General features: G+C 47.1%; 2 protein-coding genes across 10 annotated transcripts in view; both read left to right on the forward strand.

Moving 5' to 3' along the window:
* Positions 1-15,696: 15,696 nt before the first annotated feature.
* P130cas (Serine_rich_CAS and FAT-like_CAS_C domain-containing protein p130CAS) lies at positions 15,697-94,836 on the forward strand. 3 transcript variants are annotated; one of them, XM_077686466.1, is made up of 8 exons: positions 15,697-15,806; positions 18,626-18,652; positions 66,517-66,849; positions 67,433-67,574; positions 67,862-67,999; positions 69,717-70,016; positions 81,302-81,579; positions 89,632-94,836. In XM_077686466.1, the coding sequence occupies exons 1-8, from the start codon at positions 15,753-15,755 to the stop codon at positions 90,880-90,882; spliced, it is 2,523 nt and encodes an 840-aa protein (XP_077542592.1). In that variant the 5' UTR covers positions 15,697-15,752; the 3' UTR covers positions 90,883-94,836. The 3 variants fall into 3 exon arrangements, with proteins under 3 accessions (XP_077542592.1, XP_077542593.1, XP_077542594.1); XM_077686467.1 differs by having other exon boundaries at positions 69,717-69,971; XM_077686468.1 differs by lacking the exons at positions 15,697-15,806; positions 18,626-18,652 and adding an exon at positions 35,768-36,332.
* Positions 94,837-100,192: 5,356 nt separating this feature from the next.
* The window catches only part of Kis (chromodomain helicase DNA binding protein kismet), a 152,386-nt gene continuing 108,399 nt past the window's right edge, over positions 100,193-144,179 (forward strand). For 5 of the 7 annotated variants that reach the window (XM_077686458.1, XM_077686462.1, XM_077686461.1 and 2 more), the window contains exons 1-7: positions 100,347-100,512; positions 126,695-128,453; positions 128,513-128,755; positions 133,383-133,958; positions 134,047-134,334; positions 134,524-135,098; positions 137,309-138,310. In XM_077686458.1, the coding sequence (XP_077542584.1) occupies positions 126,804-128,453; positions 128,513-128,755; positions 133,383-133,958; positions 134,047-134,334; positions 134,524-135,098; positions 137,309-138,310 (4,334 nt within the window). In that variant the 5' untranslated portion in view covers positions 100,347-100,512; positions 126,695-126,803. Of the gene's footprint in view, positions 100,314-100,343; positions 100,513-126,694; positions 128,454-128,512; positions 128,756-133,382; positions 133,959-134,046; positions 134,335-134,523; positions 135,099-137,308; positions 138,311-144,179 lie in introns of those variants that run through there. The other 2 variants (XM_077686459.1, XM_077686460.1) reach the window with 2 other exon arrangements.

Consider the following 144,179-nt stretch of genomic DNA (forward strand, 5'->3'; position numbering starts at 1 on the left):
CAAACGTAGAATGCTAGGCCTGACGACGCCGTCGCGTCCGCCGATGAGATTCATTTTTCCGAAACTACACAGTTGTCTTGGACGCTGTCTTTTTCTGAGCAGAACGTTTTGTTTTCCTTTACAGGGCGTCTCTTTTGCTAGGCTTGGTGTGACATCCTTGGTATAATCAGTCCTCTAACGTCCCGAGAGCGTTTTCGCCGCCATTGGTGCTTTAAAGTCGAACCATGGTGCAGCTCAGAATGAGTCCACAGTATTTTGCAAGCTAAACTCACTTCGTGACGTTATGATTGACAAGGTTTCTGGGCCAAGGAAATCCACTGCAAACGAAAAACTTTGCTTGCACGTGTCGAATTATCAGTAAATGCGTGTTTTTACAGTGTTTTCTTTCTGTTTTACTCCATAAACTTCTTGGCCTCTCAACTTCTGTTTTCGTGTTCCGTGTCTGCAGCCCGTAAATATTCTCGTGACGCTTCAGTACGGGCTCAATATGAAGTCTCCTGGTTCGTGCTTTGTTTTGCGTTTCCGTCTTTTCGACTCGGTTGGTTTTGGAGACAGTCGCTCACGAAGATTTCCAGTAACCTTTGACGCCTCCTTGATGGTGAATTGGTGCTCCTTGGGGACGTGAAGGATGCTCTGGGGTCTGAGCGGGAAGGTGTCCGGCCGCTTGTTCGAACGACATCCTAGCACTTTTAGGGTTACGGTTGGCAAGCTTAGGGATTTTTCCGGCGAAGTCGTTCCTTGTTCGAAGGTGGCAGCCACAACAGGGTCGTTGCTAGCCAGTTTACAAATGTTCATGAAAGCTTCTTCGGCAATATCTGTTTCCTTGTTCATCTAGATCGCTTCTCCCTTAGTGTCGGATTTAATGAGAGGATCGTCCATGGAGTTCCCGGATTAGGAAACTTTGGGGCCCGGGGATACTGCGTCCTTGGGGCGCTATTGATGATGATGATTATGATGACGATGATTATGATAATGATTCCGCTTTAATATTGCGAAAATTTTGGAAGCCCATCTTATGCTCTCTGATCAGTGATAAATTATACATAATTTTACGCTTTCCGGAAACTAATTTCTTGGCTTGATGTCTACTATTAAATAACGGATTTTATCAGGCGTAAAAGTTAGTATGGTTTGATTGCCGGTCCACCACAGATTCACAATTAATCGAAGCGCCGTGTCGGCCTGCACACGCCATGGTACAGAAGAGTATTTTCTTACAAGAAGCATATTTTATTAAGCCTGTAAGGTTTTAGTTTTATTGTAAAGTTCTCCACCTGCATATATGGGAGGGCTCAAAGTTCGCGCAGGCAGCTGTCACTCACAGACATCTGCCAAACAGTTAGCTGCCACGACTTACGGGCCAAAATCCTGTAGGTTACCCGCGCAGACGAGAAAGCACGCGGCGGTTAGAACACGCGCCGCCTTTGAAGGAGGTTGGGAGGGGGGGGGGGGGGGGGGGGAAGGGGGGGCTCAGACGTGTCGCGCAACGCAACCTTCCTATCGCAGCACGATTAGCACAAAGACGATAAGCAGAAAAATGTCGCTTTTTGGGCTGGGGAGCGGTCCGCTTCGTGGTTTGCGCATGGCCGTCGAACTTTCAGCAGCGATAAACTCCTGTTGCGCAGCTGTAATGGCCTTGCTAGTCGGCAAGCCGTTACACATTAACGGGTCCCCTTTGGGTTGGAGAGCGACAGGTGAGCACGAGAGGTGGCATCAGACAACAGTTTAATAGGGATATAATGTCTCTGCTCAACCCTGCGCTGCTGCTCGGTGCCACGCAACAGTTCCAGCAGTCAGTAGTTCGTTGTCGATCGGTCTGGTCGTTGTTCGGTCGTTAATGGCAGTGGAAACACGCTGAAGCTTCTCGTCTAGATTCGGGGTCTACGACGGAGGCGAGTATGGGTGGACCTCTCGTTTTCGAGTCCTCAACACGTCTGCCGCGTCCACTGTTTTTCCCGCGCTGCTTCAGGGGTTCCTCTCCTACTGCCGCCGCGCCCAAGCGGGACCAGATCTGCGGGCCGCCCTTTGGTCCGCGCCGTCCGCCGGCTCATCCCAAAGCGAAAAGCGCACACGGGGACAAACAGCTTACCGTCTGCGAGTTGCGGCGGAGGTCCGTTTTCAAGAGGGCATCGAAGGGGCCGCACGCAGGATGCGTTTTTAAGTGGACACAGCTATCGCCATCCCGAAAGAAAACAGACGTTGTTATTGCTTTGTTTTGCGTCCACACCCGAGCTCTTCACACCGCCTAGTCCTGCTGATTCCCCAGCTCGAAGGGAGCCGCTAGGGTCGGGCTTGCCCGGCGGCCTCTGCGTCCACACGGAGTGGCGCCTAGAGAATTACGCTACGAATGGAGTTGCGCGGACATGTAGCTTCTGTAACGCTTGTTGCTCAGACAGCCTGCAAAGGCTACAACACATAGGCGCGGGCTGAAGCCGAACGATCCCGCGAGTGGCCTACACAACCTTTCAACATTTAAATAACCATATATACGCTGTCCATTCAGCGAGAAATATCGAGTCGATATCAATCACGCTTATGCGATTCAACTAATCCACTAGCTTTATTGAACGGGTCGTTATTGCAATGAACTTCCTTGTCAAGTGCTATACATTGAAATTTCTGGCAGAAACTGTGTATGAGCCCGTAGGGCAGTGCTTAAGTTGTAAATAATTACATATAACGTCCCTCAGGATTAACAAATTTACAATGTTCTTCAGACATTATTTCATTATTCGCATGCCTGACCCTTTCTTATACCGAAACGTGCGCGCGCCGAAACGCCCGCGTACTTAGATGTTCGTGTACCGAAAAGACTACCGAAGCGACCTGTGCCGAAAAATGCCGGAGCCGAGCTCGGGGACTTTGTTATGTGGCTTCTTAGGCCCGGTCAAGCTGTGTACCCACGACTTTTGGTCCAAGACGTTTTCTTATAAACGTCGGGAAAACAAGGAAGAGGAGTAGGAATAACTAAATTAAATTGAAGTGTACTCGAAGGTTGTCAACCATAACGTGAGGGGCCCCCCACTCCTCCCCAGTGTCCCGAGTTAGTCAGCTTCAGTGTGAAGGTGAGGTTGAAGCTCCCACCTTCAACTTTCAATGCGGGCAGCGAGCACACTCGCGATATATTTTTTGTCATATGATCGAGCGGGGCCCCTGACAGCGGGGGGCTGCCTCCCCCCCCCCCCCCCCCCCCCCCCTTTTTAATCCGGTCCTGCGTCCATGGAGTCTTGCCGTAGGGCTGTCGCTGGGTTGCGGTTTTTCACGGATTGGAAGTAATGCTTCAAAGTAGCCGTTATGAGGACAGGACTCGAAGCAGCCCCAAAGGGCACCCGAGTCATTTTTCATGCGTCTAAGTCTGGTAGTGGATGATCTGCTTGTGGGGATGTCCGCTTGCCTTCTTCGTGGTGTTTTGCTGGGAATTCGCCAGCACAGAATCTCTGCCAGAAGTTAGTATTCGGCCTTGACTCCGAGGCTTTCAAGGTCCTTAAAGTGAGTCAAAATTTTCAAGAATCTTCAGCGGATGCTCGAAGGGTAACAAGGTCGGCACACGAGATGATGTTGGCTACAAAAGGCAGTGGGCCTCGCACAGTTCATCCTAATTCGGTCTCCACAGCTTTCAGTTTTCCGTGCACATATCTTACGGTACCGGTTACCAGCTCCCAGTAATCGTCCGATCCGATGAGGACCGCAATATGGTTGCCCTTCACTCCTTGTACAGAGAAAGCCTGCGTATCCAGGTGCATCGTATTCATTGCCGTTAGGACACTCTTTTCTGGTACCGGAATATTTTCGCTGCATGTCGTGGCCACTTCAAGCGCTTCGATGGAAATTGGACGCTTCCGGTTTGCAGCGAGGAAAAGGACTTGCACCTTTCTCATGGTTTTCCGCTTATGTTCACCTCCGAACACGAACGGTTCGCAACCGAGTCTTTGAGGAGCATTTGCTGTAATGAAGCTCCGCTGGCTTTTCCATCGAAGAGAACCCGCGGTAGCGCCCTGATGTTATCGCGTCTGCTATTGTGGCTGTGAGAGTCTGCAGCAGCACGACGGGGCCTGCTTGTTTCGCGACCAGGTTGGCTGGTGTAGACGTCACGTTCTCCGTGCCGTTTTTAGTGCTGTCTGCTTGACGCATGGATGTTGCGTTCAGTAACGTGAATCCAAAAAAAAAAAATCACAAGGGGAGACACACATCTTGCATTGGCGGCCATTTTGTTTTTATAAATATAGGTTTTAAGAAATATTCCGCGCAATGGGGGGGAGGGGTCAGGACCCCCCTGACCCTCCCATGATTTACGCTACATGGCTGCGTGGAGTCGGGCACTTGCCACATTTTAGCTGGCTTCTGCAATATATTTCGCCAAGTGGCCCTGCGTGAGAGAGAGAGAGACACAGAGAGAGAGAGAGAGAGAGAGAGAGAGAGAGAGAGAGAGAGAGAGAGAGAGAGAGAGAGAGAGAGAGAGAGAGAGAGAGAGAGAGAGACGCCTTTAATGAAAGCTGAAGAGGTCAGCCCCACTAACGGTAGGGCTTGCTACTCCAGATGGGGTGAATACAGTGAGGTGACAGCGAAAAATAGAGAGAAAAAGAAAAGGAAAGAAAGAAAGGGGAGTAAGAGGAGAAATGCACACTTGAGGCAACTGAAGCACATTCCGCCTTTGGCGAGCATCGGGCAAGAGAGGCTTGCGCGAGAGGCTCAGTTCTTTCGAATCGCAGGCTTCTTTCTAGAGTGGCAAAACAAGCGCTGATGAGGCCTGCTCGCTGAGCCTTGCACAACAGGTGCCGTGGGAACGTCACACGGGTGGTTGAGTTTTCGTGCGTCTTTTTCTGGGGTGCGATGAATTTTCTCTTCCGCGCGTTCAGCAACAGGACGCATAAGCTGGTGGTCGAAGAATTCGAAGAGCAATTGAAGCTCGTGGTCGGGCGGTCCCGTTTAACCTAACGAGTCACCGTGTGGGTTTAACGAAGCGCCAGCTGAGGAAAATGACGTCTTGCACCCCTCATGGAGCCGCAGGACTATGTCCGTCGGCAAGACCCTTAGCAGGATTTCACGCAACGTGGTGCAACATGTTGTCGAGCTCGTGCCGAGCGCCTTGAGGCTTCGAATGGGAACCTGGACTCGATCATAAAGTTGCTTCAGTTGTCGGAAGTCGGATGACGACGACACCGGCTTCAAGTCCAAGAGGACTCGCGATGATATTGCACGATTACGCGGTCAGCTCCGAAGTGCTTCTTCAATATATTAATGGCGTCTTTGTAGCACTCTTGGGTAGCTTGGAGTCCCGATATGGATGCTCAAGTAGTTGAACTTGTCAGCCGTGCTGACCTTGTCGTTGTTGTGGACTGCTGCTGAAAACTGCGTTTAGAATCACTGCCACGATCTGCAGTTCCCGTCAAATTTCGGAAGTTCTCGTTGGGGGAGCTTGCACTTGCCAGTTGGCAATGTCTGGACGGTCGTCGGGCGGGCGTCGAGGACCGTCATTTATGCAGCTTGAAACGCAGACTTGCTGTCAAGGTGACAACCTTGTCGCGGTACTGTCCAGCGTTTAACGTCTCGCTGTACAGCAAGTCGTCTGGTGTCTCCTCAAAAATCGCCTCGCCCACTTTCTCGATATGGCCATAAAATGCGCCGATTCGCTCGAGCAGTACACTTACTGCAGCTGCCATCGCCTCTTGATTAGATGGCTTTCCACTTCCGCTTATAGGGCAATCCAGTTGCGCCGGTAGGCTGAGGTGTCGTCGAAGCTGTCGTTCCATCCGGTTGCACGTAGCTGGGAACTCTCGCAGCCTTAGATTGGCATAAAAATATGAAATAAATGTGTTCAATAAAACGCCAAGGTCGCAGGCGCCGCGTCTTATTCTCGGCTTTCGCGGTTCCGTGTGTCGATGGCTTGGAGTCGTCGAGAAGTCCCGGGTTTCGGCACCATGTGTTGGACCTCTGGGTCCTCCAGCTGCGGCGCGATGCTCAGTGAAAGTCTTCATGGGATGTTGCTTTTAATGGAATGTGCTAGAACTTGAAGCTGCAGGGTGAGCCAGCGCAGCCACTATAGAGCATGCGACAGCTCGTGAGGAGCAGAATGAGATGATGATGACTAGCGTCATCTGCTACAAGGGTGATGAAGATGAAGTCACAAAAAATATCATTTATCGACTCACCAATACCCAGAAGAGATGCATTTTGGCCCTGGACATCAAGGGTGCCTCCGATAACATCAGTTATCAAGCCATCCTGCACGGTCTAGCCTCCATTGACTGTGGACATGGCATGTACAGTCATGGACAAAAGAAATGCGAACAGAAAAATATGAACCAAAACACACAAATAGCGCGATTTCTTTCCGTATAAGTCAATTTGACGCGTGGATTTATTACAGTAACAAACTTGGGATATATGTGGGTTTCGAAATATATCAATAGCGCGACATTATTTGACCGGCACCAACAGTATTTTTTTCGGTTTTGCTTGCTCTAGTTGATATTTTTATGTTTGCGTTTCATGCATTTCATTCGTCCATGACTACGAATACATCACCGTGTTTTTCACCTACCGTACTGCAAAAATTGGTATCGGACACCTTCGCTGGATGAAATTTAAGACAATTCCCCGAGGCACTCACCGGGCTCAGTTATATGAAGGACCTCTCACTACTGCAAAATATCCCACATCTTAGACATGTCTTCTATGTGTCTATGCAGACGATCACACCAACGGGATCAATAGGGGAACAAGCTGCTCTGCAAGCAGCCATAGATTCAGCCCAACATTATCTCCCAGCTATAGAGGGTTTGAATGTCAGCGGAGACTGTACTGTAATCCTAAGCAGCGTGTGCCGTGTGCTGCATTGAAGTCCGATTGAAGTCCCCTCCTATTTCTATGAGCTGCGTTTTCGCCAGCCTGAGAGCTTTCCGAAACAACGTGCCGAAACTCAACCTGGGCCTAGGAACTACTGTTCACGTTGAAGATGAAGAGTCTACCGTCTCCTTTGCACGTGGAATAATCTCAGACAGTGCTTGGTCCATGTCGGTTACACCAGTTTCGTGCTCTAAATGGCCACAGCGAGGTTGCTTGTATTAGTGTTTTCTCGTCGTTGTATTCTCGTCGGAGGCACCGTATTGTATTCTGATAATTTAGCCAATACCCCCGTTTCCTGCAGGGTGATTATATCCGGAGCTGGTGTGCTATTTACGAACTGCTGCAGGTTTCCCCGCTTCCGACGAAGGACCCGACAGTTCCATTTCCAAGCTGTGTATTTGTTATGTGAAGCCGGGGTTTAGGTAATTGGTTCTCTCCGGTGGCTTTGCTAGTCCGGCTGTAAGGTTTAATTGTTTTCACTGGACCTACGCTCACAGGCCTCGCGTCTCTCCTTGCATTCTTTCTGCCGTTGTTATTCCATGGCCTCCACGCCTTCCATTCTTTTTCTAGCCCCGCGAGTTGCTGTCGTATTTTTAAGAACTGTTCATGCAACCGTGAGAATTGCTTTTGCATCGTTTCTCTGAGCTCTGCACACGTATACCCTCCACCTTCTTCTCTTGTGTCGAAATGGCGCTTTCCACCGGTTTTTGGCTCTTTCTTGGCTTCCACTTTTGTGGCGGGGCCCCACTGCCGATTGCTCGCTGATGGGTATCGCCGCGCGGTTAGACGTCTGCGCCCTTCAGGAAGTGCACACTTAACTTTTTTACGCCCTTTTAGCCCAAAAAGGGTATAGCATAAGTGGAAAAATTGTGTTTGGAGGCCGTTACTCACTTATTCGTAACTCTACACCCTTTTTGTGCGGAAAAAAGGGCGTTGACCAACTTCAACACCCTTGTTTTTTGGCAGGGTATTGAAAGGGTGTGGAAAAGGTGTTCAGCCGTTGATTGATTAAGGCCATGCGTGCATGTATAATTTCACTGCAAAGTACAAGATAACCCCTCATACCCTCCTCCCCACCTCGTACGAAATGTTAAAAAGGAAAAAAATAAAATTGTTGGTCTGCAATGATCGCTCGTTTTCATATACGGTGTGCCTCATGGCACAAGTTTAGCTGTGCCACGTGAAACGTCAATTTTAACTTTTGAAAGGACAAGAACAACATTTACACGCTAAACTTTTTCACGCCGCCATTATTGCCTAAGAAAGGTGTAGTATAAGCGGTATAAGGGTGTTGGAAAGTCTTTAGGCCCTTTTTCCTCGGTTCCTACAGCCGAGCCTGTAGTTTTACGCTCTTTTTGTGTGACGGAAATGGTGTTGACCGGCTGTAACACCATTGGTTTTCTGTACGGTGTTGAAAGGGTGTCAAATAGGCGTTCAGTTGCAAAAAAAAAAAAAAGAAAAGAAACAGCCGAGCTGGGGGTCGACCTAGATTCTTCCGGTGCTGCTAAGTTTTGCTAGGTTTTGCTAGGCTTTGCTAAGTTTTGAGGTTTCGCGATGTTCTTGCTAGGCTAGGCTAAGTGTTGCGGGGTGAGGCCAAGTTTAGCCGGATTTTACAAGGCTGTTCCAGGGTGCCCTCCACACTGACAGCGGATCCAAGGGGGAAACAAGCTAGGTCGACCCACAGCTGCGCTATTTCTCCAGCCTTGCATTACTACAGTGCAAGCTGCGCCATTTTTTTGCGTTTTAGTCGTCCAAAAAGACTAGTGCCTTTAAAATGGTATATATAGTAAAAGGTGCGCATACGCATGCGCCCCTTGTGCTCACACACTAACAGGCTGGAAAGCCGGCTTCACTGTTATAATACCCTATCTGCGGTGGTGCACCCTTTGCAGGCCGCGCAGTTCTTTTTCTTCGGTGTTTTTTTTTTTTTTTTGCTAATGCCACCGAATCTTGCTCAAGCTTAAACAGCTCCGCTAGTTATAAATAATGCAAATTCATATTGTTTTAAGCATCGTAAGGTACAAAACATCCTCCCACTTGTAGAAAATGTTCAGTCCATTCATGTGAACGGCTATAAAGTACCTCCAATGTTGAAGGTCTTTTACACCCTTTTGGTGGTCTTTCACACTCTTTTTTTAATTTCCGACTCCGTAACTCGAAGCTTTACACCCTTGTTGGAAAAAGGGTCTTGAAATAATGAACACCCTTCTTGGTGGATATTTAAATGGTGTAGAATAGGTGTTTGGTATTTATTAAAGTTCTACGACTTACTGAACATAATAACTGCGATTAAAACGTTTTTGTCAATCCCCATGCCGACTTGTATATATACGCTCACATCAAAATTAATAATTCCAAAATTAGCGCTAGAATATCTTATTTTTGCGACACGCCCACCGACTCTCTCGGGGGACTTTCCTCTGTTGGCCATAAAAGCAAGAACACTAGATGTATTTCTAAGTAAATATGTACTCGCCGTCCCCATGCATCCAGTTGGTTTTCTTGCTGAATCCATTTAAGGGTCAAGTGTGACTTGTGCGTGTTGAATGTGTCTGTATGTCATGCTGCGCTCTCCGCGAACACGCCCGAGGGCTCACGATATCCGGGAAGGGCCTAATCTATATATCCCTATCACGGGGCGCGGTCTGCGAGGGATCGCCCGGTCCCATTTAATGATTTCACCACACACTACCGCCTCTCCCGCCGGATCTACCCACCGGCGGACCAGCAATTGGATATCAGCAAAGCTAACATTTGGCGTTCACTACAAACTAACACTTTCCCAACCCAGCCCGTCTTACCCACGTACACACAAGCCTCTCTCTACCCAGCCGCAGCCTGCCACCTGTGCGGTGAACACGCTACCCTATCTCACATAATATATATGGGCATGTCCCCAGGATCCGCTCCCACTAATCACCACTGAGGAGCACTGGGAGGCCGCGCTCTGCAGCTCCGATCCGGACCTTCAGGTCCGGTTAATCGACAGGGCTGAAGATGTCGCTGGGAGTGGATGCCACCGGCTGCAAGCGCGACCTGAATGGCATTAACCGAAATAAAGTTTTTCTGTCTGTCTGTCTGTCTGTCTGTCTGTCGGCCCATTTACAACGTCACGCCGATTTACTCGGCGCCGCTCCGGGGCTCCTCCTCGCCACCGCCGACCGCTCTATCAACTGCTATTCCCCTCGCCACTACCGCCACCACAAGTTGCGCTATCGGCTGACAAGGGCGGTAGCGCCGTTATCAGATGATTGCGAAGATCAACAGAAGTGCGAATGGGCGTAAAAATTACCTAAAGCCGCCGCCGCTGTGGCCGCCTCAAATTCCACCTCACAGAGTAGGTGTGATTTGAAGGGCCGCTTGCCCGGTTGGAACGCCGGCGCGAGCCCATAATTCTTCTTCAACTTGAAAGGCTTTCCGAGCGACATCTTCGCTGGTGTATTTTACGCCGAAGTATGCGCCCATCACTGGATGCCGGTTGATGCGTGCACGGGTTTGGGGAGGGGGCCTCCATTCCGTTACCGATAGTGCGCGTTGGGCTGGTTCGAGATTTAAACGTGGAAGTCTCATGGCTCAATGCGTCCTGTAAGCTGTCCGTAATCGAGCGATCCCATGTTTGTCCGCTATAATATAGCTCGAGACCTTCCAGCTTTAACTCGCTATGGGATGGGCGCATGTCGTTCGCTTCGAGGAAGAACAGGAATTAAAAAAATTAGTGCCCTTCCACCATGTGAAGAAGGATGGCCTGCAAAGCTGGACGCAGTCCACGGAGTTCACGAAACAAAACACGTTTGTTGTAATTTGCCATGGAGCATACTTCCGAGCCAATTAGCTGAATGAACCTCTGAAAGATCCAAGCTTTGTTCTGGCAGACAAACATGGATCTCCCTGTGTCCCTCCCGCGTCGTATAAGCATCTTACTGTTTGTGTAACACACAAACCCAATCCGCTCTACCACTAAGGACTCGGACAGGCCCATTGGGCCGTTTTACGTCCTCGTTTAAACCTCGCACCAGCACAACGGACATGTCATCCATCATTACGGGCATGAAACCTATAGCTCTTCGCGCACGCCTCCCTCCTTCCTCCCACTATCCTCTTCATCATCATCATCACCACCACCACCACCACCACCACCACCACCATCATCAGTCTACCTATGCAGGGCAAATTAAAGCCTCTCCCGTAGATTTCTAATTATCCCGGTCCTGCTAACAGCGACCAATTTATCCCCGCAAACTTCTTGATCTTATCTGCCCAACAAACTTTCCGCCCCCCCCCCTGCCACGCTTGCCTTCCCTAGTGATCCACTCTGTTGCCCTTAATCACCAGCAGCTACCTTGCCTTCGCCTTACATGCCCTGCCCACACCCATTTCTTCTTCTTAACTTCTCCACCCCATTCTTATTCTTCTAATTATCTCTGCCCCATGGTTGGTATCCGGGGTCCCAACTTGGCCAAAGTTGCAACGCTTAGGCCTAACGTGGCCTAAGCGTTGGCCCTCCCGTTATTCTCCACTACAAACCTGCGCCCGCATAAATCGACAACCGGACATGTGTGCGTGCTTAGAAGTGACAGACGCGGTCGAAAATATCCACTGAAAGCCCTCTGAAGAAGTGATATTGGCTCACGCCGGTGTTCAAAGCGGGCAAGTTGCTGTTCATCCGGGAGGGATTCGCCGCTACTCGACGAGCTGAATTTGAGGCGGTAATGGCGCACCAGCAACTTTCGTTGTTTTTGCACCCGTTCGCGCTTGTATTCGAGCCAACGATTCAACTCTTGTTCTTCTTCCTCCAAACGAATGGCATGCATCCGTCCCATAACGATTAAAATCCTGGAAGCCCTTGAGCTCTATTCTCGCGTACAAACATGTGGCTGTTCGCTTTCCTTCCCTTCGTAGGCATCTTATTGTCTGTGTAAGATGTCTGTGTAACACATCAACCCACACCCGAACCACTCGATTAAGGATGACAGACGACTAAGCGCATTGAATCATGTAATTTTCACATCTAAATCTCCCACCAGCACAACCGGCATTTCATCGGTAGCGGCATGAAGCCTAGCTGTGAGTGCATGCCCCCCTTTTTCCACCCGCAAACCATGCACGCATAAATCGGCAACCGGTGGTGGCGGATACTTAGGCGTGAGACACCGGCGAAAATGTCGCTCGGAAGGCCTTCCAAGCTGAAAAAGAAATATGGGCTCACGCCGGCGTTCCAACTGGGCAAGTTTCTCTTCAACCGGGACAGATTCGCCGGCGCAGCTGCTTGGCGAAGTGGAATTTGAGCGGAAACGGCGACGGCGGGTTTCGGTCGTTTTAAGGGGCAGCCCTTTGGTAGCCGTTACCTGGGCTTCGCGGGAGCGGCGTCTGTTTATGCCCGCGTAACCGAGTGAGCGAACCCAGCAGTGACGAAAAAAAAAAAAAATAGAGCGGAGCGTGAAGGGTGAGCTGGAGTACACGTGCGGCTACGGCGTCATCTCTCTCACTGCCTTTCCCTCACACATGTCTCATGCGTCGCCCCCAAGGAGCGCGCTCCCCATTACACTTTCCCAAGTTGCTGTTCCCTTCTCCGACATATACTGCTTTGCAGTAAAAAAAAAAAAAAACACGCGAAGTTGTCCGCTCTACGCATCCAGAAGCACTGCATCGTGCACCCCAATGCTCGCTGGTTTCGCCGTGATGATACGTTTGGATATGTTAAAGGGCGGACAAATGAAGGGATGTCTGTATATCGTCCTTTTGGTCTTTTTCTAATTCCATAGCTGAAGGCAGTAAAAAAGAGACGATCATTGTGCATGTAGGAACTCGGCGCGGAATAATTTAGAACCACGTGGAGGGCCGTTTTTATTGTTTTCACGCGGAAACACACTTCTCATAAAAGACTGGTGCGTTTGATGTCCCAAAGCTCTGCACATCGTATATTGCAGGCCGGCAGAGCAATTTAGACCACTTGGGAATCTTTTTCGTCCGTCGAAATCTCGGCACGTAGAAATTTTCATTTTTCGTCCACATCAGAAAAACGTCCTCTGGTGGTGGTAATCTAACCTGCATCCTTGTGGTCAGCAGCCAACGGCTCTACCACTGAGCAGCTTTGAGGGTCACACTTGTCAAGTGTTTAGATATATCAGGAGTGCGACATTTGTTACTCTAATTATGCAATGCAACAAGTATGCGCATTTCTGTTGTGCGCCTTCGCCTTTGCGCAATGCAGCAATATTGCGGTCCGATTCTATTGGCGGTGAGCGCGAACACAGGCGGCGCTGCGAAGAGCGCCTCCGTGACGTCAGCTTAGGGATTCTCGCATTTGTCGTCTGCTTCACTCAGGAGCGCTCTCCCTGCTGTTTCTTTGCGCTCGGTCAACGTCTGATGCTTGTCCGCACCAGAATTGGCGTGTGGGTAACTTTTTATCATAATAATAGGCTTAAAATCGCATACACTAGCTCATGGTGTCAATTAAAGTGTAGTTTTGGATACCGCTACGGGAGAAACATTGCCGGCGCCACCCCATTCTTTGTGAAGCCGGTCCTGTGCGGAGCGCGAAGAGTCGGAGCTAGGCGTCAGCTTCTCATGTAAGCATTCGAACAAAAGGAACAGTCAGCTGCTAATAACGGACAACAGCGAAAATGGAAGGCCAAAACAAATTCTAGGCCTTCGAGGCTGTCGGCTTTGGCAGAAGGCATCACGATTCCCGGTAATCATATGTAAGGTAAAACAGTTTTTGCAACCTTGCCGAACGCTCGAACGCGTTTTGTCACATCTCTTTACGTTGTCAAGGCATGAAAGTTTGCCGACATGCACTATAGACTGCAAAAACTGTAGGTTGAGTTCCAAATCCCCCAGTGTGTATATACGCGCGTTCTGATTCTATACCAGGCATCTAACCAGTGTGGAGGTTTATTGAGCAAAAAGAGTCACGTCTTCGTTAAATTTATAGTAACACATATATGTTTGTTAAGACCTGGAGGGATATTTCGGAACATTTTGCACAGCCAAATCTTCCCGATATTCGGATATGCTTTATAGGAAAACTGCAGTCAAGAGGAGGGGGAGGAGTACGGGGAGGAGGGGAAAACTTTGTTTAACAAATAAATCGATCTGCTTAGTGGGCCGGGTCCTCAGTCCAGGACAAGAGAGTAAAAGTAATTTTCTTCAAATCATAGAACGCCATCCCGAGTATAATAGGATTTGTTCTTCGCGCCTGGAAGGGTTGAAAAGCAATAAAGAGCTACTTGGAATTCTTCTTCGGTTTCGAGTCTTGTAATATATGCAGGTATACTATTTATTACGTTAGTTAGCGAGTATATCATGCCTTCAACACCCTAATCATGTCATCATTGTTCGACTTGAGAGTCAGTTCGTTATGATAACGATATAATTACGATAGAAATTCGGAGCACAAAAGCCGCCTTCGAGTACTGTGGACCACGTTGTTTAGGGCGCGATCGCGGTGGCGTAGCACAAACCTTCTCATTGTATTTGCATGTGAATAAACAAAGCACGCTGCGGATATGCACCTTCTTGCACGCAGCCGTAATGAAAGCCAATTTGTGAAGAAGGGAATGTATTCCATACAAAATTAAGAAAATATCCACACGACCTTTGTGAGGCTCCCAAACATCCCGAAACCTCCTAATAAGAAGTTGGTGACGGCGCAGAAAAATTAATGCGTTGGGCAGAAAAAAAAAGCAAGAAACATTAATCCGATACAAGACAACAACGAAAGAAACAGAAGAAAGCCGCTTTATTTCCTGCTGTGCGATGAGCGTGTAGAAGCTGCTGCTTGGTACGTATTATTAGACTGTTGAGTCTTCATAGGAGCATCTCAAAAATACTGCAGGGAAGCCTACGCATTTTGAATACTTATCGAGAAGCTCTGATCGCTGATCCTCGCGAATAAGCAAGAAAGGACGAGTTACACACGATGTTCTGACCGATACTCTGAAGAAAATTGTTCTCTATCTCTTCGTGTGTTGCAAACTTGTGGGGGATACAGCTTCAAATTATTCAGATGTGTCAAAAGCTGGCAAAATAACTGAGTCGCTAGAAATACGCTTTTCAACGCACTACAGCAACGAAGCGGGCGATTTCTAGCCCAGGCACTGTTGCCCCTCACAAGCGGAGTGTAGCAGACGACAGCGGCGCGAATCCCTAAGCCGACGTCAGAGCCAGGGGGCGCCACCCAAAGATCTCACCGCCAATAACTACACAGTCGCAGCGATGGAAGGGCAAAAGTCGATTTTTCATATTGCCTGCAGGCTGGGGCATTTTCTCAAGACAAGGGTTGCAACTTTAACCGAGATAACAAATGTTAAATGCAGTTCACTAAAGTCGGAGACAGCTGTAGCGCCTTTATTTGCGCTCATAAAACCGCCGTTGCAGGTAATCCTTCCCCTCCGACCACGGCTACAGATATCCGCCCTACATGGGCGTCTGCAGAACTTTTTCCAGTGGGGGAAGGGGGGCACGGGGGGGGGGGGGGGGGGTGTAAGGGTGGAGCACATACTTCTAACACCGGGGGGGGTGGGGGGGAGGAGGAGCAACCACTGCGCGCGCCTAACTCTAGTGCTCAGTTATTGATTCCAGGGTCTTGACAAATTTAGCAACTTTTTAGCAGTGCATGGTGAACCTGAAAAAAAAAAAAAAGCCCGAAATGTCAAATGGTGCAGCTGTCCTCCTATGCCCACGCCGCCGTACCAAAAAACGGCCCCGGCCGGATCCCTGGAGCGGGACGTGGAGATTTCGTATGCACCTGCGAGCCACGTTGAGTACGAGCGACCCAAGGTGCGCGATTAAGAGTAGAAAAAGAGTGCCTGGGTGCAAGGACGCTTATCTTGGTTTCCGTTATCGGCCCCGGCCGCTGCAAGAGGCCGCGTCGTCGCGCGGTCGCACTGCCGCCAGCCACCGCCATGACCGGCGTGCTGCTGCAGCCGGAGCTGCTGTTCCACAGGCTCAGGTGTCGCGCGGCCACTAGGGTGCCTGGATGTTCCTCCTCGCCGCCCCTCCGTGACGGGTGGAGACAACTGCGTCGTCTGCTACGGAAGCCGCCATGTTGAGCCCCTCCGCTGGGGCAGCGCGCTGCAAGCACGGGGATGTCCTATCGGATTCTTATATGCACACGCATTCCGTGGCCACAAACCGCTTCCAGAGGGAAGGAGAACTTATTTGTGGGCTTGTTTGTACGTCTTAACAGTGAAAACACTGCGCTAGCTAAGTCGACAAGATGAAATAGCGGGAGAAACACGGCACACAGAGGCGCATCCGCGCCTCCGCCTATACGTGCGTCTCCTACTTTTTTGTTTTGTAAACTTAAGTCAGCGCAATGTCTCTACACTTTTAAATGTAACACGCATAATAATGCATCACTGAGGCTCGCTTCTTGATCGTTAGTTTTGGTGTTAAATCTCATCTGCGAAAAAGTTGCGTCTTATATAAGTGCGTTCGACCGGCAATGTATTGTGAAAAGACTTCGCTGGAGAGGTATGTGTTACATGAATTGCCCTGTTCTTCCACTAAGTCTGTCTGATTTCGCAGTTAACTGATATGAGCCTTCTTTGCCGAAAATCATAGCCGCAAAAAGCATACCTTGTATATACAAGATAATGCGCAAATGGCGAAGCGAGGGCACTCAGTTGTTGTAGTAGTGTATGTAGTTGTTTCTCCAAGGGGAAAACAAAAGCTAAAAGTTAATGAACGAAATAGCAGAGGCTTATCTAAAGCACCGCAGTTAACACATAAAGAAAAAATCTGCCAAGAAGCCCCAAATGTATAGCGCTTTGTAACTGAAGAAAAATGCCTAATCGGCGAAGCCATTTAATAGGTACAGGTAATAGTGGCGCAGCATGCAGATGTTAATTTTGGGTGAGGCGGTGGACCTTAGAGCTGTGAACAGGCCGAAATTTCTAGGCCCGGCCCGACGCGCCCCGATAGAGACACGGCCCGGGCCCGGCCCGGGCCCGAGAAATTCATAAAAATTGAGCCCGGCCTGAGCCCGACGAATATTTAAAATCTGAGCGCGAGCCCGGCCCGACCCCGCCAGAGTGTTGTTAAATATCATCCCTAGTCCGACAGGATATTAACATGAACTTGAAGATGTTTGTTGTTAACCTAAAAAGCGTAAGCACAAAGCGAATACGACTGTCTAAGATTTAAATTTCCTTTAAACTTGGACCGAACTTTGTACAACTTATCCTCACTTAGAAGCTTTTTTTTTTCGGTAGCCGTGTAACTTCATTTGCCAGCCTTCGAAATCAAGGCACACCCGAGGATACCTTAAATGGTTCCGAGCCTGGTGATTTTTTTTTTATTATTGTAATTCTTCAACAGATATTGCACCTTGCGTTCTTCCATTCCTTGCTGAAATTTTTGTTTTTCCCTCTAGTTACGTTGGCAGCATGATTTTATCTGCGCTTCAGTTCTTTCTTGCCTTTAGTCATGGCTCTAAAGAAATTCTTGCGCGAAATAATTATGGGCTCTGCTTAGAAAATTGGTTCTTCAAACTCTGCACACACTGCAAAATCCAGGCCACGTTTGTTCTGTTTGTTTTAGTTTGAAAAGGGTTTGTTTTAGTTTGAAAAGGAGAGCAAATACAATCATGTTGTAGTCGGTGGCTGGAGTGTCCTCGTTTCCTGGCCCGCTCTCTCCCACTAATCTGATGGTTTGATTGATTGTAGGGTTTAACGCGCCGACGCAACGCAGGCGATGAGGTGCGCCGTAGTGGAGGGCTCCGGATTAATTTTGACCACCTGGGGATCTAACGCGCGCCGAAATCTCGTACACACGGGCGTTTCTGCTTTTCGCTTCCATCAGAAAAGCGGCCGCCGCGGCCGGGAATGGAACCCGCGACCTCGTGCTCAGCAGCAGGAACTAAGCTGGTGGGACCCAGACGTTTCTTTTATTGATGTGAAGGCTTTCTAAGTGCAATCGTTTTTTTATCATATCTTTTAACGGCGCGGTAGTGAATCAGCACTTCCTTTTTTTTTTGTTTTCACTTTACCGGAAATATCAAAAAACTTTCTCTTGCCAACAATTTAGAATTTGCTGCACAGGATAGCCGTGCCTCAGGAACTGCCCGGGCCGGATCGGACCGGCCCGGCGCGACAAAATTTTTGGTTCAAGCCCGAGTCCGGCCCGGGCCCGAAATATTGCATGCTACCCGGCCCGAGCCCGGCCCGCGGGTCGGGCCGAGCTCGGGCTTTCGGGCCGGCCCGGGCCCGTGCACAGCTCTAGTGGACCTGGGAACTTGCAAGAAAACTATCAGAAAAAAGAAAAAATCGATTCACAATTAAAAGTAAAAGGATTCGGGATCATTTGGTAAAAAGTTAAAACAAACAAACACAACCAAACAAAGCGAGAAGTCATGAAATATAATTCAAGGGGAACTGATTACAACAGAAAGTCTCCCAGTTTGCTACACACAGCCACATCTCGTTATAATACTCAAAATGATGCAATGAAATCCCAAAAGTACGTGTCTGGTTCAGCACCTTCACTTGATCAATTAAAAATATTGCACAAGATACCACCACAGAAACATTCGCCAACCATTCCTGCAGTGGTTTGTGCACAGAGGCACGCAGCAACCAGGCATTTTGAGCCGCTAATCGCGGCCAGACAGTTACAGCACGTCGGCCGCTGCACAATTCGGCGGTTCCGCCGCAGTAGCGGGGATCGTCATGGCGGTCGGCGGCTCCGAAAACCGGTCGAGGCGGCGAGGGACCCTGCAAAGAATGTCTCCACCCTTCACGGAGGGGCGGGCGAGGAGGAACATCCAGGCACCCTAGCGGCCACCACTCGGCACCCCCCTCTGGTGAGCGACCACTTCTCGGCGTCGCCGCGCAGCCTTGTCGCGCCTTCGCGAATATCCTCGGCGGCACGCGGCGGTAATTTAATTGACGCGAGGAAAAGGGACTGCGATGACGGGCCCTGCCGCGATTCCGAGACCGCTAGTACGTTTTCAGTAAAGTTGCGCGTTATATTCTGATAAACCACCCTCGATTAGTATGACAGCAAATTGACAAACAGTGCGAGCAGCGGCAAAATTTTTAGAACAAATATTCTGCCTTGCGACCAAACATTCGCCGAATGCATGCTATGGAAACAGTAAGGCCGCCCATTTTGACGAGTCTTTGAAGTGAAAGGGATATTTGTTAGTCTTGTCTGCCTCCCGCGTATGAGAAATAGAACTGCACTCTGCCGTGATGCGTAACCCGCCTGTGTAAAAATTTCAACCGCGTCACAGACCATAATTACAAAAACAGGGAGCCGGCCTTTAAGCTGTGTTCTACATGCAATAATAGTGAATGTGATGCATGGTATAGCATCGCATCGTTTCGCGATGCTATACCATGCGTTGCTATACCCCCACCCCACATTTTTCTCTGAAGGCGGTCGCTTATTGCCAGATCCGAGCGAAAGCGAAACAACACGGCCGACTTATTTTCGGATGGCGTATCCGCGCACGGGGTCGGCCTTGTGCCCTTTCCTCACTCAGAAGAGCCGATAACTGGAGTACTTGGCAGCGTCGTGTCACTTGTTCCATATTGCGATAGCTGACGATGTCGTGTGTGTGCAAAGTCCTGCGCATTGTATACCCATCTTTGGGGGAAGGGGGGAGGCTGGGGAATAATTGGCTTGCATTTAACTCAGAACGCCAGCGCATTGAGAATCAGTTCTGCCTGACCCAGACCAAGACGCCTAGCCTTGGGCAGAACTAAATATCCGGCTTTTTACTGGTGACGCAACGTTCATGAGTTTTTCAAGGAGACGCCGGACAAGCTCAGCGTGCAGGCGTTCTTGTCATTCGATGACTGCTTTGGGTCTGTTTCGTGTCTCCTGGCTCGGCTACTCATATCAGGCCAGCACACTGGCGCCTTCCGGCCAGTCATAGAAAACTACGCAGACCGAATTTCCCGAACGTTATTCCGTCGCAGCTGATAGAGGCCCGAATAAGTGCCCGCCCACTTGGTCGAGCGAAAGAGGACTTTATGCGTCTCTTCCTCCGATATTCATGTCCAGGGTGCCGATCTGTAGACAGCACTCACTGCGTTGAAGACGTTGTACCAGGAGGCGAGAGTCTGATTGCTTTCGTGTATGTAAACATCAAGCAAGATGGCGGTAACTTTGGCAATCGCCGCATGAATTGATACACGATTTCCTACTATGACAGCAGCTGCGACTGACGCTTCAATGTGGTTGCCAGTGAGAACGTATTGATTAATATAGAAATACCCGCAGTTTTGCTGCCGCCACTGTTGTGATGGCATTCCCAAAGCGAACGCCACCGCATCTCTGTGACGTCGCGCGGTGAGGTAGCCCTATAGAGCTATTCCTTCCTGCTTATTATACACAATCGGCCGGGCTTTCCGGAAGGTCAGAATTTTGCGCGACAGAAAGGAATTACGCCTATTCTGACACGAATTCATTTATAGTAAACCCCCGTTATCACAAAATCATGTTATTCGAAGTCTCGCTTTATGCGAAGTGTTTGATGGTCCACACTGCAGCGCATTGAAAGCAAACAATCTTCACTTTTAGCGAAGTATCACTTATGACGAAGCCAGTGTACCGCGGACTTCGTTGTAATGAAGGTCTGCTGTATGTGGTTGGGCAGCTCATCAGAAAAGAAAAAAAAAAAGAAAAAAAAATCGGCTGCATATCTGCTTGCTTCGCTGCAGGTGTGGTCGAAGGGCGATAGTCTTCTCCCACCCCTTCCCACTAACACCCTCTCCCCCGCTTTCCCTTCACGCTCTTACTCTCCACCCTCGCAACTGCCATGATGCAAGCAATGGAGGTTTGTTGATTTCAATTCACTTTTCCCGCGCTCGCACAGCTGGCGCGCCAGCCGTTGGGGCAGCGCGATTCGTTTTTTATCTTTTGTTTCTGCTTGCCTGGGGCAGCTTAAACCGACAAGTTTGTTTCGCTGCTTGCTTTTGCCTCGCCTCTCTTCGACACTGTTTTTAACGCCATTTTTTTTTTTCATTTGATATCGTAAAACCCAATACGAACGAGTATTTTTAATTAGACGAATGCATGGTATTCTCGATTGCCTCAAATACGCCCGAGTTTTCCTTTGCGCTGAACAATGTTGTCATGTATTTGCATGCATTGGCATCACAGCGTTAGTAGTTTGGAACGGGCTTATCTATATACTTCGTATTCAAGCAGTCTCTAACCTGTCTTATTATTATTATTATTATTATTATTATTATTATTATTATTATTATTATTATTATTATTATTATTATTATTATTATTATTATTATTATTATTATTATTTGCCGGGCGGTTGAATCGAGTGACAGCTAAGGCGTTGTGCTGCTGAGCACGAGGACGCGGGTTCGATTCCCGGCTGCGGTGGCCACTTTTCTAATGGAGGCGAAAAGCAGAAACGCCCGTGTGTACGAGATTTCGGCGCACGTTAAAGATCCCCAGGTGGTCAAAATTAATCCGGAGCCGCCCTCCACTACGGCACGCCTCATCGCCTGCGTTGCGTCGGCGCGTTAAACCCTACAATCAAATCAAATCGGGTGACAGACAGACAGACCAAAATTTTCGTATTTAAATAACCCAAGAAAGACTATCGCTTTTTAAAATAAGAACAATCGACTTCTCGCCGTCAATGCGCGAAGAAATTGCAGCGCCACCTAAATCGCGTTCCAAAAATAGATAAGGAGAACATTAACAAACGGAAGAACACAAAATAACAAAAACTAAAGTCCAAAGCAAAAAAATTATTCAAATTAAAAATAAAGGAACTTTGGGATGATGCCGTGCTTTACTTAACCTGCCTATTGTTCCTATCATTGGCATAGCCAGACATATTTTTCGGGGCTGGAAAAAACAAAAATATAGAAAGAAATTTGACTGAGCCAAACAATGCCTTAGTCATCTTTTTGGTTTAATAAATGGGCAGCCACCTTTTTTTTTTTTTTTTTTCATATAACGATATCGGTACGCGTGTAAATAGCATGGACAAAAAAAAGGCTGAAAAAAGGGAGGAGGGAAAAGCCGGCCCTCAGTAAATTTAGGGGGGGGGGGGGGGGGGGGGTTCTGACAGCAAAACAGCCCCCCTCCCCCTACCGCGGCTATTTTTTCCCTTTCTTTTGAACAGCGCAAGTAGACGAGGACGAGAAGTGGACAGGACACAGCGCAGACTAACAACAGGCGATTTATTGCACGAAAATACTTAAATACGTATCTCCATTGCAACATTCCTTTACACTCCATTCCTTTATCTTCTTTCTTCACATTATTGCGATGCTCGCGTAATCTGTCATTTAGACATCGTTTAGACATCATTTAGACATCATTTAGACAAGAAAGAGGATAAAGGACATCTAGGCGCGCACTGTAAAGAATGTGGTTGCTACCCTTACCTGCAAAAATGCTCCATAATTGATAAAAGCAATAATCAACTGACGAGAGAGATAGTTGAAGCCTACGAAATCCTCTCCAACAAAGACGTATGCGTCAGCTGCCCGTCTGTCATGCTAACCGACAAAGAAATTGCCTTTTTATCTTGTTAGTGAACGTGATCCTCCGTGCTGGCTCGAAAAATGGATGTGTATCTTTCCTCTACCCCCTTCCCCCATGTGTATCTTTCCCCATCCCCTTCCCCTCCTTTGTTGCAATGGAGATATGTATTTAAGTATTTTCGTGCAATAAATCGCCTGTTGTTAGTCTGCGCTGTGTCCTGTCCACTTCTCGCCCTCGTCTACTTGCGCTGTTCAAAAGAATGTCGTACCAACACGCCCAAGCTTCTACCTTAGTATTTTTTCCCCTTTTAACAGGATGGGGCAGCCGCAAAATGCAGCTGGTTGAGGCGGCTTGACGAGGCGATTGCCCCGGTTTCTGACAGCAGCAACAACACTCGTGTACACAATGGGAGATACCTTAAACATGTGAAACAAATGGAAAAAGCACTCGCGAGACTTCATGCGACATCACATTGCACCTTCTCAGCCTTGTAAAGTATACACATAAAGAAAAACAAATCAATCATAAAAACTAACATTTTGAGACATACATCAGTACTTACAATTTCAATATTCACAGAAGAACACGCACAGATATACACACTTATCCACAACTTATGCACACTTGTATATGCACAACTAAATTTCTGTTTCTATACAAGTTTATAAAATAATTTAAATAATCATTATGGGCTCCAGTATCCGCAATAACATTCGAAAGGCAAATACAAATTAGCAATAAAAACGTCATATCATGGACTGTGACGGTAACAGCGCAAACTCACGTAAAATAGTAAGCTACAGAGCATAGCACAGGTTATTTTCTAATATGAACTTTTTTATTTGTTTCTTAAAGAGGCCGGGCGGGCAAGCAAAAATGATTATTCCTGTAGTTTTATTAATTATGCTGATGCTCTGAAACAAGACGGTTTGTCTGCCGTAGTTGGTTCTCGCTTTCGGCGAGTGCCTTTTTATGCGCCGGAATGAGTACTGCGTAGCTGATGCAGGGTCGGTTGTAAAGGCCAACTTGTCATTATACATAATTTGTTGTATTGATTGATTGTATACGGTTTATCGCGCCGACGCAACGTAGATGATGAGGCGTGCCGTAGTGGATGGCTCCGGATTAATTTCGACCACCTGGGGATATTTGACGTGCGCCGAAATCTCGAACACACGGGCGTTTTTGCTTTTCGCCTCCATCAGAAAAGCGGCCGCCGTGGCCGGGAATCGAACCCGCGACCTCGTGCTCAGCAGCACAAACATAATTTGTAGTAGTTTTAGAGAATACACCTGATCGGCTCAATCATGCTATATTTCATGAAGAGTGGTTCTGTTTTAAGTTGATCATAGGACCTTTGTAATTTATATAGATTCAAAGAATTTTTTTCTCCACTTTAATTAGACTCGTATAGTTTCGAGCACTTGTTGTGCCCCTGACTACCGCCCGATAGCATGGTTTAGAATACAACAGTATTATAAAGTTGTATTTTCAACCAAGTAGGAATAAGGTGTGCAATTTTGTGCATTATTTCAACGGTTTTAGATACTTCACTACAAAGTTGGTTTACGTGTGTATTCCATTTTAAATCATCTTGAAACCATACACCTAAAAATTTTGCTGCTTAACCCTACTGATTATACATTCTTCAAATTTAACCGTAAGCGGCCTTTCTATTATTCCATTGATGAGGTGGAATATAACGTACGTGGTTTTAGCAGCATTTAGTTGTAGTTGGTTTTGCCTTAACGAGAGTGAGAGCGAATTCAAGTACCTGTTAACTTTACCTTCAAGGCCGTCTATTCTTTTTGACGTAAAAAATACATTTGTATTGTCCGCGTATACATTTAGTTCTGGGGAGTCTGGTACGTTTACAATGTCGTTCACATTGATCAAAAATAGCAGTGAACCTAATTTTGATTCCTGTGGAACGCCTTGTTGAAAGGTTAGGGTTGTATAAGAGCTAGATCCGATCTGAAAAACTGCCGTGTATACATTCCAAAAAACTGTCAATCAAGTCGATCACAGTTCTGCGTATCCCATATTTGTGTAGTTTGCTGATTAAGATTTTGGGATTCATCGAATCAAAAGCCTTTCTATTATTCCTATTGTTCTCCATGTAACCTGGCAAATAAACAGGTAAACTGTATCACAGAACGCAGAAAGTTACTGATAAACGCAGAATTGTGAAGGTGTCGAGAACAGAGGAGCTAATTCATTTCACGGAGTTGACAAAATTGGTTAACAGAAGCAAGATTGGGGGCAAGATAAGATGCAATTATCTTTAAACCAGGATATATAGTCTGGAGCGATACGCCCGGATGCAGGATTAGATAACGTGGGCGGCCGGGCACCGCTAACTAAACATAACTAAAGCATAAATTGAGCATGCATGGTGCACAAAAGCATTTAAACTAGACTACGTTTCCTTAAGGCGGGATTGCGCCTGTATATAATTCAAAGAAATAAACTGCAAAACACAACCCCCCCCCCCCCCTTAAAGATTTTTTGACCATTAGTGAGTGAAAGAAACTGCCTCAAGATGTTGTCACTATGTTGACACCGTCAAGATGTTGACACGTTGTCAACATGTTGGCACGGTTAATTCGACCTCCGTTAATTCATATTTTCAGTTAATTCTGGCGCGGCGTCTGGTCCCGTCCAAATTCTGCATTGTTCTATGGCTGAAACCTCTCACTAATTCGGACAGATTCGGCCGCGATTCAGTTAATTTGAACTCATCAATGAGTTCAGGTGGGAAAATAGCCGCGCATTCCACGGCCGCGCTCCAGCTAATTCGTATTCGCAGCAGAAATCAAAGGCGCACCCAGAAAACTTGGTGATCGGGACGAAATAGTATACCGAGCTTGTAGAAATCTGTGTTGAGCGTCCTAGAGGAAATGTGCACGGTTTCGCCCGACGGTGTGCGCGGATTGAACCACCTCCAGGAAGTTCGCAAAATAGTGATTTCCTCGCATATCACCAAGCAAACGACAGATCACTGACCTCTAAAAAAGTATAAAGGTTTGGTGATGTTGAAAGCATTGTTCAGTTATTATGACCACACTCGCGATAATTCGGACATTCTCTCCTGTCCCGCGAAATCCGAATTAACGGGTTTTTACTGTATGAGTGATGACGTCTGTGCGTCATCATTGCATATGTTTTCTTCTCTGTGACTTGTGTTGGTTGTAAACGTGACTGGGCTTTTTATGTTCAGTAACCTTGGTGTGCTTAAACATTTTCTTACCCCGTGTGTTGTGTCGTACAGGTGCAGGTACAAGTACTGTACAGGTAATTGGCGTTTTGAGGGGCAAATCTAAACAAATGATGAATAAGGCACACGACAGCTAAGCATTCTTGCGAACTTGATAATGTGAGAACATTAATGTCTAATTGAGTGCTGCTTAGTGCCCAACTGAACGCTGCAGGGTGCTCTGCGGTGCGCACAGCGCCTCTGGCGCGCTGGTGACTGCTGAGCCGCCGGGCGAGAGCAGCAGAAGTGGCCGGAATGCTAGGCTAGCCCGGCGCGTGCTGGAATCTGGAGATGTAATCGAGAAGGGCGCTTTACCACGTGGCTCTGCGCGTGCTCGCGCGCTCCTTTCGTTTCGGTTTATTTCTGAGGCACGCACTCCGAAGCTACATGAGGCGCCGCAGCTAACTATCCTATTGAGCGAAGACGTCGGCATTGTCCGTAGCAGCAAAACGGTACCTAACGTTTTCACTCAATAGGATATTTAATGCTCTCGCATTAAAAGGTTGCATGTATGGGACGTCGCATCCACGCGTGTGCGAGGGCTATTCGAAAGGGCCGTCATATTGTTTTCATTTGAAGGTAGCCCCCTGTGTCGATGCATCATATTCGCAACACACTGTCGCTAAAAGCCGAATTCTGTTTGAAAACCCCGACGCCGAAATGATATCGGAATTCGGCAAAATATGCTTGAAGCGTGAAAGCCAGCCGACACTGGCGCTCACGCGCCGATGGCCGTCGAAGCTTTTCTGAACGCGCTTTGTGGAGCAACTGCTGTGCGCGTATATCCTAAGCGTCGATTTGGCCCGCTCCCCTGTGCCCTGCTTCCGTTATCCTTCGGGTGCGGGCCAGAGGCCGAAAGCGGAGTTTTCCACGTGGAAGCCGAACGACTGGGAATGCCCAGAGGTTACGACGGCAGCCGGGGACGAGGAGCCCAATGAGGCCAAGATATATACTTCGCGCTTTCAGCCTCGTTCTGCGCCCCGTGAAGGAGTCACCGTCAAAACAGCCAGCTCACGTCCGAAACTCAGGTGACTCAGGGCGGAACGGGGAAGGCAGCCGTTTCCACGATGCCACCAGCAGCTACTCAGTGCGCTGCTTGGTGGTCCAGAAATATTTACCGACTTTCATCACCTCCTTATTTACCGCGAAGCGTATTTACAGCTTCGTGGGCTAAATGCAGCCTCTCAATAAGAGGGGCAAAACTTGAATTACTGTGCGTTAGAACCCAGTTCGAAGGCAGCACGTGTATTATTGCGGTGTGTTATCGTCCTCCTGACAGTAGTACAGACTTTGTAGATCACCTGACCGACGTACTTGAAATGATCTACAATAAATTCCCTCAGTGTGTGCTGTTGCTAGGTGGCGATTTCAACTACCCCACACACCACCTTCGCTATCAACACCTGCCCGACCAGAGGTGTCTCGCTTCCTGCACGCGCTAAGATTGTTTCACTTAACCCAGCTGGTAAAAGAACCGACGCGAGGCGAACGCATCCTAGACCTACTTTTAACAAACAGTCCCGATAATGCTGTCACACGTGTCATTGATGAGATTAGTGACCATAGAGTGATACATTGTTTACACCCACTTCCTCTTCCTAATAAGAAAACAAAGCTTAAACGTATACTCAATTATAACAAGGTCGATCGCGAGAAAATGAACTGCATGTTAACTCATTTTTCCACCTCCTTTGAAAACGAGTTTGACTCTCGCGCAACTAAGGAAAACTGGGTAATCTTCCGTGACTTCCTTAAGAAGGTTGAAAATACGTGTATACCAGAGATTTCCTTCAAATCAAAAGCTAGTGCTCCCTGGTTTACAAAGAAGGTAAAACAGTGCCTAAACAAAAAGAAAAGAGCATATAAAAATGCTTCTCAAAGCAACAATGATGATGCTTGGAAAATATATAAAGAATTAGCTCGTGAATCAGAAAGAACAATCCAAGAAGCAAAAAGTTATTATTTTAATGATACGCTGCCTAATTTGTTGAAATCTGACCCCAAAAAGTTTTGTCGTACAATTAACCCGAAATATGTCGATGGTGTAGTTACTCTGAAGGATTCAAATGGTCTCACTGTGCCCAATGAATTATGTCCTGATATTCTGAAAAAAACATTTAGTGACGTTTTTGTCGATGAACCACCACTTGATGAGCCCTGCACAGTTTCTAGTTGCACAATAACGCACCCAAGCGAGTCTATAACCGTCACTGTTGCAGGTGTACTCCGCGCTATTGACAGGCTCCCTCTAAACTCTAGTCCTGGACGGGATGGTATCAGTACAAAACTGCTGAAACTAACTTCCCATGTATCATCGTTCTTGTTGTCCTTAATATTTCAGCAATCACTGGATACCGGCTGCCTTCCTGATGATTGGAAGTTTGGTCATGTTGTACCCATATTTAAATCTGGTGAGCCATCCTGTCCAAGCAATTACCGCCCGATATCACTCACATCAGTTTGTTGTAAGCTTCTAGAGCATATAATTTGCTCTCACTTAATGTGCCACCTTAATGCAAATAATTGGCTTTTCGAAAATCAGCATGGTTTCATACAAGCACTCCTGCCAAACGCAGTTGTTCGAACTAACCACAGATTTGCACGATTCTTTGCACAGATCACTTTACACCGACGCAATATTTATTGACCTGTCCAAAGCATTCGATCGTGTACCCCATAAACGGCTAATTGGGAAAATAAACAGACTCAAGTTAGATGAAAAAACCAGCCAATGGATTAATGAGTTTCTATGCGGTCGTACTCAGTCAGTACGTATAAATGATAACCTATCCAATTCATGTCCAGTTATATCAGGGGTTCCGCAAGGATCGGTGTTGGGCCCCTTATTATTTCTTATATATATTAATGACATAGCCAATAATATAAATTCAGCAATACGGCTGTTCGCCGATGACTGTGTGATTTATAGACAAATCTGCACTGCGGGTGATGTAGCGATTCTGCAAAAAGATCAGAATACCCTCGCGGAATGGTGTCGCGTATGGAAAATGAAAATCAATGCCGAAAAAACCAAACTCATGACTTTTTCTTCCCTGTTAAACCCTCCGTCTAACATATATACGCTGTGCAGTAGCATAATTGAACGAAGCCCTGTTTTCAAATACCTCGGTGTCATTTTCACATTCGATTTAAGCTGGAATGTGCACATAGAACATATCACTAATAAGGCACTGAAAAAGCTTGGTTTTCTTAAAGGGGCACTGACACAAAAATTTAGCATCTTGTTTTTTTCGTTGCAATAAGTAGCTAGTGACCTACTTATAACCTGTAGAAACCTCATTTGCTTCAGCGTGCGACGGTTGTTTAATTAGAGGCATTTTCAATGCGGCCAGTCGCAGTTTCGGTTTCAGCGAGTGCCGCGAAAGGATGGATTTTGTGGATTTTGTGTGAACAAAGCTGACCACGTGACCGTCGGAGGGATACCACAGAGCAGAGCCGCCGTAGCACTGTCGAATCCGCATCAACGGCAGTTTCTGCGAATGCCCCCACGTACTGATCTCGTGAGGCGCTTAATTAAAAAGCGACCGTGGATGTGACGCAGGCGCTGCGAGTGCAAATGCTACCGCGGCTAAAGAACGACGCGCGACGCTCGAGACGGTGGGTGGCAAGACTCGCGCTGGGAGCAGCCGGCCGGTCTGCCTACAGGTCAGCCTACAGATGTGTTCGGCTCAGCACTGCGGCGAATATTCGAGTGCCGCTCTCGTAAGCGGTGCAGATGACAATTTTTAATGCAACCCGCCATCGCATCATTAACTCCTTTCTCATGTAAGTCACTATGGTCGGGACTTGGGGACAATTTCGTGCAGCGGTAAGAAGCTATCACTCGAGCTACCTGCGCCGGCCTGGGCCACTTCGCGGCCGTGGCCGCCGCCTGTACAGCGACCGTGCGGCTAGCTCAGTGGGCTTTTCGTGCCTCCAGCGCGTTTTCGCATCCAATGGTAATAAACAGTAATAGAAACAGAGTGCCTGGAATCGCTGTAGAACTTTGGTCGCGGCCAGCTGCCCGATTAGCTGACGAAATCACGGCGCCTCCGCCGCCAACGATCAGGTCGTTCGTTCTCGAGAGCAGAAGCTCCGCCCTCCGGCCCTCCGATTGGAGCGGCGAGCCGGGCGAGCCCGCGTAAAACGCCGGTAGTGCGGAAGCGGCAAACACAAACTCGTGACGTGTTTGGATGTTGTTTATTTACAATTGCGCGTGGTCCTCTGCTGGCTGCTCGGTTGCGTTTCGCACACTTCAAAATTGATTTTAAATATGTTCTAGGCTGTATTCGCCGCTGATATTTTGCAGATGATGTATATGTGTTCCCACCAATCTATCTCCGACGCTATCTCGCCTTCAAAATTTTGTGTCAGTGCCCCTTTAAGCGCCGTTTACATCTAGCAAATAGTGACACAAGGCTTCGCGCGTACATTTCTATTATCCGAGCTACACTCGACTACGCCTCATTTATTTGGCACCCTCACACCACCTCTCTTACTGACTGTATCGAATCCATCCAAAATAAGGCGGCCCGTTTCATTTTGCGCACCTACTCTCCTTATCAAAGCGTTTCGGCATTAAAACAGTCACTTAACCTTCCGGATCTGAGCACGCGCCGAAAATTTTTCCGGTTGTCCCTTTTTCATTCTCTCTACTATTGCAATTCATCTTTTTCAACAACTCAGATTCTTCCCGCCCATTATTTGTCCACCCGCAATGACCATACATGCAAAGTTGCTCCCATATTTGCCAGGACTCCCCTCTGGTGTTGGCTATAAAGGAGTGGAATGTTCTTCCTCAAAATATTGTCTCTCTCACTAACACTTCTGCTTTCCAATCTGCGTTGGGTGCGTTTTTAAATGTATACGATATTTTCACATCCATTAGATGTACAAACGTCACTTTTGTCAGCCCTTTGATTTCTTTGCTTTGTTTTTTTTGTTGTTGTTGTTGTTGGTGGTGTTGTTTTGAACAGTGAATTTTCTCTAAAACTGACCCCCGCGAGTACCTTGTTCACTGGTGTCATGCACTGAAGATGTTAATTGCCATCTTACTCTCTCTCTTTCTCTAATTTTTTTGTAAATTGAACCTTTTACACAGATATGTGTCTGACTGCCGTTAGTAGTTTGTATTCATATGTGTTGAGTTGCGTTGTTTGAATTACATCCCCCCCTATGTAATGCCCTTTATGGCCTTTAGGGTATTCAAAAAAAAAAAAAAACTACTACAACTGGTGTGAGCGGGCGTCGCAAACTGCGGACGCTTTGATTGCGGCACAGCTTTTTCGCTCACCTTGTTTGCGCTGATGTAACGCTAATTATTGTGGTAATTTTCTGCTTAAGAATTTGCCTTGCGTTTGTTCCAGACCGAGCTGATGCCTTTTTTTATTTTAATGCATAAAAGGCCTTACAACGCCTACCACGATGCAAGGAGATGAATTAAGCGAGCACCCATAGAAAATGGAACATCTTGTGATCCCTGCGTGTGCGCACGCATGTGACCATGCACTTAGCTCCAAATCTCGTTTATACCTGCATAGCTTCTTCCGTTTTCAGCTACCTTCCTCCTCGCCTCCACCCCTTCCTCCCGTCGCCTCCGTGTGCTCATCCGCATACGCAGACCCCATCTGGTCCCGCTATATATGCTGCAGGGATGAGCATGAGCGGATGATTTCCGTTTACCTTTGACAGATGTGCAAGCTTGACCATAGCAGCAGAGTAGTTCTTTTGATATATATATATATATATATATATATATATATATATATATATATATATATATATATATATATAAAGTGTGTCGAACCGAAAAAAATACGGGTTCGGTTACGGAGTTCCGGTTCGACTAATTCGATTCGCGAACCGGTTCGGTAATTATAAATGACAAACTGTAGCAACAATATCAAAATAAATTACGAATAAAACATCTGAAATCAGCACATACGAAACGAGATACATCTTAGTGGAAAGTTCTGGGATTTCTACCAGGAATGGTTCCTTAATGGGCACTCAAAGGTTATACCTCACCGACGTTTTGGCATTCGGACTTCATCTAATTGCGTCCGACGCCGTCGGTGTAAAACCCGCGACCTCCTTACAAACCCGCTTACAATTGTAGAACTCGCTAACTATCCCGCCACCTCGGCGTGTAAGCAAGCAATTGAAGGAACCATGGGGTGAAAATACAGCTTTCTTTATTTGAAAGAACTCACAGAACACACAGGAGCATTTAGTATTTACGATATTGTAGGAAAATGACATCCCGTGACGCTTTTTTTTGCACAGTCTTCCAATTCTCTTTCTTCCGTGCAAGCCGCGAACAGCGCAATACAGGCCTCCAATACTGGTTCCCATGTCATGATTCATGGATACAGCGTTTACATTCCGAAGACTGACTGAAGAAAAATATGTAAGCGAGGTGTGTGTAAGTTGATGGCACTTAAAAAACAAAGAAACAAATAGCATTGATAGCACATTGTCAGCAGCGCGTGGCCGAACCGTTTTGACATGAACCGGTAACCGTTATTTTTTTTCGGTTCAGTTCCGGTTCACACCCTGATATATATATATATATATATATATATATATCAAAGATGGTCTTTATTGCCAGTGCTATTCGGCTACTTGAATGTGCTTTGTAGGGCCGAATAAGGTCATTGTCACATATTTTGTGATACAGGGATAAAGAAATCAGAGTTGAGAAAAAAATTCGTCATGATTGGAAGCGGGAATCGAGAACCGAACCCGCTTTGTATATATATATATATATATATATATATATATATATATATATATATATATATATATATATATATGTCTATATTGTAACGAAGACGACAGGACATTCCCCCACAGCGCCAGTGTGCCGTGCACCAACGCATGTCATCATCACCGCCATGCTTTTGGCATCCCGTCATCTATTATCATCAGAAGGAGCTTCCGAAGAAGAGGTTCAGATTATAGTGAACTAGAATATTTGCTCGGCATCACCCCTCACGGCTTCCTCGTTCCTCAGAGTTCGAGCTCTCCTGAGCAACGATAAAGCCCTTTACAATATATATATATATATATATATATATATATATATATATGGGTTCGTGGGTTCGGTACCCACTATGGGCGCGTGTTTTTCTTTCTTTCTCATGTAATTAAAAAAGAAATAATGTAACGTCACTAACGGTAAAATATAGTCGAACCATTACCCTATGCCTTCTTTGGCGCTGTAGACTGCCGGCATTTCTTTCGGTATATATATATATATATATATATATATATATATATATATATATATATATATATATATATATATATATATATATATATATATATATATATATATATATAAGACAGAAATAAGAATTGGCAGTCAAGAAAACATCGGAAAGCAAAGGGGAGTATGTAGTTGGTCAAGATAAAGAATTTGGAAAATAAGAAAGTGGAGAAAAAATGCCCGCCAGGTGGGATCCAGGTGGGCTCGAGTCACGGCCCGGGGGTTAAAAAGAAGGTCCCCTTCACCCCGAGTAGTCCGAGTGGCGCTGGCTGCCACCCCCAAGCGCATGAAACAAAAACGCCTGAACATAAATAACCCAGAAAGTGGAGGCTAAAGTAGCCCCGCCGGTAGCGTAGTGGTTATCGCACCAGACCGGTATTCTGGAGGTCGTGGGTTCGGATCCCACCTCGCGGGCATTTTTTCTCCACTTTCTTATTTTCCAAATTCTTTATCTTGACCAACTACATACTCCCCTTTGCTTTCCGATGTTTTCTTGACTGCCAATTCTTATTTCTGTCTTATTTTCAACGAGCCCCTCATTTCGTATTCTGATTCGCTACATGCATAGCGAGGGCCTCTGTTCTGGCAGTCTTGGTGCCATAGGGAGCTTAAGAGGGTTCAACGCTGGTCGACCACTCTCGACATGTCGTAGACGCTCGAATCACGGCCCGGGGGTTAAAAAGAAGGTCCCCTTCACCCCGAGTAGTCCGAGTGGCGCTGGCTGCCACCCCCAAGCGCAGGAAACAAAAACACCTGAACATAAATAACCCAGAAAGTGGAGGCTAAAGTAGCCCCGCCGGTAGCATAGTGGTTATCGCACCAGACCGGTATTATGGAGGTCGTGGGTTCGGATCCCACCTGGGGGGCATTTTTTATCCACTGGTAGTTTAAAGGAGCCATGAAGAGAAAATACAACTTCGTTTAATTTGAAAGAATGAGGATTCAGTATCTCACTCAGCTCCATTACAGCCACAAAAGATGTTTTTTAACGAAAAAAAAGCAAGAAGTATTTAAAAACTTTCAGATTTTGTGCTACAGTGACGTGTTATGAGCAAGAATGAGGTCATACGGGCCAACAATAAAACATAATTTTCAGTGCGTTAACTGCACGTTAGCATTCAAGTGATGCGGTCAAATGGAACTAGAGGCCCCATTACAGACGTCCAGTCATGTGTCGTCGCGACAGGTCAGTTAGGCGGTCGCCAATCGCACAAACAAGGTTCTGTGACGTCATAGAAAAGTTGCGGGAAATTGGCTAAGCGGTCGCGACTGCTTCACACGTTTTCTTTAATATCCCCGTTATTTGTTCGAAGATTGCGATGATATTGGTATCATTGTTATCGGGACTAAGCAGTCTTTCTAATAAACCCAACTTGTATTTTGTATTCATGGCTCCTTTAAGAGGGTTCAACGCTGGTCGACCACTCTCGACATGTCCTAGACGCTCGAGTCACGGCCCGGGGGTTGAAAAGAAGGTCCCCTTCACCCCGAGTAGTCCGAGTGGCGCTGGCTACCACCCCCAAGTGCAGGAAACAAAAAATACGTTAACATAAATACCTGAGAAAGTGGTGGGGGAACAGCCCTGCCGTAGCGTAGTGGTTATCGCACCAGACCGGTATTCTGGAGGTCGTGGGTTCGGATCCCACCCGGCGGGCATTTTCTCACCACTTTCTTTCTGACTACCGCATTCCCTACCTACCGCATTCCCCCCTTTGCTTTCCGAGGTTTTCTTGACTGCCAACCCTTATTCTGTCTTGATTCACCGAGCCCCTCATTTCCCATTGCTGATTCGCTATATATATATATATATATATATATATATATATATATATATATATATATATATATATATATATATATATATATATATATATATATATATATATATATATATATATATATATATATATATATATATATATATATATAGCTTTTACAGTTGTGTTGAGTTTGTCCTTTCCTCTATGTTTGTCATGCAAACGTGCATGTCATGCAAGGTTTGACAATAAATAAAAAATAAAATAAAAGAGGGACTGCCGCTGAGGGTCTCGCTAGGACGTTTTCTACGAAAGCAGAGTTAACTCCAACAAATCTACAGTATTTCGTGTCTGATTATACACCCAGATGTACACGCCGCAAACAATTTCCTGGTCAACATCTTGCCCGGGGTGCTGTAACGAGCATGAGCACTTAATTGTGTCTGTGGAACGTCACGGGCTGGTGCCATGCGTCGCCTGGAATGTCGAGCGATGTGTGACGAGATCGAATTTCCCTGACCATGTATAAACTCGCCCATCTCTCCGTTTTGACGATCCCACTTCCAGCGAACTTGCCTACGCACACGGACGTCGCTGCGCAGCCCAAGCGTCGGATCGGGTAGCCTCACGAAATGTGACTCTCCGTCTAACATGCCGCGTGAACGAAGTTTGGTATGGGAGGGGCGTGGCGTGACCTTGTTTTTATCTCGCCGAGAATTTCCGGGTCACAAGTGGCCACAATTTATTGTGACCATTGCTTTAAAACTTGTTCCTCTCAACTTTTGGCTTGGGACTGAACTCTTAAACAACCAGCATATACTCTTGCCCTTTTGTCAGCAGTTACATTCTGCTTTCCTACCCCTTTCTGTAGAGTCAATAACTACGAGTGGAGAACAAAATCTACGCATATCATAAAATAGGACGCTTGTGGTGCGTGCTTGTGCGTTCACTCCTCAAAATCTGACAAACGACGCCTTTGTGCGCATGGGTGCTGCTCTAGCCTCGCGTCATCTTTCAGCGACGGCGGCTTTTCTTTCTCAACGGATGGCCCGGCTGGCAGCGCTGGTCGCAACTGAGGAGATGGCCCCCGACTTCAAGGTGACGTCAGGTACCACGTGATATCTGCGGGCCGCCGCCGCTGCCGCTGCCAGCGCACCCGCGCGGCTTTTTTCCCGCGGGGTTTCCCTGCTCCGCCGAGTTGCCGAGTGTCGGCGGGTGTTGAGCGCGGTTGCCGTGGCGTGCCTGCGGAGCCCTTTCGTCGCAAACTCTTGGGCGTCGCACACTCCGGGCGGTTTCCCTTTCGGCCGAGGTTCCCTCCCCGACTTGGTGTTTGTGTCGCCGCCTTGAAGCCCGCCGCTAGCTCCGTCTCTATCGGAACGCGGCCATCTGCGCCCCCATCTCTTTGGGACTGCCCGGGCTCTTGGCTCGCCACGGATGCAAACATGGAGACTTCTGACCGTCTGCGGCTGGAACACGGAGATTTTGCAAACGGAGTACGATACAGCCTGACAGTTGCACGACACTCACCTAGGTTGTAAGCCGACTGTTCGTATACCATCGTAACTGCTCGCCCTGTCGCGGGAATACACTTTGTCCGGACGCTTAACAGCCACTAACGATGCGAAAGACCGCCGCCAAGTCTTCCTTTTCCGCTCACCACTGACGTTTGTCGTCTCGGCAGTGCTCTCCTAGCTGGACTTTGTGCCTTGGGGCTGGAAACATGCGTAAGGTGAGCACGTCTGGCTTTTTGTGTGTTTCGTGCGTGCTACAAGCGTGGCTTTGTACCCGCATATGTAATACAGCTCAGGAGCTGCACGCTCTGTTTTGAGGTGTGACGAATTGGCTGCGTGTTTTAGCCCACGCAGACGCTACGTTTTTACATCAAAACAGATGGCCGTCCCTACTTGGCACCCTGCGTCAACAAAAAGAATGTTTCTGAAGTTGAAATTGTTTCCGCGCGTCATTTAATCTAATTTTTTTTTGTCTCACTAAGGTTTTTCTAGGTTTACAAAACAACAGTCCGTTGTGCAGTTTCCGTGATTGACCCCGAAAAACTCCGTTTCACTACCACTACTGCCAGCTCGCGACCTGCGTGTCTGGCTGCTGAGCTCGCGAGAAGGCCGGTGGACTTGTTTTCCGCTTCCCACAGAAACGATCGATGGCCTGTGGTGGACGAAAGCATATCCGCTTTTAACCTGTTGGCGACTGTGGGTATTTAGCGTGATACCTTTAGTTTTTGTACTAATTACCGGCACTTGCGCCTGGATTGGAATGCGCCGCCTCTAAGCTGGCGCGACATGCTGAGCAGGGAAGTGGCGGCAACTTTCTTCACGCGACCTCTTTGGTCGTGTGAGCAACGTTGCCGCCTCATGCCTGTTGTACACTATGCTGCATTGCCTGTTGGTGAACTCATCGCAAAGATAAAGCGGACAGGTTTCACCCGTCTGGAAACGGAGCCCATCGAAGTATGCAGGTGCCGGTAGGAGATGGCAGCTAGCATCGTGCAGGGTATACTCTTTAAGGCAGCTATTATTTCCCTTAGGAAAAAAAAACACACCTTTGGAGGGATGGGAGCAAGACGGATGTGTTGCTCTGATGGAGTTTTCTTTGGAACTGGTTGTAAGAGCCAACTGCTGTGTACTTCAGAGATTCTATAGACCTTACCTAACGATGACTGTGGTAGCAGAAATAAAGGACACTAAGCAGTGCAAAGGTTCAGTTGAAGCTCGTGATCAAGTAACGTTGATAATCCAGCCAAAAACGTCCGATTTATATTCGGAGGCAGGTACATCAACCGCAACGTTTACCTAGACTTGCGTCGTGTTTTAAAAATTGAAGAGTAATCTGAAACATGACGTTGGCATTTCAAAAAGAAGAAAAAGAAACCCGACTGCTTATCTCAATTACTGTTGAGTCTTAAACCAAGGGGCACTTTCGACCTGTCTGTGTTAAAGTGAAACCTGACGATTTATTTTGCATCACAACATGGGCAGAGTAGTAAACTCCAGCTTAAAAAAACAACAACAAACGCCTGAATTTATAAGCAATACACTTATAAACTTGTTACAGCTCCTTTTGCCCTCTAAAATGCTCTGTAATGCCATCAGACTTCACTGACGCCACCATGTTTCGGGTTTCGTTTAAACGAGATTCCGCATGCAAACGGCTTCGTAGCACAAAAAAATAATAATTTTTTTATAAACATTTTTTTTGGAGGGGAAGGAATTTGTTGCTGGGGTCGCATTCCGTTGGAAGCCGTTATTGCTTTATTTCAAAGTCGCATTGAATTAATGACTCCTTTTTGCGCCTGGTGGATGATAGCGAAATAACCCATTAGCGACCTATGGATACTGATGCAGGGCGGTCTGCTCGCGTTAGATCTTCAACGTGACTACGAAACGGAAACAGCGCTTATTTTACAAAGTACTCGTGTTTTGTCAAAATAAGGTGTGTTTCCGCCTCGAAATCCTGCACCAAATCGCCAAGCCTGAACCCTATAGCAATCTTTACCTTAACGTTGTTTTTCCTTAGCATGGTGCTCCCTGCCACGTTTTAATCCCTGAGAATCAGTTGTCGAGGAACGCGCCGTCGTCCCCAGGTCTGCGTAACCACAGAGTGCAGCTAGGAACCTATCAGCGAAATTCCCATTGGCTGGGAGCGCGGGTGTGCGCCGGTCTACCGTCCCCATTGGCTGAAACGTGTCACGTGGCTGCGAGTGCGTGCGTGCATTGGCTGTCTTCAAACGCTTGTATGCGCCGGCCTGACGTCACCGTTGGCTGCGGCATGCGTCATGTGTTGGTCAAATCTCCCTTTGGATCTCAGTCTCTTTAATCAGCTGGTTCAGTAGTGGTAACTCAGCTGATAGTATATGTTTCGCCTGAAGTGATTTCTATGATCACTCCCGCCGCAAAAGGACTCCAACGCTGGCTTGTGCGCCAGGAATGCTTAGTTCACAGAACTAAGCGTTCGAAAAACTTCTGTGGCAACTTACACACAATGAATAGGATCGGACTCAGCAGTGCGCACGCGGGATGGAGACCCCGGCTGGGCCGATTTCGAACGGAAAGTTATTAGAGGCTAAGCCGAAGGCGGCGTAGCTCCGAATTGGGGCCAACCCCTCGCGGTTCTTCGCCTGGGACGAAATGAGCCGTTTCCGGCCTGGCTGCATGAGCTTGGCCACGATGGCAAGAGGGAACTTGAATAGGGCCCCTCCCCTCCTCCCTGCTTGGCGCTACGGGCTTCCACTTGTGCGCTTGACAGCACAAGCGCGAGGAGGCTGGCGTGAACGGCTGAACGTATACACGTCCAAACTTGCATGCCTTTGAGTAACCAAAAGGAAGCAAGATATTCCAGAAACGCTGTCACCGCCGAGACATCATCGTCGTCTTCACGAGCAGCCTCTGTGGCATGCGCGCTGAGTCCAAATATTCGCCAGCTGAGCGTGTCCAGCTTGGAGCGGTGCCCGCGCTGGCGCTCCGCCTGGTAACCTACGGCCCTAGGTGCATTAACGTGTTGTATATGAATTGCCTCTGCTCGATAAATACTGCGCAGATTTCCTCCTATAACGGACCTCCGTAATTAAACCAGGCCGGGCCTGTGCTGGCAGCATCGCTGGAGGGAGAGCGGCCGATGAAAAGGTCGCCGGGTCTCGGCGCACAGTTGGTTTGCTTTTGAATTCCACGGTCGCCGGTGCTCATCCCTTGTTTTGAGTTTTGCCTTGCAATTTGCGCGCATGTTTTTGTTTTTTACACGCGAAAGGTGCGTTCAGATCTGTAACGTCAGAAGATTTGGTGACGTTGGCTCTGACGGCACCACTGGGTGGCATTGGAAACGGCCGCTAAATGATTCAAATTAACATTTTGACGCCAGCGGGTCAAGGGCCTTTTATAACCGGCGACGAAATATACTTTTTTTTTTGCTTATAAATGATACCCTCAAACGTTACTTCCACGTCTGTCATTTCCCACGCCATTTTTACGGATGCCTGTTTTGACGTCACAAATGGTGAGCGAGGAAGCGGCTGTTCTGACGCGCTTTCACGATTTGCGACGTCAGAAGCTAAGAAGTCAGAAGCCACATGTTAACCAACCCTAATTGCACTAGATTTTCCTCCCGTCAGAATTTGATTTTGCCCAAGGTAAGAACTAACTATGGCAAATTTAGTCTATTTTTTTCTGCTGTTTCTTTTTGGAATGATGTACCATTGGAAATAAAGACAGTTAGCTCGCTTCAACCATTTAAAAGAAAATTGAAGATGTTCTTAGCAACTCACCAGTAACTCCTAGAATTATTTTTTCTCGTGTGACATCTTTCCCTGCTTGTTCTGTTGTCAATTGTTTACAATTTTCCTTTTTTTTTTTTTCACAATGTGTTATATTTGTATAACGTACGCAATACATACTAGTTGTTTTCGCTCACAACTTTTTATCTCCAAAACATCTAGCATAGGAGGTCCCGCCTGCGGTTCGGAAACCTTGGGACCTCCTCCTGTAAGTTCCGACTATGTCAATATAACCTTGTACTTTTTGAATAAATTTGAATTTGAATTTGAATAGAGCAATAAGCGGGTGGCGTTGCTCGCGTCGGCATTTGTTAATCGAGGCGCCATTAAACATCTCCGAATAAAGACTCCCTCGTTTCTTGGCGTTATCTCCGAACAACTGGCGTATATCTATGGTCCTTTTCGATGTCTATAACAAAAAACCGGTGGACTAGTGGTGCTTAGACAGTTACGAAACTGGAGGAATCTGGTTTTGTTGTGTTTTCGTTTATTTCATAGCCTTGAGGCCGAGTAGATACGAAGCGAGTTCGAGCTGTATCCAGGAAGCTAGATTAGCATAGTTATAGCAAGGATAGGTAGGCAGGACCATGGAGCCACCGATGGTATAATGAGTGTCTTGCCGCAAGTTGAGGCCTACCGCCATAGGTCTTTTTTTGTAAATTAGCGTTTTATTTTCTGTAACGGGAAAATAATATTTAGAAAAATACGCGGTCTTTTTTTAACTGAATTAACTTCGACTTTGCTTGAACTGAGAGATCACAGCTTTCTTAGCTCTTTCAACTTTTATTTGACGACAAACGGTGCTGTAATTGTTTACGAATAAATAATTAAATCTGACATCGCTCTTTCGCGAGCGCTTTCCTTTCTTTTTTTGGCGCCTCACAAACGGAGCAGACCAAGCACCGTCCACACGCCGATCAAGCCGTGAGCTGCTGCCGTCTCGGGGAAAGTGTAAACGTATTAAACCGACAGCCAGCTTCGTCTCCTAGCAGCTTTCGCTAACCGTTTTTACCGCTGTTTGTCGTGTATAAGTACGCTGGTGGTAGGAACAGTCGGTTGTACTGGCGTCACCTTCATAAACTTTAGACTTCACGTGTTTACCAAGGCAAAGACAAAATCGAAACTGAAAGAAACCGTGCCGCGTGATGTTGTGAGGCCGCCTTATGGCAATGCTAAGCTTTCTTAATTCATGTGTACAACTAAAGCTGCCAGATACATTTATTTGAAGTGCTCCACCATTCATGATTTGTGGTGGCGCAAATGGTGTATATACATAGTGCGTAAAAAAATGTGTATGGCGGCGATACCGGTTTGCACGCTTTTGGCATTCTCTGTGTTTTTAAACAACTGCCGCGACTGCGAGTAGCATATTTTTGTTCTCGGCGCTGTAATTCACCGATGTAAGACAACCGATATAAGCATTTGAATAAGCTAAAGTGTGTGTGAATTTGCCCAGATGCCGTAAGGTCCGGTCTTTCTTTTTTAAAACGCTGCATGTATACAGGTGCAACAAAGAGTAAACGGAGCACGGCTTCGTGAAATCACAATAATTTCTATTTTATGCGGCTGCCAGCATAAATAGAGTACGTGCGGCCGAATTTTATTTTAGAGTGGCTTTCTTGAAAAGTCACTTCGAGGTTGCTGGCTAGGCACATGGCGGAGAAATCTCCTCCAAATCTGCAAACCTTGTTCCGTTTACTTATTTCACCTGTACGTCTATGGGAAAGCGAAAAACTTCCTGCTTGTTCGCCGTATCCTAGAATTGGACCTGAGCCACTGTTACACAAAGATGGCCAAATCCCCTGACTTTTCTTGTTTCCACCAGCCGTGGTAGCTCAGCGGCGCTCTGAAGCCCGAGCACCAGGTCGTGGGTTCGGTTCTTCCCCCCGGCAGCGCCGGAGGTGATCCCGAGGAGGAAACAAAAATAAGAAAGAGACTGTGGCGCGTACGATACTTCGGCGCAGGTTAAACAGCCGCAGGTGGCCTACACTAATCCTTGCCCCTCCGCTATACGGCGCGCCTCTAAGCCATCATGAAGCTTGTTGGATTTATGTTGCTTTTGTTTTTGTTGTTTTCTGGTGGTTGTCTCCGACTCTACAGGGTCTGCTTGCTGTTTTCTTTCTTCTTACGCACACGTTGTTGGAGGAAAGGAAGGGGAGAGGAGGGGGAGGAATTCCGAGTCTCGTTTTCGGCGTTGCATTACCCTCCGTAACAGGCGGCGTTTAGTTGCAATAGGAAAGCCTGGAATCAAAGCGCTGCTGAGGCGGGGTGAACATGTCTGGCGCATCTCTGATAATCAGCACTAAACGTCAACCTCAGGCCTAAAAGCTAATGAGCAAAAGCTTTAAAGGCCCATGAAGACAAAGTCCAAGTTTGGTTTATTCACAATACTCCTTTGTCCCAATAACAATGGCGCCAAATTTAATGCAAACTTCCAACAACTAAGATAGATGTCAAGAAAAACGGGTAAAGCAGTGGCGGCGTCTCTCTCACCAGCCACTTTCACGCCGGGTCCTTATGACGTCATGGCCAGGTCCTTATGACGTACCGACCAAAGCCACCGTCCGGAAACATGGCTGTGCGATTGTAGCGGGGCCTCTAGTTCCGTTTGATTCTATCACTTTAATGCTAACGTACAGTTAATGCACTGATAACTCTGGTTTTGGTACTCTCCCTTCTGCCTCACTGCGGACTTCGTGTAGCGCGAATTTTGAAAGTTTTCGAGCATTTTTTTAAAAACCTTTTTTTCATAAAAAAAAGTATTTCGGGACTGAAAAGGAGTTTGATGAGTTACAATACAAAAGGTTAGTTATTTCAAATCAAACAAAGTTGTATTTTGTCTTCCGACTTATAAGGGACCACAACGTGCACACACATCGCCCTCTGTTTTTTTTTTCTTGTGTTTCTTTCTCGGTGCTACTTAGGCGAGAAAAAAATACCTTCACGTAATATTGACGACGGTTGTATGACTGCACAGCCTCACACGGAGAGCAATGATCGTCCAACTTTAACGCGGACACAAAACTGGCACCCAATTTTGACTGCAAGTGGAAGGCCGGTAACGCAGCTGGCGAATTTCCTCGTAAAGCCACCAAAAGTGACGCTTGTTAAGTACTTCAGGCTGATGATATTCATTTGAGAAAAGGTGCCGGTGTAACGTGAACTTGGCACTGCAGCAGCTGGGCATCGCAAGGAGGATTCCGGGCGGATTCTTCTGGGGCGCTGACGGTTGCGGTGTCGCTCGCGTTCTCTCCTGCCGCTCGGCATTCCCACCGAACGCCCACACTGCGTGCAGTGTTGCAGTGCATCGGGGTGCACGAGTGTGGCCGAGCGTATTCTCGCGCTGCCCACTCAGTTTGCCATCCGGTTCCTCCACTCGGGGGGTACCTTGGTCCGCTGCTGCTGGCAGGACGCTGCAGTTCGCCGAAAGGCCGCCGTCTGCTCTCGCCTAGCTGTGTGCATCGATGGCTTTCCCTTGTTTGCTGGGTCGAACAGGGAATAAATGCCGTCGTGAGGGTGTGTCGAAGATCCCGGGCCAAGCTTTTTTGTGCGCGTGCAGTACTTAATTCGCGAGCACCCCACGCGGCAGTAAAATTGTCTGCACGGGAAAACAAGGACCAGTCACGTCTGATCGTTCAAAGACAAGAGTGCAATGTGCAGACAATTTCTGTGGCAGGCACTGCTTGGCCCTGAGCTGTCGTAGGCCGGTGCTGTACTACATGCGACGAGTGGAAGACTTTTTCCAGTCCATCCGTCAGGTCTTGTCTCGTTGTTGCCTGCTTAATCTTCGGTGCATGCTTAATTCGTTATTGGGTTTGTATGTTCCCGATTGTGTCAGAATACTTGAGACAAATGAACCACGGGGCTCGCATTGTGCAATTACCTGCTCCTACGCGATCCTGTTCATGCAGGGAGTTCCCACGAGGTGCCGCTCACTGTGCAGCATTTTGTCGACACATTTGCCATTGCAGTTTCAAAGCAGCTGGTATAGTCCGTGGAATGTCGTGTAAGCGCATGGGTATTTGCTACCGTCCGGCCTGCTGACCATGGGCGGATAAGCTCTTCCGTAAGCAGCTCTGTCCCATATATGTAGCACAATTACTCTTGGAAAAAAAAAAACGCGTGTTTGTGTCTGTGGTGGAAAACAGGCTGCGTATGTATGGGTACAGCCTTTGGCTTACAACGCCGCTGCAGCGCACGTTGGCGTACTTCTCGCGTAGCTGTGATCGGGGAGGAAGTGGTTGCCTCCTCGTGCCGCAAACTGCGAGCCGTCAGCCACCGGCAGTGACGGCTTCCTCGTGTCGCGTGCCCCTTGCGTCACTGCATTGTTCGAGCCCGTCGTTCCGGAGCTCGCGTACCTGCAGTGTACGCGCACGTCGGGTATTTGAGCTGGGGCCGTAACGCTGCCACTGGGTGTGGCAAGTTACGGGAGGCGCTGGCATAACGGATGACAAGGGGTTATTCAGCCGCAACCTTCTTTACGGCCCAATCGAACGAAAACGCTAGGTCGGTATATTCTCGTTCACTGGCCAGTATACCTCCGCGTTTCTCCGCTTATAGCGCTTTTACAGTTGTGTTGAGTTTGTCCTTTCTTCTATGGAAAACGGGGCTAATGTGAAATGTGAATGTCGGTCCTTTTGAATCTGGAGGCGTTGTGGCCCTGTGTCCGTCTGCTTGTGTAGTATGTAGCGGGACGGTGTACCGATTAATCGACCCTGTTTGAAGTGTGGGGGAGGGCGTGGGAAAGAGAAATTGTTTATCTTGGGGAACCGACCGAGGCATCTCGCCCCTCGTCCCTTTCCCCCACGCTGCTAGCGAGGAGGACTCTTGTGGGCGAGGTCTGGATCCCTCTCGTTACAATTCACATCCTCCGGGCACTGACAAGTCCGTCCGAATGGCGGCGGCTGGGACGATGCACTGCATCGTGCACGCGCGTACGCCGAAACCTTTTACTATTCTAAAAACCATGTCCGGTTGTAAAATAAAACATCAGCAAAACCGAGATTTGTGAGGAACTTGTGAGGAACAGCTTCTTGGCCGGTACGCGCGAGCGTGCTGAGCAGGATGCAGTTGTAATGGAGGATCTTTGTGACGTCACAAGGATTCTGTGGTAGCACTGGCGGGTCTGCAGACGCACCTATCCGAACAGTGCTGGAAATATTTCACGGTGTTTAGCAAGAAAGGAGTGAGGAGGCCGTTTTGTGTGAGGACGGCACACATGCACAAGGGGAACGGGCCCTTCCCAGTCGGGTACGTGGGCGTAAAATATTTTACAAGTAGCAGACTACTCCGTGTCAGGTTAGCGCATTTCGCGAGGTCGGAGAACGATACGAGGGCGCCCGCACACCCTGACACGGGTAGGGGGCAGCGGAGGAGGAGGACCTGCTGTTGAAGCCCGAGTGGCGTTGACGCGACGAGCAGCGGAAGGGCCTCGCTTTCCAGGCCGCGGCGGTGGCCTGTCCTAAAATACGCGCCTCCGGGCGGCCAAGGTGGTTCCGCCGGGGCCCGGGGCCAGCTCTTGAGCGCGCTGTGTGCCGCCGGAGGACGCCCGGCCAGCGGCGGCGTGGCCCGCCCTTGTCTCGGCTGGCCTTCCTTCACCGCGGGCGGGCTCCGCCGAAGGCCGTCGGCGGCCGGCAGTTTTCCTCCACGCGGCATCAGCTGGAAGACGCGCCCGCCTTCCTTTGCGAGGGATCGTTCACTGCAACTCTGCCGGACCAGTACTGCGCACAGTGCAGACCCCTGTGAGGCATTACAGACCCACACCTCTGAACACTTTCTTTGTCCCGGTGGTGGACCTTCCGCGTCGTCCTGTCAGTGGCACACTTCGCCTCGAGACTTGAGGCTGTGATGCCGTACTCACTCATTGGTGCCCGGCCACCGCCTGGATTTTTCCTTGCAGTCGTCTTGTTCGTACAGTGGGCTTGTCTTGGTCTTGACCAGAAACTTCTTGTCGCAGAGTCTTCGTAATTATTTTCCCTCAGCCCGTCCACTCTGCCTGGATAATGCTGCTGACTGCTTTCTTAACGCTTCCTTCGTTTAAATATGTCGTCGAGCCGATGTATATAAGTGTATTGCGAAACCATGTTTTCCATTCTGCTGCTGAACTTCAAACAACTTTTTTTTTTTTTCAAAGCTGCCCTTCCATTTGCCGATAAGCTCGTTTTTGGCGTTTCAGTGTCACCACTGTCTCATCAAAACTTGTTCGTCAAAGGGACTGTACGTTTATTAAATGCGTGGGACACACCTCTCAGCGCGCTCTGCTCAAGAAGGCCTCTTCAAACTTATTGCCTTGGGCATGTATCGAATGCGTTTCTCTGCCCAGTATATATATATATATATATAATAAGAATTGGGAATGATCGGGGGCTCGTTGAATGAACACAGACACTCAGGTCAGCAGTCAAGAACGCCAAGGAAGGCATAGGGGAAGGAGTGTATCATTTTTCCATGTTCAAATAGATTTGTTTAAATGTCCTGAAGAAAGGGGAGGAAAACATGCTCCCCGGGTTGGACGCGAGGCCACGAACTTTGGAATATCGGTCCGGTGCCATACCTAGGCTTCCGAGGGAGGCTGTGCACTTCCCCGCCACTTTTTTGGGTATTTGTGTGAGTGAAATGGTTTTCTTGCTTTAACGGAGGGGTCACACTTTTCGTAGCTCTTTCAGCGTTTGTTCGGCAACAAGCGGTGCTTTGTTTGTCTGTGAATTATTAAGGAATTGCATTTCTCTCTCCCGTTTCCCTTGGATTTTTTTTCGTGGCGTACACGGGCAAGTCACATGAATCGCTGCCCGTACTCCGAGGAGCCGAGAGGCTCTCGGCTCCTCGGAGTTCGCTCGGTGTTGGAGTTCGCTCAGAGTTGGAGTGAGTTCGGCGTTGGAGTTCGCTCAGCGCTGGCTGAGCGAACTCAAACGTCGCCACTTTTGTGTAGCCGTCTGAGCTGTCAAACGTACTGCATGCTGGGGGAAGAGAGTGGCCTAAACACGTGTAGCGTGATTGGTCTACTGCGTATACGTTTCACGCGTCCTGCATAAAATTTCCACCGCAGCTGGCCAGCGGAAAAGCTGACTGCCATGGCTTGCACCCATAGTCGATTGCGCTAATGGTCTGGCTGTCTGTTATCTGTGACAAGCGCTTGTCTGTGTCCTTCCCTTTCTTGTGTATCGACTTGTTTAGCGCCTTCTTCACCATCGATAAAGGCCAACTTGTTTTCACACTTCAACGTCCGTTTGGAACTAATTCACGCTGGCAGTGAGTGAGGCGAGTGCTTAGTTTTTCTTTTTTTTTTTTTGGGGGGGGGGGGGGGGGTGTTGCGGGGCGGGGCGGATTTTGTTTCGAGACTTAATCTGCAACTGAAAGGACTCTAGAAAACAGAATTAAGAAGTTGTGGTTTCGGCCCTGGGTTGAATGGGTTGGGGTGAGGCTAGGCTGTGCTACACACTTTGAGGTTTGTGAAAATACGGACGGGGCATTTTCAGTTACTGGTGACGGGACGAGCGTTGCCGAAAACGCGGCAATGAACGAGGTAGGCAACCGAGTGTTGATTTTGTTTGTTGTTCGAGATTTCGGCGCACGTTAAAGATCCCCAGGTGGTCTAAGTTAATCCGAAGCCCTCCACTACGGCGCGCCTCATCGCCTGTGAAGCGTCGGCGCGTTCATAAGGAATCGGTGTTTCTGTTTGTGGACAAGATTCGAGCACGCGCGATATCAGGCCACACAACGCCGTTGTTTCGGCTGGTTCACCGAGGTGTGCCGGGTCTGTCCTTTTCGGTGCGGGGCTAATCATATACCCCGTCCGCATTTTTTTTTTTTTTGGACTCCGTGATGCCAGCACATTCGCGTCCCGTAACGAACGACTGGAGCAAAACGACCTTCGTTTTTACTTCCAGGGAAGTGCGCGAAAAGCAGACCGTTTTTGCGTCAGGTTTCCGCTCCTGCAGATGCGCTTGAAAGACGCATAGCACGCAACTCGCGGCACGCCTGCTCTCATATCCCCTTCTGTCAAGACACTCGGTGAACCGTATACGTCTCATTTGTCCACGGTCTTCATTGCCTTCAATTAGCCCGGCAAAAAAAAAAAAAAAAAAAAGAAGGGGGGCGAGTAGGGGGCACGATGGGGAGAGTAACAGGCCCATTGGGGGCGCGGTACTTCTCAAGGACGCGGTGGGCTTCGCAGCGGACCAGCTGTCCCGAGAGCGAGCGCAGACTGACCGCGCGTGCCGTATGAGCCATCTGCCGAGCAAGCCGGGCGGAATGCGCACAGCTGCGGCCGCCTTTGTGTGTGCACCTACGGCGCGGGCGAGTTGCCAGCCGTGCAGTTGGCGCCGGCTGGCCTTGCTGCGGAACCCTTTGCAGCGCCGGGAAGTCGCTGACCCCCCCTGGCCAGCAGCAGCGGCCGGGTTACGCGCTCGGTCGGACGCCCACCGCCGACGAAGGTCGGCAGCCGCCCGCGGTGTCCTCCCGCGCTCTGGCGACGACCGCCGCCGGGACACGCTCGCGTGGGCGATTCCGGTTTCGTCCCGAAATAGGAGCGCCGCTCGCAGGCTGCTGCCGCCGCCTTCGGCGTCGTCCCCCGAGCCTTCTCGTCGTCGTGCCCCTTGGAAAACGCTTGCCGCTCGACGCGTTGGGCCGGCCTCCGAGGGACGTCTTGATGCGATGCTGCCTCGAGATTTTGGTGGCAGCAGACGCCGCCTGCACAGCTGCTACGCTGCACGGCTTGCTGAGGGAGCCCGTTCGTAGTTTCGCCGGTTTCACTCTGTGGTCTGGCGAAAAAGCGCGTGCTCTGTCTCTCTATGTGGCATTAGAGCTACGGAAGTCACTTTCAGAAGACTGAAATTATTTTAAGAAAATGCGTGAGCATTCCGTTTCTGTTGAGGCGCGGCCCGATGCTCATGCCTTGCTCCGGCGTCCTGTTTTGCCGCCGTGCGCACTCTGTTCTACAGCGCGTGCAAGCGTTGGTGGGAGTCGCGGGACCCGTCGAGACGGTGCGGAGACAGGTGGCACGCCGCACTTTGACTTACACACGGGGCCACCCGGGGCAGTGCGCGCAGCTTCATTTGTTAGAGCGTCGGCTGTTCGCCGTGTCCGTGCCAGTACCATCATCATCGTCGAAGCTTGACTGGAAAGGGGGCTCCACGGCAAGCACCCACGTGCTGCAGCGAAGGTAGATAGCAGAGTTGGGGGTGGTGGAAACTGCTGCAAGTTGGCTGACATTTGTGAGGGCAATTTATGGTACACTGTGCCGGAGGAGGCAGAGGCTGCGAGGCAAGCCAGCGCTTAATAATCTCACTCCGTTTTACGTGCGCGTAGTCGTAGCCAGCGTTTGCAATGGCGCCGCCTTGATTCAGCAGTGAGGTCTCCTAAAACGGCCTCGTCCCTGACGAGGGTGCCGTTCCTTTTCTGATCGGGCAAGCGAATACGGGGTGTAACCGCCGTTTCATTTCCCGTCGTGTTCGCCACATGTATGGAATTAAATTGCTATTGAATTGAATTGGATTATTTCCATTTTTCCCCGAGCGCCTTGACCCATGGGCGCTGTCCGATCTAGTGCGACAAACTAAGCACGATCGCTTTTAGTTTACGATTTAACTTACTTTCGAATGATTTATATGAATGAAACTTGGCAGGGTTAGAGTTTTATCGTAATAGACAAATCCACTGCAGTTCTGCCGAACCGTTGAGGCTGCTAGAACGGCGTCAAGAAGCGATGTCTTCGTGTTTTTTTTGCATTGAAACTGCGGCTCTTAGTTGTCTGGTACCGGCGGAGATAAAACGTCGCCACTTTTGTGTAGCCGTCTGAGCTGTCAAACGTACTGCATGCTGGGGGAAGAGAGTGGCCCAAACACGTGCAGCGTGATTCGTCTGCTGCGTATACGTTTCACGCGTCCTGCATACAATTTCCAATTCACCCAATTTTTCGTGTGTATCTCGCACGGGATTCTCCAAAAAGGCATCCAATACTGTGTAACCCTGCTCGTAATTTTCTCTCCTTCCCAGTCGCTGCTCTCCGCTGCCCGTGAAATGTTCTCACCGAGTCATTTGTCGCTTCCGCCACTGCGTAGGTGTATTTATTGCCCACAGGGAGATACCCACCTTTTTTTCTCTTCTGAGTTGCTATTTCCTCCTCGTGTCTGTCTGGGTGCTCAGACTCCAGCCGCAGCTGCTGTGCTATCAGAGCTCACACTACAGTCTGTGGCCGCCGCGGTGGTAACGTGACTGAATGTTTTCGATTTCTTCTTTACTGTGAGTTTCTGTGTAGATTCTACATTTGTAAAGCAAGACGGTCTTCAATTCCGTGGGCCAAGTTTGAATAAGGAACTGTTGCAGACCATCCCGAAAGCGTCGCATTTTTTAAACAGGAATGGCGTGTACCTTCGCATAATCTGCGCCATGATTGCGGCAGTTTTGTGGGCAATTTTAAGTGAAAGCCTGCCATCTCTATCCCCTTCAGTATGGATCGCGACAGTTCGTGCAACTTATTCCGCAGGATGCCGCTGTATAAATAACTACACGAGTCGCGGCGCGGGGCACAAGGGGTGTCACAGAGGAGGGCCAGTTTTATGCCAAGAAAAGCACGCTGCTCTAAGTGCACCGCAGAGGTGTTTTGGGGAAGTGATGGAGGTGGGGGAGATCAGTCTCAAACAGAGCGTACGCTTTGAGCGGGCCCTGATTGGCTGAAGGCGGGTGACGCGGACGTGACTCAAAGCAAGCAAGTTGGTTTTTGCGCATAGACCACAACCGGGACTACGTCACGACATGAAACGGACGCTTCCGCTTTTTGAATGTGCACAGCTCAGAATTGCGCCCCAGGTTGAGCCCAACCGATTATGGTAAAGATATCCAAAGATTCAAAAAGAAAGGGTACAAAGAGTAAAAAATTAAATAGTCACGTGACAGCCTAGTCAAGAGATCCAACGAGTCAGAAGGTCCAGTGTGGATCTTAAGAGCTCTAAAGAGCCACAAGATCCAACGAGTCAACAGGTCTAAATAAAGCGAGTCAAAAGATCCAACGACTCAGAAGGTCCAATAATTCAGCAACCGCGTCAGAAGGTCCAATGAATTGTGGGAACGATCTGTACACGACTTTTTCATATATTTTACTATGTAACAACATTCTTTTTTACAGAAGTGTAGAATGTTCGATAATGTAGTTGCCGACCCCTGCTTCAGCGAGCTTCGCTTACATAAGTGATTGCTCCCTTTTTGTGCAGCTAAAAGTTTACACATGGTGGGGAGCTGATAATGAAATGACCAGCATGCTTTGCGAAAGAACGCCGAAAATCACAAATGAGTTCTCCTTTTAGCAAAAGACCTCTATGTATGTTCCAAAAAGCATTGAAAAGACCTTTGGGTATTTGAAATCATGAACACACTAAACACACCGGAATTCATTGAAACGGCGATGATGCCGGGACGGAAACGTCTGGCGAAGTAGAGAAGGTGCCCTTGGTAACGCATTGTTAATAAGGCATTATGTGCATTGCGTCATCAGCACACAGAAGAGCACGTGAATGCAGTGCCAAAATAATTACAAGTACTTTGTGGTTAAGTTAAAAAGTCCAAGAAATATTTTTTTTCCTGCCACAGTGATGCTAAAGTGTAAGGTACGCAATGATAGAGGAAGGGTAGGGCTTTCCAAGAGTATTAATTCCAAACAACAGATTTATTACGAATATTATAAAAAAACTACTGGTTCCTTTCCCCCAGTGTAGGCGCTCAATGACGCAGCGGTTATCGCATGCAGGTATTCGAAAGTGGAAAAAACGAATGTTACTTTCACTGATTTTTTAAACGAAGATATGGTGTTCATAAGTCGCTACAAAGCAAGCGATATAATCAACAATAATATTATCTAAACGCTACGGTTATTCCGGCTACTATTCCGCAAATCAATGGGACTTCATTTAGTAAGGCCGCATAACATTTCCACTGAGTTAAAATAACGCAGAATTACGATAAAGTACATGTGTAATAAATTAGTATGGTTGTTGTGCCTGCAACTGCCTCGACGCACATATGTTGCTGCCTAAAACGCGCGCTTGAATTCGCTTTTGTACTGAAAAGCCGTGTACCGAAACGCCCGTGTACCGAATAGGCCGCACCGAAACGCCCTGTACCGAAAAGACTGGAGCCGGTAAACGACATTATGTGCGCTTAACCACTTCGATCATTTAGATGCCCATGACGCAAATGTATTTTTGCAAGGGTGCAACATACATATACAGTAATACCTCGTCAACTCAAAGTAGTGAAAACCGGGAAATATTTCGAGATAAACGGATTTTCGAGATAAGCAAAATTGCGCGAATTGTCATGAAATATCCAGTTCTTTGCAAAAATGGCTTCACTAATTACCAGCTCTTCAACAGCAGCTTCCAATCTTGCGTTTCATGAAGGTTTGAAAGAGAGAAAAAAAAAAAAAAAAACATACAAGAGTCGTTCACCGGCTGGGTTTTGTGGCACTGCAATTTTACTTAGGAGAAGAGAACTGGGTAATGCTGGTCTGCTTTGCGGTCGCACTCGGGCCTAGTAAGGAGTCCTCTAGGTGCTTGACGCGTTGCATGAGCCGATCTTTCCCGCCGCTGCACTCAACCTTATTTCGCAGCAAGCGCGGCAAATTTCTCGTTTCGGCAGATGTCGGCACCTCTTGAGAAGATTCGTCGTCGTCGTCCCTGTCTTCGCCGTCCCCTCCTTTTGTGGCCATTTCAACGATTGCGGCGTCCGTAAGTTCTCCTGTCGCGGGCACATCCTGCTCGCATAGCGCGTACTCCTGAAAGGTCACGTCGCTTTCGGTGGCACCGTTATGGCACCGCTCTTGCACCACAGAGAGCCAGATGCCGCTGGTGCTCAAATGAATTGGAAGTTAACGTTGTGCTCGCGACGAGCTCAGAGTATCGGCTGTCGCTACTCACGTGACCTCCGCACAGATCGGTGCAGCCTGCAATTGCCCCGAAAATCCACACCTTAAAGGAGCCATGAAGAGAAAATACAACTTTGTTTAATTTGAAAGAACTAGGATTCAGTATCTCACTCAGCTCCATTAGAGCCACAAAAGATGTTTTTTAATGAAAAAAAAAAGCAAGAAGTATTTAAAAACTCAAATTTTGCGCCACAGTGACGTGTTATGAGCGAAAATGACGTCATACGGGCCAACAATAAAATATAAATTTCAGTGCATTGACTGCACGTTAGCATTCAAGAGATGCGGTCAAATGGAACTAGAGGCCCCTTTACAGACGTCCAGTCATGTGTCGTAGCGACAGGTCAGTTAGGCGGCCGCCAATCGCACAAACAAGGTTCCGTGACGTCATAGAAAAGTTGCGGAAAATTGGCTAGGGGGTCGCGACTGCTTCACACGTTTTCTTTAATATCTCCGTTATTTGTTCGAAGATTGCGATGATATTGGTATCATTGTTATCGGGACTAAGCAGTCTTTCTAATAAACTCAACTTGTATTTTGTCTTCATGGCTCCTTTAAGCTTTATCGCCTCTTGACAGAGTTCCTCACAATCTGTTCCTCACAATCGGCGAAATTTTCGTTCCACTCTCACTCAAGATTTCGAGATATCCGCAGTTTGACCCAAAAATAATTTGAAATAAAGGTCAACAAATAGATGGGACCTATACGAAATGGTTCGGTGCCGCGGAAAATTTCGACTTAGCCGATTTTTCGAGATATGCGAGTTCGAGTTAACGAGGTATTACTGTGCTTGAAAGAAAAACTAACATATTGCTCAAACAAAAATTGGTGCAATACACTACTTGTATTGAAGACGAAGGGGTAACGGAACTAAAGTCTTGACCCTTAGCAAACAAAAGTGCACCGATGTGAGGCCCACAAAGAGACTTGGATCTCTTGACTCGTCTTAGCCGTGTCTAGAGATCCAACAAGTCAGGAGGCATAATATTGGACCTCTTGACTCGTTGGACCTTTTGCGGCTCACCTTAGTTAGCCGCGTCATTGCAAAAGGTCCAAATGAGCCAAAAGATCCAATGAGTCAAGAGGGCCAACGAGTCAAGTGATCCAACGAGTCGAAAGGTCCACCGCGCACTCATTATTTTAATTAAGCCAGACGAATACGCAATTAACTGCCATGTTCGCCATGAGAGGTTCATTAGATGTCGATAATCCTTTAATTCTCCCCAGTTCTGTGAAGGGGAGGGATCACTTCGCTTCTCTCCAGACGCCCGATCGCTGCTGCAATTTGTTGAGAGCATTTCCATGAATGCTTTCAGCGTGAGAAAATAAACTCTTACGCGTTCCTTGTGGAAACTGGGCAGTGGCACTGATTGATTTCTTTTATACTGCAATGGCGTAATATTTTGTCCATGAAGAACGCATCGGCTGAAATGCGGGGTTTCTCGTTCTTGTATTAGCCTTCCGTATTTTTTTGTTCGTTTTCAGTGCGGGCAGGAGGCGGCCGTATGCGAAGAAGACCTATTTTGCAGAAAATAAGTATAAACACCCACCGATTTTTCGCGCAGGTAAGCGCGCGGAGGTACGGAACGGCCTCGTTTTGAGGCTGGAAGCAGGTCGGCGCTTAGATACGGGACAACAGAAGGCGACGGACGCAGTGATGCGCAAAAAGAAAAGAAAGAAAGAAAGCAGGGTAGACGCACGAGGAGCATTGTGCAAAAAGGTAATACTGCGGGATTTTGTCGCAACTTGTTGTCGCTACTCGAGACCTGCCCCGGTCGTGCACTGGGGCCAACACACCTGACGCCGGTCGCGCTCTATAGCTGTGGAACTAATGGTCTCGCTCGCTCCATGCAGGTGCTGCAACGGAGCCCGAGTGCGAAAACAAGGTTATGCTGGCGTTTGTTCTCCGTTTGCAGAATGTTTTCGCCTGCCCTGTGCGGCCTGCTGGAGAACAATGACTCGTAAACATTGCCCACTGCTTGTAATCATTTGAAAACAAGACGGTGTGTCGCGTTGTCCGCCGACACTCCCCTGTCCAGGAAAAACAAAGTTCGAGGACACCTAAGCACTTCTGAGGAATTATTAGCGTACAAGTGAAATCTCTGGGGATCACGTGGCGCCGAACGTATATGCCGGTATTGTGGGCGCTGCCATGGAGCATAGCGGCGGCAGTGCCGCCCTGGATCTGTGGTGACTGCCGCGCCGCTGGGTGAGGGCAGCGAATATTTTTGCAACCGGCCAAAAGACGGCTTTTGTCTGCAAAAGCCGTCTTTTGGAGACAGCACTGCTATAGTGCCTAGTATATTCTAGGCACTATAGCACTCCCGCGGTGACACGCTCCCCCCATTGCGCAGGCGCGTTCCTGACGCGTTCTTTGCCACGGAAGCAGCCGTCTTCCTGACTTCCGTGACAAAGAATATGCGTTGTAGTGCTTTTGCTGTGCTTGTACTTCTGAGGTGCGTCCGCTTTGACCTTGAGCGGTGCGCGCTTGATGAGCCACCTGACGCGCCGCAGCCATGGGAATTTAGCTGCCGTTCGCTCATACAAACAACGCCGACGCCAGCTTTTTCGTTCAGTGGGACAGTGCAGACTCTCTGGCGACAGATGGCAGACTGATCCGGTTGGCCCCAAGGCCCCTAATTTTTAGGGGCTTCCCCCAAGGCAGGGAATAGCCAGGGACCGCGTTTGGTACATAGGACCTTAGGACACAGTGTTTCGCGACTTCATATACTGAATAACTCTTGAAATATATCTGTGCAGTGGCGCTGTTGACGCTGTTCTGCACGGGGCATGTTTTTTTTCGGTCTTCTAGATATGTCCCCTTTGTTTAGAATGAGCGTCGTATGAAATGTGACAGGCTCCCCGAAAGCTGGCACGCTTGAGCCTCGTTTCGTGGGCAGGGGAGCGACGCCACGACTGTCGCAGCTGGCCCAAACTGCAATTGAGGAGCTTTTTTATTTTTCTCGAAATGAGCTGAATCCACTTAATGCGAATTTGAGAAAAAAGCGGAAGTCTGTTACCTGGCCTAAATGCAACGCTGTCAAAGCGACAAACATGATATGTTTTACATGTAAGCTGGGCGAAACTAATGGCCCCAAGAAATTAAAAAAAAAAATGCGGTGAATTTGAGCAATATTGGGATGAAAAGTTTGGATTTGGCTCTTATTAAATTGAAACGCTCAAGTTATGCGGCATTCTTATGAAAACTTCATTTCAATTTACTTTCAAGAATGGTGCGATTTGGCGGTAAAGGCATTAAACATATGCATGCAACAGGGCTTCAAGAACAGTAGTCGCCGAGCAGCGACACCGGCGGCTACTCGGCGATCCATCATGGTGTCTGTGGCCCATAGAGTTTCTTACAATATACATACTTACTAAGAAACCATATGCTGTGGCCGACATCACTGCGCGCAACCTCAAGCTTTACTGCTACACAAGTGGCTCGTATAAGGTAGCAATGAGCTGTGATGTTATAGCGACGTCATACTGCACATAAGCTGGCTATACCTGTACCGTGGTGAAACATGTTGTTAACTACGCAGTTATGGCGGTCAAGGTCAGCAGCTGGAAACATTTTTTTTTTCTCTCGGATTATCTTCTTCGGTGTCTGCCAGCGTGTCGTATCTTTCGCCTGGTGGGATTTTAACAATGCCCCTGTCGCGCTCGTCACCTCAACGCTGAGCCGCATCTTGCTTTGAGTCGGATGCGACTTAAAACATGTGCTTCGTACTCAACGGAGGAGAATAACAGAATAACAACGCCTTATCTTCACACAGTTACGGGCAAAATTTAAAGCTTTCGCAGCTCGATACTCGGACGTGCCAAACAAAAAACGACTTGCTGCACGCATGCCACTTTTTGGAGATTAACGAATATTTGGGGCGTTTTTTTTTTCGAAATGAGCCAGATCCACCTAACGCGAATTTGAGAAACAAGCGAAAGTTTGTTACGGGACCTAAATGCAACGCCGTCAAATCTATTATATGATATATTTTACATGTCAGCTATGGGAAGGTTATGGCCACAGGCAATTAAAAATTATGCCGTGACTTTGAGCAATATTGGGATGATAAGTTTGAATTTGGCTCATATTGAACTGAAATACTCAAGCTGATGTGGCATTCTTATTAAAACTTTATTTAAATTGACTTTCAAGCGTGGTGCGATTGAGTTTTGGTAGAAAAGACATTAAAATATGCAACAGCTAGGGCTTCAAGGCCACTAGAACTATATATGGAGAGCAGCTAGGTGAGTCCTCTTGGCACCATTAGCAGCCCTTTTCGATTTCTTTCCTAGGATCATTTTCTTGGGCACGCCTGAAGGCACTTACGAAGTAAGCAAGCTCTTCGTGGCTTTACCGTGAATTTCCAAAACGCTTCACAAGAAGGCTGCTCATATCTTCTTATTAACCTTAACGAAGTGGTTCGAACTCTAAGAGGGGAAGGGGGAATTTGCAGGGCTTGTAAGCGGCGGCTATTTATTAAGTACTAAAATGGTAAATATGGCAGTAAAAAAAAATAAATATAACCAGAGTTATTTCGTAGGGATGAGTGAGACGAAATGAAATCACCCGTCCTGTCTCTTCTTTTCCTTGTCCCGTCCGAATGCGCAGTTTTAAGTATGAATATGAACCAACTAGCCCAACAGCATGAAATCATTGTTTAACATCTCTGTTTCATTTCGTTCCCTTCTTGCGTTCACTTCGTCGTTGACATCTAGGGACAGATATTTCGCCGATATCGTAAGTGACGTCGGAATTCATAATAAGCCAGCTCCGAAAAGCAAAAAAAAAAAAAAAAAAAGACTGTCATGCCAAAATCAAACACCCATTGGGCAAATGAATTTGGCTCATTTTGATCCGTGAAACAGCAGGATCTGACTCATTTTCGGTACGAACTACGATCTGCGTACACGTTTTCAATGCGTTATCTCGACTATTTCCTTGCCACCCTTTTTTAGGAAAAGGTTGCTGATTTTTTCTTAATTGTCACTGCAGTTTTATTGGATTTAGTTTCGTTTTCTGGATCTGGCTCATTTCGAAAAAAAAAAAACAAAAAAAAAACGCCTCATTGAACCGCCTGGGTGGTCCTCCCCTGTGAGTAACATTTCTTTAGTACATCTCCTGAAATGTTTCGTGGTAACCGCATGCAGACCGAAAGTGCACCGCCGAGCCGTAACAGCGCCCTCTCGGCGCAGCGCTGGTGGTGTTTCCTCTGTATGTCCCGTTCGTTCGCGCTGTTGCACGTGCACTTGAAGGATGCTGGCTTCGAAGCCTCCAAGACCCCTTTTTGATTCAGGAGGAATTGAAGACAGTTTTGAGAACTGTCTTCAAGTTTCTGCCATTTGGTTTATTGCTGAACCGTTTGCCTTGTTTGAACAAGTTCATGCGGTGAAGTACCCCACCACTCGTTTCCCTGTTCGATTCACCGGCGCTGCAGACGAGTTCGCGGCGTTCTCGCTCCATAGAGAAAAATGCACCTGTAAAAATAGCTGTAAAAATAGAACAAATATGCGCGACGGTTTTCCAGCCAGGGAGGCGAACTGGAATGGAAGTGCGGCTGAATCGAATGCATTCTGTTATAAGATCAGAATGCCCATTTTGTCCCGACTTGAAGCCTCTCGGGCGTCGACTTCCCTGTCTTTGTGATTTTCATTTAAAGAGAACAAGTATTTCCCTGAAATACTCAGGTATCACCGTTCCCCCTATATCTAGGGAGCAAGATTTTGGCATGGAGCTCCCCCGACTGGAAGTTTTTTTGCTTAAAGGAGCCATGAAGAGAAAATACAGCTTCGCTTAATTTGAAAGAACTAGGATTCAGTATCGCACTCAGCTCCATTACAGACACAAAATATGTTTTTTTAACGAAAAAAGCAAGAAGTATTTAAAAACTTCCAAATTTTGCGCCACAGTGACATGTTATGAGCAAGAATGGCGTCATACGGGCCAACAATAAAACATAATTTTCAGTGCGTTAACTGCACGTTAGCATTCAAGTGATGCGGTCAAATGGAACTAGAGGCCCCATTACAGACGTCCAGTCATGTGTCGTCGCGACAGGTCAGTTAGGCGGCCGCCAATCGCACAAAGGTTCCGTGACGTCATAGAAAAGTTGCGGGAAATTGGCTAGGGGGTCGCGACCACGACCGGCTATATTCCGGTCGTGGTCGCGACTGCTTCACACGTTTTCTTTAATATCTCCGTTATTTGTTCGAAGACTGCGATGATATTGGTATCATTGTTATCGGGACTAAGCAGTCTTTCTAATAAACCCAACTTGTATTTTGTCTTCATGGCTCCTTTAAAATGTGGGCAACTGATTATGAGAGCTTGGAAATTGCAGTAAAATGATAGTACTCAGACAACTTGTCTCTCATCCCTTTGGGTGAGTTTCGTCAAGAAAAAGAGGGAAGTACAACTTTTGTGCTCAAATGCAGATATGAAAAAATTATAATCACATACAGTTCAAAAACGCCTTCACCACACACGCGCACGCATTGCTGTCGAACCTTAGTTACGATCGTCATGCTAAACCATAATGATGTTGGACGCTCTAGGCAATGTCGGAGTATCTAGGAGCCCAAGCAATCACCGGACATCCGTCGACCGTCCAGTGTACGTCCATTCCGGCTCAAGCGGACGTCCGTTTTAGCGCCGATGGACATACCATGTACGTCCGCGGGACGTTTGGATTTAACACTTCCGTACGTCCATTCGGACGTCCGAAATTGGATGTATTTTGGATGTTCAGTAAAAATTTACAGGATTACAAATGCTTTGTTAACGAGAAGGATGTGTTTCACCAACAAATACTACCCCGCAGAAGACCAACGCACCGCCGGGCAGACAAGCATCACGAACACGGCGGACTTGCTTCACACGTTTTGTTACGGTTCTCAATTCTTATATACCCCTCTCCAAAGAGCGTTGGAGTCGGTCATGTGCTTCAAAAAGTTAGAGAAATTAGGCTTGATTGTAGTAACATACGCATGAAACTTGCAATATGCTAATCAGGTTCGATGTAGAGAATCTTTTTAATTGAAAAGCAGAGTAGCTCTTCTGGTTTCGCTTTTATTTTCAATTTACTTCATTATTTCATGCTTCGTGGTAACTTTGTACGTCCACGGGTGGATGTCCTTCGGACATAGGGAAATATATATCCCTTGTACATTCGTTGCTGGATGCCCAGTGTACGTCCGCAAATGTACATCCAAACGTCGACGTACAGTGGCCGTCCAAACTCGGCGTTCGGCTGTTTTTCGGACGTTCCACGGACGTCCGTGGTTGCTTGCAAGCTGAGCTGTACATCATGTGACCACTCCGCGCGGTCAGTGACTCTGTCTGAGTGCTATGAGTGCATGAGAGTGAGTGTTCGGTGACGGGACCGCGGGTGGGGACATGTGTGGGATTGATTGGTTCATGTGGCCAATCAATGGCTCGTATTAATTATTTTGAAAGGGGTCTTCGCTCCTTATTTTTATTTTTACAGTTCCTTTAGGTAAATATGTGTATATATTTGCTGTGTTGCTGCCATTTATTTATGAATCTGCCTCACTTCTACGCCTGTACCATCGACCATCACCTGCTGTGGAATTTCTGTACTTGCTCCCCCCTTATGTAATACCCCGCAAGGGGCCCTTAAGGGTATAATAAATTATTATTATGATGATGATGATGATAATGTTGGGTTAACGCGTGTGCACTAACTCCTTCCTCCCCCCCTCCTTTTCCAGTCCAATGGTTAGTTGATTAATAGGGCAGACTTAGAAATGGCGAACCTTGTATTCCACCCCATTCATTTCTGGTGCAACAGCGAAAATTGGACGAGAACGGAGCGAAAACGACGATGTGGGCGCTGTCGTCTTCGCTTCGTCCTCGTCCAGCTAATCACGTACCATGATGTCACTACGCATTACCGCATCTCTCGCCGTCGATACCCTCCTGCCCACCCTGAGCTAACTAACCATCAGGAGCGCTTATGGCGACTCCTGCAGACGCACTCGTTGGCCTGCCGAGCACTACTTCATCGCATTCACCCCTTGCAATTCCCCTCGCTAAACTGTCGATTCTGTGGGGACCCAACCATGCTAGTCCACTCTATGTGGGCCTGTCCTCAAGACCCCTTTTCCTCCATAATTAATGAAGAGCAGTGGGAGGGAGCGCTGGGCAGCTCGGACCCAGAGGTCCAGGTACTTCTGGTCACCCGCGCTGACAACGTCGCCACCGGCCTCAAACCGACGGCCACACCACTCCCATAAACCCGCTTAAGCTCAATAAAGTGATTTCTCTCTCGCGCGCGTACCAGCTCGCCCAACCATACTCTTGATTCACCCTATTCAGATTCACTCCACCTTTTTGCGTTCCCGCATTACATCGAACGCATTACGCCATCTTAATTTTATTGAGAATTGAAGGAAAGGTGCAAACTGTCGCGTCACAACAGCTGTCGAAAATTAAAGGTGGAATGTTTTGCAGAGTATTACTTCTCAATAGGGAGGGCCCTTTAAGACGACACGCAGCATCCGTTGCGTTCACGGGTTACAATCGCTCCAGCCGGGGAGAGAAACATGCCATGGAAGGGGGACTGTGGCAAGTCGGCCCAGGCCATCACCCCCGAGATGAAAGACTGCTTTTCGCCCTGGTCACTTTTTGGTCGTTTTTTTCTTTCTTCCCGTTGGGTAGACGTACGCAAGCTCCTCAATCGCGGCCATGTGGCAGGAAACAGTGCGTGCGGTCAGTGTCAATTCCAGTATGACGCCACCGTGCCCCTTCTTCGCCACTGCGGTGGCGGTTGCTCTGAGGGCGCGGTCGGCCAGCAGTGCCGCTCCTCCTCCCCGTCACCGTACCAAAGAGATGAAAAGGCTGGCCGCTGCCTTTGTGGTCGTGAGCGCTTCCCTTGCAGCCTCGGCTGCGTGCCTCCCCCGCCTCCGACCCGCGGAATTTTCGGAATAGTAAATAAGCGATTCGGCGGAGGTTGTCTCCCTCTCTTTCCCCCATGACGCGCTGCGGTGCTTTCGCTTCCGCCGGCTAGCCACGAATGGCGCTGGCCGATTTCGTCTCCGGACAAGGGTAGCGCCCCGGGTTCTGCTTTTAATCAGTGATTGTTAGGGCTACGAGGCTGCAGCCTCGCTATGAGGCGTACCGTGGTGGAGGGATACGGATTAGTTTATACCACCCTAAGATCTTTAACGTGCGCCGAAATGTCCGTGCATGGGACTTTCAATTTGCCGCCTCCAGAACAAGACGCGAATCAAGTTAATTAAACCCCACTCTACGTGTATTTAGGCTCCACGGCGGTGTGCCCCATCCCCAGGCACTAAACATACGGCGGTTCTGATTGTTGGGTGCGTGGTAATTAACGAGTACAGAAAAGAAAGTTAATTAACCAAGAGCATCAGTGCTTGGATTGCGACTTCATCGTGTGCTACCTTTGTATATCGAGCACTTTTACAGCGAAAGCTTTCTTAGTGGGGCCGATAGCGTCCTGTCAAATAACTGAAGCCGCAACCCCATGCAGCGTATTTTCCGCGTTTTGACGCGTTGACGTCGCCCCGGGTTGACGCGCGTCGCTAAGTGCACGGAGTGCGCGACGCGCGAGCAGCGCCGATATCTGCTCGCCGGATATCGGCGTCGACGCAGCGCATCGAAAGCGGGCGGCAGCGTCCGGATTTCCTGTCCGTATCGTGGTTTGGGGTCATTCCTTTCATCAGAAAACAATCAATTTCTTTGTAACCTGCCGTAGTCGTCTGCCTGGAGACAAATGACAAGCTTCGGCTTTCATCAGGGAGATCGGGGATTTGCGATACCTTTTTGTGAGTTAAATGAGGGAGCTCTGGCTACATCGCTTGTAGTGTTAGCATGATGAGGCTTGTCTGCAAGATCGGCACGTGACGAGCAAGTGTTATCAACGCCAGTATTCCAGCGGCGGAGACCGGGGATGTGTGATAGCTTTTCTTTACTCAAATAAGGGAGGTTTGGTTACATCGCCTGTAGTACTAGCATAATTGGCCTCGCCTCGGAGATGGGTGCGTAAAAAACAAGCGTTATCACTGCCCAAATTTCTCAAGTCTATGGTTCGAATCTTGGCAAAACATGGCTGTTTTTTTTTCTTTTGTAGTGAGGGTTTGATCACTTTTTTTTTTTTTCGCTGAATTTTGTTTTACTTACGCTTTGAATTCACGAAGCAGACGTCCGTACATAACATCGAGTAGTTCACACCAAGTTGCGAGGGAATAAACTGTTCGAAGTGCGTACTTGTTTATCAAGCTCGCTTTGTTCATATTTTACTGTGATAACTTGACATACATTTTTGCAGCATGTCAAAATTGGCCCGGAAGCATTCGTAGTATGAATAAAGTAAGGCAAGTGTGTTTTTATGGCAAATCTAAGCTCCTGATTACTGCAGTTAAACAATCGGAAATAACTGCTTATGAATGATCAACATAACTTGGAAAGGATGGAAGAATTCATACGAACGTGTCCACTGTCCACCAACGCACGTCGACGGAGCGGCTGACGCGTGACTTCGGCGGTCTCATGCGGCTACTGGCCCTATCCTGCGTGTCCGCGTGGCGCCGCCGAATGACGCCGACGCTCGGGCGACACGTGATTTCGCATCCATGGGGTTAGTGCATTTCCCCTTAGACCGGTTGCTCGGCCGAAAATATCCGAGAAGATCTCTGAGCACACGGCGCCTGCGTGAAACCGGGCTTCCATTGTGTCAAAATAGTTACTTGTAAATCGCGAAAAAGGAACGGTTCTAGATAAGACAATGCATGCATCGATAATGAAGGAGGAGTGCAATAGTACAGTCGAACACGGATATATCGAACACGGGTATATCGAATTATTGTCTATATCGAACTCATAAATTATCCCCTTGAAAATTATGTGTAAAAGTATAGGAATTCGTACGTTTATATCGAACCGTATTTTCCCCTACATTGGGTATATCGAACGCCGCGCGAGCTGGAAGGTGGTCTTCGGCGGTCGCTGCACCCCCGATTAAGGTCGAGGAGGATGTGGAGCATGCGCGGGCATGCGCGGGCATGGCGAAGATTGGTTCGCGGAACTAATCCCCTCTACCGGAACGAATTTGCACTTGCCCAGTCGGGCCCCGCTACAGGCCGCCGTAGCGTTAGCGGACGGAGCCCGGTATGCTAAATCTCTCTAGGCACACAAGCCCGAACGCTGGGAAAATGTGGCTGTGCGAGGTAGGGATGCCCCGACTGGGGCCATACATATGATGACAGGCGCTTGGAGCGGCATGAAGAAGGAGACCGTGGCCAACTGCTTCCAGAAAGCAGGCTTTGTGACGGCCGAACTTCCCGAAGCTTGCGAAGACGGCGACGACGACGACGAGTGCATGGGCGACAAGTTTCGTGAGTTGTCGTCCCTTTTCCCGGCAGCTGTTCCAGCGCTGTCTGCCGACGACTTGGTGAACGCTGACACCAATGTTCAGGCTGTTGCGAGCCTCGGTGACGAGGATATCATAGCTGCGGTCGCAGGAGCCCAAGCCGATAGCTCGAGTGGCGAAGATCGTCCGGACGAGGAGGCGGCTACACGATCGTACTCCGCGGGTGAAGTGGCCGCTCCGTTCAGCTTGATTCGCCGTTGTTGCGACGACATGGAAGGAACTGGGCTGTCGCACCTGGACAGGCTCGTCGAGACCAGCGTCTTTAATTTTCATTTCCAGAACGAAGAAGCAGGACAAGATCATGCGATTTTTTTTCACGGAAATAAAGCGTCCTGTTGCGTCGTGAGTGCGGAATTAGTTGTCATTCATGAATGCGCCGATCGGTAAGTGATCGTCCGCCATAGGTGAGGTCTCAGAGCCCATATTTTTTATATCGAATTTTTCATATATCGAACTATTTAGCGATCCCCTTGGAGTTCGATATATCCGTGTTCGACTGTATACCTTTATTTCATTAATCGTTCGGAGATGCGTTTACTTAGTGCGCGAAAAATCGTCGCATGGGTTCGTTCCTCGTTTGCGATTTTGTCTTTGGAAGTTTGACGGTCGATTGGATGCACTTCTAGCTTTCGCGCTTCTCTCAACTCTCTTTAGGAAGGGATGGTAAATTTTTAGCTTATTTGGAAAAGCTACAGGACGTTTACGGTTTCACCCGTGGATAGGTAATATCTTTTATGCTGCGGCGCGCGAGTTTTGATGCGCTGCACTGAAACATTTTATCAGTCCGTTTCTCTCAAACCCGTTTCACGGTGATGTTACTGCACTGTTTTTCATTTTATCGTTACTGGGGTCAGTTGTCAGAATGCAAAGCAGTGTAAGGGTTCTAGTTTCTACCTTCCTCCAATGCTTCCACGATTTCCACCGGCATACTTTTGTCAACCTTGCGATCTATTCTAGGTTTCTTTAAAATGTGGGATAAAAGATCCCAGGAAGGGATGAGAGAGATAAAGAATTAGTGCGGCCGCAGGGAATTGTTGAAATTTAGAAAGCAGTATTCACGCGTGTTTTGCGCACGTGTAACTTCCTTGCACGGCTTTGGTGTCGCGCGGGAAAGCTGTAATACTGGTGCGCGTGTTTGTGTTGTGCCGAGAAGCCGGGAGGATGCGCGTGCTTTGCGGCAAAGCAAACTTGTTATGCAGCGCCAACCTGGAAAAACAATGCAAAAAAGAGAGAATGCGGGGCAAGCGGGGCGTCGGGGACAATCACCTCCGTGGTTGCAAAAATCAAAGAAATAAGGAAGGAAAGAAAAAAATAGGGGGATGTGGGGCAATATACGAGGATGGCGTATTTGCCAGTATCGGTCTACGGGGAAAAAAAAATTCCGAATGTCTGAAGCTGCACAAGTTATTCATCTACCTGCTTGCCGAGACTTCAGTTAGTGTAAAGTATAAGCACCACTGGCATGATATATAGGAGCTGTTGTATAATAGCAAAGTTGCTCTTAGATTTGGTGGCTGTGGTTTGGTTAAAGTGAACTAGATGAATTCCTGAAAATATTAGCTCAAGAAGTTCATATAAATAGCTTCCTCCTGTGCATAAAACTTGCATGTTACTTGGTAGACTCTGCTGGGAGTTTTCTCACCTTATTATTCGACCCTAAAGGAAGCAGCGTGCAGTCAAATTTAAATCTCGTCGGAGAAATGACATAGCTAGTGGCTGAAAATGATGCCTTTGCCTAAAACTTCGCAATGAAAACATTTGTCTACAGCATAAAGCAGCCTATCTGGCAAGCTGCTTCGCTGGCCAGCATGTCAAATAGACATGTTGTATAGCGCTTCAGCTGCACTGGATGGCTTAGTGTCCTGGGCAGAACCTTGTGGCTTCGACGGAAAACGAAAGGACTTTAATATGATATCGCCTGAACGGTCCAAGCAGCAGCTATAGCTTGCCCGTAGTAAGTGGGTCAAAAAGGTTATGATGGAAAATATATATATATATAGGCAAAACCAAACTTGCTGTCAAATAGGGCCTCAAAGCTTTATTTTCTGAGGCAATTTCAAACACAGAATTATCATTTGGATGTTGTTTGGTAGGTAAACTGGAAGAGGGGGACATGTGTTGTGGGTGATCATTTGTTGTCTGCCCCCTCCCCACAAGTGCAACAGTTAACGTGTGGAAAAGAAAATCTGTGCTTCGCCTCAGTGTTGGCTTTGATGGGCTCTTGAGAGTTTTCAAAGAACCCTTTGTGTGTGTGTGTGCACTATAGCTTCTAAGTGAGGGGTGCTCTTCCCTTGGGCAGAATTGCCTGGCGCGGGCCCTGTACGACAACATAGCGGAGTCGCCGGAGGAGCTGGCCTTCCGCAAGAATGACGTGCTCACGGTGCTGGAGCAGAACCCCGGTGACCTGGAAGGCTGGTGGCTGTGCGCACTGCGTGGCCGCCAGGGGCTGGCGCCGGGAAACAGGCTGCGCCTCATGCCCGGCATGTACGACCCCACGGGCCTGGGCTACGCGGCACCCACTGGCTCCCCGTCCGACCTCGCAGCCGCCGTGCCTCCCCCGCCTCCCGGCACCTACCCGGGGCCCGGCCAGAGGCATGCGCGCCGCTGCTCCTGGCGAGTGGACCCAAACAAGGTGTGCACACACGCTCCAGGCGCCTGGCCACTTTCGCTGCTGCTGGAACCCCTAGTGGTTGCACCAAGCAACTTTGTCGATTGTGTACAGCTAGGTGGAGAAAAACTTTAAGCTTTTCCAAATAACAAGGGAATCTCATGTGCCGTTATGACGTGGTATCTGAAACTGCAATTGTCCATGTACAAAACAATTCCTGCCACAACAGCAACAAGTAGGACACGCAGTAGTGTTGCCATATGTGCAGGAAATGTGAGCAATTAAGGCACTTCTGGAACATGTTGCCTCGGTGCATTGTTGTAACTTCGCATATGTTTGATCAACCTTGACTATAGATCACAAAATTCAGTCTCATTATCTGAAAACTGAGTTTCAAAAAAACGCACAAAAAAAAGTTAATGTGTGCAAGTTGAGTTCGTTGCATGGCACAGTTTGATTCAGGTGGTTGCAAATCGTCTCATTTGAATGGCACCTCAGATTGGTGCATGCGTGCTAATTTTTAGGGCTGCCCATTTTTCCGTTTCATTTGCAGTTTGTAATTTCTTGCCTGCCCCCTCGACTCTATTAATAATTTTTTTTCCTGCAGGTTGTTACACCTAGCAAAGTTGGAGATGTGTACCTGTATGATGTGCCAGTTGGTGCCAAGGTGACTGAAGAATATGATACCCCAGCTCATTCCACTCTTCCAAGGCCAGCAGGCCATGTTCACATAGACAGCGTAGTTCCAGGTAAGCGAAAAAATATGCCAAGTGCTCTTGCAACAGCTTGCATTTTCATTCGTCGGCTTTAATAACTTGTCAATCCCACGATGAAACTGTAAACCTTCTAGGCATTTAGTGCCTGTCGTTTTACAATTGATGATGCTACTACAAGTGAAGGGAGTGCGGGTGTTGTGCGCGGCAGCCAATTTTCTGATTGGAGGCAAAAAAACAAAACTGTTGGATTTTTTTTTTTGCTCTTTGATGTTCACGATATTATGTTTCTTTAAATATATATTTTTTTCACTGCTTTTCAGCACCTCAGGAAGGAAGGAAGCCCATCCGACCGGCGCCCAACATGGCATACGATGAACCACGTCCTTCCAGCTTGTCATACGACTTGCCTCGGTCTTCCCTAAGCACCCGCTTAGAACTTCCTGCATCCAATGCTGCTGGTAAGGACTGTTTCTTTGTGGCTGTGGCCAGTGCCGCACCCCCCGAAATGTTTGGGTGACCTTCAGGTGCATTGCGGCCACCCTTTACCAAACTCCTGAAAAAGTAACCCAGTAAATGTTCCTTTAACCTTAAGTGTCCAGGAAAGAACTAACTCAATAACTGCTTTATGGAGGGTTCGAAAACTGAAACTGCTGTTCTGGCCACATCCCTGGGAGTAACCAAATGTGTAAACTAGCCTTTTGTGCAATTTTGGAGTGTTTGTACTGCACGTAGTATTTTAAGTCTTGTCAGAATGTTTCTTTCGTATATGACTACAGGTAGCCGTGGGCACTAGAATATGAAATGAAGGGTGTACACCACATCCTGCATGGCCTCGTATTGTCTGTGCATGCCCAAGCTATGCCCGTGAGGCTGCTGAGCTGATCAAATTATCAGTTGAACTTGCCGCATGGTGTGCAAGGTCTAGTACTCTGTACTACCTGTTGTGACTGCTTTGTGTGACAATTCAGCCATCGTACCAGCCAATGACTGAGTTGAAAGGCTAAATGCACTGGAGTTCAGCAGCCACTTACTTTACTCGAATGGCATAGTGTTATTCTAGGTTAAGCTAGCATAAAAGCACATTGTAATGACTCATGTAGTGATCGTAACATGTGATGACAGCTAAACTACTTACGTACTCAATTTTAATGTTTTACAGTTAGTGCGTAGCATTTATGGATGATAGCATGCCAGAACGCTCTGTTCATGATTCCACTTTTTTATTTATCTTTGCTGGGAAATCAGGGAAAAATTACAAAAAATAGTTTGTGTGTCGGCAATTTTGTTGCTGAATACACTCTGAGGTCTAGATAGGATTGTAATTGAATGAATGCACTAACCTGGCTGTACCATGTTAAGGGAACCTGTGTTTATGACCTTGTGACAACATCACGTTTAGACTTAGCTGAAGTTGAGACTTGCTCCCTGCTTTTATTTCATGTTCTCTGTGTGTGTGCCACAGTGCTAACATTTCGCCTAGCCTTCAGTGGGCTGAGCAGTTCAGGCCAGCATGCAAATTTGAACGTAAGTGTTATTGTGCCCTATATGTAGTGGAAGGCACCAACAGGTTTCTGGAGCTGCATAGCAACCCATGAATGACTAACTCAAGCTTGCAACAATGTTTAGTCATCAGCAGGCTGGTACTGAGGCCTGTTATAGCAATATGTGTTTTGGACAAGGAAAAATCTTGTCACTTCTCTTTATTGCCGCTGCCACTATTTGCCTTTCAACTTTGGCTCGATTGATTATAATAAATTTTTATTTGTTGTGCTTGAATGGGCTTTTTTTTGTTAGAATTGCTGTAAATAGGGTGCTCCCAGAAGAGAAAGTGTTGTGGTAGCAATCTCTCTTTCTCTCTTTTTTCTTTTACTGGGGGTTCATTGTGGGAAAATACCGCTCAGATTGTCCAACCTGCAGCAGCACTCCCACACTATACCACATCACCTGGGAGCGCAGCAGCAATTGGCGTGCAGACACAATGCCAGAGAAAAAACTTGATTCGTGGGAGGCAGACCTGGCCAGCTCGAGCCTGGAAGACCAGATCCATCTGGTCAACCTGGCCCGGGAGAAGGCCAGACTCAGTGGTGTCCAGGTCTAGGGATCCCACCCATCAGAGACACCAAAAAGTCCTGTGTTTCAATAAAAGTTTATGCATTCATTCCTTGTGTGATGCAGAGTCATACGACGTGCCTCGGGCCAAGGCTGACTTGGACGCATCGAACTGTGAGACTGTGGGCACCTACGATACGCCTCCACCTGCCCGGGGAGTGGCCAAGGGGGCTGCCAGCTCTGTCTACGATGTGCCGCTCGACAGCGGAGCACCCCGCTGTGTGCTGGCGGCCAGCTACGATGTACCCACCTCTGGTCGGTCGAGCGGCGTCTCTCTGCTCTCAACGAGTTCTTCCTCGGCCGGAGTCTCCCCGGCAAGCAGTCAGTCGAGTTTGAACACATCGCTGTCCTTGTCCAGTCTCTGTGGTACGTCCCCTTGCCCATTGTGGTGTGCCTCGAGCTGCCTTTGTAGAGCTGCATGTTGTGCAGTGTGGAGGCCCCACGTGCAAGCCACTGCATGCCATGGGAAACTGCTTGCCACCTAGTTGCCGCTCGGAGCATTTCCGGGGGCCGTTTGGTTTGCGCAACTTTGGAACACCTAGGCAGTGTGTGCATGTGCCGATTTCCAGTAGGGCGCCTGCATTTGGTGAGCGCTTTGCGAAAAGGCTGATGACATGCTGTATGTAGAACGCAGAAATTTGTAATGAAGCTATGGCATTGATGGTGCATTTTACGTTACAGTAAATACGAATAATAGACTGCAGTCATTTTTGGAAAGGATCCCCTCGAATCTGTAGCCAAACTGCTAAGAATTTGGTTATGTTGGATTATGCCGTACCGCTATTTCTCGCATAGTTTTGCTCCCTCCTTGGCAGGCACGCTTTAACCAGGCTCTACTGTATTGGACTCCGCCGTGTATCATTTTAGCTGGTAGCACCATTCAACCACCATGCACCCACAAGGGGCTTTAAGGACCCCATATGCAATAGCATGTATAGGTGCTGCAAATAGCAACTTTGGACCAGTGGTCCTCGCATGGAGGTCAGCAGACTGTTTGGTGTCCACAAATGCATTTCTACTCCCCACCCCAGAGCTCCCTCATTCTTATTAAGGAGGGATGTGACAAGTAAAACTGGGAGACGGAACCTTGAAGCGCTAGGACACAAGGGACAAGCGTCATGTCATACCAACAGGCCCAAAGCAGCACCCTCGTGAACAAGTAAAACTATTTTTGTTATTTTTGGACCAAATCTGATCAAGTTTAGGAGCATTCACGTAGTTAACTATGCTAATAACAAAACTGGAATCAGCTTTGAGATTTGTATACTTTTTGAGTTACACGAATAATTACCTTCACAAAGTCGCCCCAAAATTAATTAACCAATTAGGCAAGAACTCACTGAGATTGTTATGTCAGCGGGATCAGGAAGGTCTATTTTGTGCCGAAAAGCTATTAAATTATCGCTTTATTTCCTCGGGTATCCCCAAAAACAGAGAAGTATCACTTTTGTTGTGACATGATACTATTTCTGGTTTTGAAAGGAAGGTGCAACTTTTATTGTTATTTTTTAAATCTAAATTAAATGACATAATACAATAATCTAATAGCTTTTTGGCACAGAATAGACCTTCCTGATCACACTGACATAAAAATCTTGCGGAGGTCTTGCCTAATTCGTTAATTATACTTAATGCAAGTTTAAGCTAATTACTCTTGTAACTCAAAAAGCATAGAAAATATCGTGCGACAGAATTCTCTTTTGTTGTTAGGATGGTTAGTTTCATAAATACTCGTAATTTGATTAGATTTGGTCCGAAACAAAAAAGCCGTTTTACTTGCCACGTCCCGTCTTAAGCAAGGCCTCCTCCTCAAAAGGTTTGCTTTGTAGCGGAATGTGCACATTTTTTTGGTTTCCTTATATGTCGTCTTTTCCTGCATGGTGGGTGAAAGTTATCCGGATAAGCCAAACAGGTATACTAAATTTCCATGAACATTTCCACGCCCTAACCTCAAACTGCAGTTGGTGCATTGTTGTGTTACACAGGACATTGCAAAGGAATTTTTGGGGAAACAAAAAAATATTGGAGCAAAATAATAAAAAAGGTCTGCAAATGACAAGCTTGGTGTGTGCAACAATTAATTTGACAGTATTTCATGAATCGTGTCCCCATTTATAGGGTCTTACGTTGCTTTGGCCAGTTCACTCAAAGACGCTATAGCATGTCTGTGGTTGAGAACCAATCAAGACAATATGGGATGTTTGCCCAGCCCTTCATTCCTATTTGCCTCACGTAGTGCCTTTACATTGGTGCACCTGAACCTTGTAAAAGGCAGTCAGAATTGCTTGCAGAACCAAACATTTGTCACTCCCAATGTCCTTGAATGGCTGCTATGTGCTCTTTGAGGTATGAGTGGGGCGGACACATTGTTGGCGCAGACAGCTGTGGCTGAGTGGTTGATATGCCGAGCCTTGATGTTGCTTGAGGGTAGTCATAATTCGATGCCACCAGCGTGCTGCCATGTTTCATTTAGGGGCTGGGTTTGAAAGTGAAGAAATTTTACTTGCATATCAAACATCCCAGTAGGTTTTGTTTTTTTTGGGCCTTGCTTTCTAAGAATAGCATATTGCAGAGAATCCCCTGTGGTCACGTACGTTTTGTGATAATATTTGGAAACAAGAAATGTTCATGAAAATTTGACACGTTTCATTACTAAAGCAGTGCAGACTGACAGGTTGTGGCAGGGGTAGACCACAGGCAGTACTCTCACAACTGAATTTTAAAGGGAGATGCTCACTGAAGTACAGAAACATCACACAAACGCAATAGTCTACACCTGCTAATAAGTACTTATAATAAAAACTGAGGATGCTGAACAAACCAGCACAATCGTTTCGCCTTCATTTGGGTGATATAGCCTATTGCACTGCACCTGCTTGGCATTTTTGTACTTGAGAGTGTGTTTCCCCTGAGTAAGTTCCAGTGTAGCGCCTGTATCTCTTTTTTCCCCCCCAACATGCCTGTTTGCGTTACTTCAATAATGAAGGTCTGCCAACTTTTCCTACTGTCTTCCTTAGTGATTTTATAAAATGTGCTTATAATTATATTGCGAAAACATTATGAAAGCGCTGTTTGAAATTCAGCAAGGAGCATTGCTTTTGTAAGCACCTCTGTAAAATTTTGGTCACTTGGCACATCTGGTGAAAATGGTGAACAGTGGTGAAAATGGATGTTTTTTCTAGCTGGATTATTGAACCGGAAATTTCCTCTATTCTAGCTAGAAATAGGCAGAATTTCAAGCCAGAAACTCCGTTTCTAGTTCATTTCTAGCTGGATTGAGATTTACTTCAGCTAGCATTTGTCAGTCCAGCTAGAAGAAAAAACCCCGCAAGCTGGAAATAATCGTCTCTAGCTAGACTAAGAATTTTTTTAGATAGAAACTGTCGATTCCAGCTAGAATCTAATAATCGTGTAAGAAATGAAGCCGGAAATTACGATTTCTTGCTAGAAATGCTCTTTCCATTTTCAGAAGGGGGGGGGGGGGGGGGGGGCGGTTGTTGTTGAATATCAGGGAAGCAGTTTGTCAGTTACAGCCTGTACATCTCCCAGCTTGGTAGCTAGTCTTTTTTTCCTGTGGCATGCATGCGGCTGCCGTGCCTGCTGCTTTCCACCCTGTTGTCTGGTGTGGCCAGTGCTCTGTGTGTGCCTGTCTCCTGTAGGCATTGCCTGAGGCCAACATATAGCTCTAATGTTTGCATTTACTTCTGACCATTGACAGTAACAGAGGGGCAAGGCAAAAAAAAAAAAAAGTACTGGAGCCATTTATTATGCAGATGGAAAGTAAAACAATAGGAAACTGGGCTGTTGCCATAGTGTATGTTTTTTTGTTTTAGATGTGTTTTTGTTTTGCATTGTGTGTTGCTGTGACCTTGCAGTATTAGAAGCAGCAGCAAGGGGTAGTTTTTTCTTGGTCGTGTGCGAGCTTTTAATGTGTGCCTTAGGCAACTTTGTGTTTGTTAGTTTTGAGCATGCATTTATTGAGACAGGTCATTCACTTGCAAATATTAGTTGCCATTTTGCCTAATAATTCTGATTTTAAAGACACTCGTCCATTCCACTTGTTGACCTTTCACAATAAAACATTGCACTAAGTAGCAATTTTAATGTACAAGAAGTCGAACACCAGAGCAATGCGGTTTCCTCAAACCACAGTAAAAGATGCCGTTTTCAAAGAACCTTTAAAATATTTTCAGCACTGGGAGTTGTTGCGATTGGCTTTCTGAATTGCAATTTGAAGATCTGTTCATTCTTAGTTGCTGAAAAAATTTCAAAAGCTGTCACTTGTCTAATATTTGTTTGACCAATTCGTTTCGTGGTTTCTATAAATTTGGTCCTACGAAAAATATAGAAGGATTGTAGAAGGAATATAGAAGGAATATAGAAGGAATATAGAAGTAATGTAGAAGGGATATAGAAGGATTGTCAGGAACAGATTTTCATTCACAACCTTAATTTTTTTGAGATCCAAATTAAATAGGTTTTACACATTAGCAGTCCCAGCCGAAAAAAACCATTGGAGGTCCAATTAGACCTCCAATGCTTTTTTTCGGCTGGTATACCCGTGTGTGCTTTGTTCATTTTGAGGTGTTTCTGAATCCATGTATTCAAAATTGAAAGCCCAGTGTGAATATTACTACGAAGCAGTATACCTCTAACCAGCCAAGAAAATTTTCGTGTCCGCGTCAGCAGAAAACTACGCAGACAAACATCTCAGGCTACTACGGGATACTGGCTACACCCTGGCTACACAAACTGCTGGCACCGCCAGGTATCGAAACTGAGCCTACATAGAGAAGAGGAGTGAGAGCCCATCGTCTTGCCGACTAAGCTACGCCCACACGTGGAGATGGGGGAGACAAACGGTAGTTTGGATTCAGTGTCTGGGGAGGAGGAGGGCGCTCTTTGGTGATGACGCATGAAACAAAAGTGAGGGGGAAGTGAGTGAAAGGACACCAAAGACGCATGTGTCGCCTATTCCTCACCCTTCGAAAGATGCTAAAAGTGGCTGCCAAACGGCGCGTTCCAAACTGTGCAGTAAGGCGCCGGCATGTGCGACACGAAAGCATGCAAAAAAAGAATGGAACTCCTGCTTGGCTGTTCCAAGCAGGGGGCAAGCAAGCACTGTGACGGCAGGAAATTGGAATTGCATTGGACAGACCTCCGTTCAAGTCATCAAGAGAGGAGTGAAACAGGGAGGCGAAGAGCGTGATGGGTGGTAGCAGCGAGCGGATGCCACATGTGTGAACTTAAAGGGGCCCTGAAAGGCGTTTTGAGCACATTTAATTGACTAGCGCAATCGTTAGATTGGGTCGTCAACATCATCTGTGCCAAGTATTACTCTTTTACGCGCAGCGGAAAGCTCACACTTTTGTTGTAAAGTTTGTCGCTTTTTTCTCACCCTTTCCTTCGTGTTTTTGGACGCCGCCATCTTCACATGTCTACATCATCGATTCCCAGATGTTCGTCATGAGCTAGACATCCTGCTATTGGGCGGCTTTTTCACGCACTTCCGGCAAAGAGATGAGTCGTCTGCTCAGCGTCGGCTCGCCGGCTGATCTGCCAGCGGAGTGCCGGAGTGCTTTGACATTTTACGACAAACGAAACAAGTGTAAACAAACGCTTAACCGTTTGTATGAATGCAACAGGGCCATAACACGACATGAATATTCTCTTACTTGAGTACGTTCCATAAAGAAAGCGTTGAAGCCCCGTGGCACTTCTTTCTTGCAATCGCAGATAACGCCCTGAGCCGAATGCCCGGGTTTGACGCATACATTTTATTCAACTTCCAAACAATCCAGAGATGCGTTTCGAACGAACACAACGTCACCACATGCGTTGCAAGTCCGAACCGCGATTGACAGACGATGGGTTGCCTCCTCCTGCCCCTCGTAAATTCGGCACTCACCTCGCGCGCGGTTTGCGGGGACGAACAGCAAGTCACTTAACTCTGGCGCACAAGCCGAGATGGCTTTTAGCCACGCACACTGCACATACCCCATGCGAGGTTGAGTCGTACGCCGCTTGAGAAAGATAATCCAGACCTTGGGAAGCACTATCCACCCGCAGAAGCACAACGTCGCATTTCATCGCGAAACAAAGGCGTCCACAACACACACACACCATCGCCTCCTGTAATGCCAAACGCATCTCGCACTTCCAAATGGGAGTGAGTAGTATGCCTGCAGTGCCCATATGCCGCGAGGTGGGGCCCCAAGCTGAACCGGGATCACGCAACCGTAACTGACTTCTAGAGCGGTTTGTGCCTTGTTTCTAGGGCAACCGATGTTTGATATTGTCAAAGAAATGGTGCTCGCTCCAGCGCTAGAAAGCTCAGAGCCGCGGAGGAGCATGTTTTGCCAACGTTGCCGCTCTCCACCACGCGTCGCCCCAAGCTGAACTGGCGTTTTGTGCACGGGTTCTGTATCGGTTTAAAATGTCTTTTTCACATGCCGCCGGCAGGAATTACCACCGCCACAAAATAAGACCCGGCACCAGCGGGGCCACATCTGATAGGGCGCTTTTTGGATAAACAGTGCGCTGTGCATCCAAGGGAGCGAGCGCAGGATCCCCCCTGTGCGGCTGCGAGTTCGCCGCCGATAAAGAGTTGCGTGCCGCCAATAGCAAAGTTCTGCAGCAACGTACACCGCGAAAGGGCAAGGCCAGGCCGCCGCACACATGCGGCCAGATTTTTCGTTCGCTTTTCCAGCCTTGAGCGGAGAGCGGGATTCATGGTGTCAACAAAGCTTGCCCGTAGCAGACGGCTGTGTGAGCAGCGCAATAGCGGAAGTACATCACCGCCGAGGAGCGCAGCATCATGGGAGGGAAGGCTCGCTCGCCGTCAACAGCGGAGAGTAAGTTGAAAGGAGGAGGAAACGCGGCGCGACGATAAATTGCGGTTTTTGATTTACGATTTCTCAGCTAATACTCATCGCTTCAACAAAATTCTTGCGGGCGGAGATTGCTAATACATTGCTTTATTTGGTTACATGCACATCCACGCATCGGCGGAAGGTATTTCAGGACCCCTTTAAAGGAGTACTGACACGAAAATTTTAGTTCCATTTTTATTGCTTTTATCGATGCTTAATGGTCTGGCGAACACGACACAGCACTTTAAATACTTCAGTGCGTCATAATTAATTACATTGAATGGCCTGCAAATCGTTTGTTTCAATTTCCCACACTTTCAGCCCGAAAGGCGCATATGACAGAATCCCGGCATGACCTCACCGCTTTTTGCGGACGTAAAAACACTCTGGAGGTCGGTGGGGGTGTTGTTTCGACCGTGGCGCCGCCGGAGCTGAACGGCTGAGCTGCCTGAAAGTGCTAGACCTACCATTGTGGCGGAAATTCGATGGCCGCTTTCAATTAAAGCCCTGATGGTGACTTCTATTGCTATTCCGGGCTATATTATCGCTTCCTTTCCCATGTGCGGAACTTTATTTTTGCCAATAGTGCCTCTCTGGGCAGAGGTTATGTCTGTAGCTAGATGCACCCATTTGTGAATGTGCCGGCGCCCAGTCGCCGTTCGCAGAGCCACGCGCGTGAAGTGATGTCACGAGTTCTTGACGAGGGCTGTCCGCGTCACATATTTTTGGCTACCACGGGATGATGTCACGTCCATTTGCTGAGTGCCACTCCGCGTGCTGTACAGTCGGCGCAATAAATGAGATCCAATTAAAGTATGTCCTTCGCATCGCAGGCCGCTCATATTTCAGCCAGGGTATTCTGTTGAGTAAAGGAAGCGAACTGTGCAATACTAATATTAACGCCGAAAATTGGTGTCAGTACCCCTTTAAGTGACGCCACATGGGTAATTGTTGTGGGTGTCGTTTACAGCTTCGCAGTCCAACCACCTTCACAGCGTGGATTGGAGCCAATTTTTTGTCCACAACTTTCTCCCCTTCACATGGAAGGCCTGTGAAAGCTGAAAACTGTACAAAACCAGATGTAGTAATTCATGAGCTGGGGCTTCTGAAAATTTGCATTTTTGCTGGACTCCTTAAAGGGGCCATGCAGACAAAACACAAGTTTGGTTCATTCGAAAGATTGCCTCGTTAGAATAACGCTGACACCACTTTTAACGTAAACTTCGCTCAAATAAGCTACATAATTAGGGAAAAAAGGGTATGGCCATGCGACCCACTAGCTCATTTCCCCGCAACAGAACCTATGATGTCATGTGTGCCAGCTCTGCGATTGGCTGAGGCCGGCAAAAGTAAACGCAAATTAGGCAGGGCTTGTAAGCTTGCCGAAAGAGCTGTTTGCACTTACATTTGGGGCACATTATTTTTATAGCAGTAAGAATGGTGGGGTAAACAGTGGAAGTTACAAATGCAGTGTGTACCGCTGTTGGTACTGGGCGCACTATGCTTGTTCTAGCTGCACAGCAGTCCGGCGCTTTGGGGTTGTTTCAGACGACACTGGCCGATTAGCGTAAGCGACATTGTCTTACGTGACCCTATTTACCAAACATACCCCATGTTTCAAAAGGATTACTACCTGCCGTTACAAAAACATGCCAGGTGCAAATATGGTCAAAGCAAAGCAAAGGTGAATAGCGGTGTGGAGCAGTATGTTGGCGTCATCTAGTAGGATTGACAGTAAACAAGGCTCCGCAGTATCAACGCAGTGCGCATCCGCTCTGGCCTGGCTGTGCCACAGTCCACTGCAGGCTGAACAGCGCACTTGAAGTTCGTTTAAAGACTCGGCCATGTGATGTTATGGCAGATGTCGCGAAATACACGATTTGGCGGGAAAATCAGAATTTTAACTTAAATTGATTAATTTTTCCAGTGAATAAAGCATTCACTTGCTACTTGAAAAGTGCTGCAGGCAATATAAAACACCAAATATTTCTAATAAAACAAGCTTGTATTTTGTCTGCAAAAGGGGCCATGCAGACAAAACACAAGTTTCATTCATTTGAAAGGTTGCCTCGTTAGAATCATACTGACACCACTTTTAACGCACACTTCGCTCAACTAAGCTATGTAATGAGAAAAAAAGGGAATGGCCGTGTGACCCCCTAGCTCATTTCCTTCAACAGAACCTATGATGTCGCATGTGCCCAGCTGTGCGATTGGCTGAGGCTGGAAAAAGCAAACGCAAATTAGGCAGGGCTTATAGGCTTGCCAAACGAGCTATTTGCATTTAAATGTGATGCATATGCACTTTACAGCAGTAAGAATGGTGCGGTAAACAATGACAGTTATGAAAATACACGTAGACATAGAGGTACCGATGTGCACTGCCATTGGTACTGGGCGCACTATGCCCATTTTAGCTGCACATCAGTCCGTCGCTTTGGAGTTGTCTTACACGACACTGGCCGATCAGCGTAAGCGATGTTGTCTTATGTGACCCTCTTTGTCGAGCACACCACATGTTTCACAAAATAATTACTTTCTACTGTAACAAAAACAAGCCAGGTGTAAATACAATCAAAAACAAAGCAACGGTGGCCAACGGTCCGTGGCCGAGTATGGTAGCGCCATCTGGGAGAACTGACGGCAAGCAAGGCTGCAGAGCTGAATGACGCAGTGGAAGTTCGTTTTAATACGTGCCGTTATGACTTCATTGCAGACACCACGGAAACCCACAATTTGGCGGGAGAAACAAAATTTTAACTTAAATTGATTAATTTCTTAGTGATTACGGCATCATTTGCTGCCGGACAAGCGCTGGGGGCACTATAAAACACGAAATATTTCGAATAAAACAAAATTGTATTTTGTCTGCATGGCCCCTTTAAGCATACATAATGTTAGAAATGAAGTTGCAGACAGAGAGTTCTCAGAAAACATGGCTACCATAATTTTTGTATTTTTTATTGCATCGCAAGATGTTTTCCGAGTTCATTGCTGCAGGCAGTTTGTGGCCTTCTTATAAGGGCAGTAGTTGCCAAGTGAATCGCATTCTGTGTGACAGGTTCAAGTGAGCTGTTTTAGTTATGTGAACTGCAGTTTTGTAAATTGTTTGGCTTAGGGGCCACAGGGCTCATGAATATAGTAGGAGTAATTTGGGGTTCCTTGTTTTTGTTGAGCCACATTTAGTTACACCATGTTGTGCCAGCCTGCGGTGCACATGTTGGTGGTGCTTCATGGGGGTCTGCAACAGAATACTTGAAGGTGTTGTTGTTCATTGTTGAAGGCTTTTTGTTCCTTTTTCTTGTGGGGGTCCGCTAGATCCCCTGGTCCATGGCCCGCGTGTGGGGGGCCTTTGAACGAGCGCGCTTCCCCGCGCTCGTGACGTCACCCCGCGGGCCGACGCGCCGACGGGCGCCTACCGCGCCGTTGCCGTTCCTCCTCGCCCAGCCTCCGGCCTCCTCTCCCCCGCCCCTTATAGGCTCGACGCGCGCGCTTCGCGCTCTCTCTCGCTCTGGCTTTTGCTCGGGGCTCTTGCTCCGGCTCTGGCCCCATGGATAGGGGAGATGGGGGGAATGGAGGAGATGGGAGTCGGATACCGGGGCGCTCCTTGTCCCCGGCTGGCTCGTCTCCTCCCCGCCGCGCCGGCCGGTCGGGCGCCGTTTGGCCCTGATCGGACGCGCAGGGTAGGCCTCTGGTCACCTTGCGAGCGGCCCGCGTGCAACCTCGGCCATGGTCGCCTGTTTGGGCGACGCCGTAGGACGCGTGTCGGTACAGTGTAGTTCTTAACCCGGTCTTGGCGTTATTATGCACTGTACGACTCGGCCAATAAACCCCATGGTTCGCCCTGGCCCTTTGGAGCCTGTCGTCGCCTGTGTCGGTGAGTCGAACCCGTCGCGGCGTCTCCCTTGTGGACGCCGCGTACCTCTCTGGGGCATTTTGGATGGGTCATTTCCGGGCGAAGGGGGAACACCCTGAACCCCACTTAGCCCGCAGGGGACCAACGAGCCCACTTTGGCGCTCGACGTCTCTAACGAAGCTAGCCGGGGTCGTTTGTTATCCCGTAGCTAGACCCAGTAGGCCCACATTCTTTAATGGCTATTTTGCTTACACTGAAGCATGTGATCACTGGACAAACCTGGTGTGACACTGCAGGGGTGTGCCATGCAAGGTTGGAGTGAGTGTCTCTTGTGCACTCGGTCTGTTGCTGGTGGTGGGCAGTGATGGCCCCCAGCGAGAGATTAAGCACCTTAGACATTATAATGAATGTCAACCTAATGAATGTCAGCCCCTAACCCCCAGTCAATTCGTCCTGGAGCCACCATCAGTGGTGCCAGTGGTTAGCATACGTTGTCAGTCATAAAATAAATCTATCGGAGTGCTTTGATGTGTGCACGTGCGTCATGTTTGTACATGTGTACAGTAAACCAGGAATTCCCGAAGTGGTGGTACAGGAAGAGGACCTGCAGGGACATCCATAAGGGGGCATCTTTGGTGGGCGCACTCCACCATATTTTTTTTCTTGTGAGGCCCCAGCCAGATTGCAAGAAGTTGGGTTTGCCATGAAGCGGGTCTGCCCTGCTGATTTCACACAGTGTGACCCTGTGCGGTTGTCTTTCTTGCACAACATCCAAGTTGTGCAGAGAATTCGGAGGCAAGAAAATGTGCCCGAAAAAACCATAAAGTGTGGAAGTTGCTCCCCAACAGCCACCACTTGCCTCGAGTGAGTGGCAGTAGCCTGCATTTTGTGGCCTGTCTCTGCATTCTTCCTTCTCGTTTCAGGGTCCAACAGGTCGAGCCTGGAGCAGGGCCACGAGATGTACGACATCCCGACCAGCAGCTCTCGCCGTGTTGCTGACGCCGCACCCCCGAGCAGAACGCAGAGCCCCCGGGCCAACCTGGCCTCTGTGCCCCCACCTCCTGGCCACGGCATGACGCTGCTGCAGTTCTACGATGTGCCGACCAACAACGCACCGGCACCCTTCTATGACACGCCTGCCAAGCGGGGGCCCACGCCGCAGGCTGCCTGCATGGAGGGCGTGTACGATGTTCCTCCCCAGGTCAGTGCTGCAGAGCGCCTGCAGGTCAAGCAACCAAGTGGGGCGTGTAAAGGATCTTGGACAGTTTCTGTTGGTCGTACTGTTGAAGTTGTGGCCCACTGCTGGGTATACCAAATGGCACGAATGGGATTCGTCTGCAGGGGGCAGACAGAGCTCACCTGTGGTGAGCTCTGTCTAGAGAAGGCCTTGCTTAAGGCAGATGAGGCCCCTATGCTTGGTTCACTAATTGCGCAGAGGGTGCAAAAAGTGCGGTGAAATGAAATTGACCGAATCGCATTAAGGTGTGCTGTCTCCATCGTGCTCTGGTGATTGAGAGGCTTTCTTCAGAACAGAAGTTCTTACTTTGTTGTATGCACACAATACAGTAAACCCTCATTATAACTAAGTGAACCGGACAGCAAAATAATTTGATATAAGTGGTAATTTGATGCGTGCAACTGCTCCCTAAAAGCTCAGTAAGTGACAACTGAATTAGCCCTTACAACTCTGCAGAAGTTGTAAGTGGGAAATATTCAGTGGAACAAACCCTTACTCAGGCTGAAAAATAAGAAAAGCAGTAAGCTGGGTTTTCTGGTTGTTTCTGCTATGTGTGAGAAGTGCCTGCTCAAGTTTGTTAAGGCACAGCATGAAGTTGTGTTGGCGACCCACACACTCAACAGACAAAGGCTCTCCTGCATCTGTACCACAGTCAGTGTTTCACGAGGCCCTCGTCTGTTCTTCCTGATCAGGGCAACAATAAAGGACTAAGTTTACTGTTTCAGCATCCATAGCTGGGGTGATGGGGGCATCTGCATGAGCCATCCCGAATAATTCCAAGTTGCCTTCATCTATTTGCCAATGATTCTTTGCACAGCTTCATAGAGCCCGTTTATGAGGGTGTGAAATCACTTCGCTGGCAATGGGCATGGTTGGTCTCTGCATGCAAAATGGTCGTGTGGAGCGAAAAATGCGACGAGTGGAGGGAAAAGGGGGAGAGGCACCCTGCCGACAATGGGAATGGTTGTGCATCCGCTCTGAAAGGAGTTGTGAATATGCATCCGCAACTTGCCACTTGATCCTAAGCTGAGCAAACTATTGGCATGCTTTGAATAATCCAGTCTGAAAAGCATGCATTTGGGTCGGGACTGTGTGACACTTCGATAAAAGTGATAATTTGAATAAAGAGACCTCATTGTAACAAAGGTTTACTGTACACATACATAGCGCTGCCCCCTCCCCCTTCCCCAAGAGCTAGAGTTTTTTTTCCACGGTGGTATGGGAGCAATCTGTCTTGATTTTCACCTGCAGCCAGCCAAACATCTGCTCACTGACAATATTTGACAGTGACTCTGGCTAGTCAGTGAATAGAAGCGGTTTGCCGGTTGGGCAAGTATCAAAATAGACTGCTCTCACTACGGCCGCCGTGCTGCAACACTAATTAGACCGTTACCGAAATCTGTTACCGTGCTGCTGGTCGAACCAAAAAAAAAAAAAAGGAAAAAAAGGCCACTGGCACTGGCTTGGCTCCGCAGCACCAGCGATCCGCTCTTCAGTGACAATGTCGGCAGGTGATGTAGTTTTCTCATTAAAATAGACAAAGAAAAGCTAATTGGATGCCAGCACCGCGGAAGTCTGCTAATGACATTCAGTTCAAACAATTTTCGCCTGACCATTAGTCTGTTGTAGCACTTAGTTTGCTATAGCAGGGTCTGTTATGGGCGGAGTGAATTCCATTTAAAATGCATGGGGACCAAACGAACCAACAGAAATGGTTCATTGTAAACGGAAACCTGTTGCTGCCAGATCCACTGTAACGAGCGTAGACCGTAATTGCTAACTTTGTGGTTGACGTTCTGGCCTTTCTACTACAGTCGAACCCCGCAATAACGAATCCGCCGGGCAAAGACAAAAAATTTGCTTTTGAGGGAATTTCGTTGCCGCGATAATGAAACAAACGATAGGAAAATTGCCCGCAAACTGAAAACTTATTTCGGAAAGTCGGTTATATTACTGTGTGAGCATTACCTTGCAGTAACTTCACAGCTGAGCCCTCACACTACAAGAAGTGCTTCATTGCTACTCATGCACTCCTAAGAACGACCAAAGCGTGTCAAATGAATCCAAAACATCCCGCGGGTTCGCCTTCTCTGCATGTTTTTCTCCCTGGTCCTCGGCACCGAGTATGTTCAAGCATTCAAGCGAAGTCGAGCTTCTTCTGTTGACAAACTTTGCCAGACAGTGGCACCTAATTGTTCCAATGCTGTCCACAAAACTAAGTGAGCACCGCTTTGTTGACATCTAGAAGAATCACAGCAGCCATCACTGTTTTGTTTTGCACACGTGCACCATTAAAGAGAGGCTGTCTTGCTTTAGAAAATGGTAGAGTGAGCTCCAAGTGGTTTCAAACTTATCGGCGCTATCCTCCCTTCTTCCACTTGGGCCACTGACTTGGGCAATAATGGCTACCTTATCTTGTAGTGATAAAAACTTACGTTTTTGATTGAGAGCAAACGTGCCGATTGGTGCACATGCAACGAATGCCTGCATGCTGTTCAGCAGTAGCCGGCTAGCTAGCATAGCCCAAGCCAAAGACGTGCTGTTAGTCACCATGTGTCACCCCCTGGTGATGTTGCTGCAAGGCTGCCTCCACGACCGCCTAGCTGTTGCACGGTCTTTTATGTAAACAAACGAGGCGGTGGCCATGCAAGCGCCCTGTGACAGAAGTTTACGCAATTTGGGCCCGAAAGAAAGGCATTTGAGCACTTTTTGGACACCATTAGCCTCAAATGGGTAGATAAAATGTCGACCGGACTTGCAGAGAGTTTTGTTAACGTGGGATTGCTTTCCAAAAACATTTTGTTGCACCAAGGTATGAAATACAGTTGAACCCCTTTATAAGAGACACGTACCGGGCAGCAGTTTCTGTCTCTTATATGAGATGTCTCTTATAAGCAGGGTATCATGTTTTCACTTACTAATCAGACCCTAGTTCAATGTTGGCACCGTATAACTAAAATAAGCTCAAAAGAATGCTACAGCATGTTTCACAGGGTTCGCACATGTCCTTGAAAACCCTTGAATTTAGAAGTGTCAATTTCAAGGCCTTGAATGTCCTGGAATTTTTAAATGGTCCTTGAAAACCCTTGATTTTTCCTGAGAGAATCAATGGCCCTGTCTTTTCACAGGAATTTAAAGTGTTTGTCATGGATTTTAGGTGTTAACAAATGTGAAGAAACATTGTAACAATCAAGTTTCAGTGTATTGCGTGAAATTACAAGTTTGGTGGATTTTCATTATTACAAAGCAACATTGGGAGCAGGCACTTGTCAGTCCAATCCATATCACGACACAATCCAGTGAAAGCCAGCTTCTGTTCTCTATCATGCATCTTCCATCTAGTCTGTGGACGCTTGCTCATTGCATGTTTGCTGTGCCTCATACGCTCTATCTACGTTTGCTTTTACGTGCAAATGGTGGATGTGTACATAGTTCATCCTGCTTTGAAGCAACACTTGCTCGATTTAATTTCAGCTGATACTCTTGCTGACAATGCAGGAGATGCAGGCAACATTAACTAAGTTTTGAAATCGAACAGCCTCAGCAAAACACCAAGGAAAAAGAAAAAACTCCAAATACCAGCCATGAAATAAACAAGAAATAAAGCTGGGGGACCATATACGAACCCGTTAGCACCTATCTAAATGCGTACTAATGTGCTTAGGTATTGTGCAATAAAAAACTTTTGCATTGTGTTGGCAAAGTTATAAATAATCCCAGATAAAACATTAGATGGGGACCTTGAAAATGTGTTTTCTGGTCCTTGAAAGTCCTTGAAAACCCTTGAATTTTTGCTTTTGAAGCCTGTACGAACCCTGGTTTCAGAACATTCATTCTAATTTATGTTTGGCCCCCAGAATTTGTGAAACAGTTCTGAATCTTTGTGTGCTTCATGACTATTTGCACTGTTTTTTACAACTGATTCTACAAGCTTTTTTTCCTTTCTCTGTTTGTGGAAGATGAATCGTAGATGTTGAGTTCACAAGCCTGATGAATAGCCCGAGCGCACAGCTTCTTCCGCTGTGTGCTCGGGCTATTCATTACGCTTGCAGGACTCAACGTCTGCAGTGCTTCTTGATTGGTAGCTACGCCAGTAGGAGAGCCCGCATGTGTGATCGCGCTCCATCCAATGAATGGCAGTGAGCTTCAACTACTTCTGTCAGTTGCATTTCCATTGGCAGGGCTTCTCATTGTCATTTCATAGCTGACTGAACCACTTTGTGTTTGCTGAAGTTATAATAAATAGCGACTGCAGGCGTCTGTCGTCCACCTGTGTTTCCACAATGGAAGCAACTGCAATTAGTGACTGGTGGCACTGCATCTGAAGTTAAAATGTCTGTTACAAGCGAGATTATTGATTAAACTTCAAGGATGACTTGTCCCTTATAACCAATCTTCTACATCCAATGTCTGTTATAAAAGAGGTCAATTTAATGGGAAAGATAGGGCAGCCAACCATGTGGGTGAATAGTGTCTCTTATACCCATTTGTCTCTTACATCAGTGTCTCTTATAACGAGGTTCAGCTGTATGTGGGCTTTTATAAACGTTCGCCGGGGATCTGAAAATATTTCGTTGCCGCTGGAATTTCGTACTCGCAGGATTTCTTTATTGGGGGGGTTTGACTGCACTATGAACGGGTTGCTACAAGTGCTCATCTGCTGGGCATCGCACCTGTGCAACTTTTATCATTTTCTACATTCCCCTTTTCAGTGCAATAGAGCCTTTGAACTGTGAGAATGTGCCAATGATGAGATGAGATAATGCCGAGCAAAGAAACCTCCAGCCATTGTAAAAGTGTAAAAGATAAGAGCTAGTGCCTCAAATAGAAGGCTTCTATTTTTGACGTGGTTACTTAATGGGATCTTGTGCAGTGGTCAATCGTATGTAAATGGTGGTGAGGGAAGGCACAGTAGACTTTATTTAACTCATGTTTGGTCACCCAGCCCGAACGGATGAACCAGACGTAAGGCCAAAATCACGACATAAAAAAAAGAAAAAGTGGACTTAAACCTGTCTCGCGTAGGAAACACATATGTATTTTAAGGGAAAGCAGCAGCTTAGTTTTCATTATCCATTATTGTCAAATACCTACTCAAAAAATTTTAACTACTGAAGCTTTGGTTGAAGCGAATATCAAAGGTTGAAAAATACGATATTAGCACGTGCCTAAAAATGTTGCCCATGCTCCGACTTTTCTGTTTGACTCTGGAGGCCTTTATGTACACGAGGGAGGCAGAGTCAGCATATGCAGGGTGCATTTCATGTTCTTGACTAGGCTGGTTTAAACTACGTATGTACTCTTAAATAAAGGAATAATAAAGGATGAGTAGCATTTTGTTTATGACTGAAAGATCACTGCTTTCATAGCTCTTTCAGGTGTTTATTTGATGACAAATCATGGTGCTATATTTAAAGCTGGCATCTATAAATTTTGGCATTTTTCTCTCCTAGTTACTTTAAATTTTTTCATGACATGAAAGAGCATGACACGAACTGAGAAGCTTCGCACTGCCCTCATACCGACCAAGAAGTGACGTGCTGCCACTTCGGAGAAGGTGTAGAAAGTAGGTACTTTGAACATTGAAGCGAGAGCCAGCTGTTTGTCGTATATATGTGCATTGTCAGGGGGCCTACTAACCGGGAATCCGTATTTTTCTGCCTTCGTCAGAACTTTGCTTGAAGTAAGCAAAAAACGCATCTGAGACTTGACCGATGGCACCCTGCTCTCTGCTCTCACTAACATTACAAGCTCGTGCACTGTAACGGTGCCCTTCTGATCATTGTTGTTGCATTCGCATGAATTTTTCTGATGCGCAGTCATCAGAAAAAATAAAGCGTACCATATTCGCTCGTATGATGAACCTTTCGCCCCCAAATTTTTGAGTATATTTGGTAGGGGTGTACGAATACTCGAATATTTGAATACAAATTGAATAGTATTTCCGCGAATAATTCGATTCGCAAATTGAATATCTACTTTTCGATTTTTCGAATAGTCCAGTGGATTTTCCTAATGTGTCTGGCTCTGCGAAAACGAGATATATCGGCCCACGCAAATACACTGTTGGTGCACCGTCTTCTCAGCAAGTTTTATCCAAATCGCGCTTTCGACGAGCGCACCTTGCGGAGGCCGTAAATTTTATCCCGCTGCACAGAGTGATTTGCAATTGCAGCGATAAGATCTCGTCTTTGTGCTGCCACTGTTGACTCTGGCCGCCATTTTGAATGCTGTGACTGGACGTTTCCATGTTAGGGCAGCTTCTGGTAAAGCAATCGCCACCGCTTTTGTTGTTTTTGACAGCGCCTCTGTTTCCTGGCTTTTTTTAAAGGCAGTTGGTGCTTTTATGTTGCATCTTTCTAGTTTTTTTTAGACCATAGGGGATAGCGCAGCTCATGCGTGGCAACTGTAGTGCAAGCTTTCCTTCCACAATGTGTTGTTCATGCTTTACGCTCCCAATGTGCTAGCTTCCGAAGTAGTGCCTCATTGTGGTCCATGATTGTGGTGGGGCCATGTTTTTGCGTCATATTTTTGCTGCCTGCAAAGTGCTCGCTCCAGAGTTACGAGGCGCTGTCTAGGCGTTGCCTATGATTGCAGTAAAGCAACTCCAGTGCAAGTCTTTTTTTTTTTTTTTTTTTTCTCCCCAAATGCGTATCGTGCCCACTCCTGATTCCTGAAGTACCGCCTCATAGTGGCTTGGTGACTGGACTTCTGCGAACGAGTTTAAAAGTGCGTTCTTTGGGTTGAAAAAGAACGACATGGCTCCCGAACATGCGAAGTAGCGTTTGTTTTTCAACCTTTGAAAAATCGAGGCCCCTAAAAAAAATTGATATTTGATATTCGATTCGATATTCGGCTTTTTTTCCGAATTCGGTTCGATATTCGATTTGAAAGTTACTATTTGATATTTGCACACCCCTAATATTTGGTAATGCCTTTGTTACCCAAAGCAAGTCCTGCCCACTTTGCCTTTCACCACGGTACTGGCCTTGCACTTGGCCTTTCACATGCATGGCTGTCATGCTATATCCACCAAATCAGGCAGCCAAAATGCTGTGTAAAAATCTGAGTAGTGTAAAAAATGTCCAAATTAGGAAGACCTTTACTATACCTTAAAGCTTCCTATCCGAAATCAGAAATTACGTTGTGCTGTAGCTGGGTTATAAGCAGTGTAATAACTTTATGACAAGTTTGCTGTCTCCGTTCAAAGGCTGCTTGCTGGCACGAGCAATGTAGGAAGCATACAAGGGGATAAGCTAACAAGCACCATGCACCCAAGCTGCCTGGCGTAGGAAAGGGGGACCTGTTGACGCCATGGCAACCACGTACAAGTGATCGGTGGGAGTACCCAATCGCATGTGACTAGTGAATTCTGTAAACCGCAACTCTTAACTGCATTTTTGGCGTTAAAAAAATTTACACTCCACTACACAACCACAAGTGAGTCGAGCAGCGATAGCTTGGAGTCACCTTGTAGTCGCATCGGGCTTGCATTGGGTTGCTCCACCTCCCTTTGAAACCGTGTCATGTTGCTTTGGATCTGTATCGAGCTGTGACGCATCACTTTGGGCCTCACACACAGAACAGTGTTCACCACTCTGTGGCATCAACGTCTGATTTAATTGCCACATATCACTGCTCCAGATTGTAGATGCATGCAGCATTGAGCTATGCATCCCTACGTTGGCATGTGATACGCTATTCGTAGATTTTACCCCACAGAGGCCATGCTAGCCAAGTCCGTATGTGCACTTGAAGTGCAGGCACTCTTTTTAGTCGGCAGAGGCAATGCAACGCGCCGTCATGTGGATTTCATGTCGTCACTGCGTATGGTCCATAGTATTTCGAAGAACATAATGGGACTACAGAGCTTCTGTGTGACTAACACTGTGGGTGCCATAATATTGTGACGACCAGGGTAAAAAATTGTAGGTTTAGGTAATGCTCGAGAGCATATTACGAGGGCTGTGTGCATTGGAGAGCAAAGGGGCTCATGGAGGCTGTGCCACGGTGCAGGTGACCCGGGACGCTCCCCTGCCACAGCCCCTGGTGGATGAGGCAGACGGCTGCAGGAGGCACTCTTCGTCGAGCAGTGACTCGCGCAGTTCCCGGGACTACGAGACAGTGGGGGAGCTCAAGGAGCTGCACCTGGAGCGGGACGCAGCGCTGGAGGTGCTGGTCAAGGTGCAGCAGGAGCTGACCAGTGCTATCGGGAAACTCTTCTCGTTAACCCACTCCACGCTCAAGCGGCAGGAGAGCGGCACGGCCGAGACGCGGCTGTACGACATCAAGACGAGCTGCCACAAAGTGCGCACCTCTCTGCGGGAGTTCCTCCACTTTGCCCAGGGGGCCCTGGCTAATGCCTCGCACGTGGAGGACCGCAAGCTGTACCAGAAGCTGGGCCGGCTGACCAAGCCCCTGGTGGACTCGTACCAGGTGGTCGTGGCCACGACGCAGGCGCTGGACGACAAGGGCTGGCAGCTGGGCTCCAGCCGGGAGGCTGGCCCCGACGAGCTGGACCAGCTGGTGGCCTGCGCCCGGGGGCTCACCGAGGACATCCAGCAGGTGGCCTCCACCATACAGGGCAACTCGACGCTCATCTTCAAGAAGTCTCCGCTCATCAGCGAATCGGGGAGGCCCCTTCAGGAGCGGCCGCTGCCCGTACCCCCCCCACGCAAGGAGGAAGACCAGTGGGCCAGCGACTACGACTATGTCAACCTGGAGTCCAAAGCGTCCGTGGAGCGCGAGAACGAGGAGATCAAGGCCGCTTTGCCGGCCGAACTGAGTCAGTCCTTTGACAAGCTCGTGCAGCAGTCGCAGCTCATTGTCGAAGGCATAGTGCAGGAGCCGGCTGCACCAGGTCTGGACCAGAACGACCTGCAGATCCTCAACTTTTATGGTGCCCAGATCGACACCCACATTCTGTTTCTGACTAACGCCATCGATGCCTTCTTGGCGACCATTGAGAACAACCAGCCTCCCAAGGTGTTCATCGGACATAGCAAATTTGTCGTTATTAGTGCTCACAAGCTGGTTTACATGGGGGACACAGTGTATCGCAACATCCTTAACGCTGATATTAAGAACCAAGTTTTGCAGTGCTCGAGCAGCCTGTGTGAAGCCCTGAAGGTGCTCATCAACAGCACCAAGAAAGCCGCTCTGCAGTTCCCATCCGTGGCAGCTGTGCAAGAAATGGTGGACAGCATTGTGGACGTGTCGCACCTGGCCAACGACCTCAAAGTGGTCGTCATGCAGGCCAAGAGATAATAACGGCACTGACCTCCTTTTCTGGACGTGCTCAAGTGTCCGCATGTTGGAAGCAGGGGCATTTCAGTATTTCTAACAGCGAGTGTGTGCTAGAAAATTCTAGGTCGTTGAAAGTAACCCACTGCTAAACGTGCTGATCCTGCTGCCTAGGTACCTCTGTTGGATTTTCGGCTTAGGGTGCAGTAGAATGCAAACTGTTTGTTGGATTCATAATAGCGGTCTCATAAATAGGTATGTACATACGTGCACATAAAAAAACTGATGTTTTGGGCTCTGGGGCACCATAATGAGTAAAAAAAAAATCTGAATCATAAAGTTATTGCAGATGCAGCATCATTTTTGACCCGATGATAATTATTGTACAAACTAGTGGTCGGTACAGGTACGTACATTTGCTTGCATACAGGGTAAGGTGAGGAAATAATTATAGGTGCCAATGATTGCCAAACTAGCACCCACAACCAACTCCTTTTGTTTTTACTAGTTAAACTTGCAGCTTGCTAGGCAACGTTCATGAAATCCTGTTTTTTGTGTGTGTGTGTGCTTACATTTCGGCATTTTGCACATTTTATATAGTATTTTGAGGCCTTGGCTATGCTTCTTTCATAACCAATTCATACTACCCTCATTGCCACATGCAGGTGAAAAAAAAAAAGTAATGCATGGTAGTCTTCGGTTTAGAAAAATAGACCTGTGGCCTTTATTGGAAACATGCTCAAAGCACCAGCAGAGTTAACCTAAACCATTGCAAGGACGCACCATTTCTATCGCATTAGGCTTTGTAGTAAGCTTGCTCTGGGTGGCAAGGTTGCATAATACATGTGTATTGCTATTTTATTGAATGTAATGTCTTTTATATTATTTTTGAGGTTATGCTACTACATAAGTAATGTGGCGTGCGTGTTTTTTAATACTAAATTTCATGGGTTAAGTTGCTGCATAAAATTTATAAACCACCATTGCAGCACTAATGGTGGAACGTCACAAGGACTTTCAAAAGTCGGCTGCCTTCACTGACTGTGGTTGTCCTTGAAATTTTAGTTTGAAGCTTTCCTTGTCGCTTCAGAAGTTTTTCTTTTTAGCCGAGGTAATTAAAGGTGGAATGAATTATGTGAAGTGCACCTGGTGATTCTCCGGAATGCATGTTGGCATGTAGGTTTTGCTACGCTGACGCAAGCTTCATTTCAGATGCTGGGGCCTGTTTACAGCTTTGGCATTTGTGATAAGATTGTTTGTTCATTGCAGTTGGGCTGTACAGTTCTTTTCCCACCCCTTTGAGGCTGTGGTTCCCAACTCGAGTGTGTGCCCTTCAAACTGCCGAATTTTTCGCTACTTACATCAAACCACTTAAGTGTAACAAAGGTGTATTATGTGTGCAGGGTGCCTAGCAAATGACCCATTCTATGTTGCCCGACTTACAGGTTTTTTTTCACTGCTTTGCTTTATTACTTACTCTCTCACTGGCTCTCACTTTACACTAACGACCAAATTTCACAACCACTGCATTGTAACGTAATAATTAAACAAATTGAGATGTAGCAGTCATACTGCAACATAGACTTTTTTTTTTTCATGTTTTACGAGAGCCTATTTTTGCTTTGGACAGTGGCTTCAAGTTCTTCTTTGTTAACTAACTTTCACTTCTTTTTCACATCAGTTAACAAGCCCTGCTTGCCCCTTTTTTCTTTGTTTATTCTGGACATGATACCTGCAATCTTTCTTTTCTTTCTTCAGCAGTTTTAGTCTCAAGCCTAGGCATGAGGCACTGAATATTGCTGATGACTGATGAAGTTATGCATGTTGAGCGCAATAGTGATGGGAGAGAAACTTGGACTGTCAAGACTGAGGGCACCACTACATTATGCACCTCAATTTCTTAATAAGCTTCTCTTTTGAATGCTGCCATAATAAATTCATAAGGTTAATTTATTTGAATGTCAATTGAAAATCCAAAAAAAAGGTTACATTTTCAGTATTTTTATTTTTTTTCAATCTAGTGTCTTTCTTGCACAGCTGCAATGTCCTGCAAAAAAAGTCAGCACAAAGGCAAAAGTCGTGTGGTGAAGCTAGGTGGAAGGGCTTCTCTTTTGAAGGGTGGCGGAAACATGAAATTCGAAACCATGTTTATTTTGAATTAAATTCTTGGGGTTGTTTATTTGAATGTGAACTGAATTTGCAAAAAAAAAAAAAAGTTTTGTTTTCAGTTTCTTTTTTTGTCAACTAGAGGCTTTTTTTGCACAGCTGCAGTGTGTCCTGCAAAAAAGCCAGCACAAAGGTGAGAGGCATGCGGCGAAGCCAGGTGGAGGGGCCGGTGCCTAGCAGGAAACTCGACAGTCTTTTATTATTCATCAGTTTTGTGTATCCAAAAAAATGCAATACCTAAACTGCAAATTGAATCTAATAGCAGGTACAGTTCACAAAACTATTTAAATTTTTGCATATTTGCACGTCTCCGGTAATTCCTTACAATTCCCAAATGTTCTTGGAGTTCAAGATTTCCCTGACATAGACACCCTGCTATGTCATGCTGAGAGTGCTGCTTTGCAAGCTATGCATGAAACTAATTCTGACTGTGTGCAGCATTCTAAACATCCTTTGAACACTCCAGTCTTTGAAGCACCTTTGAATGCTTGCATGCGTTTTGGTTCGGAGTATTTTTTGTTCACAGTTAGACTGCGTTACCTTTTACCAGCTGCTGTGGGGGTCTTATTTGACTCCAGCGCTGAGAGAGATCAAAATGAAGTGTGCAGTAGATTGATTGAGTAATTTTGTGTGTGCTTTTTGATGTCGTGAAGTCTTTGTCTGGCATTCCATTGGCAGAAATAAATAAAACATCCTTTGTTTTGGGAAGCCTAAAACAGCAAGACTGTGCTAAGCTGGCAGAGTGCTTGCTAGGGGCACGAGAGGATGCCTATTGTTTCGACCAGTTTCATTTTTGAGTGTGCCAAAGATTGTACTATACTACTTTGCTAGAAGTGCCACTACAGGGCGACTAGTGTACGGAGAGCAGAATGCATCTTGTTGTTGTATGATGCTTCACGCTTGATTACAGGGCATACCCATGTGAAGCATCTTCAGTGTACGGAGCATATCTCTGCTTGCTGTTTGTGCTGTATTCGCAATTTCTAAAGCTGACCTCTCATAGCTGTCCTGACTTTGTACAGCCGTTACAGATATAAAACTTACAATGAGCTTTCTGACACACAAGCCAAATTTTCAAGTCCTACAATCGTTTGTTAAATGTGAAGAGCTGAAGACGCAGCGATGCCTAGTGTGTTCTCATCATGTATGGATGGCACGAATGAAAGCGGTGTTTGTACAAGCCATCCACTGCCCACTTTGTGCTTATGCCCAGCCCATACAAAGGCCTGCAAAGCTAGAGTCGGAAACGTGCCACGATTTGTAGAACAACTTGTGGACGGCTGCAGAGAACATGCACGTCTCATAGCAACAGGCGTTCTTTGTGGGCAACACTCGCTGCACAGCTTGAAGCAATGCTCTGCTTTAACTCTAGTTCCTGATGAGCCCTGCTTCACTAGCAATCCACACCACCTTTAGTAGAGTTCCTAGTCAGAATGTTTACTTCGATCTCAGTGCAATCGAAACCATGCCTACTGTCAAAAGTGTGCGAGCGTAAGCCAACATTCTGTGCAATCCTCAAGTCCTCGCTTCTTCCCTTTCTTTCCACATTTGGCCCCTCCCAAGTCCTGCGGCTGAAGTTTTTCGTGCACCAGCTGCCACATCTTTTGAACTTAATGTGCCGGTTCCACATTACTCTTGTACACGTGTGGGAGATGGCTCTCCATGCTGTCATGGTCTGAACCCTATGTTCATGCAGTATTGTTTGAAGAATGCAAGTGGTACAACACTGAAAAACTTGTTAGTTGCAGAGAGGTGTTTTGTACATTAATACAGACAATACTGTACATATTAATAAAAATGTACCCAACTAAATTGTCTTTGGTGCTGATGTATGTCAACCTGCTTCTGTAGCTCTGCTTGGTGTTTGGTGGGAAAAAGGTCTGTTGCTACAGGCAGGCCGTCGTATGCAGTGGCTGTTTTCAGTGATATCTTACAACACCGCCGTCGTCATGTTTTTGAGGGTGTGCTGTTAGTTTACAACCTGGACCATCACTCGTCCTTGAGACCTTACACAACCCACTTGGCAGTGAAATTTCATTTTTCAAATATGTAAAAAAAAAAAAAAAAATGCGGCCATTCCACTCCAAGGTGGATAACCAGCAAAAGCTGTACGAAATACACAACGTACATGTATTATTTTTCACACCATGACACTATGCTAGCAACTATGGAATTGTAAATAATTAAACTTGGAAGGACAAGAGTTTTATTCTAGCAGACGAGCATGGGGCTGTCCCATAGACGCCCATGTACTGACAGCACACGAATATTCTGTAACTTTTACAGCTTCACTGCGAAGCAATTATGACAAGTAAATGAAACTCTGAATAATGATGGAGTTGTCTTAGTGGCCAATTGTAATTTTTTTGGAGAAAATTTTAATAAAACGAGTTACAATGGCTTGCCGCCGTGCACTCTTAATAAAGTTTGCTTTGCTGCAAGGCCTTTTGCCTGTAGAGCCAAAAAATACACGGAACACAAGCCACAATTTATTTCAACGCTTCAAATAACATCACTGCACTTCCTTTTTTCACTACTTTCAGATAGCACAGAGAGCGATCATGCAGGATGTGACAGTATCATGACCACTGACATATGTAGTGAGCACACCAACCATAAAAATTTTGCATCAGTCTAGAGGCATATGAGCATAAAATATTTGACTGTAAATCGGATATGAATAATAAAAGCCGACTGGAAATCGAGCAATGTGTAGGAAGCGGGGACTTTCCTCATCTGTGTGTTTATTTACCAGTGCACAGCAAAGCTAAGAACTTAGCAGTCATTGTCATCAAGAAATGCAAGTTCACCATTTGAACATGGGGAGTATATCCGATCGATGGTAGTTGTCCTAGTCATTGGTAAGGGGGGTGCTTGCCAGACATGCAGTGGTTGGCATGAGCAGGTATCTTACTGTAGGGATAGCCAAGAGGCAGCAACTGTTTACTCACTGTTAATTCCCCACTTCCTCAACTATGAGCTTGACCACTCCTTTTCCACTTACAAAATTTGCATGCACGTTAGCTTTCCACTTAGCTAACACACCCCATTGTTAGTGCCGACTTAATTTTTCGTGCAGCTGAAGTGGTGTGCGGGGAGTTAACCTCCCAAAAAACTGCGTGCTATGCGTGGAGGTTTAGAAAGCATGCGTGTCTTGCAGCAAAGTCAACTTTTTGTCCTTTATTCGTAATTTCAACTATTTTAAAAAAGAATCTGGCACTTCAAATGTTAAAATGCTCTGCGAACTGAAGCAAATTGCAAATGCAATTTGCGAAGTATTCAACGTTTCAAATATTTGCACACCTCTAGTTACAAGCCATCACCAGAAACACTGCCGACCAACATGGCAGTAATAAGCACTTGAATGCCTTCACAAATGCCTTGAATAGCCACCCACAGTTGAATAAAAAAAGTCATGAATGTTTCATAAATTCAGGATTGCAAAACTGACCCATTGAATGGTTATCATAAACAGAATGGCATAGTGGCTTTAGTCTAGCTTACGCACTTCCTAAACGGGAAATGAAAAAGCATGCTGCCATTCAGGCTCCAAAGGCACCCACAGTACCTGCAAAAGGTGCAAGTGCAGGGCAGATGCCCTTCCTGGGATTTACAGAGTTCAAGGAAAGTAGCCATAGTTATTGTTTCAGGACCGATGCAGAGTGTTAATGTACGCTCCAGACATTTATCTACGAACACATTAAAATCGGGCATCTTCGTTCGCTTAATCAACAAAATTTTGTAGCAAACCTCGTGTGCTGGCTGCTCCTCAAAGTCACTTTTTCCCTCTACGTTGAAACAATCCTGCAGGCACGGAAGGTACGTTTTCTGTAAACCAATCTAACTTTATTTAACCTATAACAGCGTATAATTTTAACCTTGATATGGCACAGCTTAACGTTTCTGCATCAGCATCTCTGACCTAAGGTGATCTTGGGGAAAGCCTTCACTTAATTACAAGGACACCTAAGCACTTCTTATGATGTAGTGGACGGGAAAGTACTGTTTAATTGCCGAGTGTGCCCACTTATTATCAACATTTTTTTCTCTTTCAACTCAGCGTTAGAGTATGGGCACATTTCTTTTGTAGCACTTTACCAGGCTATGCAGCATATGTCGGGTGTGTGCCGGAGGTGACAAGCTTAGGCCAAACACTGCATTGAGAGGTCTTGCGTCAACCTGTCCCTTCAGCTTCAACTACAATGAGAGTGCTGTTTCATTGGCACTGGTTGGTTGATGTTAGCCCTCAAAGCGCGACGTTAGGTCTAACATCAGGCTATGGCACGCTCATGTCACCCCTTCCCTCTGCTGCACATCAAACTGCGTTCTCGTTGGCTGCGAACATAGGCAGTAAGAATTCAGGAGCCATATATCTGCAAGTCACTGGGAATTCGTCTGCGTTTATGGCACAGCGACTTATTTGCTCAATGAGCCACTTGATGCTCTCGTATTAACATACAAATACAGGCTGTTTAATATTTAAGGGGAAGATGACAGCGGTCAGCCACAACTTTATTTCACACAAAACTGCAAAATGTCTGGAAAGTGGGGGGACAGGATGCAACCCAGTGCCCATAGGCTTGCGCAGAGTTCTCGATTAGGGGGGGCAAAGTCTTACCGCTGCTTGTTTCATGTGCAGTGTTTTGGGTTCTTGCAGCTTGTTTTTCGCAGTGATTGTCTTTGGAATTATGAATATATTTGAAGCGCAGTGCCTGTAAACGGGTTTTATGAACTGACTGTGCTGCCTCCTTTTGCCTGAACTCTGCTTGGTCTGCAGTATCTGAAAAAGAGAAATAAAAGGCATATGGCTACATTTTCAAATGCAGTACAAGTACATTACAAGAGGTGTTTGGTTGACTTAAGTTTAGAACCAACCTGAGCCACCAACTTATCGCGTTTTCACGATAAGTTGGTGGCTCAAATCTCTACTATAGTAACATGGGATTTTACACTTGCCTTAGTTGGAAATAGGGCAGTAGAAGCTAGTGTTTAGTTATCTGCAGCTTTTACTCAGGTAAAAGATGTTCAAAGTTCTTTTTACTACTGCAAGGCACTTAACTTAAACTTGGATTGGATTGTGGGGTTTAACGCGCCGACGCAACGCAGGCGATGAAACGCGCTGTAGTGGAGGGCTCCGGATTAATTTTGACCACCCTGGGATCTTTAACGTGCGCCGAAATCTCGTACGCACGGGCGTTTTTGCTTTTCGCTTCCATCAGAAAAGCAGCGGCCGCCGCCGGGAATCGAACCCGCGACCTCGTGCTCAGCAGCACAACGCCTTAGCCACTGAGCCACCGCGGCGGGTACTTATCATTAGTACGAGTAAGCATACTAGAAGAGACACTAAAAAATAAAAGTTGGTTTATATAACCAAAATAACAGCACCGTGAATACAAAAATACCACTTGTAGCAGCAGTAGTTACTTGTTAACACAGGAAACGCCAGAAGCATGAAAAGAGGCATCGACGACCCATACACGTCCCACGCTAGAGTTTGTGACATCATGAATTGCGAATGCATGGTGAAATGGGATTGGTGGAACTTGATGCGTTCTCCTAAAATAAATACTGATGCAGGGACACGCAAACGCAAATTACATGTATGCCCAAAGTTTTGAGGAGCACTCACTGTTTAGAATAGACAAACCTCAGCTAGCAATATTACGAAATAGGATGCATCACTACAGGCAGTAGGCATTGCATGTTTGGATTTTGTTTAAATGTTTCGCCTTGCGGGACAGGCAGAGTAAAGAGGTGCTTGCGGGTGAATGCGAGTGCCTACCATACCTGCTTACTGCTAGCACATAAATGTATGCGTATACAACAGCCAATGGCAAAAGTCGGGGATTAGCACAATCGGCGCGCTGGCTACCGATTGCTGACCGAACTCGATTGCTGGCCAATTTTGCATGTGTATTTTCCTTTTTTGCCCCAGGCAGCAGCACATCCTTGGGTGCTGCCATACCATGGTGGCTTTAAAAAGACCATTTCTGATCAGCTTTCAATCTTTGCTACTAAAGTGAAAGCCAAAAGAAGAAGCACTCAGGAAGATGGCGATGATCAAGTAAAGCCAGGCCCTGGCTCGGTCTGAGCGCTTTGTCACACACACACACACACACAAAAAAGGAAGGGAAACGCCAGAGATCAATGCCCGCTTAAACTATTTATTTCTTAATAAACAAGGCGTCGTTAGCTGTCGAACAAAAGCTGAGAGAACTACGAAATGCGTGACCTTCCAGTTAAAATAAAAAAGTATTCAGCCCTTCGTGCCCCTTAAACCTAAAGCGAACAGACATCTAGTCTGGAAGTACTTTGTGTTAAGATAGTAGGTGCACACTTCGGCTTTAAGAAAGGTAATGCTAAATTGAATTATACACGACAGGCACTATGTTGTGTGTAGCACCTGTTGTATGTATATTTCCCTTACTTTACTTGCCTCTTTTAAGTTTCCGCAATTTTTATGGCTAAAAAATAAATAACTGGGCAGAATTTACTAACAGGCACTCATGCCACAATGTGCAATAGAAATAATGAACAGGCCACTGGCTACTGGCCAAACAGGCCACTGACCAACAGAACGCTACTAAAGCTGTTGTTTTTTTCTTTCTGAATCAGTAGATGGGTACGTCGCATGAAGCGATGAGCTATCTCAGTTCTACGTAACGCAACTGAATAATTTTTGCGTCACTTGCAAAATGGACAAGAATACTTCTCTGCTTCGGCGTCGGGTAGAAAGAAAAAAAAAATATAGGCACAGTTAGAATGCGCCGATTATTTCAGTAGCCTTCGAGCACCGATCAACCACCGCCCATGCACAACCAGATCGCGCCGCGTCAAGCAGAAGGGAGAGGAGCAGTTACAAAATGTGCCGGATCGGATCTGCCGGAGCCGGGGCTGCGCCCGGCGTCCTTTGCTTTTCGGGGAGGGAGAGTGAGGACGCTACAGCCATCAGCCGCACGCATCTGACACCTCCGGCCTGAAGCTCGCCTTCGACCCTTCGACGCCAGGTGCGCACAGTGCCCGTACGTCAGGGATCCCTAGTGTTCTTCTTGGGAAGCAGTGTTTTGGGCCCATTACATCCGGGAGTTTATGAAAATCTTCGACCTCTCATTGGCCGCAATGCCGGGGATAGAAAGAAAAACATAACTCTTTGCTCGCGACCGTCGTGTGAGCTTGTCTTTCATTGGCCGATCACCAATAAATGACAATTGTCATTTACTGGTTGCCTGCGTTGATTATCGGATTTGGCTCTGTCATTGTGATTAACTAAGACCGACAAGTCGTCAAATGTGAGTTTGCAGTGCTTTTAATTCAAATACGATACTTCCGCAAACAAAATCACTCTATAGTATTTCTGTGTCGACCAATCAGAGACGGCGTAACATGGCGTGCTAGTCCTAGCAAGATGTACAATGTAAGCGACCAAAGCCGACTCAAACTTGACAAAAATCGCCTGCGAATGTAGTTTGTTTCACTAGCGTAACGAAGGTAAGTGTTTCAGTCTTTCCACGAACTATGCCTGTGTAGACCGAGCACTCTCGATTGGTCGAAATTGCTCGGTATCTAGGTTTAATTGGAGGATAAGTCCGAGCCGATTATCATTTGGTAAAAGTGATCATGAATTGGGTAGCTGAAGATGGGCCTAAAATGGCGTTCAAAGAAAACTTGTGGTCATTGTTCTGGTGCATTTATGGGAATAATCCGGCTGCGGTCGCGTCTCGTACTTGTACTTTGTGAGCGCTTAGCCCCGGAGAAAGGTGAGGAGGGGTGGCCAGGGCCACTTGGTCGAAATGTCAGTGCGGACTGCCGAGCGGTCTTCGTTGTCACTGTCGTGGTATCGAGCGAAAGCGGGAAAGGTCCGCGTACGCTGGTCGCCTCTGAACGAGCTCAAGGCTCCCTAATGATCTTCTCGTTAGGCTTAACGCTAATCAAAGGCTGACCGCTGTGCATGTTGTTCCGTGTCTTGACGTGGACGCGTGCGGCTTTCCGTTCACCCGGAGAAAGCCAGAATGCCGGACGCGGCCTCGCGTCGCTCGCATCGCTCGGCTGCTCGATGAGCACGCCTGACATATTTGCTCGCTTTGGAGACCTTCCAGCCGGCGCATAGCCCGCATGTTTTGCCGATTGAATTGGTGCCGGTGTATTGGCGCCTCCGATGGACACTTGCCCCAGACTGCAATTTGAGCCCGCTGGGAGCGAGCAGCAGCGAGCCGTGGTACTGCGGCCTCCCGCTGCCCGTTTCGCCTTCGTTCGCGTTCCGCTCGCGAGAAAGCTTTTCGAGAGCTAGCATTCGTGTTTCCCCTTTCTAACTGTGGCTTGGCCGACGCGGTTGTGCCCCTGTTTATTTTATTTTTTTTCGCCGAGTTTTAGTCTGAGACAACTGTCCGCTCCCCGTCGTGGTGGTCCCACCGCCCCGTGCCATTTGCGCGTGTCCTTAATTAGGACCAGCGAAAATACTTCGTGTTGCTTCTCAGGACGCTCGTGTACGCGCGATTTAGGCCCAAATATAAAACCTTTTTTGGTCTCAAATATTCTCTAGCCCTACACTACTGCGCGGCTCGTAACCTGAGTGTAGCACTTGCGCCCAAAATCCCAAATTGAACTCTTTAAAAACCGAGTTATTTGTATATTTTGTGGTTTTTTGTCTTGCCAAATGCTTACTAACTTGATGTGGTAACAGAGTTTGTTACTGAAGCGGAGGGACATCAGATCTAGTTTCGAGTCAGGTTCTGAGAGGTCTTTTTTTTTAGTATCTGTGCCGTGGCGAAATCTCTGCACTGTGAAGTATATTCCATTTGAAAGACTTGAAAAGTGTAAATCATTCAGCAATATTTCAGTAAAAAATGCTTTTTGCGAGCCGACAACGCACATGGCGAAGCAAACGATCAGTGACCCTGCTTTGGTCTAAGGATACAGTTGTTGCTGCACAACTGCAATTTGAGTCGGAAGTATAGCTTTGTGGACTGGAACCAGGCCTCATTCTGAGATTCATAAAAGCAGGTAGGTTGTAGCCAACTCCAAACAAATTGGAGTAAGGAATTTCACTTGCCCCGGCTGCAGTTTGAAAAGGCTGATACAAACTTCAAGCAGATGGTAGCTACACCCGCCGTGTAGCTGTGTAGCTTCAGAGCTGTGCAGAAATTGATCAAGGAAAGAGAAGGTGGAAAGTGCAAAAAATTGTCTCGGGCGAGTGTAGAATTATTCAGTGTGCCATAGCAACCAGTTTTTCTTTTTTGTGGTTTGAAACACAATGTGTTTTGATAATAGTGATTAAAGAATACATGTGCTTATGCATCCAAATTATTTTAGATGGCTTACTTTTTCTTATATATTGCCTGTAGCAGCCATAAACAAAATTGCTTGATTTCTTTGCTGTAAACAGCACAAAAAAGGCTGTTGAAAGTATTAAAGCTGTGAATTTTAGACTGATCATTTTATGTTGGTGTCGTTTTCGAGGCTGCTTTTTTTCCTTTCTCAAATGCATGGGAGAGAGAGACCCATTACCTTATGCTCGGTTGTGTGTGTGCACAGGTGCCAAATGTGTATTCAGTAGCAGCCGGAAGAGCAGCAGTTTTTTTTGGTTCTGGGTTTGGACCATCTTTATTGCTGTTTCGGCGAAGTTGTGCATTGGGAATCTATTAGAATACATGCAGACATGCTGAAGTTCTTGTGTAGAGGTAATAGCTAACTAGTTAGCCAAAGCAATAGCTGGTTGCCTGTGTGTGTGTGTGTGTGCACGTGGGCATGTATATATTCCACAAGGTTGTGCTTTGCAAGTGAACTGGGAATGCCAAATTGTATAATTTCCCAAATTCATTTAAATGTTGGAGGCTTTTGTGTACAGCGTCCGGGGTTACAATGATGAGTTTGATATATTAGTTATGTGGGTGCCCTCATGGGCAGCGCACAAGTTTGTTGGCAAAGTGCCAGCACGAGGTCCTGCTGGGAGGACCATGTGACCTGTTTTAGCAATAGTTATGTTTCTAATGGTGCAGATACTGTGGACGCAAAACAATATAGATGGGTGCAGACATAGTGAAAGGCCGTGACGGGCGGCTCAGCTGTGTTTCATTCTGTTGCCTTTGATAGTGCCATATGTGGGCTGTAAATATAAGTTAGCCTAGAGCTTAGTTTTTCGATTCTTGTGTGCTTTGACAGTACCGCTCCACACACACGTCCAGCAATAATGCAAAGCCATGTCCTGCACTTTTGTCCGTGGAACATTTGTAGCTCAGCCCAGGCACAGCTGTGACAGCGAGGCACCGAGTGCGTTGTTCTTGCTTTAGGAAGCGGACGTTGCGCTGCCCCGCTCCAACAGCTGCTCGGAAATTGTGCTTCTATACGTCAGGATTGAAATGATGTGCAAGAACATTGCAAACAGTATAGCACAATGTGTCTGATGTATAGCGCTGCTCCAGTCGTTCTACTGGAGTGTTCCCAATTTTACTTTGCTGAGTTTTTTATGTTATGCGGGAAATTTGAATGGATGTCACAAATGGGACATCTGCCGATACAACTTGCCAAAAACCTCAGCACCGTGTTATGTGCCAGTGCGGATGCCATGAGGATGGGGCCTACACACAAGCATCTGGTCCTGTAGCATTATTTGTATTGAGCAGTAAGGCCGCGGTGGAATATCATGTCCCGCCCATGCTTTTCTGAAAATTCTGGGCAGGTACAGGTAGGAGCATAGAGCCTGGCACTGCAGAGTTCTGTTCAATTAGAAGTTTAATGGGCTCAGCTGACGTGACACGGTGTGCTTGTATTGCTCTTGTGCGATGTCGGGGAAAGGCTAGTTCATTAAGACAGAAGCTGAATTCATGCTGCATAAGTGTAAGTTGCTGAGTACAAGTAGCCTATGCGGTTGTCTGATTCTCGTGCTCCTCTGTGTAACCTGTGCACCATGAAATCAGATTTCATTCTATGGTTGCTGGAGGTAGCAACTGCTTTTCAGGGCGTTGGAAACTACCTTGAAAGAATACCTTTAAACTTCACAAGACAGCAGCTAAAGCCTGCCAGACGTTAAAGCAAGCTTTTGGCCACAAAGCCAAGTACCTATTGCAAACTTGTGACTTGTGTCAGAAATGGACGGACATTTGCTGAAGGGTTCATATGGTGTCCTTAGCACCATGAATGAAAATTGTATCTAAGAGTTAAAACCTGCAACACTACCACCGGTTTAGGACACAGAGGCTGAACATGAAGGAACATTTCTCAGTCATGGTGCAATCGTGACAAACATTGCGTAACATTTGGGACGATGCCTGGCATTCGTAAAAAGAGTTGTAAATTCGATGTGGCAGAATTCCCTTTGCTGCTAATGGATGCATATCTATAACCATTAAAGTAGGTTTGGTTCTTTGTGAACATGGACCAGTCTATCCTGAACCCACTCTCTCGATGCTGTTTTCTGTTTATTTTCTTTCTGCCAGTATTTAGCCTAAGAGCAGAAAATGCTGGATATATTTAGTAAGCTGGCAAAGTGGGACCTCTACTGTCATGTTGGAATCGATGCTGATGGGCATTGATCATGGGCAGTGCTGATGGACAAAGAAAGCTGAAAGTAGCATCTCGGCACATATGGTGGCATGCTCGGTAGAGTCAGTCAAAGGAAAATTTCATCTGTAGGACTTCATTAGGCCATGGGCTCTACTGGTGGTTGGCTTAGCTGTGACATGTTCCACCTGAGTAAACCAGGCTGACCACGGGGGGTGCGCAACTGAGTAGGACCGAGTGTAGGTGGGATGAGGTGAAGTCTGTGCATTTTTGGTTGGTATCCCAGAGGAGATCGGAGGGGGGTCTGATTCAGGCTTGCAGGCTGGAGGGTCTGACGTTTGAAAACAAAAACGCTGAGCTTGGGTGGGTGTGAAGGGCATATTGGTCTCAGGTTGGCCTGAGAAATACTACTCGTGGGAAGAGCTGAGTAGAACTGGAGCAGTTGCTTGAGGATATCTTTAGCGTGATCGGGACCCTCTGCAGGAGGGCAAATTATCAAGTGCTTAAAACTAAGCATAAACACAATATAGATAGCCTGGGTGGAAGTGTGCTGTCTTTCGTCTTTGCCGTGGGGGACGCAGAATGGGTATAACTGATTTGGTGTCCTAGTGGTCTAATAATATCAACATCCCGGAAGATAGGAACAGTTGAGCTGTGAATGTGGAATGTCTGGCAATGTTTTGTTACTTTTTACTATCTGCATTTATCTCTCAGCAGTTGCTATCCTTCCTTTGAGTTTTCTGGGGCCCCTGCTGGTGGTATATTGTGGGTGTTAAATTGCTAGGTATGTTATGTACAGGCATGGGTTAAATAGGTGGAGTTTAAATCGGAAAGTTGCACATAGAAGAAATGTTTTGGTGGGTGTAGCGAACCATGCCTAAGTAGGAATGTTTCTTGCAGGGTTCATAGCATTTCCATTTTGACATTACCCTGTAACAAGGGAGTCGTCTTGAGGTTCATTGACCTATAGAAGTGCTTTGCTTGGAATGCCATGCATGGAACCATTTCGATTAGAACAAATTAAAAACATTTGGTTTTCTGTATGCTGCCTAACTTGGAGTGCTGCTCAGGTGAATCTACAGTATTGTGGCTAGTGTTTTTTTATTCTTTCAGGCAAGTGATAGGAAAAAGACATGTGGCACTTAAAAGAATTTGTCACAGCACAGCTGGCAAAAAGCAATTCTGTCCTGGCATTTCAACAGATGGCCATTTGTGTGGCACATCAATACAAGCAAAGCACTATTTCTTTGCAAAACATCATATAAGGATAATCTGGGAAGAAAGATTACAAATATTTGTATTTGTGCTCTAAAATATTCACTAAACTAAGGTAAGTTTGGCTCTGTACATTGAGCTTTAGGTGCATATACATTCATGGCAGAGTTTTGAACCTAAAGTCACCAGCTTGTAGCACAACCTCTTTGACTCTTGTCGAAGCTGTAAAAGCGTACGGTACGTCTTGTCCATACGACCTGGCCCTGGGATGAAAAGCTTGGAGGTTCGTTCATTCACTGCTGTTAAAGGGGCCAAGCAGACAATATACAAGTTTGTTTTGAAGTATTTGGTGTTTTATAGTGCCCCCAGCGCTTGCCTGGCAGAAAAGGATGCTTTATTCACTGAGAAATTAATAAATTTAAGTTAAAATTTTGATTCTCCCACCAAATCGTGTTTTGTGAAGTTTGTGATGACGTAATCAGGACAGGTCCTCAAATGAACGTTAGTGCGCTGTTTAGTTTGCAGCATATTGTGGAGTACCTTGTTTACCATCAGTCCTCCCAGATGGCGCCACCATAGTATGCCACACCGCTGTCCACCCTCGCTTTGTTTCTGACTGTATTTGCACTTGGCTTGTTTTTGTTACAGTTGGTGGTGGCCATTTTGTGAAACATTGCTTATGCTCGACAAACAGGGTCACGTAAGACAGTGTTGTTTGAGACAACCCCAAAGCACCGGACTGTTGTGCAGCTATAACAAGCGTAGTGCGTGCAGTACTAACAGCAGTATCCACTGGTGCTTCTATGTTTACGTGTACTTTCGTAAGTTCCATTGTTTACTCCACCATTCTTACTGCTATAAAATGTATATGCATTAGATTTAAGTGAAAATAGCTCGCTCTGCAAGCTTATAAGCCCTGCCGAACTTGCGTTTGCCGGCCTCAGCGAATCGCACAGCGGTGCCTATTACGGCATAGGTTCTAGTGCGGGAAATGAGCTCGTGAGCCGCATGGCTATTTCTTTTTTTTCCTAATTATGTAGCTTATTTGAGCGAAGTTTACATTAAAAGTGGTGTCATATCAGTATGATTCTAATAAGGCAGTCTTTCGAATGAACCAAACTTGTGTTTTGCCTGCATGGCCCCTATAAATAACCAGTATTATGCTTTAACTATGCTGGTGTGCAGTTTCCAGTATTTTTTTGGTTTCATTGTCATATCTTTAATGGACGATTGGGCGAGTTGGTACATTATGCCTAGTAGCAGTGCAAACACGACACAAGAAGGTGTGTTCGTGCCCCTTCCTCTTTTTTTGTCGGGTCGGTTGCGCTGTTACTAGTCATATTTTCACACATTCGCTCATGTAAACAAATAGAGTATTTTTGTGGCAAAAATAAGCTTTTTTTTTTTTGTGGTGAAAATAAACATGCTGGGTGCATTTCTGAATGCCTGTAATTAGAGAAATGTCTTGTTTAGATGGAGATAATGGCTCTAATAGGGTGTATGCACTGGCCACTCGGTCGCCTACCCCACTTGTTCGGTTGAACGCAGGCAATTGGACGGTGGCGCGGGTACCGCAGTTTCGTTCGTGCTTGCTTGGTGTCATCCCTGTGCGCTAATATTTCTTATTTTTTGCATTGCCTCAAACGAATGTGGCTGAAGTTAAGAAAATGTATCCATCCAGGCCTGCGGCGATATTTCATGTGGTGATTGCGTGTGAGATGAGGCGCTGGTGTTGCCATGCCACCCAGGCCTGTGGTGCGCTTTTTAGTGGAGCGTGAGACGGTGATGTGCTCTGGCGACAGTGTTTTGATCTGTTGTATGCATCCTCAGGCTGAACTCCCAATGAGATATTATGCAATAGGTCTGGGTGTAAACGATCGCTAGGTATGTACTTGTTTAAAATTAGGTGCGGTGGCAACGACCCGCTGACTTGGGGTGGTGATGATTCCAGCGATGAATTTCAAGGTTTTTTTTTTTGTGTGCGTGTGTGCAGACGAAGCAGAAATTAGAAATAGAACAAGCTCGTGGAACATTCTTGGTCTCTAGGGAACCATCAAAGGGGAAAAAATCGTTGGAAGCCCGCAATTACCTTGTGAGTGGCCTTGTTCAGCACATTCTCCTCAAAGCCCTCAAAGTAGCTCAGGTTGAGCATGGGAACCCAATTTGGTTCGTCTGAACTATAAGGTATGCTGGCTGGCCTTAATAGTGCAAATTTCAAGCACAATATCAGGCCATGTTACGGGCCGAGAGATGGAAGTTTCAACGCCACATCGTCCTTACCTGCAGTGACATGCACACCACAGATTTTGCACTGATTCGTGCCATCATTGATACCGTCTCTGTAAATTTGTTGTGTGCAGCCAGACTTCCTTCTCACACTTCGGAACAGCAAGGGACCCGGCGCGCCTGAAGCCTTCGTTGTGCAGCCCGTTTTCCACTGATCAGATGAGAAAAAGATAATGAAAATTAACCTGGGGCTTTAACATGAAAAAATGGTTTTGAGTAGCTGAGAAACATCAGAGATTTTAAAATTATTTCGTTCTCTTGGTGCTTTCTAGAGTGGAAAGGTGGAGCTTTGGAGCCTTCGCTGGCAAAATACTGTTGTCATTGCAGTAGAAGTCTCGTTATGTGTGACAGCATAGTTCACGGGTGAGCATGCACTTGCTTCAAGCAGGTGCTGCTGCCTTCAAACCGCTGGTTGTGCGCCACCTGTGTTCACTGATATGACAGTAGTCTACTTGTTGACGTTGGATTGCTGATGATGTGTTCCACATTCTCCTGCACTTTATAGGAGGCAAAAACCGACCAACACCAGGTGTTTGTTTTAAAGGGGCCCTGAAAGGCGTTTTGAGCACACTTAATTGACTAGCGCAATCGTTAGATTGGGTCGTCAACATCATCTGTGCCAAGTATTACTCTTTTACGCGCAGCGGAAAGCTCACACTTTTGTTGTAAAGTTTGTCGCTTTTTTCTCACCCTTTCCTTCGTGTTTTTGGACGCCGCCATCTTCACATGTCTACATCATCGATTCCCAGATGTTCGTCATGAGCTAGACATCCTGCTATTGGGCGGCTTTTTCACGCACTTCCGGCAAAGAGATGAGTCGTCTGCTCAGCGTCGGCTCGCCGGCTGATCTGCCAGCGGAGTGCCGGAGTGCTTGGACATTTTACGACAAACGAAACAAGTGTAAACAAACGCTTAACCGTTTGTATGAATGCAACAGGGCCATAACACGACATGAATATTCTCTTACTTGAGTACGTTCCATAAAGAAAGCGCTGAAGCCCCGTGGCACTTCTTTCTTGCAATCGCAGATAACGCCCTGAGCCGAATGCCCGGGTTTGACGCATACATTTTATTCAACTTCCAAACAATCCAGAGATGCGTTTCGAACGAACACAACGTCACCACATGCGTTGCAAGTCCGAACCGCGATTGACAGAAGATGGGTTGCCTTCTCCTGCCCCTCGTAAATTCGGCACTCACCTCGCGCGCGGTTTGCGGGGACGAACAGCAAGTCACTTAACTCTGGCGCACAAGCCGAGATGGCTTTTAGCCACGCACACTGCACATACCCCATGCAAGGTTGAGTCGTACGCCGCTTGAGAAAGATAATCCAGACCTTGGGAAGCACTATCCACCCGCAGAAGCACAACGTCGCATTTCATCGCGAAACAAAGGCGTCCACAACACACACACCATGGCCTCCTGTAATGCCTAACGCATCTCGCACTTCCAAATAGGAGTGAGTAGTATGCCTGCAGTGCCCATATGCCGCGAGGTGGGGCCCCAAGCTGAACCGGGATCGCGCAACCGTAACTGACTTCTAGAGCGGTTTGTGCCTTGTTGCCAGGGCAACCGATGTTTGATATTGTCAAAGAATGGTGCTCGCTCCAGCGCTAGAAAGCTCAGAGCCGCGGTGGAGCATGTTTTGCCAACGTTGCCGCTCTCCACCACGCGTCGCCCCAAGCTGAACTGGCGTTTTGTGCACGGGTTCTGTATCGGTTCAAAATGTCTTTTTCACATGCCGCCGGCAGGAATTACCACCGCCACAAAATAAGACCCGGCACCAGCGGGGCCACATCTGATACGGCGCTTTTTGGATAAACAGTGCGCTGTGCATCCAAGGGAGCGAGCGCAGGATCCTCCCCGTGCGGCTGCGAGTTCGCCGCCGATAATAAGTCGCGTGCCGCCGATAGCAAAGTTCTGCAGCAACGTACACCGCGAAAGGGCAAGGCCAGGCCGCCGCACACATAAGGCCAGATTTTTCGTTCGCTTTTCCAGCCTTGAGCGGAGTGCGAGATTCATGGTGTCAACAAAGCTTGCCCGTAGAAGACGGCTGTGTGAGCAGCGCAATAGCGGAAGTACGTCACCGCCGGGGAGCGCAGCATCATGGGAGGGAAGGCTCGCTCGCCGTCAGCAGCGGAGAGTAAGTTGAAAGGAGGAGGAAACGCGGCGCGACGATAATGCGCGGTTTTTGATTTCCGATTTCTCAGCTAATACTCATCGCTTCAACAAAATTCTTGCGGGAGGAGATTGCTAATACATTGCTTTATTTGGTTACATGTACATCCACGCATCGGCGGAAGGTATTTCAGGACCCCTTTAAAAGGCAGAATTGGCACTGGAGTTAGTCCGTGACACTTGTGAAGTGGTGACGGGTAAGGCATTTGCACTGACTTCGAACAGCAAATCAAATTCCGAGCATTGTGGGAAGTCATTGAGACATACTACAATCACCATAATGCACTGGTCATATTGTCCTTGAATAAATCATCTCACTGGAACTTTCATTTTTTTATGTAAATATCTTTGCAAAGCTCATGACCTACCTATGATCATTAAATTCATGCTTAATTGTAGGTTGAGGGGCAACTTAGTCGTTATGTTCCTCGATTTCGGAAAAGGCAGTGAATCGATTGATTGATGAATTGTAGGGTTTAACGCGCCGACGCAACGGCTCGCCGTAGTGGAGGGCTCCAGATTAATTTTGACCACCTGGGGATCTTTAACGTGCGCCGAAATCTCACACAGGCGTTTTTGCTTTTTGCCTCCATCAGAAAAGCGGCTGCCGCGGCCGGGTATCGAACACGCGACCTCGTTTATCGAATGTATGTATCGAAATATAGGGCCTTTACAGCGTCTACTTTGGTGTCTTGAGGGATCAGCTGGGAAAAATCCCACCAAAGGCGCATACCCAATGAAGCACGCACATTTGCATGCACAGAACGGTACAAACCCACAGGGGGGAATTGTCCAATGCTTGGTGATGAAGCAGCTTGTCAACAAAAGTCAATTTTGTAATAACACATATGCTGATAACAAAAAAGGGATATATCACCACAGTATCATCAAATTTGTTAACATTAGGGGCACCAAATGTCAAAAATTGATGCCGAAATTTGCAGCAGCTGCGGATGGTTCCTTGTTTTTTTGTGTGTATTTTAGAAGGGCAGCTTTGGGGGAGGCATTTCTGTTTTGATGAACCATTGCCCCTGGTTGATGGTTAAAAATTCGTGGTGCAGCTCCTAAACTGCAGCCCTAAATGAAGTTTTTACTTGAAGCTGTACCTGGAGAAAAAAATGGCTGCTCTTCATGTTACAGCCCAAGAGAGATGCAGTGGTGAAAGCCGATGGGGTGCCTATCATATGGAACTGCTGTGGTATATCGCCGTTGCAGTAAGCTCTAAATATCAGTGAACAGTTAGGGAGTTACCTTGCGGGAACCCAATGAAGATGCTTTTAGAGAAACTAATACAGTTGACTCCCATTAATATGAAGTCCATGGGGACCGCAAAAAACTTCAAATTAACCAAACTTCCAATTAAACATAAAACACAATAACAGCATTGCCATTAGTTTGCAACATGTCTCCCTTCTTGATATTGTTCAGAATCTTGACTTTCGTCACCAGTTGGAGCGTACGACACGGTTCGCCTTGATAGTTGAGGCTTATTGCTAAAATCGAAGCCTGAAGCACCAACCATGCAAACTGCTCAGAGGGCGCTGTGCGCAACAACGAAGGTTGAGGACCTGAAAAAAGAGAGGTGCATATGCTGGCGCGAGTCTTAACTGACCTGCCGCTTTATCGACTGTGCGCTGCCTCAGTTGCAATGGTGTTGACATAGTGCAGAGCACTGCCGTATTTTTGTGCTTCAAAATTTTGGATTTTCTAGAGAAAAGACGGTCACCTCGATGTATTTTTTTCGGAATAAGTTCTAATTAACTGATATAATTGGTTTTAGTTTTGAATTATCGAGCGATTTCTTCTATTGAATTGCATTTGAAATTTGTGGGACCAGAACATCACTTCCAATTAACCAAAAATTCCAATTAAGCAACTTCGAATTATCGAGTGTCGACTGTATGAGCAACAGAAATAGAAATGACGAGTGCAGGGTAAGAACACGATCATAGCCAGGAGAGCCTGGCGTTCTTCTGGGCTGTTTTGGAAATAATGGCTCATAGATACGCAGACCCTTTCTAAGTGAGCGGCGTGTTCGTGCAGTGGCATTTCTAACAGCATGGCGCCGCAGTGTTACTTGCTTGGGGGTGGCCTCGTGTGTCCGCTAGTGTGGTGCCAGTTGATTCACTGCATTGCCTGTCCAAAGGGCCAGGTGTAATGTGTTTTGGTTGTGGTAGACACAACAGAACGCAGCACACCTGTTGTTCTCGTAGGATCGTGAAGAGTGTATGCGCGTGCAGTGACTAAAGGCCCATTCACACTTGTGACGAAAGCGAGCGAAAGTGACGGGAATTGGTCCCGACCAGTCGACAAAAACGATCTTCGCGCGACAAAGCGACAGAATTCCCTTCGCTTTCGCTCGCTTTCATCGCAAGTGTGAACGGGCCTTGAGCGTTCCTTTTCTCCAGCGACAATTACAGTAGTGGTGACGGCTTTGAGAACCCCTAATTGCTTTTTTTATTAAAAGGGTGGGAGGGGGCAGGAAAGGATGTCAACTGGATGATTGCATAAAAAGAAATGCTATATTTACTGCAATTTCAAAATTTACTGCAATTTAATTTGTCATACTTTCAATATAAATATAGCTAGGCATATATTAATTTTTTTTATGAATATGTATTCTGATTTTAGCATTGTTGCAAACATTAAGGACATAAAACAACAGACATTAAAAGATAGGCATGAAACGAATCGGAAGAAGAAAAAGTTATGAAGAACAAGTTCTCACATGTACAGGTGACTGACATATGGGGTCCACACGGCAACCATAATTTCAATTCCAATCAAGTTGCGGTTACTTAATCTGATTATAATACACGCAAGTGTACTTGATTTTTTTTCTACTTGATGGTGGTGAAACAGAGACAAGAAACAGCAATAACTAAACCTCCTCACCCAGAGAAAACCTTGGGTGCTTCTGTTGAGAAAGGACTTTTCCGGGCGCACTCTGCAGTATGTGCAAAGTAGGCAAGACACCCATGCCCAAATGCCACCACTTGGAGACAATACAAGGACCCCTCAAAAAGAGGAGAGATAGCTCCCTTAATGTAGTATGAACGATAACCCCCTGAAGTCCTTGTAAATGTAGCCCCAAGCTTACAGAGGAAATCTTGTAAGGAAGTGGACCCAGGAACAATAGGGATGCTTTCGGGCCAACATGCCCCTTCGATGTGCACACAATTGAAGCAACCAATCCTTTTTTTTTTTTTTGGCTAAAACCTGACTTTATCAGTATATTTCAACTTAAACTGGAAATTCTGAATTCTGGATGTAGGGATAACCATGTCGTAGTTAAGCTAAGTGGATTAAATGGCATTGAAACACATTCATAGGCCCATGTGATGTCGTTATGCTGGTTTGTGAGATGGCTTGAGCGGTGAATAGTTTGTTCTCTTCCAAGCTTTGGAAATAAACCAAGGCTCTGGACTTCCACAAAATGTGGGAATAAAGAATATTCTGGGAAAAATTTATTTTGGTGTCCCTGTAAGAACAGGGCAATGTCCATTTTTGCTTTCTTGGGGAGATCTTGCTAGCTCAATGCTTCAACTAGCCACAGCAGAAATGAATGTTTTCAACTGGGCAATCCAGACAAAACTTTACACATCTCGTTGTATAAGGTTTTATTTTGTGTGAGGTGTCATATAAAATGTAATGTTAGTATTTGGTAAGGTTTCTCTTCATTCCCCACATTATTTCCGAAAAATATTATTTATTTATATTTGGTTTTAATTTTTCTTGTGTCGTTTTGTTCCTGAAAATCTATTCCCGGCATAAAGAACGGCATTGCATAGGTTTGGGGTGATGGGTTTTTAATGTTTATGCATTTACCCCTACAAACGCTACTTGGAGTGTGATCATGGTTGCCATTTGTCTCTTCTGAAGCCGTGTCGTAGGCACAAATGACATCCTGCACACTCCCCGAGATGAATGCTATGCCTTCAACCAACTTTTCGAACTACTGCAAGAAACAGGTTATTTCGTGGGAACATTGTTGTTACTACCGTTACCAAATTGTGTTGCCATTTTTTATCTGCCAGCTCTCTACTAGATGCAGGCAAGGCTGAAAAATGTACTTTTTTTTCTAGTGTTCTCACAGCTTCTTACGTTTAACATAGTACCTGAAACGGATGGCCCTACCTTCTCCCTTTAAGGGGGGGGGGGAACAACAATGCAACACTGATCTAAACAAGTGTGACTTGTCTTTGGGAAAATTGGTACAACCTCCCATTGTTAGTACAGGAACGGCCTCGGAGTGAAAGTGTTAATATGATGGAAAATGCATTTAACATGCAGTAAAGAAGAAAAAGGTTAATGTTCGCACTGAACATTTTTTTTTAGCAAGTGCATGCGACACTTATGACATAGATTTTATACCCGCTTCAATCACGGCACACTATCACTAATCCAGGGGATGTTTGGGTAATGCTTTGTAAAAATCTCTCTTGGCTTGTAAGTCAATTTTCTGTCCGGAAAATGCCCACTGTAGAGCAACTCATCTGTTGTGGGCATTCAGGGGAATTGTTGAGAAGCTAGTAGCTTCGGCTTGTGCTGTTTGGGGCTAGTGGCAGGTAGCTATGGAACGTGTGCAAAGTGTGGTGATTGTTATTCTAAACAGGCGGACTTGCTCCCATGTATCCAGTTCAAAAACCTTCCCTTATGCTTTCAGTACGACTGGAGTCCTAAGTGAAGTGTACTGTATTAAGTGAAGTGGTGTGTAGAGGGCAATACAGTTCTTGCCACCTATATTAGAACCCGCTTTCAAACCAGATATGACAACTGCTGTTTAAGCGAAGCATTTGAAGGGGTGGTCTTATTCAAAAAGTATGTGGGGAACAACACTTAGTTTCTAAGGATCCACCTGACAATAGTCACTTACTGGCAAGTTAAACAATTGTGGTTAGCTACTTCATTCCTCTTTCTAATGGGTGGGATGTAATGGCGGTTATGTTTACTATGCTTATTAAAACTCGGTTTGTTTTATTAATGGGATGCTGCCTCTTATTTTAAAGCGAAGCTTTCTTTGCCTCACTAATGGCGTCCAGTGCATGTCAAAACACACTACAGGAAAGCCAGCTTTACACAAGCGCCTCAAGAATAAAAATCCTTCCCATGGTCAGAATCGAACCTGGGTCCCTCGTGTTATGAAGCTGACGTCTATCCGATCGCGCCATTCCTTTAAAGTGAAGCTTTCTTGGTCTCGGTGATGGTGCCTGGCACATGGCAGACTTCACTGTGGCAGAACCTTTGTCTACCACAGCGATCACAAGGCCATACTGTGCAAGTGTAAAGTCGTCGATGCAAGTGGGAACATTTAAAAGGTGAAAGTCAAGGCAGTCTCTTTAATACGTGTCTTCATTCAACTTATTGATTAAGTACTACCCTCAGCGATCACTCCACTGCATTCATTCTTGCATTGACATTGGAACTTGGCCATTTGAATCGCATGCAAGAAAGCGTCACGCTTCAGACATTGTCGTCGTTGGACAGAGGGGTCGTCAATTTTTTTTGTTGTGTGCTGTACGAAACCGGTTTCAGGACTGTTTTTTCAATATCCTGGAAGACAAACTCATGACAGATACCACTGGCCGCTGCATTTTTCCTGCAAGTATGATTGGACATATTGATGCACTGAACAACAATGCATAGTTGTTTTGCTAGAAAGGAAAGCTTTTACCGTGCAACAACAGCACTGTCCCTGCTGTCATACTTATCGACTGTCGAGTCTGGGCTTGGGGTAGCATGCTTTCTCTTTGCGTAGTGCCTGGATTCATATAAATTTATCAGAAGGTAGAGTCCACCAGTAACCTTTAGACATGGTACTTGTTCACTTTTATTGAACTTGCTTTTTTCTGCATCATTTTTGTATACATAAAGTTTGTGTGTGTAAGAAGTACATTCTTTGGTGGTTTAGCTACTGGTGACGGTGTTCTATTGCTTCCAATTGTCAACTTGTCTGGTGAAGCCGTCTAAGCTTATTTTATCAAGGCTGCAAATTCAATCTCTGAAGCTCCAATTTGTGCGTTGCAAGTTGAGTTTTAAGAGATCGGAATTTCATTTTGGATGAACTATGTCTTGGCTTTCTCAGGAGAACTTATTACTTGTGAAAGTTAGGGTGACCACCCGTCCTGCGACGTGCGGACTGTCTTGCAGGGAGTGCTGTTGTCCCGCATCTTGCAAGAGATACCAAAATTTTTGAAAATGTCCGGCATAATACTGAGGTCTCTTGTGGGGGTCTGCCAGCAGAATACCATGTTTTGCGGGGGAATGGGGAGGTGCCAGCGTTATGTCTTGTGAATTGTACATTGACATAACTGGGGAGTGACGTGTTCTATTAGCCAATGCACGATGACACTCCCGCAAGTCTACAAGGAAGCTCAGTGAGTGAACAGCCTCTTCATTGTGGCCCGCATCGTGACACAAGTTACAGGTACACACGGGGGCATGGTGGCTCATTACTGCCGGGAGCATAACGGTAGCCGCTTGGTACCGAGAACTGAGCTGGAAGTCACGGGCCAACCTTTACCTAGTGGCATTACTGAGGGGAGATTTTTGCTTGCACGGATGTATGTGGTGTTGCAGACCCCCCATATTGCAAAAAAGAAAAAGTCTCTCTAAAAGTTATAAAACAAGTTATTGTAGCTAATTTCTCGCTGTGCTATATTAGTGTTCCTCCCCTCCTCCCCCAGTCAGTGTGTCCCACATTTTGCTAGTAGAAAGGTGGTTACCCTAGTGAAAACAGTTTATACGGGCAGGTTCACCATGCTCTGGCTATGCTTGTTTTGTAGTTTTTGTTGGTATGATAAGTTCAACCAGCAGATTTTTGTTGCCCATCAGTGTGTGTGTGTGTGTGTGTGTGTGTGTGTGTGTGTGTGTGTGTGTGTGTGTGTGTGTGTGTGTGTGTGTGTGTGTGTGTGTGTGTGTGTGTGTGTGTGTGTGTGTGTGTGTGTGTGTGTGTGTGTGTGTGTGTGTGTGTGTGTGTGTGTGTGTGTGTGTGTGTGTGTGTGTGTGTGTGTGTGTGTGTGTGTGTGTGTGTGTGTGTGTGTGTGTGTGTGTGTGTGTGTGTGTGTGTGTGTGTGTGTGTGTGTGTGTGTGTGTGTGTGTGTGTGTGTGTGTGTGTGTGTGTGTGTGTGTGTGTGTGTGTGTGTGTGTGTGTGTGTGTGTGTGTGTGTGTGTGTGTGTGTGTGTGTGTGTGTGTGTGTGTGTGTGTGTGTGTGTGTGTGTGTGTGTGTGTGTGTGTGTGTGTGTGTGTGTGTGTGTGTGTGTGTGTGTGTGTGTGTGTGTGTGTGTGTGTGTGTGTGTGTGTGTGTGTGTGTGTGTGTGTGTGTGTGTGTGTGTGTGTGTGTGTGTGTGTGTGTGTGTGTGTGTGTGTGTGTGTGTGTGTGTGTGTGTGTGTGTGTGTGTGTGTGTGTGTGTGTGTGTGTGTGTGTGTGTGTGTGTGTGTGTCATTTCATAATTGTGGGTAGTGTGGCGATTTTTTGAAGACATTTTATTGTAAGCACATGCTGTGTGTGATGACTGATTGCAATTCATAGTACATGACAACTAATTGGCAGCTAATTGTGCTGCAGTCTAGCTCATGTTCCTGATTTGAAAAATATGCGAGCCAGTTGAAAGACGATCTGTGAGATTCTTGTTTGAGTCTTGTTAAAAAAATTCACACCCTGACCTTGGTCATGAGGCTAGAATGTGAATTTTTTTGTCATTTCAGATTTTGAGCTAGGTGGAAACCGTGAAGCATAGGTGCAGGGGCTTGCACAGTCAGGATTTGTACATCAAATTTGATTTTCACATATGGGAGAATGGGTAGTTCTGATTTCTTATAAGTGAAAGTTTAATAAAATTTGATGGGCTGGTTGGGGTTTCACTTTGTATCCACTTGTGCTGATGTGTTGACCTAACTGGATGTAAGACCTTGCATTGCCTGATTTGCGTTATCATATTTATTCAGAAATCTACGTCAAGTGGGGGGTTTAATGCTCTGAAGCTCTACCTGGGCCATGAAGTGTGCCATAGTGGAAGGCCACCAACCGATTAGGACAATGTGAGGATATTTAGCATTTGCCAAAATCTTGTACACGTGGGCCTTTATGTTCTTCGCCTCTGTCAGTACAATGGCCGCCGTGGCAAGATTGAACCCACACCCTCAGTCTGAGCCTCATGCCCTAGCCACTGAACCGGCGGGGTGGATTCATAAGTCAGTGTCAGTGCGAATGAGTATTGTTATTAATCTGTAATTTTATAGATAGGCAGTCGGCAGGCTGTTAGACGGGTTTCTGTTTGCGTGTTGTTACTTTTTCCTCAGGAGCAAGCGTGCCATGGCTTTGGGGATTGTTCATTCTAAGGTGAAAGCCTTGAAGGGGCCATGTAGAAAAAGCACGTTTGTTTTATTCGAAAGATTTAGTGTTTTATAGTGCCCTTAGCACTTGTCTGGCTGCAAAAAATGCTTTATTCCCTGAGAAATTGAAATTTTAAGCTAAAATTTCAATTCTCCCGCTAAATCGTGTGTTTTTGTGACGTCGACAATGACGTATCCAGAGCAGGGCCTTAAAACTAAAGATAGCGGGTTGACCAGAGCTGCTACCATCTCACAAAGCCATTTGGTCATCTTGTTTATCACTTACTTTCATAGATGGCGCTGCAATACCACTGAAGTGCCAGTGTTCGTACTTTGTTTCTGGCCGGACTTATATCCCTTCCGTATTTTTATTAGGGTTAACGCAAATTGTTTCCTGAAATCGAAATTGTTTCCTGAAACTCGACAAACATGGTCATGTATATGACCGTGCCGATTATGTAAGTTGGTTAGTGTTGTCAGACAAGTCCAATGCGTCCGACGGCTGTGTCAGCCGGCGAGGTGCCTCACTAACTGCTTCGGTGTTTATGCGGTCGTTCATAACTTTAATTGTTTATCTGTTCATCCCACAATTCTTACTGCTATAAAGAGAATGTGCCCTAAATTTAAGCGCAAATAGCTCGTTCAGCAAGCTTATAAGCCCTGCCTAATTTGCATTTGCTTTTGCCGGCCTCAGCCAATTGCACAGCTGGGCACATATGATATCATAGGTTCTGTTGTGGGAAATGAGCTAGTGGGTTGCATGGCCATTCCCTTTTTTCCTAATTATGAAGCTTATTTGAATGAAGTTTATTTTAAAAGTGGTGTCAGTATGATTCTAACGAGGCAGTTTTTCGAATGAGCCAAACTTGTTGTGCATGGCCCCTTTAAGTGCCCCATTCTACGAAAAAGCGCCATTGTTGTAGTTGTAGTTGTAGTTGTCCGGGCAGTAAAATGGCCTTCACAGTAAAGATTAGTAAATAAAGAAAAAAACATGGTGTGATCCTGTGTGATTTTAACCTGGGCCCAGGGGTGGAAGGGCTGTGCCATTTGCGCCACGCTGCGCCAATCCGCTTCTTCTTCGCCATCCTGCACCAAAAGGCAGTATTGCACTAAAACTGCGCCCAAGTGTGGTTTTGCAAATTAGTGCCAATTGCATTGCGCCGAGAGTAGTAGAGACTAACATGACATGGTGGGCCCCGGCGTACTCCCTGAAGGTCTAAAATTGAACCACTCACCACAATTTCCTGCTCTCCCACGTGGCGGTGCGGTTTCACGGCGCTTGGGAGTGGCCTTGGGGCGCGGGCAATGAGCAAACTTTGCCCCTGGGTCATCCATGCCAAATGTCCCAGCTGTAAAGTCGACTGTCACTGATTTCTTCAGTGGAAATTGTGGCTCATCCTTGCATAGCCCACAATGCTCCCTCGGAGTATTTTTGTCCAGAAAAGTTTATTTCTTTTTGTAGCAACTCTTTTGTCTCCAGCATTTAAAGCAAACTTAGGTCTGTCAAAAAATTCATAAAAAAAATCACTTCTTTTTCAATTGCATCCATTTTTTCATGGAAATCATTCCGAGGCCCTGGATTGTCCTATGCCGCATTTTGGGAAGATTTTTGCCATTTTTTCCCTTTTTTCCCTTTTTCCTGTATTGACGTTACGAAATACAATTGCAGGGATAGGTAATCGTGAAGCGCGAAACCGCTGGCTCGTGCGTTTTTCGTGAAGGCAGGCGTATGCCGTGCAGAGAAAACACCCTGTAGAACAATGTGGTGAAGTGTTGGTGTACAAATTCAAAAATTTCTTTTTCTGCTAAAACAAAAAAATGTTCCCATTAAACTTTCTGAAATAAACTGCGATGATTTGTACTAGTGAATGCCTTGTATTTGATATTTTTGCTCCGAGCACAGTAATGTGCAATTAAGGGGTTTGATTGATTGATTGAAGCTTTATTCATTATTTTTGAGAGTAACATACGCAAAAACAGTGTTGGACCCAATAGCCAGAGGCTAGTTTTAGGGTCCACAAACAAAATACAATGGCTCTTCGGTCGCATCAAATCGTAGCTTCCTAATTCAGCTGTTCAACAAACATCAAGTGTATACACATATATATGTATATACACATATATATACATACACACACGTACACACATATGCACACATGTATACAGGCGAGGAAGGCTTATACACCGAATACACCGACTATACAAGAAGAACATGTGCTTATGAAGAGTATTCATTGCAAAAAAAAAAAAAAAACACGTTGGTACATATAAAAATACATTCGCACTATATTTACAGCCAACGGAAACCTCGCACGGGCCTCAAAATAAAATAAATGTGGGTTAAGGAGGCTTGCATTTAATACATAGTGTGTGGGAAGAAGACGGAATGAGCAGTAAAGTAGCATAGGCTCCACACTCGTATTATCACTTATTGTTGCTACGTTTCGTTATGAAAGTGTCTTTTCAAGCTGTAACTAATATGGGCCGGGTGAATATGGGCCGGAAATGAGAATTTTCCAAATTTGACAAATGTTTTCTCACACAGTTCTCTTTTTTTAGTGCCAATGTATTTTTTTATGAATGGTCCACAATGGCGAAATTCTGAAAAAAAGTGCTTCATTGGCTGAGAGTGTGCTTGTATTTGCTAAAATAGTTTAAAAATGTGCAACATCATCTATTTTCTGACTGGTGTAATGAGAGCAAAAAAAAAGCAAAAATCTTTTAAAAATGCGGCATGGGTCCAAGGACTCAACATGATGTCCACGGAAAAATGGTGGCGATTGAAAAAAAAAAAAAAAAACTGTCTTTAAATGATTTTTTTTAAATAAAAGTGCGGCTACAAAGAGAAATAAATTTTTCTGGACAAAAATACATTTAGGGAGCATTGTGGGCCACGCAAGGATGAGCCACAATTTTTACTGAGGAAGTCCGTGGTGGTTGACTTTATACACCATTTTCCTTGCTAGAGGTGGGCGCCGCCATTTGCTTTTTCTGACCGGACGCTAGCGCCGTCTATGAAGCGACCGCCGAAACTTCCGCGCTGGGCTGTTAAGTGCTCCGTTCTTTCCGTGCGTCTGCTCGGTACCCGTGCATTACCAAGCGAACCGTAGTGGTTTGGCGTTAAGTTAGCGGTTGCAGTGCTTTTGTGTGTGTGCTTTGTTTTGTTTTCATCATCTGCGGACGGATTTTAGGTCCTAATTTGCTGCCAGAGCGGAAAATGCCGATCCCGGCTGTTGCGAGCAGCAGTAGCAGTGTGGTGGTGGTGCCGGTGGTGCTCCGCAGTTCCGCGATGCAAACGTACCGGTATGGCACCGACTGACATAGAAATCGATATCGGGGAGTAAATACGTGTTTTCAATGCCACCGTGCTCGTTATGGTCACCGATTAGTCATGTTTACGGAAGCGTGGACGTCGGATGCGAAGCGCGCACAGCATATGTGGGTCACTGTGATCCGTGCTCGCGATGGACTTTCCACGAGGCGATTGCTACGCTGTTGACATTGCAATGTAATATAATCTTTCTTAACTAGACTTATGACGGTTACTGACTAAACGAAATTACCTGGATGGAAAAATAACACGACCGCACAATCAGTCAAATTACTATAAGGTTGAGCAGAAGGGTCGACGTTCAGGCGAGTTAATTCTGGTTGATCATGATCGTGATTATGATTGACCTAACTCTGCGCAGCGCATGTGGCCTGTCGCTCGAAGCCCACCTTTGTGAAACCGCTGCTTGCACCACAAATGCTTTACGCGACCAGCAGTAACTGTTTTGTAATTGTAATTATATTCCGTGACAACGCAAAAGGATTAGAAGCTTTTCCTTTGACCGCGTTGTGAACAAGTTGAGCTATTTTCCAAATGCAGCGTTCACGCGTATCTCGAGCTTCGTTTCCACATTGGGCTGCCTGCTTATCCTGCTATCGACCAGCAGTGTGCGATGGAGAAAGTTATCCTTTCATATCGTTTGGTAGTGTAAGGCGTTGGCCTGAAAAAAAGTAAACAAAACGCCGTGATTTTAAAGGTTAGATTAGATGAAAAGGGTATTGTTTAATGCCAATCGGCTGTAATGACCAAACAATATATGGTATTTTAAATTGACTACAAGGAACCAGAAGTTATTGTAATGTTGTATTGTATCGGCGCTCGTGAAATATCCCCAGGTGGTCAAAATTAACCCGGAGCCCTCCACTACGGCGCGCCTCATCACCCATGAAGCGTCGGGGCGTTAAACACCATAATGAATCAATTAATCAATCAACCAATCAATCAATGCTGTATGGTAAAGGATAAAGTAGCTTCTAACATTTCAGGGGGTTCCGTTCCCTGTCGCAGCTTTGCGTGTGATAAATGGATTTTGCTCCGTCTGCTTGTGCACCCAACAAACCCTGGAGTTGGTCGTTGGTACAAAGTCGTTGCGATTTATCAGCGGCATCTACCAATATCTCAACTCGGTTGGGAAGCGATGCAGCAAAAAAACGCCGCTACCGCACTGCATTTTCTCCAGGCAGTGTCGTGCACATGCGTGCTGTCAGCGACTGTTTCTCGCTTTCTCTGGTTGTTCAATAACCAACCACCGCGCAGTGCTGACCAAGCGACGTTTGCGCCTTGAACGGCATCGCAGCATTGGCTAAAACAGTTGAAAGTTCCGCAAAAACTAAGCACGCGGTGCGAAATACCCCCTGTATACGCAGCGGAGCATACCGCGCCGAGCGATGTTAGCAGCCCAGCGCGCACAGGCAACACTGGTCGGCCGCCGAGAGAACTGGTTTGAGAGTATTTTCCTCCTTTCCCGGCTGCTTTTGGAAAATGGTGTATAGCTGGGACGTTTGGCATCGAATGACCCCCCTACATGCAGCTTCACCGCACAGCGCGCTGCGCCGTGATGCATGCGTCGTCACCGGCAGTCTTTGCAATTTTCCCACTTATTGCAGTGGTGGAATGGCTGAGCCAATTGCTCCAAGCTGGGCAAAGAGGGTCATCCTGCTCCCTGCTGCTCCAAAAGAGTGTTAATTTGAATAATTGCTCCATGTCTGCTCCGAAACAGTCGCAGGGTAATGGTGGTTTTTCCTGGGAATGAAAAGGAAATTGAATGTAATGCTGCCATTTTTCGGGAGGTGATACAGCTTCTGCTGTTTTTCCACTATTGTTCGCTGACCCACAGATTGCCAAGAACTTCTAGTGCGGCAGAAAGTTTCTTGCATAGCGTCTGACGGATTGGGCCCTCATTTCAAGGATATTGTAGTCCAGGAGTTGAATACATCCGGAGTCTTTTTCACAATCCAAATTGACGAGACACAACTTCCGGAACAGCGCTGCCAGAAGCTTGATGTGCTCGTGAGGTACTGTTCTGACCACGAAAAAGAGTTGTTGAACATTCGCAATCGTTCCACCTGTGATCATCTAGAGCAGACGTTCTCCTCATGCTGCGAAGGAAGCAGTACGAGACCTTCCAAAAGACAACCTGTTGTGTTTTTACAGCAACGTGCCTTATGCAGGGGTGAGACAGCTGCGCATATTGCGCAGATTTGATACAAATTTGTTTTCCTGCGCCAGGCTGCTCCAAAAGCTTGAAAATTGCAAAAATTGCGCCAAACTGCTCCAAAACAGTCTGAGAGCCAAGGATTTTAACGCTCCCGTCAGTTTCAGTGGGGGAAAATGCTTACTGATGGCATTATTTTCCAGCACCCCCAATGTGATGGTGTTTGTAAAGGTTCAATTGATTGATCAGTTAACAAAAAAACGGCATAAAATTGTCCCCGAGATAGTTTTTTCAAAAGTCACAATGTTGGGTTCCACATGTTATATTCCGTGCGTTTATAAAACTTTCCCACCGAAAATCATTGCGAAGTCCTGTAGAAAAAATACTTATGTGTACTGAGGCGTCAAACCGTTTGCGCAAGTTGATGAAAGAAACAGGAATTTTTATAGCACCGTATCTCCGGAACGGCATTACTGGGCGCCGCCATCTTGGTGTGAAGATGTGAAAACATGGCCGCCGGGCGAAGCAGTTCCTTGTGGTTCAGGCAGAGCGCTCTTCGTTGATTTCAACCTTGGTTTTGGTTACAGGGCGACTGGGTTTACATTTAGTCGTTTGATCGGTTGTGGGAAGTTGCGCAGCTCCAAAGACGGGAGTTAATCGAAAACACATGGTGCACGCGAATTCGCCGTGTTTCGGCCTTGAGTGCGAGGCCAGTGCGTGCTTGAAGTGAAATTTCGGACTCATTGCGGTCCTATAAAACACTGAGTTATTGCTGCCGTTGACAGCGAGCGGAGCCTCAAAGCAGCGCCTCAACCCGGGAACACATGCATTTGCATAGCGCTACCATGTCATTTCTAAACGACTGGCTCTCATTTTAGAGAATTGGGCCCCAGGATGAGATAAGAGACACGGCCGTCACAGGCGAGAGAGGGTATCTGCAAGTAATCAGTGCGGTAGGTTTGTCTTGCCGTACAGCACTGCTTTTTCTGAGGGAGGGGGATTGGAAAGCGGGGGGGGGGAGGAGAAGGCGGGCGCTCTCTTCATCCTTCCATCCGTGCACCAATAAGCCAGCTGTTTACACGCAAACAAAAAGTTTGATAAACACTGGTCCGGTCCTTATTCGAATAAACCTGATACAGACGCTATTTTTTACGTAGATAGAAGCATGCATTACTTGGTCAATAGAACGGGTTATGCACTAGGGTATTTTTTCTAGGGTTTTGTGAACATCAGCATTTATTTTTAATTTCTCTGAAGTCTAGTCAGCTTTAGTCATGCAGTGCATCAAATTATCTCATTTCGTGTGCATGAAATATCCCTTGTTTGCTCTTAGTTTTGTTTTTCTTTATTTAATTCTTAGTTTCTCTTAGTTCTTTTTTCTTTGTTTAAAGTCACGTTTGGTGTGGAATGAAGTTAAACTTTTTTTACAGCTTAGGTACAAAAGGAACCATATTGCCTTTTTGTGGTTTTCTCTGGGTTGTTTCTCATGACTGTGATAATGTTGTTATATCACGAACATTTTGTATTTGTCTGAAGTGTAGCTGAATGTAGCTATTTAAAGCATCGCTTATCCCTACCGATCCCTTTGTTATTGCTGACAGCTTTTGTGTTTTAATTATGGGAACATATATTTTTTAAGTCATTGTAAAAGTGGTCAGCTCAGTATTGATTGAATTTTGAGCAAGAGCAATTTTATTTTTTTGTGTGTTTAAAAGACAAAATATTGCAAATAAAGGAGGTTTGACTCTAGATATCTGCTCCCAAACAGGCTTTCACTGCTCCAAAACTCTTCTTATGATGCACCTAAGGTGCTCCAAAACTCCATTGCTCCAAAGCTGCTACAAAACAGCATTATTCTTGCTCCCTGACCTGCTCCGAAAGGCTCGAGCCTGCTTCCTGCGGGTCTGCACTGTAGCAGCCCAGTGCTCTACCAACTGTGCTATCTCTACACGTTGCCAGTGTAGAATAAAAGTTGTCCTTGTTGTTCCTTTCTTCGTGACACATATCCACTTGAGGGATTTGTCCAGGAATCGGGAGCTTTGAGGGGCAATGTGCCCGCTTCACAAAATTCACAAAACAATGAATTTGAAACGTAAAAATAGAATATGGTGGGCCGTGTGACACCTGAATGTGATAACACGTGAGTAAACAGGTGCACACCAGTTGCACAGAACCCTGATTCTAGGGAAACTGGCGTGTGCAAGTCTTCTTGCTGACTTAGTTTGCACTGCAAGATGAAACAAAAGTGAAGAAAGATATGCATACACAGTGCAGCAGAAAATAAGCCATTTAAAGTAATTTGCAACAAAAGACAAATGAAAGAGAAGGAAAGTATCGCCAGGCTTTTGTCTTCAAAGCATTTAAGCAGACTTAAGTGCCCTGAGGAATTTTTTCATCTCATCAGTTCTACTAGGAAGTTTTAAGTCTTTGTAGTGGCATCCAACAGCTCTGTGTGAATAACATGTAAAAAATTATTGCTAAGCCAAGTTTGCAACCCTAGCTGTATCTGTTCGTGCTGTATTGCTTATCCTTCACAGGTGTACTTTAGTTCCTCGCCAAAACAATTTTTGCTGCCTGGTGCACTGTGCAGAAGCTATTGTCGGAATGGCAGGATGTGCGCAAAGCGTGGGCACGGTGACTGACCGGAGGCATTGTTCTTCTCCTCCTCCTTCAGGGCCCCTCATGAGTGTCGGCGGGGGCGCAGCTGTGGCTCCTGATGGCGGCCGGCAGCAGCAGCAGCAGCCACGGTGGTGATATGAGCGGGTGAGCGTGCACGACGCCCCATGGCTGAGTACCAGCTGCTAGGTGGGGATGGCTACAGCCAGGCCCTGGAGGATGGCTCGGGCTCGTTGGCGGGCTACGGCGCTGCCTCTCAGGACCTGGTCGCCCCCCTGATGGTGGCCAACCCGATGGGCAGCAGTGCGCCAGCTAGCAGCCAGATGACGCCGTACAGCCAGCTGCACCCGGGCTACCCCCAGCCGACGGACCAGAAGATGCACTACGGGGCCTACGGTTCTGGCCACGTGGCGCCCGAGTACGGGGCCCGCGTGCACACCATGGGGGAGCAGCAGTCGACCATGATGGCCGGCTACTCGCAGCAGTCCATGGTGGGCCAGCGCATCCAGGCGTCCGACCAGTACCCCTACAGCACCATGGGAGCCCCGCAGCGCTCGCAGGACATGTGGCGAGGACATTACATGAACTCGGGAACTGGCTACCAGCAGCAGCAGCAGCACGGGACAGACATAACGGCCCAGCACACCATGGCTGCTGGGGTCACCAGCCAACATCACCGAACGGGCCAGACTCAGTACGCCCCGAGCCAGGACTACTCGTTGCTCACGCCGCAGCAGCACGGCTCCCCACAGAGGCCCTCGTACGGGCCTCAGGGAAATGGGCCCCATGTGGCACAGATGGCAAGCAAGGCTGCCGCCACCACCGCAACGCACTTGGCGGATCAGTCGATGGCGTCGTATCCGCAGACAACGTATCCCTCGGCACAGGCGGGCGCCAATCGAGCCAGCTATGGCACCGCGGGGGCTATGAGCCACTCAGCGGTCGGCCAGAGCATGCCGCAGGCACGCACACTTCAACGGGCGGGGGGCTATGCTCCCAGTAGCACTAGCCAGGCGCCGTTGCCCCAGGGCAGTCCTGCCCGCATGCAGCAGTACCCCCAGTCGGCTTACTCTCCTGGGCATCCTTTTCCCGGTTCCGATGCCACCAGTCCGTCGCACCTGTCGCCCTATCCGACGCAGGCGCCCAACAGTCCGCAGTACCGGGGCTCTTACCCGTCACCGCGTAGGCCCACCCCAACGCCACCAGCGGGCTCCCCCAGTGTAGTGACCAGCCAGCAGTCGTCATCGCAGGGCAGCTACCCGAGCCCAGGCGCCACGCATCTTTCTAGTCCTGGGCAGGTGTTGTCCCCTGGCAGTGGGGCCACCGCCTCAGCCACGCCGGTGGCGTCCAGCAGCCTGCAGCAGTTGGAGCAGATGGTGATGCCCCACATGGCTACGGCCAAGCCATCTGCCTCGGCCAACAGCTCGACGAGCAGCTATTACGGCAGCACGGTGCAGCAACCGTACGGGCCGCCCCAGTCGCAGCAGGGCCTGAGCTATGCAGCCATGCAGCCATCCACGCCGCAGCACCACTCGTATCCGGGCCCCAACTTGATGACTCGCGTGCGGCCCATGACCGCCACGCCGGAGGCTGCAGCATTCGGCTCGGGTGAGGTGGGACCCATGGCGGCGAGCTCGGCCTTGGCTCCGCGCAACGACTACCCCATGAGTGCCGCTGGTCCCGCACGGGCGGCACCCGTCTCCCCGGCCTCGTATGCGGCCTATCCGCAGCCAGCCTCTTCCCTGGGCTACGAGCAGGCACAGCAGCAGCTGCAGCACTTGTACAGTGTGCCACAGACGGCCCAGACGCAGAAGCGGGTAAGTTTCAAGGGGCTATCCCTGGCCAGGACGAGTGCACTGAGGGTTTGCTTGTGCAGATATCGGAACTTCAGGAGCGGCTCCGTATACTGCAGCAGCAGCAGCAGCAGCAGCAGGCGGCGCTTCCTTCGCCATCTTCCGCGCCTGCTCCTTCCTCGGGCATGGGAGGTGCCATGGGCGGGATGGGCTCACCCACCTCCATGGGTGCCTACTCTGCCCAGTATGCACAGGGCTCGGCCGTCACTGCCACCCCTTACGCACAGCCAAGGCCAGCCCCCGGTGCTCCTCCCCAGCAGCAGCAGGTGTGTCTCGTTTGCCTGGGGAGTGAGGCCGTTTTGATGGGCTGTGATTGTGTCGTGCCATTACGTCCCAAGCTAGCAGTGACTAAAGATAGTAGTTTATACGGACTGTTCTGCCATTGTCGAGTGAAATCGGTAGCGAGCAATACTTATCCTGCTCTGTGGCAACTTTCTAACGGCCGCTAAGTTTAGTGAACTCTTTAAAGGGGCCATGAAAACAAATACAAGTTTTATTCATTAAGAAGACTGCTTTGTACCAATAGCAATGATACTAAATTTGATCGCAAACTTCAAACAAATAGTTCAGATATTTAAGAAAATGTGAAGCAGTGGTGACTCACCTGCCACTTTCCGGGGATTTTTCTATGATGTCAAAGAATATTGTTTGTGCGATTGGCGTTCGCCGACCGAAGTTACCGCCTAGAAACATGACTGGGTGATTGTAGTGGGGCCTCTAGTTCCATTTGGTCATATCATTTGAATGCTAATGGGGAGTCAACAGGCAGATAACTATGTTTTTAGTGCTGGCCCTGTTATGTCACTCCTGCCCATATTGCATCATTGTAGCGGGAAATTTGAAAATTTTTTGCGTGTTTTCGGGTAAAAGAAATTGCAAAGACTGAGGAAGCAGCGGAGCTGGTGGTTGTTCACTAACTTTCACTTGGTTTTTCTTTGGTCTGCCCCTGTCTTACAAGAAAAATGACTTCATGCAAACTGAGGTGAATCAAAGACTACAGCCCACTCTCGGAAGGTCCAAAATCTAAACTGCCAAAGTCTGATTCCAAAGTCCACTTCCATTCAGCCAAATCCAAAGCCGATATCTGTGCTACAAACCCAAAGCCATAGCACATGTGCTGAGAGCGATAGCACAGTCAGATTAGTAACAAGGGATTAGTAATGTTGACTGCCGGCTTCGACGCTTAGTTGATTGCACGAGTAATCGGTAACTTGAGTGTAGGGTTTAACGCGCCGACGCAACGCAGGCGATGAGGCGCGCCGTAGTGGAGGGCTCCGGATTAATTTTGACCACCTGGGGATCTTTATCGTGCGCCGAAATCTCGAACACACGGGCGTTTTTGCTTTTCGCCTCCATCAGAAAAGCGGCCACCGCGGCCGGGAATCGAACCCGCGACCTAGTGCTCAGCTAATCGGTAACTCCTGTTGCTGGCTGTTGTATGTAGTATGCCCGCTGTCGAGCTCTGTCGATTTCGTTTTACTGGTCACGATTCGTGACATCACAAATCGTAGTTTGCGAAAATGTATTGTGCTGCTATACATGTTTTTGATATTTTGGTATTTTCTGTATTTATTAAATACCGTATTTGCTCGCGTAATGAACCCACTTCTTACTTCTTGAGGATTTTCTTGTTACCTTGCATAAAAATGCAGCGGGAATAGAAAAGGTACTGTTCAATATGTTTTCATCTCGGCATGGTTCCTGACGTCGATGATCGCAGTAATTTGATATGTCACAGTACATGCAGAAACGCAAAAAGTGCATTCTAACAAACAAACAAAACAAAATATCTCAACAGTAGCTGGAGACGTGAGCATGAATGCTGTTGCTCACAATTTAAAAATTGCGTGCTTGCGGAGCACCACCTGTTGAACACAAAACACCTTCTAGCATGTAGCGCCATGAAAGTGCTGCGGCTCGCGAACACAGCACCTGCTCTGTGTTGTTCCGCGACTTTGCCATTACGCTCCATGGTTTTGTTGTTAAGCTGTATTTGGACCTTTTTTGTGCTCCTGGTGTGTGGCGTACGATGGGCCAGTACATGAGCTACACAGCTGGTTTTAAACTGAAGGTGGCGGAGCATGTGTTGAAGCATATAGAAACCCTGCGGCTGGGCGGCACTTCAGTGTTGACCCAGTGCATGTGCGCTACTGGCGGAAAAAAGAGGTTTGGGTGATGAACGGGTATCGCTGTGTGTTTCGTGGGCCCCAAGAAGGGAAGTTTCCTCCCAGTGTGGAAAAAGAAGTTTTGGAGTGCCTTGATGGTATGGAAGACAGTGCGCTCTGGAGTGATGACGAACATGAAGCTGCATGCGACTTCAGTGAGGAAGACAGCTTCAGGGCAATTAGGGGGACCATGGCGAGTAGGGGGCCACTAGCATGTTGTGAATGAAAAAGAAATTTATATTACACAGGGGTGAGACAGCTGCGCATTTTGCGCAGTTTTGATACAAATTTGTTTTCCTGCGCCAGGCTGCTCCAAAAGCTTGAAAATTTCAGAAATTGTGCCGAACTGCTCCAAAGCAGTCCGAGAGCCAAAGATTTTAAAACGCTCCCGTCAGTTTCAGTGGGGGAAAATGCTTACTGACGGCATAATTATCCAGCACCCCCAAGGTGATGCTGTTTGTAAAGGTTTAATTGATTGGTCTTTCCATAAAAAACCAGCATAAAATTGTCACAGAGAGTTTTTTTAAAAGTCACAATGTCAGGTTGCACATGTAATATTCTGCGCGTTTTTGAAGTTTTCCCATCTAAAACCATTGCAAAGTCTTGTAGAAAAAATACTTGTGTACTGAGGTGACAAACTGCTTGTGCAAGTTGATCAAAAAACGGCAATTTTCGGAGCGCCGTATCTCCGGAACAACATTTCTAGGCACCACCATCTTGGGGTGGTGAAGATTGGAAAATATGGCCGCCGGGTGAAGCAGTTGCTCGTGTTTGAGGCAGAGTGCTCTTCACTGATTTGTACCGTGGTTTTGATTATGGGGGGTGGCTGTGTTTACATTTAGTCGTTTGATCTGTTGCGGGAAGTTGCGCAACTCGAAAAACGGGAGTTGATCAAAAACGAGGTGCGCGCGAATTCGCCGTGTTTCAAACTTGAGTGTGAGGCGCGGGGCGGGCTTGAAGTGAAATTTCGGAGTCATTGCGATGTTATAAAACGCTCGGTTATTACTGCCTTTGGCAGCGAGCTTGAGAGCGGCGGGATTGGGACAATCGACATTGCACAAGTGGTGGTGCAGGCTACATAGCCGCAAAATGTTCAAGGAGTGTCCGATAGCGGGACGGGCTATTATTGCACGCTAGTAATAACGGTTCATCTACCTGAAGTGAAACTTGATGCCAAAAGGGAGTTGGCTAAACATAGCAACGTCACTCAAATTATGCTCGTAGTGAACGTGCACCTTGGATCGAGATTGAAATGGGAGGTGGGGTGCGACGACTGTCACCTCGTTTTGCGCAACTTTTGCCGTGGCTCTACACTTGTGCGTAAAGCCGAGTCTGGGATTACGAAAATAATCATTTCGGCATCCACATGATAATAAAAATGCCTCTTAGTTTTTCGATTCGATATTTTCAACTGCACCCCACGCTATGCATATATAACCTAAGAATTTAAAAATGGTTTGTTAAAAGGTAGTGCAGCTCGTACGTTGTGATACCCTGGAAGAAAAAAACTTTATCGAAAGGCTGTTTCAGTGTTATGTGCGTTCAAAACTGAATAAAAAGTGCACTCCCCCCCCCTTCGAGTTGCCAAAAAATGTGATTTTTTAGGCTCCTAAGGTGACATAATAAATGTCGTTCTTCTGCTCCAAATCAAGGTTCTTCTGCTCCAAAATAGAGATTTCGCTGCTCCAAAAACTGCTCCCAAATCTGATTCAGCTGTCTCACCCTTGATTACATAATTACCTACATGTTTTACTAGAAAGGTAAGGTTTTGACAGCGTTCCTCTTTGCATCTTTATTGTATGAAATTTAAACTTAAAAATCTGTTGCACTTTTTCCCGCATAATGAACCCTCCTTCCAAATTCATGCCAAATTTTCTGAGTAAATGCGGTAACTGCTGCTGCTTTCGGTGGTATATTTGTGTTCTCGGCACTGCAGTATACTGAATAGACCTTCTTGTTTTCTCAGTTTAGTGTCCCTTTGAAGGGCAATTGCACTCAAAATTTCGGCCTCTTGAAAACTGTGTTTCCGTGTAGCTAGCTGCTAGTGAACAGCAAAAATCAGCAATTTCGAAATTGAAATTGAGAAGAGCGCAGCCATTACGGCCAGGCTGAAGTGATGTTGCAACTGGCTAGCGAGTGGGCAGACGGCCAGCAGCTTGGGAGGGAGCCTGCGTGCAAGCTGTGTGCACGTGCACGGCAGAAAATGGGGGAGCGCTCACGGCAGAGCAGGACAGGTTCGCCAGCTGCGTGGCTAGCCGGCGGACGAAGCACCCGGCCATCCAGAACGTCACATGCACTTCATGGCTTTTTACGCAATCCGCCGGCAGGTGCAGCGTCGTGGGCAACAGAGCCATTTCAGTCGTTTATGACTGATTAACGAGGTGTTTCATGGGGCTACCTCTCATGTCCCAGTTGATTTTGTGGTGCGTAGTGCACGTTAAAAATAAATTTGGCTGAGGTGAAATTTGAGTGCAATTGTAAGGCAGAATCTTCGTTCCACTGTTATGGGTGAAACATGTACAGCTGCATGGGTTCCTATGCAACTCGGGCTAGAAAAGTGGACGAGAAGCGTCTCAATAGATCGTGGAAATTAGAACTGTAGCCAGTGTGGCGCAGATGTTGACTCCTTTCTGTTTAGCAGTCATTGAGCACACGAGCTGTTTAGGTGCCATGTCGGGAGGGACTTTTGTAGGAGCCTGTCCTGAGAGGCTTGTCTTGTCTGTTGCAGCAACCGCACCCTCAGCTCCCTCCTTACGGTCCTCAGGCCCAGCAGCAGCTTTTGCAGAACTCCCAGTTGCAGCCACAGCCCTTGCAGCCACAGTCCTTGCAGCCTCAGGGTCTGCAGCCCCAGTCCTTACAGCCCCAGAGCCTGCAACCACCTCAGGGCCTTCAGCCACAGGGCCTCCAGCCTCAAGGCCTCCAGCCACAGGGCCTTCAGCCACAGGCACTCCAGCCTCAGGGGCTCCAGCCTCAGGGGCTCCAGTCTCAGGGACTCCAGTCTCAGGGCCTGCAACCTCAGGGGCTGCAATCTCAGGGCCTCCAGCCTCAGGGCCTCCAGCCCCAAGTCCTGCAGCCTCAGGGCCTTCAATCGCAGGCCCTCCAAGGTCAGGGCCTGCAGCCTCAAGGGCTGCAAGCCCAAGGCCTGCAGCCCCAGCAGGGACCAGCCTCTGTGGGCATGGTGGCATCGTCGTCGTCAGTCCCTCCCCTCAGCCCTACTGTGTCCACCCTGTTCTCGGGCATGGCAGACAGCTACCGACCACCGAGTCAGCCGCCCTCACTGCCAACATCTGTGATCTCGGATCAAGTGAGTGCGCACTAATTGTTGCTTCACTGCTGTCTTGCTTGCACAAGGAAGCGGGGGACACTGACAGGGTCGCGTGTCCCCTGTGCAGGACTTGCAGAGCTCACTGCCTCCGCTGCCTCTGGCAGGCGTGCCAAGTGTGGTTCCAGCTGCAGTGGACGATCTTTGCCCACTCGAGGGTCCCCTGAGTGGCTCTCCGTACGCATGCCCCCTGCCCCCGGAGGACCCGTACCTGCTGCCGCCCGATGACGTACTCCCTCCCATTGAGCCCATGACCAAGCGCAAGCCCAGTCGGAGCAAGAAGAAGGCCAAGGCAGCTCAGGAGATGCCCCCGCTGGGCTTGGGGCCTGGGGAGGGCCTCATGCCTCCAGAGTTCATGGTGAGCACACTGGGCTTTCGTTGCCTGCACTCCGGTATTGGTCTGTGGGCCAGTACCGGAGTATAGAGAACAGCTGGTGGTGGAAGCGGGGTATGGGGGACGTGAAGCTTCGCCTTGGCAGGCACATTGCTCGATATTGGGTTCTCGTTGTCTGGGATGGATAGTGACACAGTTGCTGGTTCCTTTCAGATGCCTCCCGAGAGCCCAGGGGGCATGCCTCTACTGCTTCCCCAGCCGCCAGGGATGGAGGGGCTGCCGGCTCCAGTGCCCCCTCCGAAGAAGAGCAAGAAGCGCAAGCCGAAGGAGCCCAAAGAAGGGGAGCCTCCCAAGGAGCCCAAGCCGAAGAAGCCGAAGAAGCCCAAGGCTCCGAAGCCTCCCAAGGAACCCAAGGAGCCCAAAGAGGGCGGCCCACCCAAGCGCAAGAGCAAGTCCAAAAAGAAGAGTACTGCTGAGCAGGTGGCCCCACCGGCAGTGGCCCAGGATCCTGGCGGCGCTGCCTTGCCCGACTCCGCCACGGCGATGGAGCAGCCAGAAGGCGCTGCCCCGGCTGAGCTGCCGCTGGGCCCAGCCACCACTGATGGGCCGCCACCAGCTGAAGACGCCAAGGCGGCCGACGGCACTGCCGCCACTGCCGCTGCTCCACCAACCGAGGAAGGCAAGACGCCCAAGAAGAAGTCCAAGGAGAAGAAAGAGAAGAAGGAGCCAAAGACACCAAAGGAAAGCACCCCCAAAGCACCCAAGGCACCCAAGAAGAAACTTCCCAGGTCAGTTAGCCGTATCTCGCTGGTCACAAAAACAGCGCAACAATTCTTGCTTTGGCAGATGAGTGGATACATGGGCAGTTTCAGCGCCTTTCAAAGGAAGGGTGGAATTTGGGTCACTGATACACAGTAGCAAATGATCCATTATTTTTCTGCTGGGGTATTTCCGGAAACACCCTTTTAATTAAGGCACCTAAATGAAAGTTTTATGCTTGCCTGCTGGTCTGCTGGGTTCCTGGACACAACAGCGTTTTGGGAATTAGAATTCTGCTGTAGCCGCGCTCCGCAGTGGCATGTACGTCCCTCAGGTCCCTCATGAGGACATATAACCGTTTGTACAAAAAAGGCTCCAATGAGGCAACAACCACGGGAATACAAGCCGCACTTCATAAAACCACAAATACAGGAGCCGACCGATTTTTTTTTTTTTGACCTGGAGGGGAACGAAAAATACTGCAAATAAAAAAGCAGTTCGAAAAATTCGCGAGTCATTACTCCTATGGGACAACTGGCGGTTCCTCGGAAAAGTCTGGAATATCCAACAAGTCCAATATCCAAAGAGTCCAAAAAAAACTGTGGGCTACTGTAGGTGGATAACCTACAGACCAACCTACAGAAGTATCCCTATGCAAACTGAGAAGAAGCCAAACACCCATTGCTTATTCATATCTGATAAAGGGCACACAACCATTAATTTGTGACGGATGTGGAGGACAGCTTTTAGTCGTCTGCGGCCCATTTGAGTGCACAACCTGTGACTATGCAAGGCGGCGACACTTTTCCGAACTAGTACACACTTCTGCAATTACTCTGCCTCCCTCGCTGTTTTTAGCAGTTGCCTTTTGTGCCTCAGTGTTGTGCCTCAGGTCAGGTGCATTGCTCCTCTTCACTAGTCTTTTGCCAAAGAAAAGAGGGCAGTTGGTTAAATGGAGATCCAGGGGTGCTATATGTAAAAGGTATTTAGTGAACAGCTGCCTAAAAACTCGTGTGATGTTTGGTCTTTGTGCTGGGGATTTTCTGCTGTAACTTACGTCTATTAGAATAAAAGAAAGGTCGTTTTATGCAGAGAAAGGAACTAAATCTTCAGTCACTTGGAGGCTAGAACTTCCCTTTTGTTGATTTCGTTTGTTGGCTTTGTATTTTTGTGCAGTGTTTTCATGTTTTATAAAAGGTTGGTACAGTAAGAGCCCCACTTTAGTAAACATGTCAAGACCGGACAGAAGTTTACTATACTGGGAGTTCTACTTTACTTGTGGCACTTTGAAGCTCTTAAACAAATTGCAGACTTGGGGATATCACTCGCACATTAATAGCTATCAGGCGACAAACAAGCATGACCAATTTATATCTCGAGATTGCATTACATCAGCCTTGATTGCATTACATCAGCCTTGATGGCTGCAGGATAAGAAGTGGCTCTCCAGGTTGTCGCCTGCCATGTATGTCATCATCGTGATGCGCTTTTTTTTGCTGACCGAAGTGTAAAATGTACACTCCGGCTCTTGCATTCAAAACGGCAGTGCATCATCTTTCTAATTTTATAAACTGCACCCATGCCCTCAGCCTGTTTTTCCCCTTGCTGGTGCTCAATGCTGGGTAATGCATTCCTATGTTATCCTTATCCTCAGTCAAGATGGAAGGGCATAGTTTCTGGTGCTCAATGCAGCTATCTGTGCCAATCTGCTGCGCACACCCGTGTCCTCTTTATGTCATGCTTGAACTTAGTTTTGAAATGCTACTGTTTTAGGCCAGAAAATGGGGACAAAGCTTGTTATGCAGTGTTTGGTTGTTACTTTGCTATTCATATTTAGTGCTAAAAGCATCCCCAGAAGTGGCAGTTTGCTACATGAGAATTTCGAGCCACAGAAATGGTAAAAATTCAATGCGAACCAGTGTTCCTGTCACACTAACTTAAAACATTAAGTAGGAAAGGCACTTCTGCTGCACTGACTGCACTGGTAGTCATCATGTTCACTAGGCTTGCCATTGGGGATTAAATTTCAGCGGCTTTATGCAGCGTTCTTTTTTTTTTTGCTACTGTAAGTGCAGGCTGTAAGGGAGCGCTGCCTCAGCATTTTTTAGTTTTTGTTGTGTCGCCTACCTGTAGCCTTATTGTTAGACTGAGCCAGATCGTATAGGACTTTAGCATTGCACAGCTGGGGCCTATGCAGGGTTTTTTGTCGTGCCTCTGAGTTCTGCGGTGTTTGTTCCAGGTTGTCGCTGAAATTCAGCAAAAAGAAAAAGCGCAAGCGGTTGGGCTCCTCGGACAAGTCTGACTTGGAGGCCACGCCGCCTCCATCTCCCGAGGAAGGGGATGGCGGGGTTCAGAAGCGGCGCTCGTCACGCAATACCCACCGGAAGAAGTACACCGATGACATTGAGCTGCAGTTGAGCGGTGATGACACTGCCCTGGACGGCCTGCACGCTCCTCACGGCGTGCGGCAGGGAGGGGAAACAAAGAATGTTCAGGTTCTCGTCAATGTGGTCACTGAGGACACCATGGTGGTTGAGAAGATTTTGGCTTCCCGGATGGCCACCAGGAAATCTGAAGACGAGGACAGGGATTCTGTGGAAGTGGAGGAGTTTTTTGTGAAGTACAAGAACCTTTCGTACATACACTGTGACTGGAAGACTCTGGAAGAGTTGGAGATGACCGACAAGCGTGTGCTGCAGAAGGTGAAGCGTTTCCGTCAAAAGAAAGACAACATCAGCTCAATTTTCGACTTCCTTGAGGATGAGCCGTTCAACCCGGACTACGTGGAGGTGGATCGAATTTTGGACATGACCGAAACTGTGGATCCTATTGAAGGGGAGGAAGCTGCTCTGCCAGAAATCAAGGAGGAAAAGCTGCCAATCAAGGCAGAAGAAAGTGCTACTGTAAAGCCTGAGGAGAGCGCCGTGAAGTCTGAGGAAAAGGCAGAGGAACCTATGGAGGCTGAGCCTGTAGAGCAGAATGGAGACAAGCAGGAGCAGTGCAAGGTCGAGGAACCAATGGAGAGTGAAGAGAAGGAAGAGAGTGACAAAGAACCAATGGATGACACTAGTGAGCGAGTGGAAAAAAGCGAAGGGGAGGAGCAGAATGGTGACGCCCCGAAGACACCAAGTGCACCAGTTGTGAGCGAAATGCCTGCTGACGCTGGGCTCAAAGCCGAGGCGGCCTCACCCCTGCAGCCTCTGATAAAGAAGGAGCTACCTGATGAAGAGATGGCTGACAGGTGAGGACACAGATCTTGAATGCCCAAGGGTGCTGAAATGTGTTATCTCGGGGTGTTTGCTTTATGTGGTAGTAGATTCTTGTGCAAGTTTGTAGCAGTCACAACCCTGTTTTCGTGCTCTTGCTGCGCTTGCAGTAAGGCAAAGGGCCATCAAAGGCTTGTAACTATTGGAAAAAAATTTTCTGGTGGAGTCTTTCATTTCTGTAAAGGCCTGATGACGGAACTGGCATTTGTAGCTCTTCCTTTGTGTACCTTTGGTGCCAGTCTTCCTTTGTGTATTCGTGATACAAATTTAGTTGGGAGTAGTAGCCAACAGTTTTCCCTTTCCTCTTTTTAAAGGTCTACCCTTCTGTATTTCAGCAGATTTTCCATGGTGTAATTAACTGTAAAGAAAGGAAAAAAGTAGGCTGTGCGAATAGGGAAATTTGATGTCTCATCAAATTCGAATCAAATTGTGTCGAATACTGGCCAAAAATATCGAATATCAAATACCAAAACTTTTATTTGAAAGGACAAGTACGTTGGATGCTAAAAAACACCTGCACATGACCTTGAGCTCTAAATACACTAAAAGTTAAAAGAATTGCAAATGATCATGAAGAAGCAGGCTGCTCCACACGACTTGATGTCAGGCTCTCTCGCCATAATGTCACGGTGTTTCCCGCAGTGGAAAACATGCGTTCACTAGGCACCTCTGTAGCAGGGATAGGAAGGTACCGCAAGGCAATTTTTGCAGTACCAGGGTAGAGTGCAGCTGCATGCTCTCTCCAGTGTATGAAAGGGCCATTCTTCCTGGGGATAAGAGGCTCATTCAAGTGCTTCTGGACCTCCTGACTGTAGGGTCTTGGGTTATTGCACTGGCTTTTTTGTGATGCTAGCAGTTCGACAGTTTCTCAGACTGCCTGCAGGCTTTCTTTAGTGCAGTCATGACTGGTCGATGGTTTGGAGAAGAGTTCCTGTCTTTGAAACTGTTCTGAAGGAGAGCTCATGCGAGCACCTTGGGCAATAACTTCTGCTGCCAGCAGCTCAACAACCTGTGTCTGGCCAGAATTGATGCAGAAAATAGACCTAAACCTGGGTCACACAGCATAGGTGGCCGGTAAAAAGCGCAAAGGCTCACCAGTACGTCGTCTGCTCCCGCCACTTCCGGTTTGAAAGCTCTTCTGCTTCCCATATGCCGGCGCTTTTCAAGCGCGTGTGTGCATGTTATTTATTTGTCACAGGCTGCGTACACTTCAGAGAAACTCCTTATAGGGTCAGTCATTGTTGTTTATTGAATTCCCAATGCATGAGCGTTTTTTTTTTTTTTTTTCCGGTGGAAACAGATAAACAACAAGCGCACATGCGCGTGAAAGCTGCTGGCGTACGGGAGGCCAGAAGAGCTCTCGAACCGGAAGTGGCAGGACTCTGCAGAAGAAAACAATGCACCCATGAGCCTTTGCGCTTTTTACTGGTCACCTATTGCGAGCATCAGTTCCTTTTGCTCCATAAAAAGAGGGAACCGGGACTTCAAGCTCTTAAAGGGGCTGTGCAAACAAAATACAAGTTTGTTTTATTCGAAAGATTTAGTGTTTTATAGTGCCCTCAGCGCTTGTCTGGCAGCAAACAATGCTTTATCCACTGAGAAATTAAACATTTTAAGCCAAAATTTCAATTCCCCCGCTAAATATTGGGTTTTTCGTGACGTCGGCAATGATGTATCCCTGCTGACCAGGGCTGCGACCATCTCACAGACGGCCATTTGGTTATCTTGTTTATCTATCGCCCACTTTCATAGATGATGCTGCAATACCACTGAAGTGCTAGTGTTTGCGCTTTGTTTCTTGCTGGACTTCTATACCTGCAGTATTTTTATTAGGGCTCATACTAATCAGTTCCTAAAACATAAGCTACGACTCAACGAACATGGCCATGTAAGTGACCGTGCCGCTTATGTCAGTTGGTCAGTGTTGGGTCAGGCAAGTCCAATGCATCTGACTGCCACACTAACTGCTTCGGTGTTTACGTGTTCGTTCGTAACTTAAATTGTTCACCCCACAATTCTTACTGCTGTAAAAAGAATGTGCCCTAAATTTAAGCACAAATAGCTCGTTTGGCAAGCTTAGAAGCCCTGCCTAATTTGCTTTTGCTTTTGCCGGCCTCAGCCAATCGCACAGCTGGGCATATGACATCGTAGGTTCTGTCACGGGAAATGAGTGAATGGGTTACATGGCCATTCCCTTTTTTCCTAATTACATAGCTTATTTTAGCGAAGTTTACATTAAAAGTGGTGTCGGTATGATTCTAATAAGGCAATATTTCGAATGAACCAAACTTGTGTTTCGTCTGCATTGGCCCCTTTAAGCAAGGTGTTACCAAACAGGCCTGTTTCATTTTTGGTGTCAGAGTGTCCCTTTATAATTTGCTCTGCTCCTCAGAAAAAAGGAACAACCGATGAAATACAGTAGAACACCGATAATACGACTTCAAAGGGACCACGCGAAAGCGTCATATGATCGGGGTGTCGTATGTTTGGGTATGGGTAAATGCCGGCCTAGTAGGCTGTCTTATGCGACAGGTGGGCCAAAAAATTATTTATTAAACTACTATATTTAGCTGGTCACATAATTTGTGGAGCTTAAGTTAAAATCGTAAATTTCTAAAATAAGAAACGCATATTCCGTGCAACACATCCCCTCCACGAAGTCTGCACAGCCCGCCAGCCATGGTGAATGTGATTGATTCCACTGAGTTGCCATGTCCGAAGTGACTTCATCCTTGAGTGAGGCAACTGTGCTTCAGCGCAGCTCTTGGATTCCTTGGTAGTCCTATGCAGGATCTTGTACTGGGGCTGCAGGTGATTCCTCAAGTCTTGGAATCCTTTGTTCTCGACGAACTCGTACAGCTGAAGATCCCTCGCAGTCACACGCATGATGAACATGGTCGTCTGTTCTTTAGCGCTGTCCGAAAAGAGGGCTTTTTTCTTAGCCATGCCTAGCGAGGTTTGTTGGCTTTCACCTTTAGGTCTCTGGTTTGCCTTGCCTGATTCTTGATACTATGGGTAGTGAGAGGGATGTTTGCTCTTCATGTGATCCACGAGCGGGCTTGTCGTGCTTGACGGCGTCTTGAGCGTGGAGCCGCATTTCTTGTAGATAGCAGAGCATAAACTTGCCTTCTCAAAAAACTTCAAAATTTAACTTTTTTCACTATGGCTATCTATGTTGAATAGCCCGGACGGGTCTCGGGAGAAGAAAAAATGTGCGTGCGATGACGGTCAGATTGGCTGGGGATAGGCGTTGAGAAAGGGGGTAGGACGGGTGATGATGATAGTGTGTTACAGCAAGGCCCCATTTTCAGGAATTTAACACTAATGTAATTTTTTATGCAATTTGGTGGCTGCAAAGTCACGCCAAAAAATTAATTTCAGTTGTAACAAGCAAAAAACAAACAAAAATACAAAACAAAAAGGAACAATTGAGAAATGGTGCTTTTAATGCGGTGTCCGAATTACGTGTCTTCGGAATAGCGTTTTGTTACAGATCTTGAGGCCGTCATTCTGCTCACTGCATGTAGCAGAAATAGTAGCGGAACTACATTTGTGGCATATTTAACGGCTGGCTGTCAGAAGTGCAAGTGCACTGTCATCGCCATAACAAAGTGGCATTGTTGTAGTAGTAGTAGTAATTTGCATGAGCAAATTTGTTCATTTTGTGCAGACTACGATGCATCATATGTTTCCAATGGCAACCCACCCCATTATTACAAAAACCCATACGTGAGGAACTTTTTTTGCATGCTGAAGACAGCTGTGCTGCTTCTTTCCGTGTATGCGAGTGACGCAAACAAAGCGAGGAGCTATTCGGTTACATGTCGGCAACGAAAAGTTTCTACGGGCGAAAAGCTAAAATATGTCCAAACCTCTAAGACAAGCTTGCGGACTGAAAAAAAAAAAATGTGTCCAGACTTTGAAAACCACCTTCGAGGTATATCTAGAAGGGATTTCAGAGCATGAAATACTGAATCCTGAAAAAAAAAAGGGGCTTTCAGGAGAATAAATGGTGTTCTTTGAAGGCGAATACCATTTGTCTCGTTTCCTTGGTCGATATAGAAGCATGCTGTAACATTACATTCTGGTGCATTGGTATTTCGGATACGTAAAAACTGGGGGCGCATTGAATTTGAGTAAATATTGTAATTCCTTCAAGACAAAGCATGCTGTCGCTTTTGAAGCGGGTCTTCGGCAAATGTTTGACCAAAAACTTTCGACGTTAGGGTGAGTAAGGGCTACACCTAGCCGCAACATCGGCAGCATTTTGAATATTTGCCATGTCAAATTATGCAAAAGTATGAATACTAGGCATTCGAGCAGAAAATATTTGATTTGAATTCAAAAATTGAATGTTCACACATCCGTAGAAATCTTTCAAGCGTTTCAACCAGTTACTTGCAAAAACTTTGAAATGGGACTTTCTTCTGCCAGTTTGTCATATATAAAGAAATTAGCTCAGATTCTGGTGTTCCACCAGGCTGGTGTGATGTTGAACTGACAGCAGGATACTTTGTGGATGTTGTTTTAGCTGCCTTATAAACAAAGGTATTGAAATTAATTAAAAGGTGTAGAGTATGCCTTGTTAATTTGGTTCGCCAGCAGGGTCAGCTTTGAGAGTTATGTAGTTGAGCTTGGCATCTTCTGTAGGCTTTATCTGAACCTTGTGGGTCTGTGTAGTTGAATTATAAAATTAAGTTGTTTTAGTATTTAAAATTAGTGTTTTGCATGCTAACTTTGGGTACATTGAACATAGCTTGCACTTCCACTTTGGTCATGCTTGCTCTTCCATTTATAAGCTTTGAAATACAAGAAAATAAGGCACTGTCTGTGTCACCATCCATTCCACCTGACATGGACTTGCGGTGGGGTAGTCTAATGATTGGCGAGGCTTGCGATGTATTGTTTTCTGTGATGTTGGCCATACTAGCGCAAGTTGGGATTTATTTCCTGTTTTATTTTCTAATGAGCAGGATAGTGGAAGTGCAGATGCCATGAATAAAACAAAGCTATAGAAACGGCGACGGAGGGTGGAAACTACGGCGGTAATTGAGTGCTTGTGAGCACTGTCTGGTGCTTTCTTGCACGTAGCAGTGGTATGGTGCAAGTTTGCACTGTTACTTGCATTGTGCTTCTTGCTTGTTTTATTCGCTAGCCAATTCCTTGCGGCACTCACAAGTGGGGGTTTTACATGAGGGGCGACAGAAACAAGAGGGTGCTTATGGACATGCGCTGCACCTGCTGCCTAGCCATCTTTGAGGAACCTGTGCTTCCGGACAAGCTGAATTCCTGTTATCTCAATTCGTACCCTATTTGCGTTGGCCCGCTACTTCAGCTGCATTTGTTGCGGCACACTTTTGATAGCACCTGCGCCTTAGGGAAGGTCCCAGTCACACAGCCACTTTGCAGCTGCCAAGTGCGAACGGACACGTAGCCCATGGTGACCCAGGCCAGGCCTCCATGGGCTCAGAACTCCTGCTGCATTTTAAAGCGAAGCATTTTACCGGTACCCCCGAAGGGTTCCGTTGCGAACGTTGGTGTCAACAGAAAACTCCCGCGAACAAATAAAAGAAGTTACTTGCACCGCCAGGAATCAAACTTGAAACGAATAGAGAAACGGAGCAAGAGCTTGTTGTCTTACCGATTGAGCTACAAGCCCATGCGGAGACGGGGGAAGACAGACGGTGCACTCACCGGACACATTTCCAGCTTTACAACTTGCGTTCTCGCTGAATGCCTCGTGAAAGAGTCACGTGATCTCTCACGCCGCTGTGTGCTCCACCCACGGCACGTGTAGCAGCCGTGTGCGTGCCTTGCGCATGCGCTAGGAGTTAGTAAAAATGA

Source organism: Haemaphysalis longicornis, unplaced genomic scaffold (genome assembly GCF_048455015.1).
Source record: "Haemaphysalis longicornis isolate Haplotype H1 unplaced genomic scaffold, Haemaphysalis longicornis Haplotype H1 scaffold_1, whole genome shotgun sequence".
NCBI lineage: Eukaryota > Metazoa > Arthropoda > Arachnida > Ixodida > Ixodidae > Haemaphysalis > Haemaphysalis longicornis.

Coding starts and splice junctions, on each gene's coding strand:
- P130cas (XM_077686466.1), top strand. CDS start 15,753: ATGACCGGCGTGCTGCTGCAGCCGGAGCTGCTGTTCCACAGGCTCAGG. Junction 70,017..81,301: donor GTCCTTGTCCAGTCTCTGTG/GTACGTCCCCTT, acceptor TTCTCGTTTCAG/GGTCCAACAGGTCGAGCCTG. Junction 81,580..89,631: donor TGTACGATGTTCCTCCCCAG/GTCAGTGCTGCA, acceptor GCCACGGTGCAG/GTGACCCGGGACGCTCCCCT.